The following is a 144,179-nucleotide window of genomic DNA, read 5'->3' on the forward strand; positions in this document are numbered from 1 at the left end:
TCAGTTAAGAAAGTTTCCTACTATAAAGACCTAACTTTTGAGATGGTTTGCATGTTTGACAATGACTTGGGATTTAGTGCCGTGGCTTGCCGCGCCATCCGCGGGCGCGCCATCTTTTGTTGGGCCAATTTACCAAACTTTGACTATTTTGGGGTCTAATTTTTGTAAATTTTGCATATTTTTTGGGCAAGTCCCCCAGCCACACATGCCCACATAATCCAAAATCAAGGACCATGGGGAAAATTTTCTTATTCACTATTTTTATATTATTTTATAGGGGGGGCATATATGCATAGTACATACCCAAGCCACACTTCAGTATATTCATGTAAGACAGAGACATGTCTACCAGAATTTACATCAACTTTGTTGTCATTTATTTCCATGTTACATACATTTCATAATCTTCAAGGCATAAAAATACATCTCTTACTTTTTAAATCTATTAATACCCAATACTCAGTCATATCTTCAGAAAACCTCATTCCAGAAAATGCAGAAATAATTAATAGAATAATTAAAATAATTGCACTTTATTGCAGACAGTTATTGGAACAATTGTAAGTTCAGATCATCAGGATTGGTGCATTTTGAACATGTGACAGCCACAGCCACAAGGCAGCCATTTTCTTTCTTAATGCATTTAATAAACATATCTTCATACTTTTTACATTTTGTTTGGCAGTGTTTCTTGTTATTTTGCCAATAAGTTTCATCACATTTCTGATTTTTTTTGTACAGAAATGTACATATTTATTTGTTCTAAACACCTCAAAAGAAATAAGTCCCCCTCTGAACATGTAGTCATAACATCGTAAGGTTTCATTTTGTACCAACAAAACTAACTTTGAAATAATTATATGACTGTTTACTAAGTGCTGTGTGAAAACGAGAGATTTCCATGACTTCAGGGCTGAATGAGCCTAAATTGAAGGCAAAAACTGCACTTTTCAAAAGTCACAAAGTAGGCCTATGCTTGTCAAAAAAGTTGATTCATGGCTTGTTACTAATGGAAAACCCCATGTGTTTGAGTGCAGTTTAAAATCCTCACCAAGTGAACATTTACTGTAATGTGTATCGATTCTTGATCATTCAGCCATGCAAATCCCCTTGGTACAGAGTTCAGCACAGTGAGTTGTAAGATGGTCAGTTCCATTCCTTGTCCCAATACGCCTTGCAGTTAACAAGCATAGGCCTACTTTGTGACTTTTGGAAAGGGCACTTTTTGTCTTCAATTTAGGCTCATTCAGCCCTGAAGTCACGGAAATCTCTCATTTTTACACAGCACTTAGTAAACAGTCATATAATTATTTCAAAGTTAGTTTTGTTGGTACAAAACGAAACCTTACGATGTTATGACGACATGTTCAGAGGGGGACTTATTTCTTTTGAGGTGTTTAGGTTTCATACTCCATTCAGTTTTTAGATTATCATCTGGTAATCAAATTTGGTAAAATTCAGAAAATAGCCCAATTTGGCCCTCACCTTAGCTAAAATTTTGCAATTTGACTGGTAAAAAAATTGCATCAATTTAATTTAAAAGTTAAGGAATAGTTGGGCTTAAAGCATACTTTACACAAGGCAACTTGAGTTGCGCTCCTGAACGAACATCTGGTTTTCCCCAATTTTGTTTCAAAGTTTCACAACCAATAACAGGTTAGTTGCTAAGGTCTGGATTAAATAGACCTTTGAGAACACAAGGGGATAATTGTTTAGCTGGCATAAAGCAGTATACAGACTTTTTATTGTACGTACAATATTGTATGTACAATATGTACGTTATTTAATCTATTGCCATTCTATTTCCAGTACTGTTTAAGTTCTAACGAATGTTTGATGACGTAAAATCGATAATATATTTTTGCTAGATATTGTATGTAACATATTATCGATTTTTCGTCATCAAACATTCGTTAGAACTTAAACATTACTGGAAATAGAATGGCAATAGATTAAATAACGTACATATTGTACATACAATATTGTACGTACAATACTCAGAGTCTGAGCGCGCTTAATTGTGTTATGAGAAAATACACCTGAACCAATTATATCAGCTGGGGTCAATTGTTACTGGTCATATCTGTAGGCCTACATGTTTCTATATAGATGCTTGACCTTATACTTCAGATACAAAACACAGTGAATTTGTCTCATATAACTCTATAATGTACTGACCCATTCCATGTCAACTCCACGGATGTGCACCGCAGCACCTCTTCAATTTTTTTCTTTTTCTGTGTGGTGGTAGATATTGATGAGAAAGTAAATTCCCGAAAATTTGAGCTTCATACTCCATTTCGTTTTCCCGTGGCATCAATTTGAAATTTAGAGGGGTCAGCGTAAAAAATGTGTCGCAACGCGAAAGACGATGTTTGGAGGTCCATGAATGTATAAAGGGAACCATTTACAACTTTGAAAAGTATGTATCCTGGGGTACTTATTTGTGTAGAATTCAAATCTGGCATCAGAAAACTTGTAACTCCTTTACTTTAAAAGATATAGGGCCCTCAAAATGCAACTTCGTCCATCCAGGACCAACTTTGGGGGGTCAAAACTCCAAAAGTAAAAATAATTTTATTGTCCATTTTTTGCCAGTCAGAGCCCTTTGGTAGGACATTACTCTTAACCAATATTGAGCCTATTAGAATATTTTTAGCTGAGAAAACCAATGTCAGGCATTTTGATCCACCATCAACTTCAGGTATGTTGAAAATATGTCCTTGGACAACATTTCTGAGAGATATTGGCTTTGGGACTCGATGGCTTCAACACATCAGTAAGGTTTGCATTCTCCATAGAGTTGTACATAAGTCATTATACATGCAAAATCAAAAATGTTTTTAGCTGAGATATTACCCATGCAAAACCCCAATTGTACATTTTTTGTACATTTTGACCCCCCTGAAAACCAATGTCAGGCATTTTGATCCACCATCAACTTCAGGTATGTTGAAAATATGTCCTTGGACAACATTTCTGAGAGATATTGGCTTTGGGACTGATGGCTTCAACACATCAGTAAGGTTTGCATTCTCCATAGAGTTGTACATAAGTCATTATACATGCAAAATCAAAAATGTGTACAACTCTATGGAGAATGCAAACCTTACTGATGTGTTGAAGCCATCGAGTCCCAATGGTTCCCTTTATACATTTATGGACCTCCAAACGTCGTCTTTCGCGTTGCGACACATTTTTTACGCTGACCCCCCTAAATTTCAAATTGATGCCACGGGAAAACGCAATGGAGTATGAAGCTCAAATTTTCGAATTTTACTTTCTCATCAATATCTACCACCACACAGAAAAAAAAAAAAATTGAAGAGGTGCTGCGGTGCACATCCCTGGAGTTGACATGGAATGGGTCTACTTCACAATGTTATAGGCCTACTGACCAGATTGTCCCTTTGCCCAAGTCAATGTGCCCCAGTTTTGAGGCATTCCATTGGTTGTGATACTGATATGCCCACTTGGGATCCTTCTGAGTCCCCTGGAAATAAAACAAGTTCTATTTGGAAGCGACTTGCTTCACTTTGGGTCCTTTAATTACCCCGTTAGCACTGAGTTTACACAAGGTGGGGCGATTGTTGCAGAGAAGACATTCCAGAGTGGCTCGCTTCAAAAAGTCTCCTTGTCTAAACTCAACTTGAGGTATATAATACCCATGGGTACCAATTTTATTGCAAAATGTGTGATATTGATTTGTGTTGATGCATTGGGCTATTCCAGTTGAAATCCATACACCCCTGACATGACCTTTAATATCTTCCACACAGTGGGAGTAGATTTCAAATGGAGTTGCCCATTCAGGTAGCCCCATTTGAAAATCATACTCCCTGTGTGGGAGATTAAAGTCATGTCTTCCATAAGGGGTGATGTATTTCAACTAGAATTACCAAATAGGAGGTCAATTGAAAGGCAACCCACATGAATTTGGCACATGAACAGTTTGAATATGATTATGACTAATTTTGCACTTTCAGTTCTCAAAAATTCCTTGAAGGTATAAGGCTGAGCCGTACACCATACATGTCATTCAGACTAATATAGCCAAAATATAAATAAAATCATTAAGAAATCAAAAATATACATATGATGACATAGATTTATACTGTGCTTACATTCAAAAATATATTTTAACAAAATAAAATACATAGAAAATATGTACTATAAAAATATTAAAAGAATAAATACAATTGATGTAAAATTGCAATCACCTTTGAATGGAAACATTTGAATGATACTTCACATTCCAAGCAAGGACCATCCCTGCATTCTAAATATGTGCAATGGGCTGCAAATAACCTAAAAATGCAATACATCCCCTGCCCTACCATTGATACAAAAAATAGAGGTCCCCAGTTGATATAAAATTGTGAATAATCTATGTATTTCCCCTGTTAATCGATGAAAGTCAGAAAGTAACATCCCTGTTTGAATAAATGGGGTCTCTCTTCGCATGCAACAGGAAGTAAGGTTGAGGGGGGTGTGTGTGCGTGTTTGTTTTACATATGTGACATGATCTGGTCCATGGGGGCCAAAGGAGGCATTTTTTAAAATTGAGTTACTGTAATTATTACATTGTACATACAATAGGCTATCATTTACTAAAAACACCATATTTTATATTTTATATTACCCCATATTTTTACCTTTATCTCAGTTTCAAATTTGCCGCCTTTGGCCCCCATGGACCAGATCGTGTCACATATACCATCAATCAAGGAAAAAATACATGTGAAATCCCTTTCTATAATATTATTGTAACTAGAGGATACAAAATACTAGTTTAAGTCTCACATCACCTGTCAATCAAACTCAGAAACATTTTGTTTACAAGTTGTTATGATTTTGAATGCAGTGGTAAAACAGCTTGCCCTATGGTTCATTTTGCACATTCAAATATACAAACCGTCTCAAAAGTTTAGCAATAAAAAACTTCCTTTCCTGAAGGCACCATATCAACAATGCCTAGAAAAGTTGCTTTTTGCCATGTAAAAATACCATGATTTTTCACCATTTTCTGCAATAGCTTTCTCTGATGAAGACACAAAATGAATCAACCTTCCTTTTACACGCTACTAAATGAACCAATCAAGGGTTGTGGGTAGTTTGATTGACAGTGACATAAGACACAAACTAATTTTTTTAAATTCAGTTGTGGATTATTATTATTACATCATTATTATATAACAGAAGACACATGTCCATGTGTGCTGGAAGGTGTTACTAGATTGAACAATAACATAAAATGCCTAGACAACACCCACAGTTCGCGGTATTATGAAGGGTTAACCTGCACGGTGGCTACAACTCTAGCAGCCCATGTTAATGCAAATCAAACTCAGCATATGTGGCTGCAATAAGGTGATAAAAGTTCAAGTGCTGCTCTCCTTGTTTGCTGGTGGTTATACATAGATGTGTAGAGGGTGTTGTGTTGTGGTAGATGTGAATGTGTGAATTAAAGCCTTAGTTGTTGATGTGTTTTCAATCAAATGAATCATGGATATAATTATTTGGCTAGCAGAGCATACATGATTTGGCAGTTAATAGCAGAAAGTTTGATCTAAAATGTTCCATTTACAGCAGAGAGGTTATCAACAAACAAAAACTTTGTTAACATGCCTAAATGAAATCAATATAAACTTTATTATTCCTAGATTGTTATAACATACAAAAATACAATTACAGAAGCAGATAATACTCTACCACAAGTCAAAAGCCGGTGTATGCTTGATTCAATATCTACTCCCTAGTCCAGAAAAATACAGAACTATTTTTTTTGAGTAAAAAAATATTATCCTGTTTTGCCACATGAAACATAGCTAAATCCTAATCCTTTAGTTAGTCCTTACTAGCAAAAAAGTCCAATTTTAATATTTAGCCACTTTTTGCAAATAAGGGCTAAAAACATGCATTTTAGGGTGTTTTTCGTAAGCTGTGACAATCAAGCCCAAAGACTTGTACTAAGACTAATTTCATTTTATGCTTTCTAATTTTTGGAAAAGACATGTTTCATCCTTATAACCAACCATTTATTAAAGTAACACAAAAAAGTGAAAATTAGAGCAAAATTTTGGCATATACTCAAGATTTTGAATGCTTAGACTTGTTCCAAGTCTGTGATTTTTGTGACTCAATTGTCAGAAAACATGCATTTTTGGCTCTTTTTTCAAGAAATTAGTAAAATAGTGAACTTTTGATCTCCAGTTAGGAGTAACTAAAGGATTAGGATTTAGCTATGTTTCATTTGGCAAAACAGGATATTTTTTTAATCCCCAAAAAATTAGTTATGTATTTTTCTGGAATGGGGAGTAAGCTTCTACATAAACAATTTAGCTAAAGCTATAGACAGTGTGCGATTTCCATAAAGAATAAATTCTTATTTGTTTTCCACAAAATGTTAGTTTTCACTATTACATGTGTCTCAATTGAAGTCAAACAAAGAAAATCACTATTTCATCCCAGCACTTATAATTATCGTCAATGTATGTATTCGCCAATCATTATTGAGTGAAGCTTCACGCAGTGATGAATAAATAAGGCTTATAACTAAAGACAAATAATGATATACGTACATTTTATACATCAACGATTCAAGCATACCAAGACATTTCAGCCATCACTACTTTTTTTTATTGTAAACACCTGAGACGAACATTTCGTCTCAGGTAAACACAGGGAATACCCAGCATCAATATGGCTTTAACATGGTTGGTCATGTGTGAAACCCCTTTTACACAGGGCTGTTATTGCTCTCTATATAAACAGGGTTTCTAAAAAGTGGTAGAGTATGCAAGAATTCCAGATTTCTTGTTATACACACTTTTTCTGATAAACAAACAGACTAACAATTACGACGCAGAATACATTAAGAAAATCAACCAATCGATCTACTCCCAATTTCAGAAAAATACAGCACTAATCTACATCATTATATATTATCATATGAACAATTGCTTTGTACACATTATTATCAAAAATATAACATATCTGTTCTTAAATTACATCATCACTATTTTGTCTAATACTATAAGAGTTGTGGCTGGTGATTGTAATTAATAAAAGCACACTTCAGGAATTAGACTAGGGTATAACAAAAATAGCGAACCTCCTGCATTTATTGAACTGAACTGAACTGAATTGGTGAAAGCCCAGATTGAACAGCAATTGGCATCTTAAGCTTGTGTGTTACAAATGTTTGTGCATCACCACAGTGCATTGCACACAACACAAACAAGCATTCACTTCAATCAAAGTTTACCCCGGGGTACTCAAGTTTGGTTCTGGTAGGGGCGTGCCGCTGAGATTTTGGAAGTGGACCCATAAATATACCAATTTTTCAAGAAATTTGGACCCATGGATATACCAATATTCGAAATTTTCGGCCGAATTTAACCAACATTTTTGGAAAATTTTGAAAATTTTGGCTAGATTAAGGAAAAATTGGGCTGTTTTCCGAAAAAATTGAGAAAATTTTGAAAAAAGGACCCATTCATATACCAAAATAGGCTTTGAAAAGGGGTCATTGATATACCAGAAGGCTGAAAATGGTACCCATGTTTGCGGCATTGTCCCCGTATGGTCACTTGGAGTTTACCAGACACATGTCAGAATAATCCCATGGTGAACTATTTTGACCTCCATGACAAACATAACAAAGTCTGGACCAGGCTTCCTCAAATAGATTTGTTGAAGCGCCACATGAAAACTGTAAAGCGCCACTCAATGGCTGCGAAGCAACCATCGCGGTGATTTAAAACCGCCATGGAGAGTCAGAGGGGGTGTCCCCCCTCTGAAGCTATCAATTTTAAAAATTAAATTTGAGGTGCAAGTGACGTCATTTGGTGCAACATTTTGTACTATTAGCCTGTCTTTACAAGGATAACATGGGAATCGCATTAATGTTGAAATGTAGAAAATTGGAGATATTCCTGATGGATGAAGTTTGATCAAAGGGTTTGATTTGATTTGATTTTTAATTATTTTTTTTAAATCTAAACCGCTAGCGCCACTCGAGAAGCCACGGCGGCGCCACAAGTGCCGCCAGCACCACTATTTGGCGGACCCCTGGTCTGGACTATCTATTTTGATTTGATTTTGAACAACCATGAAAAACCCACGAAAGCCTCTGATGAAGCTTATTTCAGTTGGGGTTCATTAGAACACTGTGACAAGTTGGGACAGTCAGGGTAAACACTATACTCTTCTGGTAACTGTCTGTGAGATACATGCACAGGTATTGCTCTTCTGTACACTAGTAGCTGCTTGATGTTCCCTCTAAGGATGCAATTACATTATGATTCATTTCCCAATTCAAAATGCACCATAGGGAGAATGGTGATTTAATCTATATAATTTTTATGTTGCCAATTAAATTCAGACTTTTTCTTCCCAAATCAATCCTGACAAGTTTTCACTGCCAGGAATCAAACGCAGGACCTCATACACCAGAAGTGAGAACTAAAACCACTGAACCACACTCTCCTATCAAGTCTAAGACTAACCTTTTCAGAATTTCCCTCTCTCTTAATTGCAGGATGTCATGCCAACTAGAGGCACATTTAAGAACAAAGACATAAGGCAATGGGTATTCAAATTCAGAATATTCTAATCTTACTTCATAGACCTTTTCAAATCAAGATCGGGAAGGTTTCAAAAACCTGGTGTAGTGAGCAATATTTATTCAGTAAGCTAGGGGGCCAAAATGATAGACAAGAAATGTCATGAATCACAATACCATTTTAAGCAAAAATAAAGCTTATTTTGCCAATGTCAACATGGGGTCATTTGGTAAAATATTTTTCTTACATATTGAACTAACACCTCTGGTATGTGGGACTTCACAATATAATCACATTCATCGACAATTTATAATTTATATTATGATCAGGTTGGTCCTTAGCCGTTTCCAAGAAAACATCAGAGCTAACAACATCGGCTGATGAAGAGGAAGTTCCTCGAAAGCGCTCCCGGTAAGCGAAATAAACAAGTAGTGTTGAAGTTTAAATTAATAATTCTCAATTTATAATAAATTTATAATTTATGTAAGAGTCACATTTTTGTACCAATATCAGAACAGTGTTCCGACTTGCACCATAATTAGCCATAAATTATGTAAGAATCACAAAATGGCGTACTGTCCTCAAAATAGCGCAGGAGTGTCTCGGGCCTGGTTCCCCCTGCACTGATGTGTGCTTTATGAATAATACCTTAGTACTGTAACACATTATAATACAATATTCATTGTCATGTGAAGTAATACATCTTAGCATTGCTTTGGAATGTATACAATTTCATAATTATTGAAATTATAAATCTAGATTGATAACTCAGAGGCACAAAGTCATATCTCCTTCAGCTGCCTTATGTATGATTGCCAATATTCATAGCACATGTTCTCATTCACTCCTATTATGGGCATGCAAACGACAGTGAGTGAACTCATGCACATCAGAAGCAATCATAAAGCAAGCAGCTAAAATGGACATACATCTTCCTGCAGCTGAGCCATACAGGTATTTGAATATATGAATACAAAAGCCACCCAAGTCCATACTTTGGCCAAATTGAGTTAAGCATGGGAAATTGTTGCTATACATAGGCCTGTCATATGTATGAAAGAACAACTCAAATTTATCCTCTGTGTCTATTGAGCATGTGAAAAATAGCATGTATGAAAGAATCGCCCAATTCCATGATTTGAGTCTTGTAACACATTGATTGAAATCCAGTATGTATAAAAGTCCACTTGTAACACATTCATTGCTAGAGAGTGACTTTTGAAAAAACATGGGTTTAATAATGGAAAGTGTGTGGTTTACATTACATGGCAGAATGCTTATCAACATTATACATACGTACCCATGTGCTTTATTTTGTATTATCTTACCAGTGGTAATCTCATTCTAACATTGTTCTCTTTGTATATGATTCAAAAAACCACCCAAGTCCAAAATTTAAAATGAACCCCACAAAGTCCCTGAAATGCTAATCGTCATACCTAATACAGGTTAATCCACTCATTTGCACATAAAACTTACCATATTGACCAGGTAAATCTAACTGAAGGAATTAAAATGATACACAGGTTTTTCTCTCAAAATCACTTCCCATGGACTTGGGTGGCTTTTGTATTCATGTATTCATTTGTATTTTTATGCACAGCTCATTATAGCAGCACAGCTTCATTACCATATTGTTTCCTCACTTGATCAGTGATAGTGATAGCTTTAAAGCCATAATCCAGCAACACCCTCAATTTTTGTTGAATTTCTAATTTTTGCATGATTTTAAACCTGAAGTCCAATAACTTTCACAACACCAAAGTTGGACCTATGGCGTATGAGTTTTGTACCCACCCCATTCTGAAGGTGATTTTATGAGTGTACTGGCATATGAAGATTAATAATAGATAACTGTGTTGTTACATGTTTCAGATCATAGTGTTTACATTTGCAAGCAGTACATGGAAGGCAGCAAGGAACAGGTGCAAGGCAGCACTGTGGTTCATCACTCTCAACATCTTATTCGCCCCTTTGAACAGATCTGCCATCTTGCTACCAAAACAATTCAGGTTCTCCCTGCAAACGCACACACTTTATTTCTCATGCTTTTCTAATGCACCAGAAGGCTTTTGCAATGCATACACATAATTAAAGTATGCATTTGACAGGCGTACGCACCTACTTTGCGGGTACAGCCTCGTTTTGAGATGACCTGGCGATCAGCGAATAGAAGTAATCAAACACTTTTCTGTGCAACAATCTACCATTGGCATTATCATCTTGTATGGTTTTGAGAAGTGCATACACGAAATAGTTCAACACTCTCAACCTCTTACATGAGCAGCTAATCATTCTTCTGTGCACTAATCACATGTATGATCCTTTCCTCAAGACCGCGCCCCCTGGGGATGGAGCTATTTCGCCAGCAGCCAAGAGGATGATGGGATACCAATCACTCTGAGGAAGTATGCCGTCCAAGACATACGAAACTGTCAGGTCAATGTCAAAAAATTTGGTTTTGAAATATGAAAACTCCAAATTATAATCTAAAATTATTTTGATTTTGAGCATAGGCAGAACAGTTCAACACTGTCAACCTCTTAAATGAGCAAAACTACTCTTATGTGTAATAATCTACTATTATTATCTTCCATGGTTTTGAGAAGAACATACACAGAGTAGTTCAACACTCTCAGCCTCTTTCATGAGCAACTAATCACTCTACTGTGTTATAATCTACTATTATCATCTTGCATGGTTTTGAGAAGAGCATAAGCAGAGCAGTTCAACACTCTCACTCTTCTGTGAGATCACCTGATATCTTCTTGCTTATTTTGAGAAGGGCACAGTAGATCTTCACACTTTATTGAGCAACTAATACTCTTACTTTGCTATCACCTTATATGATTTTGAGAAAAGCAAAAGCATTTTTTTTCACTCTCAATCACATACATCAGTATTATTTCATTTATTTAGCAACTAATCACTACTCCATGTTATTTGCTGCTGTTATCTTGCATGATTCAGAAAAGAGCAAAACCAGAGTATTTCTTCACGCTTACTCTCTACTAATCACATTTCTGTGAGAACATCTACATGTACTATTATCTTGCATGATTTTCAGAAGAGCAAATTTTGAAAGGAACACAGGTAGAGTGGTTCTTCACTCTCACACACATTAGCATCTTATTGGCTGTCTCTATGATTGTCTAATATATTATAAGATTGTGAGAAATACATAATTTTGTCATGAACTGTGTAACAAAACTGACTAATTTCATCATCTTGTTCTAAATTGATTCAAACAATTTGTTCTAACCTGATGGTAGTTACCCACCTGATAATGGCCTCAACTACTTTTGGCCAATGATCATGTCCAAACCCTACTAGGTTCACTAATGATCATGACCTTTGTTGATTACTTCGTTATTGACCTTTGCTGATCATTTCACCATCATTTTACATTAGTTACTATTTCATCATCAACTCTAGCACCTTCACTATACTTTGATGACCTTTGCATAGCTTAATTGATTACTCTAAGACCTTGTTGACCTTGTATAGTTGACTCTATCACCATTTGATGACCTTTGACTCTGTAAGTAAGGCAATGACAAGGAAGCCTAGATATAGTGCATAGAGGTAGAACCCATATATCCTGGTTGCATTGAATCGAGTACACAGCATAAAGAATAATGACGACAGTAAACTGACACCGAGCCCACCAGCTAACACCATCTGAAGTTGAGAGAAACTCACCTGAAAAGAGAAAATAAATAATGGTACAATTTAGATTTAGATATATTGTATTATCAGTAATGAATGGCTTAGGAGTGTGTAAATTTTAGAAAGGGGCATTTATTTGAGGTTAATTTTCAATGACAAAAATGGCCATGTAAGCTTAAAAACCTGAGCAAAATTGTAAACTACGATTATTTCTGGTTTGTTTCCAGGTTTAAGTCGGTATTTGAAGTGTTATGGAAGCGCTCTGAGCATGTTTTAAACAGATTAATTGAGGCAAGCAGGTTACCATCTTAGTGTAGTACCCTATGTTTTTTGTGGGAGGTAATGGAACATTTTGAGATTTTGGTCTTAAAAGGGCATTTCGTGATCCACAGCCTCATCCCCCACTTTTCTCAAAAAAAGTTGAGATTTTTATATCACTGGAAACCTCTGGCTACATAATGTTTATGTACAAAATATTTCTTGCAGATTAATTCGCTTAGCAAAGATATCGTGGAATTTGAATTTCGTTCTGGTGCACCAGAACGAAATTACAACGTATTGTCTATGGAGCAGTGTAATACCCATAATCATGCATAACTCGCAAACGCAATATCGGAATCAACTGAAATTTTGGGAATATGCTTTTTTCGTGGATATGTACTGGAAAATGTCATAAAAAGAGGATGCTAGGATCACGAAATACTCCTTTAAATGATAGATAATAGTTCCAGGAACTCAAATCAAATTGTTACCATTTTTTTACAAGCGGCTAGGGGACGCAGGGGTAACCTTGTCAATCAAATACTTCATCTATTGTGTCCAATACTTAATCCGATAAGTGATCCATGTATCGATAAAAATATGGAATTAAACTATAGCGGCGCACTTTAATACTTTACGAGGTGATTCAGTCAGGTACCTGGATTCAGCATTCAATAACAGGATGCCATGACTTAATTTATTCTTTATGATTACGATTAAAACAAACAAACAATAATAAAAATATAAACAAAATAATGATAATATTATAAGAATATAAGGCATAGGCCTATAAGATTTCTTTTATTAAAGAAATTAAACATTTTTTTATCATAGGCCTAAGTATGAATTCGTAACGTTATACCAGAGAAATGTTATATTAAAACGCGCTTTGTGATTTTTAATTTGGTTAAAACTAAGCTTGCACTTTAATAATTCTCATATTGTTAATAGAAATAGGAATGCGTCTTTGTGTTATTCAATTTTGAATTATGTTCAATTATCCCAGCAAACACAAAATGTTTTTGAGTTTTCGACATCATTCGCAAAAGGTTAGAAAAGGTTGCCAGAAAATGTTTAAATATCGGGTTATATAAAGGCTATATAAAGGGAATAAAACCTATTCATAAAATTCAAAAACATTTTTTGATAACTTACTGCAAATATTCTCAAACCTATCATTATCTAAGTGGTGACAAAATATTGGCAAAAATGTTTGCAGATAATATTTTTCAATAACATTTCGAAAACATTTAAAAATATTTTTGTAGTGTGTTTCCATGTAAAACTGTTTAAAATGTTTTCATGCCCTTTATTTAACCCGACATTTAATGTTATTAAATCGTTTTTACCAAAACACAAACCAAAAAATATAGGCCTAACCTGTTTAAAACGCTTTAAAAACGTTTTGTGTTTGCCAGGATGGCATTTAGACCTTCACATTAAAATGTTATTATTATTATCATTAGGCCTATTTATAACATTGTGATGATTTTTCATTATTATTATAAATTTCTATTTCATTTAAAATTGTAATATTTTATATTTATATAACTTTTATTCCATGCACATTTATGCGCACACGTTAAACTTAGTCAATTTCGTACAGTGTTCCTCTAGGGATAATTGCCTATCGATTGAAATGATCACGGATATAAACGTATTGGTGATGTCATAAGCTTAACTTTGGTGGACAATAGAATAATATTTGATTGACAAGGTTACCCCTGCGTCCCCTAGCCGCTTGTATTTTTTTCACCCAGCCCCTTGGCGGCCATCTTGAATTTCAAAATGGCCGCCATTTTTTACATATTTTGGATTATAACTTAGCTTCTGAGCTCCACATCAAGCTGAAAATGGTGGCAATACCCATGTTTATGATGTCAAGGATTACAATGAAGGCATATACAGGGTTATACGTCATTTTGTTTGGCGGCCATCTTGGATTTCAAAATGGCTGCCATCATGAACACATTTTTGGCTATATCTGAAGTTGTGCGCCACAAAGCAAGCTAAAAATGGTGGCAATAACCATGTTTATGATGCAAAAGATTTGCAAATAAAGCATATATATACACAAAGGTACAGGGCATTTCGTTTGGCAGCTCTCTTAGATTTCAAAATGGCCGCCACAAACAACATATTGCTTGCTTACTTGCTTATTTCGGGTGGTTTTCCCGAACCACGACAGCTCTCCATATCCTCCTGTCCTGCATCGCCGTTCCCAGGTCAGATGCTTCCAGTCCGTGTCTTGCTTGAGTACATCTACATATGTAAGGGTGGTCTACCAGGGTTTCTTGTTCCATGTTTGGGTGCCCAGTTTATCAGGTTGGCGACAGGTTCACACTTGCTTCTGAAGCAGTGGCCAGCGAATCGTGTTCTCCTTTCTCTGATCTTCTCTGAAAGCCTTGTGAGGTCTCCATACAACTCTTTTGTTGCTTATGTGCTGTTTCCAATGGATGTTGTACACTGCCCTAAGCATACGGGTGTAACAGCCGTCCAGCTCTTTAGATAGTTTGGGAGTTATGGTCCAGGCTTCACATCCGTACGTTAACACAGACACCACTGTTGCACTGAAGACCCTCAGTTTGAAATTCTTTGGTAGAGCAGACTTCCAGATCTTGCTTAGGCTATTGCATGCTCTCCAAGCTGCTGCCTTGCGTGTTTTGACATCATGCTCTGTGCTAGCCATCCATGCTCCAAGGTATTTGAAGTCTTTCACCTCATCTAGCTTTGTACCATTATTCGTGCTGATGTTAACTTGCTGATCTTGGTTAAAGGACATGAACTTTGTCTTGGTGGCATTCATCTTTAATCCGACTCTTCCAACTGATGTTTCTACCCTTTGCAGCAGTTCCTGAGCTTGATTTATTTCTTCTGACAGTAGGGTGATGTCATCAGCGAAGTCCAGGTCGGTTACCACTTCTGGCCCAACTCGTCTGCTCTTTCTCCTTTCAAGCTGGAATCCTAGTGCTTCTTCCTTGCCATCTATAGCCACTCTCAAGGCATAGTCAAGCACTATCTCAAACAGATACAACATATTTCGGACCACAATATTTATCTTAAATTCAGAGTTACTTAAACCGGTAGCAATAGTAATACACATGTTTATACTGCCAAAAATTAAAAAAAAAGTTCCAAGAAAGTTACATTATTTGATGGCCACCTTAGATTTCAAAATGGCCACCATTATTATCATATTTTGACTTGCACTTCTTAACATTTTGTAAGGTACTGCATAATTGCAGGTTCTACATAATTGTTTCCAATTTTGATTGCATGAATTTTAGGTAAACCATTAAGAACTGAAACTTACTAGCTTGACTGTAATACACCATTATAATTACTCTCTCAATCTCCTCGCTTGTTTCTGGCTCAATCAGTGTGTTGTAACAGTCCTCACTAGAATTGCACTAATACACAGTTCAGTACATTAAGTTATTAATTTTGCAGGTACATCGCATTGTAGAGTACATAGTCTTTGCACAGTTACATCTAATAGGTTCCAAGTTCTGCAACTGATTCCGGTGCACACTCCACAGACGTTAACACCGGCATTAATTTTAGATCCATCTTTGCACCATTAGTGTACAAGGATCATAAATAACTGGGTGCAAAACGTCATCCTGTGTCCATATGCTGGCTTGAAGATGCGCACGGTAGATATGCTGTAAAAAAGCACCGGGCGTTGGAGGAAGCTTGTCAATACCCTGCGTAGGTATAAGTTTTTGGAACCTTTTCCACCACAGGGAAGCAGCAATAGTAGCTGCTACATCTTTGCTACTGAGCAGCATGCATGCACATGAATCCCTCGCAGCCACTTATAACTTCATGTGATGGTACGTTTTCCTTTGCCTAGATCTAGCAGGGCATTTACAACATTGTCTACTGCTAATAATTTTGAGAGGAGATATTTCTTCCCCATTCCACTTATTCGTCCTTCAGTGCATGGAAAGCAGGAAGGGACATAGTTCTAATTAGGTTTCAAACTTCAAAGCTATGGCCCTGCTGTTGTCTGATATTCCTGTGATTGTCAGGCCCTACTTGGGTGAACAAGTCTACCTCAAGTTCAAGACCAAGGAGGATCACCAAGGTGTCTGCCTCCTCCTGTGTACCATGGTCAGTACTGCACTTCAGGTCTGATGTGTTTGTTAAGACATCTCTTCTGGTGACAGTTACTGCAGGCTTTGTGTAGTTGGAAATGACCTTATCAGCCAGGAAGAGCGTTAGGCTATTTTTAGACTTTCGTCCAGCTCCGCAGATCAGCACCACATCCTTTCCCAGGCAAAGACACAACAGCAGGAAAGAGAAATTCATGCACTAAAAGGCATTGGGTCAAGACACATTTTTAGGAAAATCTGTATAACGTCATGACTAACCAGGTTGTCGAAGATCATACACAACAGTCGATTTTAGGTTTTGAAAGCAGAGGTGAGAGAGCAAAATTTGACTTTGTTACGAATCAATGGAGATAAAAGCCTCTGGAAACAAATGACAATGTTAAGGTACCAAATTGGGATAAACTCGGCAAAACGGTCAAACTGAAAGCCAGTGGTGAAGTCTTGCACCTCAAATCAGAATGTACAATGTTGTCAAGGCTACAGGTTGTAGCAAAATCACAGAGACAGACGGAACTTGAAGAGGTGATATCTCAGTATGAACACAATGCCATAAACTCTACTTTGATGAACACTACTGGACACCTTCTTCCAATGAAAAACAAGAGTCAGCTCATTCATGCATTGATAAGTCTTTCAGAGGAGGAGCAAACTGACGAATCTGCAGCTTCAGCAAATGTAGACAATGATGACAATTCATTTGAAATAGTCCTTGAGAAAGTCAACTGGAACAGATCAGCAGTAACTACAAGTAAGTGGTAATCCATCCTCAGTCTCTTTAACAAACACTTGATAATAGATGCAATGGCAGTTGTCCAGGCAATCGTTAGTGTCGTAAGCAATACATTCCGCACCTTTGATGATATTGCAAAAGCATTTGTTACCAATATTAAATCACTCCTCAAGAATTATACAGCAGGTTGTGTCATCTTTGATACCTACAACATGAAGTTGACCCTCAAAGATGACATAATATATATACCGCCGGACGAATAAGTGGAATGGCGAAGAAATCTGCCTTCTCAAAAAGCACCAGACAATGTTGTAAATATCCAAGATCTTGGCAAAGGAAACGTATCATCACCTGAAGTTATGTGGCTGCGAGGGATTCATGTGCACGCTGCTCAGTACCAAATATGTAGCAGCCACTACTGATACTTCCCTGCGGTGGAAAAGGTTCAAAAGCTTAAACCTACGCAGGGTATTGACACGCTTCCTCCAAACGCTTGGTACAGCATATTCACTGTGCTCATCTTCAAGCCAGCATATGGGCACAGGATGACGTTTTGCACCCAGTTATTACATGTACACTTGGATGGTGCAAAGATGGATCTAAATTAATACCAGTGTTAACACCTGTGGAGTGTGTACACCGGAAATCCGGAATCAGTCACAGAACTTAGATGTAACTGTGTAAGAACTATGTGTTCTACAATACGCTGTACCTGCAAGAGTAATAACTTAGAATGTACTGAACTGTGTAAGTACAATGCTAGGAAGGACTCTTGCAACACACTGGCTGAGCCAGAAACAAGCATTAAGATGGAGAGAGTAACTATAATGGTGTGTTACAGTCAATCTAGTAAGTTTCAGCTCTTAATGGTTTACTTAAAATTCATGTCTCAGTCTAGAAACAATTATGCAGAGCCTGCAATTATGCAATACCTTACAAATGTCAAGAAGTATAACCCCAAATATATTCCAGTGGTCATTTTGAAATCTAAGGTGGCCATCAAATATGTAACTTTCTTGGAATTCTTTTTGCTATCCTTAGCATTATAAAAATGTGTATTATTATTGCTACCGGTTTAAGTAAGTCTAAATTTAAGATAAACATTGTAGCCCTGCACCTTTGTACATGTATATGCTTTATTTGCAATCGTTTGCATCATAAACATGGATGTTGCCACCATTTTAAGCTTGTTGTGTGGCTCACAACTTCAGATATAGCCAAAACATATTTCATGATGGCAGCCATTTTGAAATCCAAGATGGCCGCCAAACGAAATGACGTATAACCCTGTATATGCCTTCATTGTAATCCTTGACACCATAAACATGGGTATTGCCACCATTTTCAGCTTGATGTGGAGCTCAGAAGCCGAGTTATTGTCCAAAATATGTAGGAAATGGCGGCCATTTTGAAATTCAAGATGGCTGCCAAGGGGCTGGGAGAAAAAAATGGTAACAATTTGATTTGAGTTCCTGGAACCCTTACCTATCATTTAAGACCAAAATCTCAAAATGTTCCATTACCTCCCACAAATAACAAGCCATAACCATAAGTAACCCCACTATCTGGGCGATAACATAAACCCCACATGTGTGGGGGTTAAAATTGGGACAGATCTTGTATCAGTGATCCACCATGATCCACCATCTCCACTTCAGCAAAATCTCTTTTGGATTAAAGTTTGGAACAAATTGTACTTACATGAAAGACTCCATCATTCCTAATGGCTGCTATAGTACAGGATATGCCTATACCAAGAAGCATGTCTATGGAGATGTGGGTTAAGGGTAAAATGATAACATAATTAGCTTATCTTCTATATTCAAATGGGTTAGTCCTACATATTTATCATCAGTTTGAATTTGTTCATAATAACCGTCTTTGTGTAACCAGAAATCATTCTTCTAATACGCTGATTGTGCTCAAATTCAACATTAATTCTAGTTTGCACACATTTCATTTCAGGCTGCTAATATTTGGAACAATTTGTCATCTCAATCCAAACTTAATGGAAAATATGTCTTCGGGATAATTCAAAGCAAATTTGTTGATTTTTGATTTCATGTTATTGTTTTTGCTGACTTTTTAAATGCATTTTATGTTCAACTGTCTCATTTTATAATATATACTATGTAGGCCACAATGCATTTACTTTATATATGATGGCCTGCTTGGAAAGCAGTACTGGTCACTGAAGTGTGTTACTCCCAATATAAACAGATTAAACTAATGCATTAAATAAGACATGTTAGGTCATCCCCAAATCTGTGGATCTCAAGACTAGTCTGAACTACTGAATACGTGACAGAGCAAAAAAGCAGCAAAGTTATTTGTGGAAACACTAAAGAGATTAGTTAGGACTCTGCCATGTTAGTGTGTTGCCCATGGAGGGTTACATAGTATACCTTCAAGTTATTGTACTATGTGCCCTGCAAACTGTGATTACAGTGTGTGATTCTTTGTCTTCTCCGCGCAATGTGTTGAACTGATAATGCTCATTTAAAAGTGCATACCTTTATAACGCTCAAAATTGAATGCTCATGTTGTTGTTGAATGTTGGGTTTTTGCAACTTAATGAAGGAGGTAGACTCTTTTTGTTTCCATGCAAGGTAATTCAATAAGCAGATTCACCCTAGCATCCTGGGCTATTCAGAGTCCAGACTCTTTAAGTCTCATCTCTTCAGGTTATTTTATAAAGCATGGTCCACACCTGCTCAACGGAAGATCTTTGTTTACCATCTTTGTTCACCATTGCAGCAACCAGTCCCACCACTGACTCTTGGCCAGGATAGGTACGAGGGGTAGTAAAGCAATACCAGAACCCAACAATAACTTGTAACGAGCGCATCTTTCCTTGCACCAGTTTCAGATAGAAATTACCCCATTTTGTCCACATAAGATTTAGATTGCAAATTTCACTCCCATTTCGTCATAGATCTCAATATTCATTCTAGGAATGGCCTAACAGAATGACTTTGATATTTGACCCAGTGGTACACTACTGGTCTGGGAAGCCAGCCCACTACATCTTTTTTGTATACTAGTCACATGTTTATTTAACTAATCAAGCAAAGGATACTGAAGAGAGGTCCTCCAAAGCATGCTGCTATTGCCATACGAGGGAAGCCTTGCTTAGCTACTGTGATGTCTGATACAAGATCTGAAAAGAAAAAAAAATAATTGAGAAGCAAATATTGTGCATTAGGTTGACACACATGAATTTAAATATGAAGGAATTACCAATTAAAAAGGAACTTAAAGATTATTAAATGATTCTTGAACTGCAAATCTCCTTGGCTGTGCATTGAAGGAAAGTATTAGGAAAATATATATCCAACATTCCCTTTATGTCGCTGCCAACATCTTGTATCTACTATTATCTTGATTGATCAATACATGATGGCTGCAAGGTGCATCTTTTTTTTCTCTCTCATGACTGTCTAACATCCTTCATCATAATACCCATGTAACCTGTTCCAATCTTTGACACTGAACTAGATAATTAACAAGCTGTATTCACACTAGAATCTAGTTCTTCAGAGATGGATGTTTTTTAAAAACATTTAATTTTTTGTTCTTAAAATGTGCCATCTGGTTATAAAGATATTTTGATCAAAATGTTCTGACCAAATCACTGCTTCCATATATTTGGTTTTTAATCGACAGCCCTACTCTGTGCCATATTGAGCCCACTTGCCCTCTTAGCATTTATACCATTTTCACCCTGATGTGTCAGTGACATCAAAGCATTGAGGCAGCCATTTTGTGTCTGTACCTATGCGAACACTATAGTGATCAGGTTGAAAAACGGTATAGCTTGACTCTGTTTGATATGCATTACCTACCTCCTATACTATTGCCCCATGCTAGTAATGTGAGTCCTAGTACTTCTGTGCTTAATGAAAATTGCACTCCAAACATCTGAAAAGATGAATGAAAACATGTCAGTCAAACAATTTGTCAATATTTGTTCATTACAAGGAGTAAGGGAACAAACCAAAAGATCGATGACGTCCTATAAACGTAACTAGTTTCGTTTCTCAGCCGACCCCATCCCTCCCTGCCAGAAACGTAATAATAAAATGTTGAATATTTAGACATAATAATAATAATGACACATTCTTCAGACCGATGTTTTTGTACAAACGTAATCGAGTATTTTACCCCCTCCCCCTAAACGAAACTAGTTTCGTTTATAAGACGTCATCGATCATTTGGTTTGTTCCCTAATATTGAGTGTGGTTTGAATTTGAAGGTTCCAAAGCTGCACCAAATATCGGATTGCTGTAAGCCATGTTATCTCCTTTGTGTTCTAAATGAAGTTTGCTTGTACAGAGCATTCCATTATTTGTTGCATTTGATACAATTTTAAACAGATTTTTTTAGAAAATCCAATAATTCTGATGCATCCTTAGCACTATACTGTAACCTTTGTCTTTCTTGTCGGTAGGTGAAAATTTTGACAAATGAATTGCTGCATAAATAGGTACAAGTGCACACAAAGATGTAACATTGTTACATGTGCGTAACAGGCAGATTAGACCTTATAGTCGCTTCTCTAAAGAGGCAGAAAGAACTACCCTAAACAGGTATCCAATTCACAAAGACTTATAATGGGCTATTCCAGATGAAATCCATACACCCCCTACCAAAGACATGACCTTAATCTCCCACACAGGGAGTGTGAATTTCAAATGGTTAATACTTGAATGGGTTACTTCATTTGAAATTTACATCCCTTGTGGGAGATTGAGGATGTGTTTTCCACAGGGATGTACATGTATGGATTTTAACTGCAATAGCCCAATGGATCTTACGTTTGATATGTCACATGTAAAACCCTATTAAATCACAAGTAAGATTGACTAAGTATTTGCAAAATGGACACAAGGTGTACTTACTTGTAATAAATTAACTATTTCATTGGCAATGCTATAGATCCATAGAACAGATACTAAAAATCCTAAATACGGAAATAGCTGTATGGAGAAAAATATAAATGGAAAAAGATGAGATTGAATCTCAACACAACAAGCTGCTGTAAATGTGGTATTTAATTGATAAATATTATTGCCCTGATGCTGTTTGGAAACCTTATGCTTGTTTAGGCATGCAGATGTCTGACAATTTCAAAGAGGTTATATTATGTTCTCCACACCACTATTTTGTTGTGTGTTGCTCATAAGGGCAAAAGTGTACTCTGGTTTATTTTGCCACATACCTGGTAAAAGTTAATTCAAAGTGTGTGCTTCTTTGGAGTTTTTGAGTGCTATGTTCCGTGGTGATAATAAATGCCGAAACAAGAGGCTCAGTTCTAAAAAAGCCCAAAGCTCCACTTCTTTACTTCACGTAAAGGACACCTCACACTTTAACAATGATGAGGAAGTGAGTAGTAGGAGAGCAGAGGACTGTGTTAACCTTATTTCATACCTTGGAACTGCGTTATTTAGAAGATCACTAGTTGTTTATTATGTGTCCAGACCAGCATAACCTTTGTATGAAGAAGTCTGGTGGTATCAGACTTAATTTAAGTTATTTCCAATGTTGGAGGAGAGCATGACCTAGTTATGTTTGCACTCAAATATTGAGGCAAATAATAGATATAAGGAGTGTCATTTCTACTCCATGTATGTGCATGATTTTTCTCAGAAGGGGAAAAGGCCCAAAACTTTTTCTTTTTGATATATCATTGGTCTTAACTCAAGAGCTGCAAGACCTATGGCAATCTAAATGCAATTGATGGCTTCCTTGACTCATTTCCTTTCAGATCAATGTATTAATATTGAAGTACATGTACACTGCAGTTTTTTTAGTGAAATGGCAAAAACTGGCAAAATATGGCTCCTGCACTTGCCTTTAATTATTCTTTTAAATCAATTCAAATGTTTATAGATACTTACAAAGTGATAGACTGGATGTGAATCCCTCTTGGAGGTAATAAAAATGACTATGGCTAATATAACACATAGAGGCAGCATTAACTCCCAAAGATACAAATTGCCATGTATATGTACTGATACAGCTGAAAATAAAGAACACAAATTACAGCCATTATAATTATGCCAATAACAATTGTGGTTTGTTATGAGATTCCATTATTTCATTTTTTCATGCATATTTGCAGTTATACTCACCACTGGCATGTTTTGTAAGATGGAAACAATAATTCTTGTTTCAGGGGAAAATTGAGCATGTCTGATATTGAGACTGGTTGCAATGGGCCTACACTTAGTCCAAACTTCAATTCTTTGGCACGACTGTTGTAATGGTTACCCAAATGAATAAACGGGGAAAATGTATTCATATAGACACTTATAGGAAGGACTTGAGCTATTTGATAAACATTATCATCAAATGAATCTATTATATTTGTTCAAATTTGATTGAAATAAAGAACATGAACTTTTATTCCCATTTAGGTCAAATTACTGAGCTATAGCTCACCTGTCGAACAGAACCATTTGTTTGACTCCAAATTTTAAGTGCTGTATTTCTCTGATATTGGTAGTAGTACGTACAATCATAAGCTTACCTTTAGTTACTCCCAAACAAAACATTGGCCCTGTTATACACTGCAAGACATTAAGTAACTGGTTCCATCCATGCCTATCCTCATCATAGTCTACTATTGGTACTGTTAACTGCAGCATAAATTGGATTGGAAGCTGCAAAGGACAAACAAGTAGATATTAGATCACTGGAACATCACCTCTGCCCCTATCTCTGCAAGTTGTGTACTTTATTCTATTCATAGCTATCCTCATCACCACATATTCTATTATTGGCACTGTTAAAAGGGCATTTCGTGATCCACAGCCTCATCCCCCACTTTTCTCAAAAAAAGTTGAGATTTTTATACCACTGGATACCTCTGGCTACATAATGTTTATGTACCAAATAGTTCTTGCATATTAATTCGTTTAGTAAAAATATCGCCAAATTCGAATTTCGTTCTGGTATACCAGAACGAAATTACAACAGTGGGCTATGGAGCAGTGTAAAACACATAATCATGCATAAATCGCAAAATTGGAATCAACTGAAATTTTGGGAATAAGCTTTTTTCGTGGATATCTACTGAAGAATGTCATAAAAAGAGGATGCTAGGATCACGAAATCCTCCTTTAATTGTTTATTTTGAGGCCTTATACTATCGTATTCAGGAAGGTCCTTCAAAGGTGTTCAACAGCTGAACCTGAATATCTTGTAAAAAGAACTAGGTTTTGCGATGCTATGCAGTTTGATCGGCGAATGAGGTGCTGATGTGATGATTCAATAAGCCAGTCAGAACCCCACTTCTGTGTTTATGATGTAAACAGCACCAAATCGGCAGACCACTGAAAAACCTTGCCAAAAACTAAAAAATCAGAGTCTTAAAAGTTTTATAGTTCTTCTGATTCTAATCTCAAAATCGCTTCATTTGACACAAAACGTTGGTGTAACACATTACCTTGAAAATTTCATAAGCTTTTCCAAATATAGATTTTCTTTTCCAGTTCTCCGAGTCTACAGGGTTGAGAGCTATGAATAGATTAGCGATGGCACTGTGTTCTTCTTGTTCTTCTTCATATCTCCTTGCAAACCCAGCTAGTAATGGTGTCATAAAGCCATCTGTGAGGAGTTAAGATTAAAACAATTTAGAAACAGAAACTTTTCAAGCTTTAATTTCATACAATTTTCACCGATGTGGCAGTGATGTCAGTGCGCATTTAATTGGGTGCAGCTTCAAATCGCTAGGAAACAGTTGCTATTCAATTGTGACCCAAATACATTCAATTGTGACAAAGGACTACCTCAAATCAATAAAGTATATTGCTGATAGCAATTGTTACGCAAACATGATGCATGCTGGGAATGAAAAGGGCTCAAAAGCTATCAAATTCATCACCTGTGACAGTGAATTTGAGCCCTTTTCATTCCCAGCATGCATCACTTTTGCCTATCACTCGCTATCGGCATTATAGCTTATTCAAAGCAGAGGGTGATTACAAATAAAATTGATATAGTCTTCAGGGAAATTTGAAATTGAATTAAATCGTTATTCAGCAAAACGCATGTGAAAAGCACAAATTAAAATTAGGCTGCTTCTACTAGCAAAAGGTGCAATTCAAAAGCACATCAGTCAACTTAATTCTACTAACTGATGCTTCTAAAGGATATTTGATAGTGACTTTGGAAGTCGTAATGGAATAGCGACTGTACATATTTACACTATTCTTGGCACTGAATTTGACTGAATGATGCTCCTAAGGAACATTAGGTAGCAACTTAGGATGCTGTAATCAAATAACTGTTTAGACTATGTTTGGTACCAAATTTGATAGCATGTAAGTCAAAATCAAATTTTCTCCTAGTGTAAATAAGATAAGTGTTACATACCATCTACAGAATTATCGCCTTGAGGGCCCATTTGTGATACTGAGGGCGCTCGTCTCGGTGCTGGTAGCCCTACTGCAGCTGCTATTGCAAGCTGATCTGATGCTTCTAATACACCTGTTTAGGAAAATAAAACACACACAATGCATCACCTGCAAAATTGGGATATTCCATTCAAAATCCACATTCCCCCTGTGGAAGATTTAGCTGAAGTCTTCAACAGTGGGAGAATGGGTTTCAAATGGAATAGACATTTTGGGTAACTTCCATTTGAAATACTTACTCCAGTTGTGGAAGATATATGTAAAGCCATAATACAAGGGGAGTATGAGTTTCAAAATGATTAACCCTGACCAATTACATTTGAAAAACATACTCCCTCTGTGCAAGATCTTTTTCAAATCATCCACAGGGAATTGAATGTGTGACTGACTCTTTAAAGAAAAAGAGCAAGGTACACCACAGATATTGGAACTTGACATCACATTAAGAAATAAATGTTGGGTGATGCTGTGGAACATATAGGTTATGATAATAGGAAGGGATGTATCAAAGGTTGTAAATAACTAAAACAGCAATTTAAAAGAAGGCCTGTAAAAAGGTTTGTTTGCGGGTCACGATTTATTTCTAGATTGCCAAAAAATCTTAATATTAAATGTCAACTTCCGTGTTTTTAAATTGTAAACTACTCACCAGATAGGGAGGATACATTGTAAATAAAGGCTACTGTTTTGTCACTTATTTGGTTTATTTAAAGATAAAAATCAACCTTACAAATACATTTTTTCAACAACTAAAAAAAGCAGATGATTTCTGGACATTTTGGGTCAGTTGAGAAAGAGCAAACAAACTTTTTTTGGGCCTAAAAAACAATCGAAGTGCATCAGGAAATGAATGTGGGGTAATGTAGAGTGGATGGGTAGGTTATTTATAACATAAAAGGATGTGTTTCTATCTATCTTGCGGACGCATCCGAGAAAGAGTTTACAATTCTTTTCCAGGAATCTCTATCAGCCATCAGATTTGGAAGGTCATTAATTTCTTGATTGACGTCCCTTGCCACACAGTCAATGTAGTTGAATGGTCTTCTTCCTCTACATATTTGTGGAAGCCTCATACAGATAACATCTGAAATTATTTGGTCTTTTGCTCGGTAGCAGTGGCCTGCAAATCTGGCTCGCCGTTGAGCAAGGATGGAGGACACCTGTGGAACACCATCGTAGATCTCTGCTTTGGTTTTATGTTCACGCCAGGATATATTTCGAACCCTCATCAACCGCCGGGTGTAGGTACCATCAAGACGGTCCTGAAGATCTTTCTTCATTGTCCAGGTCTCACTTACATATAAGAGGATACTCTCTATGCAGGCTCTAAAGAAGGCAAGCTTGGTATTTCTTGATATGTTGGACTGCCAGATGGTGTGCAGCTTGTTACAAGCTTTCCATGCTTGAGCTTTGCGAGTCAGAAAGTCTTTCTTGCTGTCAGCAACAAATGAACCAAGATATTTAAAGTCCGACACCTCCTTGAGTTGTGTGCCATCCCGAGGATGTGTTTAATGTTGTAACTAAAAGATGAATTTAGTAATAATAACCTAAAACAAGCACACTGTATCGGAGAATAAAAGTGGTTGGGGTGGGTACACGATACCTTATTATGATATGGAGGGAATGTATCAAAGGTCAAAGGAGGGTCACAGGTTGCATATAAATAAAATATCAATTTTGTAGCAAATAACAGATATAATAATAGTAATACTGTATCATGCATCAGGCATCAAGCAAACAATGTTGATAGGCACGAGGAAAGAAAAATGCTATAATAAAAGGGTAGGTCAAAGGTCATAAATGATCAGTAGGAGAATGTTGGATGACCTAGCAAAGAAGGGTAGGTTTTTAAAGAGGCAAAAGGACAAGGGACACACATACAAACTCAAACCAATTCATGAAATGTAATTGTAAAAATCTTATCATATCATATCAATTTTTAAACATGCAATGAGTGTTAAAACAGGCTAAATGAAAATTATGAAAACTGTAATGCACTTACAAATTAACAATATCAATTTCACAAAGGGTATTTGCAGTATGGCAAAAAATAAATTTAAGTAAACTACATTAGCAAACCAATAACTAGTTGAATACAAATATTTAATAAAAAAAAAACCTTAACTTTCTATTTAGTTTAAATTCTAGGAAATTAAAAAAAATTCAGTGATTTATTGATTTGACCCAACCTCTGAGCAATGGTGTTTATATTGTGCTGCCAAACCCACATGGTCGCACATTTTACAAGAAGTTGCTGCTCGCGGTGGCCCAAATCATTCCATTTAGCCATTCCTATGAAGCGCCGTTCAAGACCCGGGGGTACTCAGTACAAATGACCATACGGGGGCGTGCATAAATATGGGTAGCATTTTCAGCCTCTTGGTATATCAATGACCCCTTTTTCAAAGCCTATTTTGGTATATGAATGGGTCCTTTTTTTTCAAAATTTTCTCAATTTTTTCGGAAAATAGCCCAATAATAATTTCCGTAATCTAGCCAAAATTTTTAAAATTTTCCCAAAATTTTAGGAAAATTTGTAAAAACTAAGACAATTTGGGTTAAATTCGGCCGAAAATTTTGACTTTTGGTATATCAATGGGTCCAAATTTCTTGAAAAATTGGTATATTTATGGGTCCACTTTCAAATTCTCAGCGCACGTCCCTACCAAAACCAAACTTGAGTACCCCCGGGTTCAAGATCGGTGCAATCCCTATTTGACCTACATATATTAACCATCGCAGCCAGGACCAGCTCCCCGAGTTACGTACGGATAGACCCGAACAATTAGCAGTAAATTCCTTGTCCAGGGGAATTCCCACCTGGCTTGTTTTCTAACAAGAACAGAATTTGACACTGAAAAAATGTTCCTACCTATCAGTGATGTTCAAAAACCAAACAAACAAGATAAGATTGTCATCTAGATGAAGGCATAGATTTTAAATACCTATTTAAAATCTATGATGAAGGTCAAAGTTGTAACCCAAAAATTTGAGGTACGTCTTAATTTTGTGTTGAGATCATAAGTTTAAACAATTAATTACACAATTCAATCAGGTTAGTTCTGTTAGCTTTGCAATGAGTATTTTTGTTATTCGACACATGTGAATCAACAAGTATTATTAGGTATAGCACAAAGGATGCAAAGCCATAATGTTATAATCCTGTTATGCCGGCATTTATTTGGGTCAATTCTTTGTCTGATCTAGTTTGATCTGATCTGATCTGCACTACTTCTATCCCATATTACCTTTCACCTCCTTCCTTGTGTCTCAAAAATCTTACACGCTTTTGAAAAAGCAACACACTATGTGCATGCTCACACATAAAAACCTCACTTGCATCAATCAGGATACACATTAACACGTAACTGGGCTGGTACACTACACACATGCAGTTAAATTTTCCACTATGTGTTTTTTGCCAACCTGGAATATTACCCTACCCCCTGGTGTCCTCTATTGCAGCTATCCGCAAACTGTGGATGTCCTTGTTTTGAATGTCGATGGTTGTGTATAAAATATCGTGTAAATATGCTCATTTGGGGGCACTTACATACACATATAAGCTCACACATATGCAAATAGCGCTCCAATAACGATATGCATTAAGTTTTCAAGATGTAATCAGGGGTTCTCAACTTTTTCTGTTCGAGGGGGGGGGGAGTTGAACCCCTAAATGAGTGTTTGCAAACACATTTCAAAAATACATCCTTGAAGGCCAAATACACCCTAGTTTTTTATTTTCATGTTTTTTCTTAACATTTTTGAGTTGGTCAAGGGCCAACTATCATTAGTCGGCCATCCAGACTTGGCCCTTGGGCTGCACCTGTTGAGAACCCCTGATTGTAACTTTTACTTAATAATTGCAAGCAACATTAGTTAACACAGACTACAGTTATCGCACCTTTCACAGAGTGGTTAGTACTGCTATGCATATAGGATTCTTGGTTGACATGGGGATCATGATCGTTGACCGATCCATAGTTGGAAGAAACACCGCCCTCAGTGTTGATGGACGGAGAGCCTACTGGAACTGCAATAACAAATAGTAGTAGACATTTATGACATGATAGGATGTGAAAAACTCAGGCATTACACAATAAGGACTTAATATAGTTCATTATCATGCAATAAATGTGAGAATTAGGGATAGGTGATCCTTCATGCATGGTTGTTTTCTGGTACTGATGTAGTGGCTGCAGGACCCAATCTCTTTCATTCCTCCACATGTATAAACTGCCATTCAGTTGGTCACATTGGTTGTTTTTGCCAGGATTTGGCTTTTCCATCTCATGCCCCAAGGGGAAGCTTACTGTTGCACTCAATGGGGAAAATCACAGAACATGCCATAAAATAAATACTGCTTGGTGAAACAATTTGTAAATTTCAATTTCTTATCAGGGGAATCGGCTTTCAATTTTAAAAGAAAATTTTCTTGCAGGTATCCCCTTTGACGTGAGAAATGGGTAAGCGCATAAATGCAACAACCCCACCCACAGAATATACCATATGATAAGGTGACAGACAGTATGCAAGATTTTGTTTTGATTTGTTCGGGTTGATTCCCCTGGATAACCCAAGAGAGCCTCTTGTGAAAACTCTTGTGAGACAGACAGCTTTACATCCCCTCTGAAGGACAGAATTCTCTCATGGTTTATTTACCCAACTATAAATGCATCAAGGGGAGAGCCAAAGTCTGAATTTAATCTTCAGATGTTGCTAATTAAATTCAGACTTATCCCAGCAACTTCCACCAGGAATCGAACCCAGGACCTCGTGCACCAGGAGCGAGAAGACTTCCTCTAATGTTTCCTTGCAACCTTCTCAGTTTGGTTCTCTGAAACATTTCTAATCATACTACACTAACTTCAGATAATTTTGATGGAAACAAAGGTTAGGACAAGTCTTCAATTCAAATCAGTGAATCCATTAGGAAAAGGTTTTTCACTGGAATGAAGGACTAAAATTAGTAGATAATAAAAGCATGTGCATTGCTTGAACTGTTCAGTTGCAAAAAATTATGCAGCATCTCCCGCAGCAACTTTGAACTTGGATTGATCTACCACATCTTGTGCCCATAAATGAAGTAGTTTGTGATCAAACTTTAGTCTAAAAAATTTGTTCAACTGGGATTTGCTCCTGAATAGAACCTGTGAAAACATGACGTGTGAAAAATATTTGCCATAACAAAACGAATAAGTGAGGGCTACTTTGTGTAGAATCTGTTCAAATTAGACTTTGTAATCAAAAAGAATTTTGAGTCCTGGGTACTGCTGCAGTTTGGGCCACTATTATAAGCTACCTTAGAGGTACACTTTTGGCAACATCCAACGCATGTTCAACCAATACTGGTATTATGTGATCACAGTTCAAACTATGCCCCTATACACTTGACCAAACAAATATCTGATGAAACTTATTGTTATAACTTGTTAAGCTGTTCAAATTATGGCTGTTACAACATAAATTCACTAACTTTATAACAACACCATCACTGCATGTCTAATGGTAATGAAAATAAACTGCTCCAAAAAAGAAACTTACCAGGTAAGAAATTTGTCTGTCAAATTCAAACGACAAATTGTGTTACACTAAATGGGATATGAGTGGAAGCAGTGTTAATTTACGCGTATTTTGACACCTCATTTGTTGCAAACGGATGAGTATTTTTGAAGTTATGCTTATTTAACCGAACCTATCCACTGGAATGAAAGTTGCACTCATACCACTTGAGATGGTTGGCAGTATACAGGTGTAATCAGTGCTCTCCTCTTCTTCTTTGCATGACTAACTTTCCTATTGCTTCTTGTGAGGATGAAGAATGATCAAAGTTCAATGACAATTGTCCTTATTCAATCATCTGAATAAATTAAGTCGAATGAAAGAATCAATATGATGACCAGGGATTTAGGGGACCTTGGGTGTGTCCAGAGTATTGCGTTCATTGATGCAGATGGTGGATACACCAGGTATTGAAGACTGTTAAGATGGTTCATGTGAGGAAGGTTTGAGCAGGAAAGTGTGAGTTGACAAAGAATAAAAGTTCTGAACATCCTTTCATGTGTCTGTTTATTGTGTGAATTCATTGGGGCGGACCTGCAACTTTCAAATTTGATAGTAGGCTTGTTCAAATGAGCATAACTTCAAAAGTTTTGATCTGTTTGCGACAAATGAGGTGTCAAACTCCGCGTAAATGTACACCGCTTCCACTCATATGCTATTCAGTATAATACGATTTGTCGTTTGAACTTGACAGACGAATTTCTTACCTGGTAAGTTACTTTTTGGGACCAGTTTACTTTCCATCTATGTCTTGAAGTTAGAGGCATGCAAGGAAAGTTTCATAAGGGATTTGTTTTATCAAGAGTATTGAATGTACCTGCAAAACAGATGAACAGATACAAAAAGGACAATGCAAACAAGCAAACAAACAAACAAACAAGACAAACAGTATTATAAAACAAATTCCAATCCACCTGCATTAGAAGACTTTGGACATAAGCATAAGCAATATGCACTGTAACCGTAATTAAGATTTTAAAATGATTAGCCTATATAATAGCAATGATGATCATATTGATCAGAAAATTAATATGCAAATATCTATGCTAGTTGCAATTTTGAGTATAAAATTATTGAACAATAAAAATCTCTGTAAAACAAGCTATAAAATGGACAATCTATTTTATTCTTGTTTCTATTGTTTTCTATTGGTCCATATCTCTGAATAAGCACTGGGTTTGTTGTGGATGCTCACAATTTGAGCACCACACACAACCTGATGCTAGTGAATGAGACTGATGGGAAATATTAAAAGCAATGCTTTGATATCCCAGCAATATCCATAAAATACAGAGTCAAATGATCACATCTATAGAGTGTACAATTACAAACCTATGGCTGATCAAGGGTGCTGACAATGTCAAATACATAATTTTTCAGTTTTGTCTTCTAAACAGTAACAATTACAATTGGGAATTTACTGCAGCTAAGGCTTATGTGGTAACTTGCCTGATTTTTCGTCCCTCTTATAAATCAAATTAACAAAATTTTCAGTTTTGTCTTTAAAACATGTAAAAACTACTCTTGGGAAGTTTGTTTCCAGGCAAATAATCTCCATTCACTGCATACAAATTGAATTTTGTACTTACTTCTCATTGGTTGGCTCTGCTGCCTCTTTCTTTGTATTTCATATACCTTTCTGCCAATGAGAACCACTAATACATAACCCACATAGAGACCAATAAAACCTGATGAAAGAAAAGCAAAATATAAATATGTTATTCATTCTGGTAGTTATACACAAAACTATATAACCATTCACTTTCACACACAAATCAAGGAGATTAGACTAGGAGAATACATACTTTGCATAGGCCAGGACTTAAAGGAACATTCAGAGATATGGGTGTCAATTACAATTACATAGAGAGAGAAATCTGAATTCTTGGGCATAAAGCCCCATGCAAATCTTCTCTTCTTTTCCTCCCCAAGGTTATTTGCCAATCAAGGTTAAATAAGTTAAATAATGTCATTTTGGTTCACAAATTTTGACAGTCATCCAAATCAATTTCTTTTATAATATTATCTTGTAATAATTAGCATATTTACACATTTTTTTCTTGTCCTCATTTGATTAAACCTCACATTGTATGTGATTTTTTTCCTTCAGATTTTGACCATCCCACCCAGGACGCCAGGAGCTTTACATAATGTGTTGTACAAATCACACAATTAACCATGCACTGCGCGTGCATGCATACCACGTGATGTGATGATGCAATCACCCTAAGTGATATATAGACATGCTTTCGTTGGCCCCCTCTTCCTGACCCAAATGATGATGAGTGCTAGAACTGGTTTTAGCACAAAACTGTCATGCAACATGACGTAACACCAACTACTATTATTGTTTTGCAAGAATACCTGAAGTCAGTCATACCTATAGCTTCAGCCAGGACAATTTGCCGTCTATACAGAATAGTAAAAGTCCAGAATGCAGCTCCAATGTAGAATACAACATCACGTAAGAATGGCCTCTCAGCTAGTTTGAATGGGTGGGTTACAGCTATGGAACCAGCTACTACTGTAGTCACAAACACGCCAGCACCTAATGGATACAATCAAAATGAGAATCTATCAAAATTACTGAATCAAAGACTAAACACTATTATAGTCCAATGTTGGGCATATTTTCCCACACTATTAAGCATTAAGGCCAGCATATAGTCCAATGTTTTTCTGTGCATTTTTCTGTTGCAACCAAAGGAATTGTACCCAAAGAGTACTACAATGGAAATCGCAGACAACTACATCAGACTACATTTGTACAAATTGGCCTTTAGCATTCAAGCTTTGAATCCAAAGGTGACGTACCCTATTATCCGCCTCATCTCTGTACTTTAAACTGCAAATTTTGGTATCAGATGAATGCTCATATTTTTTCTCATAACTTCAGTGAAATTTTCAAGCCTGGAATATGTTTTGTTTAGGCCATATGAAAAACAACATGATATTTGGTGGATACCACCCTGGCCCACCATGATATATATTTGTAAAGTTGGTAGTTTCGAGATGTTGTGGCTGCTGCGTTGGTGTTTCACACACACCTGTTTAAGCTATGTCTGTATGTCCTTTGTGAATGCGGCACAATGAAGGACATACTACTGACTTGTACAGGTGCACGGCAAACATAAAACATCCACTCAGCAACCAGGATATCTTGAAACTACCAACTTGCGACTTACAGCTTATTTCATGGTAGCAGCCTAGCAGGTCACATTTCTGCTTCTAAAATCCCAATCCCCAGATCAATTGAACTCAAAACATAGTGATAAATAAATAAATAAATAAATGTTGTTTGATTTAACGTGCGCTTCAGCTAGGCATGGCCTAATTATCAGCACACTTCAACAATTATTCCGCTGCCATTAGGATATATCAGAATCATTTCCGCTTCACCAAGTCTGCAACTGATGCGCAGGTACTCTCAGCGACTTAGATTGTGATTACCCCAGCAGCTCCCCCATTTTACACCTGGGTGGAGTGAAGCAATGGGGAATTAAGCTATCTTGCTCAAAGACGCAACACACTGGCCGTGGTGGGCTCGAACCCGCAACCTTCCGATCATGAAGCTTGCGCCCTAACCATTGGGCCACCGTGCTTCCCTCAGTGTGAGGTAGAAAACATCATGTACAGTTAGTACACACTGCTGTAAGTCCACACAATTATAAGATAATCTTACCAAATAAAGCACCAATAGCCAAACCAGCATCACCTTCTTTGGCATTCGATATGGCAGCTATAGCACTAAAGATATCCGGTGCCCCGTTTCCAAACGCTAAAAATGTCACACCGTAGAAATGATGAGTTAAGGATAACATTGAGATGAAGAAGATAACTTTGCCAATAAAATTACTAAAAATCTTGAGCTTGAAATTTAGTGTGAAGAGCCCAATTGTTTCTAGCACAGATTCTCGTAAATGAATTGTGTGATATTAAAGTCAATCGTTTTAAAATTTAAACAATTATTAGCTACCTTTCATACACTCCTAGATAGTGAGAACCAATCAGAGCACACATTAGTAAATTACTAGTCATGCATAAATATTGTATAACTGCACAGGTGCGCACTCTGCGTAGTACGCACAGTGCTTTCGGACGCGTTCATTTTTCTTGCGGGTGGATACATTTATATTTACTTGCATTTTCCAAAATTTTTAGTGACAATTTTGTTATAAAAATACCGAAAAATCACAGGATTTTTTTCTCGTGTATGAAATAGGTTAATAAATGTGTATCACTTGTTGCTCGAGAAATTGTACAAAATAATGTACTTGTGCTGAGATGTTGATGCATCTAATGCACTCCCCCCTTCCGGGGCTCAAGTGATACGCATTTATTAACCTATAATTCAAGAACAGACAATTCCTGCAAAAATTTGTTTGTAAGAATCAAGATTAATTCTCACACTGTGGGAAGAAATTGTAGCCCTAAGAATGTTGATGAAATTTACATAGAGAAAAATATTTGTCCCATTATTCCATAAATTGACAACTTAATATGAGTAGATCTTATTCTTTTGTAGGTCTAAAATTCAACACAAAAGTTCATAATTTTTCCATGAGGTAGCTCAAGCAAGAACATAATTTGCTTTGTGCATGGGTCAACAAATGCATTGTGTTTGGTCTTTTGATACAAAAGAACTTGGGAAAATTACTCCTTTCCCTAATTTAAAGGAGGATTTTGTGATCCTAGCATCCTCTTTTTATGACATTTTTCAGTAGATATCCACGAAAAAAGCTTATTTCCAAAATTTCAGTTGATTCAGATTTTATGCTTATGCGAGTTATGCATGATTATGTGTATTACACTGCTCCATAGACAATGTGTTGTAATTTCGTTCTGGTGCACCAGAACGAAATTCAAATTTGGCAATATTTTTGCTAAACGAATTAATCTGCAAGAAATATTTGGTACATAAACATTATGTAGCCAGAGGTATCCAGTGGTGTAAAAATCTCAACTTTTTTTGGGAAAAGTGGGGGGATGAGGCTGTGGATCACGAAATGCCCCTTTAAGAGTTTGGCAATTCCATCAAAAAGTATGACATTTATATTTTGTCACCTACAATTTCCACTTTTAGACTCAATTAGAGACAGTAGGTGTGTTTCTATTGGGACCATTTGCCGGTAAAGAAACTGACCTTCCCTGCTATTTACCGGCAAAGAGCAGCGAGAGTTTACCGGTAACATTTTCCTTCTTGAGAAAGGAAAATAGCAAGGACGCTTACCAGTGAAATTGACCTCTGCATCGTCAAGAGCTATACTTGATTCATTTTACCTTGAGAGTCGCGGAGGGTCATTTCGAACATTCCAATGAGTCAAATAGGGCCCAAACTTACGCTAGAGTGAACACGATAATGCGATTGATTTTCTTACACGTAAAAATACGACCAATTCAGAAAGAAAATCTTGTTTCTCGTATAGGGCCTACTATAGACCATTTCTTTTTGTTGGCCGGCCGCTGAGCTACAATGTACATCTTTTCACTAATTATAGATACTTCATAACGTGTTCCCATGTTGAAAGTTGACAAGCTATTTCTACTTGCTTTAAAGAGAGCACAATTGAATGAAGACGATTTATTTGTGCTAGGATTTCATTTAATATAACTATTTTTTATTTTAATAATACCCCATACCTAACCAAGAACATAAGAAAATATTGTAAAGGCCATAAATATACGCACTGATGCATAGGGACACAAACATGATAAAGTTAATCTGTTCTTTTCATTCTCGATCATTAACCTTTGGAACATTTCACATATGCTGTTTGCCTCAATGCCTTCTCGGCAATCTCGGGCCATAGGCCTATAGTAATTTAAATCGTGAAACCATAGAATGATCTGTTGGTCAGCATAGATATTGAATAAAATCGAATCCCATCACATCAATTCAAAGCTACACCCTTTTTTGAAATACTGGCTACCAGCGACTTAAAATGAATTGACAATAGCTTGTTTATCTTTATCATTCTGTTCACAAAAATCCATGGCCTTATCTGAGTAAAGCCATGAAATTATATAAAACAACAACAACAATAGCAAACAGCAGATGAATCCAGCTGTGCATCAGCAATAAATAGAAATCAACTCGGATCCGGTGCGGAGTGCTTCAGTAGACAAGAAAGATTTCATGATTTTAATATTTTGTGTTACTAGTTCATTAAAACAAATATTAACTGTGAAAGATCAAATTCTAAGACCTATTTTTTGCGTGCAACAATACTGAATCCTCACGATCGAAAAACTGATGAGGGGAATTTCCCAATGGTGTAATGTAATACAAGAATGCATGACAACGCTTTATATTTTTAAAAAAATTCATCAGTCTTCTTTTCTCGAGTTTGCTACCTCATTTTTAGCCAAACAATTAAGAAAATACTACAATACTAAAATCCACAATACTTTGCGATTGACCCGGGGGTTTGACCCTAGTGCACGACTTTTCGCCGGCATACCCCCACCCCTTGGTACTGCCACTGCAAAGAGAACCAGCTCAAATTTGCCATGTGCATAATAATATAGCATATCAGCCATATTGGTCTGCAAGCCTATTGTACTTCCAGCATTTAACTGCAAAAGCCTGGTATTGAAATGATAATTTGCATCATTTAATTAGTTTAAGGGGGTACTACACCCCTGGCCAATTTTGTGCCTATTTTTGCATTTTTCTCAAAAATTATAGCACATTGGTGACAAGTAAGATATGCATATTATAGGGGCAAGGACTACAACTACTGTACTTAAAATTCAGCAACTCAAAGCAAGTAGTTATTGATTTATTGATCAAATATTGATTTTCTCTCATTTTTGACTGTAACTCCACAACTGTTGTCTGTGCTGAAATAAAATTTCCAGTGCAGTAGTTGTAGTCCTTGCCCCTATAATATACACATCTTACTTGTCACCAATGCTCTATCATTTTTGAGAAAAATGCAAAAATAGGCACAAAATTGGGCAGGGGTGTAGTACCCCCTTAAGCTTGAGTGTTACAAACATTTGCACACATCACTTAGCACCTATTACCGTAACCACTCGGGTATAAGCCCACCCCCCTAGGTGGCAGATTTCACTTCAAAAATGGGGTGGGCTTATAACCGGGAAGGGCTAGTGCTTGAATTTATAAAATAAGAACAATCACCCCCATTTTTATATGCCCAAGGTACCAGTAATTTCTATATTTATTTCTATTCTGTCAATTTCTTAAAATTATAAGTGTGGAATATTAATTATCAACTGAAATTTTTTATATTTGTTCGTAACATGCTTAAGAACTTGGCCAACATTTAGTACTGGGCTTATACCTGAGTGCACCCTTGTTCTCATAATGATTTGAAAAATAGGGGGTGGGCTTATAGCCGAAGGTGGGCTTATACCCGGGTGGTTACGGTATATACCAGCACAATACACTCCTTGTGCAATGCAAAAAAGCATGCACTTCAAATCAAAGTTTACCATGTGCATGGAGAAATAATCCAGAGTTAGACTATTTGGTTGTTGCTTCATATAGAAGCCCCAAATATGCTAATGATGATTATGAATACAATGTCATGCTCTATTCATGTAACACTGGTACTCAACAATGGAATGAATCTATATTCCTCATTAGCATATTTGGGACTTCTATATGAAGCACCTACAGACTATTTTGCTCTCGATGAGCGACACACAAATGACAGCTGGATCTCTTTGGGTCCACTCTATGGATGCAATACTCATTATTATCTAATTATGGGAAATAAAAGATCTGCTCTCATGGAAAATGGGGAGGCTAAAATGTTAAAAACAAATATAGGCCTAAAAAGATTTGTATTGCAATTTCTGACTGACCTTAAAATCTGAAAAAATATAATCGTGTTTTTGTTGTTTTCATATTTGGTATAAAATACACAAAAAAAGTTGTGAAAATGTTGTGCCTGTTTGTAATTTGTACCGTACAACTCTGATATATTAAAAACAAGCCTAAGAAACTCTATAAATCATTGTTTACCATGGTATTTTGTGGTACCTTGCATTTCTTGATATTGTATGCGGCCAAAAAATAAGAAAAAGTAAACTGACCGACAGACCGTGACTTTGGAGCTCTAAGGGCAATACAACTTCATGGTGCCCATAATATTAATAAAGTAAAAGGATATTGCAATGCTCTGGTTGAGTTTCATGGTACGTGATATGGCAGTGAGCGCTGGACAAAAGCTGAAACAAAAATAAAAGCAAGAAAAGTAAAATTAATACTGTACAACAAAGAAATGCAAACCAAGACCCTGTATGTTGTAGTGCCTGATATATATACATATGGTCATGTTTTTTAAGGTGGGACCCAATTGTGTCACATCTTGCAATTTGTCAAAAATCAACTCCTTTTTTGTATTTCTGATTATATTTCAAAAAGTTTTCACCCAAACTAGTAAAAGTATACATTTTTAGAAAGCATATATTGTCATGATTGCAAATCTGTAAAGTTTGAATGGATATACAGGGTGTACCAAAAAATATACAGGGTGATTCCATTGAAAAATACCGAAAAAATTAAATTTCTTTACCGCTCCAATATTTCTACATAGTATATTAAATTGGAAAATGAACTTGATATTTGGAATGTACACAGTTAGTCCTTTCATTAAATGTATAGTCTGCACTATATTTGTTAAGTCCATTGTGTTATACAGGGTGTGAAAAAAAGTTGTAAATTAATTTTTTTAATTTATGTAAAATTTCCCTAAGTGCCATTAAATTTGGAAGATATATTCAAAATAGTTTACAGAATTGCTATAATATCAAATTTAAATATCCAATTCCTATATAGGGTGTTCCAAAAATCAATATTCAGTGAATAATTAGTAACAAAGGTACATGTACAATACATGTACAATTAGCATACATCAATAACAGGGGCGGACTGGCCACTGTGGCGTTGTGGCGATCGCCACATGGGCCGCTTGGTTCTGGGCAGCTCAGGGCCGGTTGCTCAAAAAGAAGAGAAAAAGAAAGAAAAAGGAAAAGAAAGGAGAAGGGGAAAAAAAAGAGAAAGAGAGAAAGGAAAAGAGGAGAAAGAAAGTGAAAATAGAAGAAAATGGGAGAGAATGGGGAAGGAGTATCTTAAGACATAGGGCCTGAGGTATAGGCCCTGACACTAAACTATTATAGGCGGCCACTAGTACACCGTCATGGCATCACCTACAAATGGCCTTTTGAATCAATTCTCTAGACCATAAACACAGCAAAAGGCCAATACTCTAGATGCGATACAGTAAAATGTTTAAGCCAACAGCAAAATATTGGGCTGGCTGTCAATGGAATATTGGTATTTCATTGCGGCTGCGGAATGAGGCTAGGGCGGTATGGGCATTTGGTATTAGGCAGACATAGGAGAAAGAAAGGAAAAGAGAAGAAAGGAGGGGGATAATTGAGGGGGATGAGTAATATAAGGGCCTACACAGTGTGCCCGCTGTTTGTCTGCATAGTGATAGGGCCTAAGGCCCATAGAAATAGGGGCTGATAGGCCTACAGGTACTCGACTTTGGAAGTGATGGGGATGTGCGGACATGGGACACCAGTTTGAAACTATACATGCTATAGGGGTCTTTTGGTGAGAGATTCGATGCCATATAACCAAGGGGGTCATTCAGTAAGGAGGCCTCAAAAGGGGGTTCTTTCAGTGAGACTGGGACAAAACTTGGGTCAAAATATAAAAGTTGACAAATTTTTGATAATTGTTTTTCAAAAGTCATCAAAAATTCCTTACAAAGGAAGGTCTTATTGTGACAGGAAAAGAAAAAATAGGGGTCATTAAGAGAGGAGTTCGGTAATTCAGTAAAATAAAAAATAAAGCGGTCATTGAGTGAGAGGGAGTTGAAAAATGGGGTTAATGTGGGTTGTGGCCAAGCACTGCACTTTGTCGCTCCACTCATTTTTAGTGAGTGCCCCCTCCCGGCCTTTGGCCCTTTGGACCACCATCAGCTGTCAAAACTAGCACGGCTAGACCATCATTCGAAAACCTCTGGGCTGGGGTGCTCCTTGTAATGCAGGGATTACATTACATAATACTTACAGCCACATTACTCGGTTCAATATACTCAAACCAATTTCTTTCCCTTTTGATGTTTCAACTCATAGGCGTAGATAAATCCCTCCCCCCAATATTTTAAAAGGGATGGTCCATACAAGCCCCCCATGATGACACATGTAGGCCTATGTGAGTTTCTGACCAAATCAATCTCATATTTGGCCATTTTAGCCTAAAAAGTGTCAATTGTTTCGCGCTTCGCATCACCAGTTTAGCTTCAATATGCCAAATTGCATTTGTACAATAAACTTATGTCGCCAAAAGGTGCTATTTCAAGAATATTTTTCCAACCCCAATGTCAAAAAACAAATCTACGCCACTGTGGAGTTTTATCACGCTTCGCTATGAAATGATCAATGCAATTTTTGCCAAAGCTCACTACCATTAAGCTAGATGCTGTGAACTACCAAATCGCAATAGTTTTAAAAAGTTGCTATTAACCTTTACACAGTAGACCTAAACAATTTTAGCATTTGTCTTTTAATGATTGAATATATACTCACGATATGATAACACAGTTCTGCAAAGATGTAATTCTATATGTGTGCAAATGAGTCAAAACATAAAACATGCACACTACTTAATAAATTGAATAACTGTTGGTTTGATCTTGATTATTGCAAGTGAGTGACAATGGATAAAGAATATTTCAAGTCTGTACAAATGGAATTTGGCTTCAGAAAACGTTGTCAAATCCGGGCTTCCTGACCCCATAGAATAGCTAAAACCCTTAGTTGTCCGGGGGCTTCGCCCCCTGGACCCCCACCATGGGCCCTTACGGGGGCCCCTGGACCCCATCGCTTGCTTCACGCCGCTTCGCTTCCCGCTCTATTTGAGCATGGAAATAGTAGATGAGAAGGAATCACAACTAACCATCATCAAAGTTCCAAACACATTGCCGACATGTACATTGACGCTTTCTATACACGCCAACCGCTATAGTTATATCATAATCCTCGGGATTATATCCCAACACGATGGTCATCGGAGACGTAACATTTCTATGACATGACATTTTCAATTCTAAAGCTGCAGTCAAGCGACCAATGCTTATGGACTAAATGGCCTTGTGAGCAGGAAAGGCGGGAAATATGAATGCATTATGGGACAGATGGGATAACATAGCCAAAAATAATGCCTTGTGGGAAGGATGTATTACGAAAATCGGAAGTAGAAAGTCATATATTTGAAACATTTAGGGGCAAATTTACCTATGTGGGCGGTCTGGGGCACATGTGAAGGCAATTTGATAGAATTGATTTTCCGTTTGTCTTATGATAGAATCTGTTCCCATTTTTCGGAAACAATCGGAACAACTTGTTTTATACCTTTACATTTTAATTAAATTTGGGGTCAGCGAAAATACGATTATCCTTACAAAATGTAAAACTTTTTTTAAAGTGTCTTTAGTCGAAAATACAACGTATTTTGATTAAATTTCCCAATATTTGTATTGTTTTGACTTCTCTGCATCTGAAAATGCAAAAATCTGTTGCAAATGTTTATAAATTCCAGTCTAAATGAGCGTTAAAAGTGCGCTTCATTAACTAAGGTCACAACAACCGGTTCACAATTTGTTTGTGCGCAAAGATTTATCGCTATGAATGTCCAGTTATGCTACCAAATCACGCTGATGGCGGCAATATGAGTGTCCTCAAAAGGGAATTTGTTGAGTCCTCTTCCTTTGTAATGAAGAATAGATAAGCGGGATTAGTCACAGGCGATCGATTTCGTTGTGATTCCTTCTCATCTACTATTTCCATGATTTGAGTAATAGGGCCGGTCTTAATAAATTTGCCACGGCCGCCTAAAACCACCAGTCCGCCCCTGATCAATAAACTATTTAACAATAACCAGAGATCAATATGTCATCAGATTAAATCCTTTGACTGTAATAATCTCCTTTTAGAAGATTTATTTCATATTTCAAAGATAAAACAATATTGAAATTTATTTCATATGCATGCATGCAAAATTAAAGCCCATTGTATTGTATGACCCACATTCCACTGCACATTAATTAAAAGCTTGTTAAATCCTTAATTACTAAGTTCATTAAGATTAACTAGGCAATTATAGTTATAGAAAGTTAAAAAATAAGATTAACATTATGCAAAATGCATTTTACTTCTACTAGGCAACAAAGTGCATAAATTTATAAAATGAACATCAACTTCCCATTGGAATTACACAGAGCTCCTCCGCTTCCGGCTCCTCCACTTCCGGCACCACCCCTGACTAATTAACTTAATTAAGCTGTTGTAATTAATTAATACATTTGTTTAATTGTATTTGTTATTAATTCATTAGATTAATAATTTATCTTCAAAATAAGACCAAAACCATTTGTTCATGATGAATTTTAGCAAAAATATAGGAATAAGTAGACAAAATGATTTAGCAAAATGTGACAGCACCACCTTTTTTAGGGTCCCAGTATAAAAAACATGTGATGCGATCAAGCAAAATTAGTCGGAACTCAGAAATATTAAATGTTCAGTTTCTTATAAGTTAGTAAAATACATTTACAAAGCTGCATTTTGCAGAAAACCCTATTGAAATTGAACAACCAGTTCCAATGATATTAGAAAAGACTTTGCAAAACAAGAGGAATCAAAAGGAAATATTTCCTTTCTTTGGCTATATCTCAAAATCAATATTTCTGAGTTCCGACTGATTTTGCTTGATCGCACCACATATGGACTTGGTTGACTGATCAAATTGGATAATGAAGCAGAAACCTGTGAGATAAGATTAAAAAATAAGTGTAAAAATACACCTGAAAAATATCCCTTGATACAATAAAATCACTTTGTAACATCATTCGCTAGCTGCATAAGCATCACAACACAAGCAAAAATAAGGGGAGAAGTAACAATTATTTTAGGCTGGCAGGTTATGAATGTTTAGGGCTTCAAGTTTGTTTGGTCTATAATTGGCAAAAAAATATGAGACTCACATAAGGCCAAGTAAAATAAAAAACATGTTTCACGTCCGGGTTTTTGAAAAAAAGGAGGAAGAGGGGACTTTTTATTTTTTATTTTTTATCGCAAAATCAGTGAAAATACCCATAATTAGAGCTGTTTTAGTAGTGTTTTAGCGTATACAATAATGCCTGGAAAAAGGAGGAGGCCTCTTTTTATTTGTAGTTCTGAGAGATAGGCCCCCTGTAACTATCACAAAACCTTATAAAAGTGTTTCTTGTATATAAGCAAGGCTATAGAAACCATCTCTACTTCCTAGACATATTTTTTGAAAAGTTATAACTGAATTTCAAAAAATAAAAATAAAATTGAAGAAACCTCAAAAAAGGAAGCGGGAGGGGGCGTGAAACATGTTTATTTTTTTATTTGGCCTAAGGCCAAAAAAAAAAAATTGTTTGTTTGTCCACGTCCGACCGACCGTGTACCCTGGTCCCGACCGTGTGCTAGTAAAACAGTGGTTAGTATAAATTTAAAGAAAGAAAATGTAAAGAAAATGAACAGTATAACATGCAGAACCATCTCAAGAGTTAAACCAGTAAAGTGCTGTGTGTTTTGACTTATTTACCAGTCTTCAAATTGTCAGTTTCAAGTGCAATATCCATGTAAAAAAAAAAAAAATCCGACCTACCGACCCAACTGTTTCATAAGCCTCTATAGACAAACAAACCTTTTTCTTTTTTTGGCTTAACATTGTGTATTGATAAGTGTGCACACAGTTGGGTGCAGCACTTACCCTGCATTGCGTAATGTGGGACTGGCAAACATTTATGTGAATTTACATGAGTGTTACTTAAGTTGGGACTTTATTGACACATGCAGTAACAAAAAGTAAATAATTTTTGCCAATTATATGATGAATAAACTTTAGCTGTTTCATTGCGAGAGCACTCTGCATTAAGATTGGAGTTATGATTTGTCTGCAGTACAGTTAGGATTATTATATATTAGGTTTGACATTAGGCTTAGGGTTAGGGTGTACACCTGCAATTTGGTCAATACACCTTTTAATGTCAACATTGCATATGATGTACATGTCTGCAGTCTGAGAATGAATACTTGAGCTATATATTAATCCAATTCAATCAGTCAACCAGGTCCATATGTATATTGTGCCATTGTGCCATGCTGCATGCAGCATATTAAAGTGAGATCAATATTCTTAATTTTCAATAGTCTGGATATAACAAGAAGTCTGAATGTGAGGGAAATTTTTGCAGATTTCGAAGGTTATTTAAAAACTTCAGCCATATAATCTCATACATCTGCTTCTGGAATTGGTGAATCTCTTCCACAATTTTATGATTTGGCAAAATAAAAAAATAAACATGTTTCACGTCCCCTCCCGCTTCCTTTTTTGAGGTTTCCTCAAATATATTTTATTTTTTGAAATTCAGTTATAACTTTTCAAAAAATATGTCTAGGAAGTTGGAATGCTTTCTATAGCCTTGTTAAGATACAAGAAACATCTTAGGAAGGTTTTGTGATCATTGGAGGGGGTGTAACTCTCAGAACAACAAATAAAAAAGGGCCTCCTCCTTTTTCCAGGCATTATTGTATACGCTAAAACAGCTCTAAGTATGGGTATTTACACCAATTTTGCGATAAAAAATAGAAAATAAAAAGCCCCCTCCTCCTCCTTTTTTTTCGAAAACCCGGACGTGAAACATGTTTTATTTTTTACTTGGCCTAATAAGCATTAATCATGAGTTACCTGCAAAATAAGATAATGACCAGGGTGGAGGTAGCCACAGTCTGTGGCCCTCACAAACTTTGCGAGCACGAAGTGCGAGGTCAGCCCGAAGGGCAACAGCTAAATTGAGCATGAAAAGCGAAGGTGGCCGCAGTCTGTGGCCTTAACAGACTAAGCGAGTGTGAGGTCAGCCCAAAGGGCTGGACCAAGTGCGAAGCTGACACACCCTCTCTGGATAGTATACTTTGTTTGTTTGTTTACCCAGGTTGGTCTGTGAGGGACACATGTTTAAATCCATGGGAAATCCATGGACCGTTCCAAGCTAGTACTAAAAAAGCCAAGCTAAAAAAAGCACAAGCCTGGATAGCCAGTGTAGGCGAATAAAATGCATGCTGGCCTAGATAGCTTTGATAAACAAAACAAGAAATGGAAGAAAATAGCAAGGAAAAGGAGAAAGGAGAGAAGGCCACTCCCAAACACAAATGTACAATTTTACTCAAGCCCTTACTTCGTGAGAAAGGAAACTGGAATTCTAATCTCAAGCCCTGATGCAAAGGCTGACTAAAGCAACAGAGCCCGTAAGTAGTAGTAGGGTAGAATCCAGAGATTCAATTAATTAATACTTACAAATCTTCTGCTGTTACTCCCAGAGAAACAAACAGGAAAATTAGCCAAATAAACTGCATGGAAAAATAAAAAGTAAAGAAATAATTAAGCCTTAAGACTGTATCCATATTCATCTTGATTACCAGCTAGCTTTAGCTATTATAAATATGTATTTTTGTAAATACACGTGACTCATGGCACTACGTACCAAGACCATTAAGTGTGACCAAATCCTCATGCGATTGATCATGCACTATACAGAAAAGGATAGGAACTTTTCAGACAAATATCATCAAAGTTAGTAATAACTTTCATAGCAAAATTCTTACAAATTGGGGCATTCTGAATTTTTTATTATGTTGAAATATAAAACAACATTTTGAAAATATTTGCTGAAGAAAAACATTTATTGACAGAAACATTTACAATTATCACAAACTGCTGCTCAATCTGGTGCCGCTATCGCTTTTGCATTCAAATGTACAGGAAGACCAGTGCCTGCCATGCAGGAGACTACTCTGCCAGACTTCCTGTCATGGCAGCACAGAAATGGTCATGGTGTGTATTATTTTTCTGTCATCATTCCAATTTAATGACAATTAAATACATACAAATTGACAAGGAAACATACAAGGCCAGACAAGAGGGTTCAGTATACCCATGAAGGGCTGGCTCAAACTTCCGCAGGCATAATCAAATCAAATAAATAAATTTACCAAGCACAAAAAAACATTAAAAATTGAACCAGCATTGAAAACAACACATGAATAAGCCTAACCCCAAAAGGAGGGCCAGATGAAGCACCAGGACCATGCAGAAGTTGACCAATGAATAGAGTCAAAGCTATGAATAGGGGCCAAAATATTAACATTAAGTAGTTCAGCGACTGGGTGCATTTCCCCAAACTGATTAAAGTCATATTATAACATTTGCTGAGGAGGACGCCCTCACTGATTTTTTAAAATTCATTTTTTTACATAATTATATTGTACTTTATTGAATCAATATACCCTGCAAAAATCAAGACTCTAGGTGCTATGTAGTTTTGTCAAAATCCGAGATTTTGAATAAAACGATGGAACCAGCGTTTTATTATTACGATGGAATTATTAGTCGAACGCATACACGATGTTCATAACACATTGTTTTAATGAGCGGCCGCCACCGAGATCTACACAACAAAGGGTCGTACCATAACATATGACCGAAGGAGTGGTACATATTGGCGACATATGCGTTGGTAGTAAATTCAAATTCTTTGCTTTGCCGTAGTTGTTCGGCTCAAAACTAAAATGGGATATATCTGACAGTAAAACCTAACATTTTATGGCAAAGAAATGCCAATCTATTTTGTATGAAAATGTTATAATATGGCTTTAACACAAGTCGGGGCCTTATGCCAATAAATTTAATTTTAGGTTTGGAAAAATAATAACCCAAATTCATTTGAGTGTTCATTCAGAAGATGACCTAACTGTTTAACTTACCAGAAATACAAAAGCTAGAGGTATGAGTTGTTTAGGAAATCTACAGAAGACAAATTCCAGATAATTGATGAATCCATCGTCTATATGGCAATCTGAGTTGTTCCTGATGAAAGCACATTGCTCAGAATGGTTCAATTTATGGTAGTAGGAACACTGTAGAGAGAAAATAAGAAAAAAATACACATAAAATAAACTGACTTCAGATCAAATTTCACTACCAAACTTAATTTATTTTTATATGCATATGGCCCAAATCTTATATCCTTACAATTTTTGTGCGCTTCAAGATGTGAGGTAGTTAGGGGCATAGCAAGAGCTTTGGGGGCCCATGGACAAGGAGCAGTGCAGCCCGTTAACATCTGCTTTATCAGCCCTATCCATAACGCACTTTCATGTTCGATTTTGCTCGGGCCCATACAAGAACCATCGGGCACATCATGGACTTCGTCCACCCTTTCCACCCGAAGTGATGACGTCACAGAAATTTTTTTTTTTTTGTATTTCAGCATTTTGAATACCATGTATCGGTGGAGCACGATGAAAAACATACACAGTCCAAATTTGGTGGGAATCGGATCATGAGGGCCCGAGATATGGCCGCATGAATACCTAATTAGCCCCATTGAAATCAGTGTAAATTGGCCTGGTTCATAGCGACTGTGGATGTTTTTCATCATGTTCTACTGAAATATGGTCATGAAAATGCTGAAATGCAAAAAAAAAAATTTATGATGTCACACTTCGGTACTCTATGCCCAGCGTTCGAAATTTTGGTTGTCCGTTCGCCCGGGACAACTACAAAAGTCACCGGACAACCAAAAATACTGATTTGGTTGTCCGCCGGACAACCATAAATCTGTAGCCAAAACTCACCTTTGTACGTGTATATCTTTTAGCTGATGGTAATATTCCAAGTACGGACAACCAGCAATTGTAACCTGGTTGTCCGTGGGACAACCATTTATTTTTCCTTAATTCGAACACTGTCTATGCCCCTGGAGGTATCAATACATGCTAAGTTGCCAGTATGATCCAAGTATATAAGAATATATCGGGTTGATGGCGATGTTTGGTGCCCGGGGGGGTACTCAAGTTTGGTTTTGGTAGGGACGTGTCGCTGAGATTTTGGAAGTAGACCCATAAATATACCAACTTTTCAAGAAATTTGGACCCATTGATATACCAAAAGTCAAAATTTTCAGCCGAATTTACCCATTATTATGTTTTGATGGATCCAAGTTGTGCTAATATTGGATCCAAAACATAATAATGATAAAATTGGATGCTTTACGCCCAATATTTATTGGTCTCGCTATGAGTTGTAAAATATTTTAAAACTCATAGCTCGACCAATAAATATGGGCTCAACCGATCCAATTTTATATCAAAATTGTCTTACTTTTTACAAATTTTCCCAAAATTTTGGGAAAATTTTGGCTAGATTAAGGAAAAATTGGGCTGTTTTCCGAAAAAATTGAGAAAATTTTGAAAAAGGACCCATTCATATACCAAAATAGGCTTTGAAAAAGGGGTCATTGATATACCAGAAGGCTGAAAATGCGAGCCATGTTTGCGGCACGTCCCCGTATGATCATTTGTACTGAGTACCCCGGTTTGGTGATGCAAGGATTTCAAAAATTAATCGAAAACCAATTGGAAATCTGAATATTTTAAATATAATAATACAGCTTTAAAGCTGTACCTAGAAAAGATGTACATTGCATTTCCCACAATGCATTTCTTCCCTGTAATTATTTGCAAATCAGTACAGGGAAGAAATGCATTGTGTAAAATATCTGGTCTCAGCTGTACCCATGGTAGCTTGGTATAGGAGAAAGTATACATAAAACTTTGTTTTGGATGCAAGTGAGCTATTTTTAAAAGCATCATTTTTGTAGGCAGGTTGTCCTTGGCATTGAGACACTGTAACTTTGTGATAATATTAATAATATAAAGCAAACTTTGAGACTTTACATATAAATATTATTTACACAATAATCTCATGTTGGTCTAAAAAGGGCTTCAAAAGTGCACTTGTCTGGTTCATTTGGAAGGACAGGTTATTGGCCCTGGTTATTGGCGAGTTAAAAAATAGGCAATTTAGAAAAAGGTGAGTTAAAATGGCGAGTTACCCCCTGCAGTGTTTTCCGGAAAGTCCACGTGGCGAGTTGTGAATTTCCGGAAAGTCCACGTGGTGAGTTGCGAATTTCCAGAAAGTCCACATGGCGAGTTGTGAATTTCCGGAAAGTCCACGCAGCAAGTTGTGAATTTCCGAAAAGTCCAAGAGGCGAGTTGTGAATTTATTAACAAAAGGAATTACATACATTGTACCTAGAACTCAATACTCCTGACATACGTCTCATTCCACTTAATCACCTCACAATTGTCTGGGAAGTTTTTTCTTTTTCAAAATACAGTAACTTCAAAATACTTCAAAACCAACGTTAAAATTTGTGGGGAAAAACAATTGTCTTTCAGAAGATGGTTTTAGTTATGATGATAATCATCAAATATAATTTTGTTATTCTGTCTGAACAATTTTGAACCAAAGATGCACAGTTTTGGTCAAAATTCAAAAACTGATTATTAAAAAAATTTGATACCATTAATGTATTCTTTGACTCATGTCCGTTCCATACTGATACTTGTACCAATATAACTAGATATCTATAACAAAAGGGTTTATTATAACTTCATTCCAGCCTTAATTTGAAAGATTGCAATCAATAGTTATTACAAATACCATCAAGTACTGTACAGGCATTATGTGTTTTGACTTTGGCACATATAATTTGATATTTTTGTTTTTGATGGTAAAAACAAAAGAAAGGATTTCAGTATATCAGTAAAATTCACAGTGGCCACCACTGATGTTGATGAAAATGTATTTGTATGAATTTTTTATTTCAAGAGTAGTGAGATATGAATATGTTTCTTTTATATTACTGGCTGCTTGTTTATCACATTTTGTTTATATTTTTCATGGTAAATAAAATAGTTGAATAATCAATCAATTGATTGATTAATTTAAAAAGTTTTAAAAAGTGTTTAAAATGTTTTATAACTTTTATTTATATAACTTTTTCGGATTTTATTTATACCAGAAGAAGAGTGCGGCCTATGCACAGGCGACAGTAGCACTGCCTCTATATTTAAATTCCCAAGACCATTGCAAGCCCGAGAGAAATATATGATATAGAGAAATGAGGACTCAAGCAAATTGGAAATTAAGAAGAGAGAGAAAAATCAGAACTGATATATTGCTGATTTTGGACCAGCAGCTTTGATTTATTAGTAAAAAAATCCAGTACTTTTAAAATACACATTTTTAACTCACTGGCATACTGTAACTCGCCACTGGGACTTCATAGTGTTACTGTAACTCGCCACTGGGACTTCATAGTGTTACTGTAACTCACCACTGGGACTTCATAGTGTTACCCATGGGAATATCTAATAAAAATTCCTTTAAAAGGAATAGGGTGGGCAAATGAAAAATTGTCAAGAGAAATGAAAGAATGAGTAAGTCAAGTTCACAATTAAAAACAGGGAAAATATGACACAACATCGATTTCCAATAGGGGAATAACACAAAAAGTATAAACAAAGTTAAAAGAGTTTTTAACTTTATACGTTTGTTATTACCCCATTGGAGGTTGTGTCATATTTTCCCTGATTTTAATAATCTGATCTATTGCTTATCCTTTGTTCTCTGCTGGTCAGTTGGAACAGATTTTCCCTGTTTTTATATTAACCCTTCACATCATAACACAAGACGTTTTATGTTAACATTTTATATAAAACATGGTTATAAAACTTTTGTAGATAATAGTTATTTAAAACATTTTCGTAATCATACCTAGAGTTTTTTTTTTTTTTTTTAGAAAGACTTCTGCTCATCTTCTCTTGTGAGACAACAGGGCTGGGGTATCTTTCCATATCAAAGTTTAAAAATCTGTCATATCAATTTCCTCAATATGTTGTATTGCAACTTATGAGGGGAAATGTTTGATTTTACAATATTTCGATATTATTTTTTAACTTTGTAACTTTATTATGATTAACATAACTGTATTTCAAAGCGTCAAACTATATCATTATTTTGTCCCAACAAAAATAATCCAGGGAATAAAATATTCATTCATATGTTTATTTATTTTATTCAACCTGGGCCATGGTGCACATGCATTCTAATAATTTGTCTATAATACCTTATACAAGCATCACCAAGCACTATTTGTCACAAGATTTGAAAAGTAAATAGCCTATGTACACACTGAACACAATGCACATACAAGCTGTATTTAAGTACATGCCGAAGCTGTCAGTATAAAATGATATATATGACCTTCACGATGCTATTAATTTAGCCCAAAGATTAGGAAAACTAGCAAAACTGGTGAACTGGTACTGTTCAAATAAAACATCTGCAAATCTTGCTGCAATTTCCAAATAGTATTTCTATTACTGTACTGACGCTTGAGTATAGTCCCACCCGCTTTTGGGTGAACATTTTTCAAAATTGGGGGTGGGACTATACTCAATTTCAAAATTTCCTAAATGCTATGATCATTCATGGTTGACCTAAAAAAAAAAAATAAAAAAAAATTTTCAAGATATTTTGTATTTATAATATGAAAATTGATAATTTGTATTCATGTCATAGTCTATTAATGATTTCAAAATGCATTGAATTTGAATGCATTTTGAAATCATTAATAGATTATGACATGAATACCAAGTATCAATTTTCATATTAAAAATACAAAACATCTTGAATTTTTTTTTTTTTTTTTAATTTTTTTTTTAATTTTTTTTTAGGTCAACCATGAATGATCCTAGCATTTAGGTCTAGGTCCTGGGACACTCCAAAGCCGAAAAAATAAAAAAAAACAAAAAAAAAAAAAAATTTTTTTTTTTTTTTTTTTTCTGAAAAAATAAATAAATTAAAAAAAAAAATTGGGGGTGGGACTTTACTCGAAGGTGGGACTATACTCGCGTCAGTACGGTACTTAAATAATTATTTTTGTTATTTCTTTTAATACAAACACATTACTGCCTATGACGACAAGTTTATCGTATTACTTTCATATCAAAATCAAGTAATAATTACAAAACTCGCCGTAAACTATCACCTCTGTGGGTGTTTGGGATATAACCGGCACGAATATTTTCTCAACACTGCGGCATGTGAAAAAGTAGGTCAATAGTCTGACTCTGTGGGCGGTAACTCGCCTTTTAATTGGCCTTTACCTAACTCGCCCATATTGTAACTCGCCTAAAACATGCTCTCATTTGGAACACACTATAATTATGTCAAACAAATATTATATAACATACTGATTACTTTTTGTAGATTTGTTCCAAGCCCTAATATACACGATCAATTTATTGATCAATATTGGGGACCTTAGAGGCAGGAGTGGATACAAAATAGAGTTTGTATCCACTGTATCTTTGATATTTGAAATCAATCAAATTGAATGTGTATGGGCAACATTAGGCTTTCTGTAGATGATGCATTTTTATACAGATACAGGGAAATGTCATCTAGTGACACTTCCCTGGATACATGCAAAATATTAATATACAAGCAATATATATATATATATATATATACTCCCCCTGGGATATACTCAGCATTTATGGTTAATTGGGTATATTCAACAAGTGGAAAACATAGGTGAAAGTAATTTTTTAAAAGGGAAGAAAGGAGAAGGATAAAAAGGTAGCAGACTTGAATCAAGGCTAGTACCGTCAAGGCTAAGGTTCGATTTATCAAGTATTGAAGTACGACCTTCATAATTATCTTTATAATGGCATGTTTGCATCGCATGCATGTATCCATAGACCCTGATGTATCACAACATCCTGTGTGCTAACATGCCATCTGGCTCATAATGTTAGTCACAACTTCAGTAGTCCATTGCCATTGCTGGCCCCATTGTATGATTACATGATCATAAACCTTTTTGGACCTGGATATTTACTTCTTCAAACTAAAGATCCTGGGATCTATGTTCAAATATAATAATTATGATTAGTTCATGGAAGAGCAGCTAGCATGTGCAGTGTGCACTGGATACATTTGTGATGGTACATGAACTACATGTACATAGTCATCAAACTACATGGTTCACCACACAGCAGCATATGTATCGCAATAGTCAACAACATTGAAAGATCAGTACCGTAAAGTATAGTATATAAACTGCTGCATCAACATCCATCATAAGGTGCTGTACAGAGCTTGAATAAAAATACTTCATTGTGTGTGGCTTATAATATCTCTCAACTCATAATGGAAAGGCATTGGAAGAATCTTCTTGGTGTGTGCGGAGGTTTGTTCTTATCCTATGGCTCATTTGTAACAGTAGTCAGTCTTCAGAGCAGTATTCACCCAGATTCCAGAGGAATAGCAGCCCTCGTCATCTACAATATATGCCATGCTCTAGCCTGTCTATTTGCACCGATTTTCATCGCAAAACTTGGAACAAAATGGACAATGGTTTTTGGAATGCTGTGTTGGTGTATTTACATTGCATGTAATTTCTACCCAGAATCCTACATTTTATTGCCGGTTTCGACTCTGCTGGGAGTTTTCATCGCGCCACTTTGGGTGGCCGAAGCCACACATATAACCACAACTGCCATGCATTTGGCTTTCTACGACAGGGCAACAAGCTGATGATTTGGTTAGTCGTTTCACTGGCATTTATCTGTGGTTTCAGAAGTTTAGTGCAATTCCAGGTATGTAAATAAATACCGTAAAACCCCGTCTACATGTACAAGCATATATAGTGTTTTTTATAAAAGCTTAATTAATTCGAAGTAAGCGTTAATATACCAATACAATAGATCAGTCTTAAAATAATACTTGTTTGTATTTGCTTGGATCCGTAATTTATTTGCTCAAACTCCATAATGGCGACTGGATTAATGTAGCTTTCATCAGAAGCACACTATATGCTTGTAGACGGGGTTTTACGGTATCATAATTTTCCTTTCTTCCAGTCCAATGACTTAAGGGATCTGAAATGAGTGTTTTGAGCGTTTCGATAGTATTTTTTATGGGACATGAGAGTACATCAGACATATCGAATTGCATTCTGAAGTCTTTCTGATATCAAATAATTTTCATTTTTTGAAATTCACGGTATAATACAAATTTTATGACAAATTATTAAAATTTGATATTTTTCATATTTTTGAGATATAACAGTCCTCAAAGTAAATTTTATAAGTCTAATGATATATTCTTAAAGTGTATGTAGCTGGGAGGAAAAGCCGACGATCAATTGAAAATTTTGACCTTTCATATTGAAGATATGGATTTTTTCCCAAAAAGACCTATTTTTTGTGTGTGTGTTTTGGGAACAAAATTCCATATCTTCAATAAGAAAGGTCAAAATTTTCAATTGATCGTCGGCTTTTCATCCCACCTACATACACTTTAAAAGGGCATTTCGTGATCCACAGCCTCATCCCCCACTTTTCTCAAAAAAAGTTGAGATTTTTATATCACTGGAAACCTCTGGCTACATAATGTTTATGTACCAAATATTTCTTGCAGATTAATTCGTTTAGCAAAGATATCGTGAAATTTGAATTTCGCTCTGGTGCACCAGAACGAAATTACAACGTATTGTCTATGGAGCAGTGATACACATAATCATGCATATCTCGCAAACGCAATATCGGAATCAACTGAAATTTTGGGAATATGCTTTTTTCGTGGATACTGAAAAATGTCATAAAAAGAGGATGCTAGGATCACGAAATACTCCTTTAAGTATAAATCATCAGATTTATAAAGTTTACTTTGAGTACTGTTAAATATCAAAAATATCAATTTTTAATCATTTGCCATAAAATGTGTATTACATTGCGAATTTCAAAAAATCAAAATTATTTGATATCAGAGAACATTCTTCGTATTCAGAATGCAATTTGATATATCTGATGTGCTCTAATGTCCCACAATAAATACTGTCTAAACGTTCATACCCCATCCCTTAAAGACCTATTCAGCGATTTGTTCATTTGGAAAATCGTAAAAATCATCCGAATTAATTTTTTTTTGCACCTTTGTTATGTTCCACAACTGTTTGGAGTAACCTTTATTTCTGCACATTTTCAATTGCCAGGCTCACTGGCTTCACACTTACACTATGCAATTAGGAAGAGATCAATAATACCATAGGCCTTCAAAGTGTTTGAAGGCCTATGATAATACTAAATTTTGTTACCTATTTTGGACAATAGTGGAGGTCCAATGCTCTTTAACCTTTTGCCAACACTCTTGAAGGCCTATGATGTTTGAAGGCCTATGATTATAGTCACTGACCTCTATGTATTAGATAAAGGGTGAGAAACAGATCATTATCAGAAATAATGGGCGTGTTGTTCATGACTGGTGAGATGTTAGTTGGTTTGAGGTTGAGACCCCGATTCTGGTAATGATCTGTTTTGAACCGTTTATCTTACATATACGGCGAGCAAAATTAAATTGTTTGCACCAAATATGTAGATATAATAGTTTAAAGAGAAATTTAATGGCAAAATTTAGTTTCTTGAATTAAAAACACAAACACCTCATCAGACGCCAGAATTATCAAATCAATACAGAATTGATCTCAATTGACATTATCTGTATTTGAAGTGGTTTGGTAGGTTATTCACCTGCATATAGTTAATCAGCCGGAGTGTATTCACCCTGTGATCATTGTTATTCAAATCTTTAATGAATAATGCAAATAGCAAAGAGTTATCAACGTTTGGACTACGATATCTGTTTAAACACCATGAAATTTATATCTTAGAAAAATCTGATTAACCAGATATTTGAAAAATATAGTAACGCAGTGTTCATTGGTACTCCCGTAATGGGTAGGTCACAGTAAGGCTTTGCACCCCCAGCCTCTTGACTTGTAATGAGTACCGCAGGTCAGTTGCGAAGCTCCCCTGGTCGGGTAGTATCCCGAGGGTTCTTGCCTATGCTAGTAGCTAATTTGCATGGACCGTTGAGCGTTTTTGGGTTGGGCAAGGATAAAGATAGATTCCCTTCTAAAAACTAATGGCAAGTTTATATACATGTACTGAGTTTACAATGAAACAGTTACGTTTTATTTATGAGTATTACTTCGTTATGCGAATTAAATTTTAATTTGCATAAATTTAACGATGTTTATTAATTGAGCACCAGAGGTGTAATATAAAATATCACTCGAAATTTGGAATAAAATAAAATATTACTGTTATAGGGCTGCAGTAGCCCTCTATAATTTTCTCTTGCCATATAACAATTTGCATATGAATCGAGCTGTAAATGCATTTGTTCCAGTCGTAATTCTACCTGAGACTTGTAACTAACTCAGATTCTACATGTATGTTGTGATCCTTTCCATAGTGTTTCTAGAATGTCTTGGTATTCCTTTTGTTTAGCTTGCTGCCCGAGACCGTTATCTTGAGCTATTGTGTTGATAATGGTCTCTGGGCAGCTAGCCACCTCCATTATACTCTAGGTAATGGTCGGGGCGAAGAACGTTGAACAAAAGAAATACAATGGATAATCTATGAATAGAAAAGGGCTAGACGTATATACATGGATAGTGGGCACGTACATAATAGGATAGGTACTAAGTAATAGGACTATGGATTTTTGCCCTCAACAACATGGTAGAAGGGCAGGAGTACAATACCAATCACCTGTTCGTGGACGATTTGAGGTATTTTTTTTACGCCGCCTTTGGAAGGGATTTTTTTTTTCTTCTCAATTTTAATTTCAATTTTAATGCATACCTTTATACAATGTACATTTTTTTAATTCATCAGTGAGGTGAATTTTTTTTTTTTTTTTGCCCTCACCAATATGGCGGCCAAGTGGTTTCATTTTTCACCAAGTGGTGTCGCCGCCCGCTATCCATGTATAGAGGTCAGTGATTATAGTAGCATAGATGTGCTAACATATCCTGCAAGTGGTTTTGGAGCAGAAAGACATGTATTTGTTAAAAAGAATAAATAGCACATTTTACAAGAAACCTTACTATCATTCCCGGGGGGCACCCAACTTTAGAAGTGACGGGTGTGTGTCTACCGGCGTCGCAAAGTATGGGCCTATCGGTACAAAACGTTGTTTTATAAAAGGGGGGTCATTGGGTACAAACAAAATGAAGAAGGGGTCATTAGGTATAATATTTCTAAAAAAGGGGGTCATTGGGTATAAAAAAAAATTTAAAAGGGGTCATCAGGTAGAAAATTTTGAAAAAATGTAGCAAAATTCTATTTCTTGTTCCAAATTTCTAATACAAATTTGCTAAATTAAGAGAATTTTGAAAGTTTCCCCATTATTTTGTGGCATTTTGATGATAACATTTTAGAAAAAAAAGGGGTCATTGGGTAGCCATGCCTAAAAACCTGGGGTCATTATATTAATCATTGATCTTATAGTAAATGAATGAGTCAATGATGCCAATAATTGCATAGATCTTGCGGTTCTCACCAACCAAGTTTGAGCAGAGAGTGCAAGTTAAATAGTGCAGTATCTGAGGCAATGTATTGCACAATAAAATACATAACACAACTGCTGACTAATTTTTTGTTATAACCTTACATGTCACTAATTATTATCACTGAATCTGCTTTATCATTTCAGGTAACCTATTATCGTCCTTTGTTCTTTACGGTGGAATTTTGCGACCAACAGGCAACCAAGTTAACCAAGGCAACCAAGTTAACCAAACACTGGATTACTGTGGTGGCACCTTATTGAATTGCAAACATTACACTGACGACTATAACGGCAATGCTACTGGACACAACATTAGTGTTGATCCAACTTTTACAAGTATCTTATTTGGAATTCTCCTTGGACTTTGTGTCTGTGGAATGCTATTGGCAATTTCTTTAATCGATACACTGTCATCGTTTTGTGACGTTGCACCATCTAAAACTTACAAAGTTAAAAGTTTGCTTCTGCCAGTTTTTCAAGAGTTGAAAACTTATAATTTTGCTCTGTTGGTACCAGCTATTGTACTGAATGGACTTGAACTAGGTTTCTATTTTGGAACATTTACAGAGGTAAGTTCAAAAATTAGCAATTTTTTAGGAGCAACATTTCTGAGGCTGGGTTCAAATAATTTGTTGCCCTATAACTTGTGCAACTGTTTAATTGCCAAGGGAATAACAAGGCACAAGGTGTTTTCATTCCATCATCTGGTGGGGGAATTTGTTTTCAAATTGTGACCCCATTTTTGAGGAAAAACAAATCAACTCCCGGAGGGAACAGGGGCATAGCAAACGGGGGGACAGGGTGGACGAAGTCCATGGGCCCCGAGGATTCAGGGGCCCCGAGCACAAAAGCGAAAATTAAATAAGGCCTGATAAATGGAGAACAGAGCCGGATTTACCATTGGGCCAGATGGGCCTGGGTCCAGGGCCCTTTGGGGGCCCCAAAATTGCCCTATGCATCTTTCTTTTAACCCCAATATCAGCATGTTTTTTGGCCAAAATAGGGCAAAATTGTAAAATTTTCCGTGCTTCGCGCATATTCAAATAGCAGAATCCATGTTGATCTGGGGCTAAAATAGTCTGAAATTGAATTTTTTCATGTGCTTTGCATGCATATGTCCTAGAAACATCGGAACAAAATATGTTAGTCCCCCTCTATATTACAGGCCTACGTAAACCAAACCAAAACTTGGCCACTCACACTTGAGTGCACATGCCTTCCTCGGCACGTGAGTTCGGGGCTTCCAAATGTTGGCCTGGTCCAAGGCCCCCCGTAAGGTAAATCCCATCCTGGTTAAAAGGGCCCTTACTGCTCCTTGTCCATGGGCTCCTGATGCTATTGCTACGCCCCTGGGGGGAACCCCCAGGGCTCCTACAGAATGGTCAATTTAGATTCATATTTGCCATAAAATTTGGGCGTGTCAGAAAAATGTTCATGAGCAGGCCTATTTCAAAACACCAGGATCCGTCACTGCTATCATCAGTATCATCATATATCACAGATTTGGCAAATTGTGTATCTAGCAAGTTGTGTGTTTGTCCTGTGTTTGTGCTGAGCATGTGTTTGCCTGCAATCGAGGACACACACAAGATTTTTCACTCTAAACTGCGGATTTACCTGCAACCGTGGACAGTCCTCAGTCTCTCACTGCTGCAATAGACCTCAAATGCATGCTAAATCCATTTGAGCGATACTTGCTCAAAATTGCGGACCATGTGTGTAAAAAATACAGTCAGCAGTTGATGGCTACAATTCCGTTTCGTATCGTACACAAATAAAATCTGGCATTTTAGTCCATGGTTAGGCAATGAACACATGATACACACGTCCGCAGCTAGATAGCAATACACACTGTCCTCGGTTGGCGGCATATGTATTAACATTTGTATCATTATATTTTCCCATTCCCAGTCATTTATAAGTTGCACAAGAGGTGTTGCAAACATTGGCTTTGTCATGGCAACTGGTGGTATAGGAGGTGCCGTTGGTGCAGTAGTCTCCGGCACAGCTGTTAAATACACTGGAAGGATGGCTGTCTTCTCAATAGGCTTTCTGAGTCAGATAGTGTTTCTCATCTGGATGTTGCTATGGCAACCACACCAAGCTCATGACTGGGATATATATGTGATGGTAGTTGGACTAGGGGCAGGAGCAGCTTTAAGGACAACACAAATAACTGGTAAGGGAAAATATATTCCATGGGCATCAGAACCAAATGTGTTCGATCTTTGGATCGACCGTCGATGCTGCTCCGATGCTTGTATTTAATGAACTATCAAGCAATTAATTAAAAGTACTGGTAAATTCGCATTTGGTCAATGTCATTACATGCACAGATTCATATGTAATCACAATTAACAATAGTCAATTAATGGATTTTATAAATAAGGATCGACCAAGCATCGATGGTCGATCGAAAGATCAAACTAATTTGGCTCTATTGCCTTACAACCAATGACGTAAAACCAAAGAGTATCGATTTCCGCCATGTTTGCATGTGGTTCATGGAGGGAGAATAGTGTACCTCTGGATAGTTTCACTATGCAATGTATGTGTGCCCAGCAAATTTGGATTCAAAGCGTCCATCTGCAAAAACTTTGATTCAAAATATGTTGTTGTTTGCATTCTGCCTGTAACACATTGTGCCAAAAATACATGCTAAGCAGTGGCATGTCCAGGATCTTTTTCCTGCAGGGGCAAAGCCCCCCGCACAGATTTATACGGGGGCTTAATGGCTAAAATCGCCAAAAACAGCTGCTTTTACATGATTTTTAATAAAGTGCAGGGGGCTTCAGCACCCAAAGCCCCCCTGGACATGCCACTGCTAAGTGCGCAAATCTTTGTAATACTCAAAATGCAAGTTATCGTTCCATTTGTGCTCTTGCCGAAAAATGCTGCAGGTACACTATTTGCCATAATGAGCAACGAAAGAAAATGGTGGATTTACCATAGAGTTACACACAGGCCAATTACTCTTTGGGTATAATGTCTGTCATGATTCCTTTCGCCTCAGATATGAAGTGCTTATATTTTGATATTTTTATGTGAATTATGGAAATAAATAAATGAAGGAATTCAATGAATGAATGAATGAATGAACAAACAAATGAATGTGATATGTCAATAATCATGACTCTTTTCTTATTTTATTTATCCAGCTTTAATTGGCATCCTCTTTGCAGACAACAAAGAAGGCGCATACGGGGCTCATCTATTTTTTCATTACATCGCCTACTCACTAGGATTTCTACTCAATATCTTCTTATGCACATTTTATCAGCTGATTATATTAACTTCAATTTTAGTGCTTGCCATGGTCACCTATTATGTACTGGAATATGATATCAAACAGACTCAAAAAGAAGAGAAATGCAAAAAGGAAATTAAATTTGTACCTCTTGACGAAGTGAAGGACTTACTTCAACCTCTTACACTAGAACACAAAATGGCTGCTTCCAACAAAGACGATGTAGTGACTGATTTAACTGAAGTAGAGTTGCTTACTTAAGAAAGTAATTTGGCTGCTTCTGCCATTTTAATTTGGAAATTTGTTGCACATATTTAAATTTGCAGGGATTGAGTTTTAAGGTGCGCGAGTGTGATCGCACATCATCTGAAAAGAAAATGGTTTTTAAAAGCCAAGGTAACCTCCCAAATTTATAAATCATTTGTAAACCACTTTTGTGGACAAATCTTTTTGGAAGCTGTTATTAGCAAATAGCTATGTTAACCTTTTTTTTTTACCCTGACATTAAGCTATCATCAGTAGATAGCAGAATACAGTATTTAATCATGACAAGCTATTTATAAATAAACAGCAAAAAAAAATAGATTTAAACATGACAAGCTATCTACGGTAGAGAGCAAAACAAGATTTCATTCTGACAAGCTATCTATGGTAGAGAGCAAAACAAGATTTCATTCTGACAAGCTATTTAGCTATGTACAGGGTGAGTCAAAAAAAGTGCAATAGAACAAAGAATCGATATTTATGCAAGAGTCAAGTCGAACTTTCCCATTATTGAAAAAGTCTATAAATGCCACACTCAATAGCCACCTTCTTTAAAAATATGAAGTGAATCACGACTACCGTTTAATATTTATGAGTCCTTTTGCTGTGATACCCAATTTCGTTATTTGTCCACGAGGTACCATGTATTTTGAATGAGAGCACACAATGCAAGGTAAAGGCACCAGCTCTGAAACTGACTTTAACTTAAATAAGGTTGATTTTTGCCTTATTTTAATTTCTTTTTTCTGTTCAAACAAACTTTCTAACATTACTTTAAGTCCTTCACTCGACTCCAACTCAAGTGTTTTTATAATCCCAATATGTCCAATTTACTGGATATTTTGTAATTCCCTCCACTTCAATTTGCGCGCATTTCATTTTGACATTTGAAAAACCCGCCTAAAATTGTCTATGTTTTTGATAGAGAATAAACATCTTTAAAGTAAAGGGAAAATGAAAATAACAACAAATAATGTTTCTTCTCCTTAAAGTAGACCAAGGGCAATAACACTTCGGGTGTTTCATTTTATTCCAATGCCAATGTGGCAGTTGTTCCATATCTACCTTTACACAGAGTGGGCTGACATTCAAATTTTAGATGTCTCTTGGACAAACATTGAAATTGTGTATCACTATAAAACGTGTCATAAAAACAAAACGGTAAATGCTAATTCCTTGGTTTTTTCACACAAGGTCACTAATGGATATATCATATATAAAATGTTTTAAAACCTAAAAGATTCAACTCGGTTCTTAAAGAAAAATGGATTCTTTTCTCTATTGCACTTTTTTTTACTCACCCTGTAGCTATCTACAGTATACAAATATTACATGCCTATGAGTGTGATAGTACAAAATATATCATTCGGTCAAATTTTGACATTTCTATTTCACGAGGCATAGCCGAGTGAAATAGATCAGTCAAAATTTGACCGAATGATATATTTTTACTATTACACAAATATTGGCATGTTTGTTTTATATCATGATATCACATGGTTTCTTTTCATGCCATGTGATAGTGTCACGGAGGTATAAGTGCGTTAGTGTTATAGACCTGAAGGGGAAGTCCTCTTTTGGTCTATACGCTAGCGCGCTCGCCTCTTAAACCCAGGGTCGTGGGTTCGAGTCCCGGCAGGACCGGAAGTGGCTCGAGGAGGCGCAGGATATTTCCGTGAGGGGTTTGTGACAAAAAATGGTGGCAGCGGTGGTCCCTGGTGTTTCTTAACACCAGGGGGATCACCCATCGGAAAGGGTTAGGCGTTCATAAAAATGGCTGGCCGAGTATGCCTTGTATCAAGGACGACCAGTCTGGCCGAGTATGCCTTGTATCAAGGACGACCAGTTTTCCCCCTCCTTGTAAGGCGCGAGGACGCGCCTTACAAGGAGGGGGAGCATGTCACGGAGGTATAAGTGCGTTAGTGTTATAGACCTGAAGGGGAAGTCCTCTTTTGGTCTATACGCTAGCGCGCTCGCCTCTTAAACCCAGGGTCGTGGGTTTGAGTCCCGGCAGGACCGGAAGTGGCTCAAGGAGGCGCAGGATATTTCCGTGAGGGGTTCGTGACAATAGTAAAAACTATCACACGGCTGAAGTCACTGTAATCATGATTATAATATTAATAGAATATAGTAGATAGGAGAAGACGAGGAGTGAACATGACTAGCTATCTAGATAGCAAAGACAATTTTTTGTATATATTTGCAGTTTTAAAACATTGAACAGCTGTAAGAAAAGATAAGAGTCTATCTGTAATAAAATCAGAGAGAAATAAAAAGTTGTGCCCAAAAAGGCAACAAAAAGTACTAATACCACCAGACTCTTCTTTACTTACAATTTTTCTATTTTTTTTTATTGAAATCAACACAAACAATACAAATTACACAAACAAACTCAAAAACAATCACACACCAAAACAAACAAAAAGCACAGACAACCATGACAGCAACAAATCCCAACCACCTGGAAATTACATGCAGATGAAGCATGAAAACATATTATACAAGTATAGGCAGTGTTCGAAATACCACATGCATACATGCCCAGACAAACAAGTACCTAGACCTATGACTTTGCTTCGCGTAGTGAAGTCAACACTGCATAGCAACAATTTTGACAAGGACGCAACCCAGACGCAAATAAGCAGACGTGTTCGCTCTACGGAACATGCTGCATTTGACGCGGGCGATACCTGCGCAGTAACTACGCAAACGAGCGAGTCAGAATGTACGCAGATATTTCTCCACGCCTAGTAACCCCGTCAATCCGTCAATATCACCTTGGATACGGGGCTTCACCTCCCGCTGTGGTAAGGGATGGGCAGTAATAGGTCTAGGTGGTATGTCTATGCATACATGTACAAATGCATGTAACTTTGACTCTGTGCATGTAGAATTTTGCCTGTGCATGTAAAATTTTGTGAAAATCAGTCAATTTTTAGGGAAAAATCAGAGTTGTGCATGTAAGTTTTATTTTGTATTTCAAGCAAAAACCACATACTATAGAATGTAGTCAATGGAGTGGGCAACAATACATGTACACAATATACTGTTAAGGTTATTAATTATTTTAAACTGTTGTGATTTGGTAGTTCACAGCATCTTACGAATGGTAGTGAGCTTTGGCAAAAACTGCATTGCTCAATTCATAGCAAGCGTGTAGAAGAATTAAAATATCACAGATATACTTTTATAGGTGCTGCGGTTCTTGAGTTACGTTGTAGAGAGGGCTGAAACAACAACACTTTTGTAAAACATACATAACTCATTAACAACAATAAATTAAGCAAGTTTGCAAAGTATACGATTTGTTGAATGAACTTTTGCAAAACATGAAGGTGCTAATTGTCAATAATATATTGATCTGGATAATGAAAATCGATTTTTAGGTTGCTTCGACCAACAATACCTCGTCTACCCTTAAGCTTACCTTTGATCAATGTGCTAAGGCAAATCTTTTGCATATTAATAGTTGTTTGTTGGAGTATTTGCTGAGGTGCTATTTAAGGCAAAGCAAATCTCTTGCTAGGCAAATCTTTGCCACAATAGGTAATTCAGCAAATCCTCACAACAATAGCTAGCAACATCTCAGGTAATTAGCTCAGCAATCACTTAGCCAGGTAAGACTTGCTGGCATAATAATCCAGCAACCTCTTAGGCTATTGCTCCTCTCTTGCCTGGCAAGACTTGCTCAGCTAATCTACCCTATACTTCAGCAATTATTACTTCTATTATCTAGGCAAGAGTTGTCTATTGTTCGTAATGTAAGAATGTAAACAACTGAGTGTATATAAGGACCAGAAATGACCAACTTAGATCACTCTTGACTTGACTAGTCTGATTGTAAGAACACATGCTCTGAATAAACCATACACATATATACTGAGTAACACAACTGAATGTCTCCTGTGTTTTACTTCAAGCCTAAAGCCCTCACAATACATACATGTAGGGTAGGAAGTGAATACACAGGCTGTTTAAATGTGCAGCTAGCATGAAAGTTGAACAAAGCATAGACCCTATTTCCAGGGTCTATGAACAAAGGAAGCAAACTTTTCGGGTGCTCAGCACATGACCCCTTTTTGTAAGCAATTTAGATATTTGACCTTGATTCACAAGAACATGCCACGGTTGGTAGACAATGAAGTGAAGGGGAATCCCAATGTAAGAAATTTAAGGAAGTGAAATATAAAAGGGGTAAAAAGAAGAATAGTGCTGTTGAATGACTTTTTTGGGTAAAAATTTTGAGTCCACTGCACTCCCCCCCCCCCCATATATATCCTGGCTATTGGCCTGACCAGCTGTGCATGTTATTTGTGTTGTGAATCAATGTCATTAAGGTAATACGATGTATTGTTGGTCGAAGCAGCAACCAAAAATGTAGTTCACAGCATCTTGCGAATGGTAGTGAGCTTTAGCAAAATTGCATTGCTCAATTCATAGCGAGCTTGTAGAAGAATTCAAATATCACAGATATACTTTTGTAGGTCCTGTGGTTCTTGAGTTATGTTGTAAAGAGGGCTGAAACAACAACACTTTTGTAAAATGTACATAACTCATTACAACAATAAATTAAGCAGGTTTTCAAAGTACTGTAAAAGTCAATATTTTCGCGAGAAGATATTTTCGCGATTTTGAAGATTTTGTCAATTGTGCGAGAATTAAATTTCGCGGTTTTGATATTGTTACAATAGAAACCTAAAGCAAAAGGTTATTTTCGGAAGTTTTTAGTTTAGCGATTTTATATCCACTCGCGAAATACGCGAAAATAAAAACCTCGCGAAAATTTCTACTTTTACAGTATATGAGTTGTATAATGAACTTTTGCAAAACACCAAAGTGTTATTTTTCAATAATATATTGATTCAGATAATGAAAATCGATTTTTTTTTTTTTTTTTGCTTCGACCAACAATACCTCGTATAACCTTAATGTATCTCAATTTTTTAACAAAGCTAATAAGTCAAGTTGGGGTTCCCCTCAACAAAAAATGTTTTAAAAGTATCTGTCAAGACCTTTTTTGAAGTTCTCATTGAAAAAAGGCTGATTTTCTACATTTATTTTACATACAGAAAAAAGTAGACCTTTTTATTTCACTTGGCATTTGGGTGGTACGTTACTATGGCTTTGCAGTTGGTATACAATGAAGGGGAATCCCAACTTCGGAAATTAAGGAAGTGAAGTAAAAAAACAAACAAACAGAAGAATAGTGCTGCTGCTAAGTGAGATCACGACAGATAATTGTTGAAAAACAAAATAGGGGAACTCCAACTTAAAGGTGGGTGGTTGGATTTTCCATAGATCTAATTCTTATTGAGGCCGACCATTAAAAACAATCTCTTTTCAAATTTTGAATTATTTTGCTCAAATGGTTTTGATATGACAATAACTGTACTTCCGTTGGTGTTACCACTTGTTACCATGTATAAATTTGTTAAAGGTGAACCTCATTGAAAATAAAGTTATATATCAATGGAAAGCTTATGATGTCAGGATATTAAAAATTATTTTTTCCGATTTTTTTGATGGCTAATAAAGCTGAAAAATTAAAAAATTATTGAATTTTTGGTCTTTTTAAAGCGCCAAAAAGCACCCAAATCAATCGCTATGACCTTGAGAATGCTCGTGACGTAAGCTCAGGGTTCGAGTCACGTGATCCTACTCGAAACATGTAAACAAGACTTGCTTCCTGTACTTTGCAAGCTGCCCGGCAAGTCTGATTTTCACAATAAAGCTTGAAATTAGAGGAATCTTCAAATTGCTGGTTCCTTCTATATATATTAGAAATAATAGAATTATTGTCAACACATAAATTTTCCGTACATTTTTGACAAAATCAGTCATAACTGGCTGGGTATAACTGGGTAATTGAGTTTGAATTTCGTGCTGGGATCAATCCCATGCGCAAATGCTGCTACCGTTCATGTCATGGACTGAATAAACATGATCGAATAACAAATTAAATAGTTGTTTGTGACATTCCCTATATATTCTTGATTCATTTTAAAATGTCTGATTTAAAAAATATCGTCTTGCAGTAATTAAAAAATTAATAAAAAAACGCCGATTTCATCAAATCCAGCCCATAAAAGGTTTTCATATTTAGCGTATTGCGGTAATACATTCTTTCCACACAGTCGCGATTGAAAGAAACAGATACTGGGCAGATACTTTATTATAAAATAAATACAATTTAGGCTTAGTATGCCGTTATTTGATGGAATTCTGAAATCTGAATAAAATTAAAATATTGTCACTTGTGTCATGATTCTTTAATGATAGTACAATCAGTGTACGGTACTGAAAAAGTGAAACATTCATGTTTTATGGATTACCGAACACGATCGTAAATTGCTGCTGAATTGCAGGGACGGATATGCACAAACACAGCGACTCGCTTCGGGCTTCGTCCTCCGTGTTTCATGGGGTGTTTCAGCAAATTTGATCAATCGTTCCTTATATTTGGAACATTTACAGGAATAAATTTTGCTGATGAAGTAGCAATAAGTTGGAAATATCAGAATGTGAATATCAAATCGGTCATTTTGTCTGCAAGTTCAGTACAGTCGCGGATACTGAACACTCGGCGTAGTGAGACTCAGTGCAGTCACTGAGCTCATCCCGTATGTATCTAAACGAGTTCGCCTATCAAACATGAAAGCCATGACTGGTTGTAAAGCTAAGAAATAATTAAAAAATCCTGTACATGTACCTTATTCTATTCCTTCATTTTCTCATTGTGATAAGTTCATCTCAACTTGGTGTGACGATCTGTACTGGTAGCACTAGCAGTTATTTTTTTGTAATCTGTTTTCATTCCGGTTCTTCGCTAATCTTCGCTCTTCGTGCTTTACTGTAATATTCCCTATGCATATCGTGGATGGCTTGGCCTATCCCAAATCACCCGACCAGCACTTTTCCCATTTTAAATCCACACACTTTATTCAGGAACTATATTCTTAATTTGATCATGATATTTCCTTCATGTTATTCTTATTTTATTGAAGATAGTTTTCATGTAAAGTAAGTTGACAATGACTGAATTCGTGCATTGGCCCGATGCATGCCACAGTAATACACGGACATTGTGTTTACAATCAAACCCGGAAGTAACTGTGTGTCCCTGGGCTGACGTCATCAACGAAAGCGCCCAATTTGAACGATTTCGTTTTGTAATTTAGGGGGTGCCAATATCCAATCTTTGCATGGAGATTATGTCTAGCCTGGTACGCTATGCAAATAAAAAATATTCTTTTCTGCTTCCTGACATCATAAGCTTTCCATTGATATATAACTTTATTTTCAATGAGGTTCACCTTTAACACCATCTAAAATCAAACATATTTCAGGCGTAAAATTTTACCGTGAAATAAGACATGAGCTTTTGATATATATCAAAATCTCAGTTTTGATTAGGTTAAGGGGGTACTACACCCCGACCAATTCAGTGATCCCAGTGAAAGTGTAGAAAAATTGTTTATAAATTGATAAAGGATAAGTAATTCAAATTGTCATATTTTTTAAATGAAAATTTTGCCCAAAAAGGAAGAATTTAATAGCAGTATTGATGAAGTTGAAGCCCCATTCAAATACATGTAGCTAATTTTATATACGAGGGGGTATCCAAAAGTTTTTGACATCACCCAGAAGTGAAAGAGCTATAACGATGAAATTTTGTCAGTGTAATCACTGGTCCTTATGTACATTATGGTCCAAAAATGGTCTCATAAGTATGTTCACTTTCTTTACAGGTGGCGCTAGATGGGCAGTAGGCGCATAACCTGCAAGATGGTGAAAATTGAGGCACGCAGCGTGATTAAGTTCCTGCATTTGAAGGGTTAGGCCTACAATGCTCAGAAAATCTATGATGAAATGAAAGAAATCTACGGTATTGATTGCCCATCATACGGCACTATTGCTTTTTGAAAAAGGAATTTCCAAACTGGCCACATGTCCCTCACAGATAAGCCAAGAAGTGGACGTCCCTTACTTCCGGATGATGCGGCCACAGTAAAAAAAACTCAAGAAAGTGGAGGATCTTATCATGAAAAGGTTATGCGCCTACTTCCCATCTAGCGCCACCTGTGAAGAAAGTAAACATACTTATGAGACCATTTTTGGACCATAATGTACATAAGGACCAGTGATTACACTGACAAAATTTCATCGGTATAGCTCTTTCACTTCTGGGCGATGTCAAAAACTTTTGGATACCCCCTCGTACATTTCATGTAAATTTCTTATTTTTGTCTAAAATATACAGCTTTCGGCTGAACCACTAGCAGGCTATGTTAGCACATCTACATTGTACATGTATGACAATGACAAAGGTACCAAAATCTGAATTTTTATGATTTTTTACCATTGTCTGGATGAGCAAATCACTGAATGGACCTTTAAGTGTGGCAACAAGGCTGTGATCAATCTGGTCACACACTTTTAAGACATTTAAAGATGTTAAGTTTAAAAAGTGCTGTTCATACATCTATACGCTATATATTAGCTTATGATTGGTACATGTATACAGCTGGGCATATTAAACAATGTCATGCCCAGTAGGCCGGATGTGCGATCGCACGGTAGGGAAAATGATGGGAAAATGATGTAATGTTAATTTTTTGTTATTATTTTGATGAAATAAGAATCACAAAATGTTCTGGTATGTATGAATTCGGGGTTCATTCATATATTTTCATGATTACACAGTTTTTTGCGGCCCGAGGGCATAAGCAACCGTTTATTAGTCACAAAAATATATGAATGAACCCTAATTGGAGAAAGGCCTATTTTGAACAGTCGGAAATTGAATTTTTATGCGATCTGATTGCCCGTTTTGATCAGCTGCATAGCTGCAGGACATATCGGCCACGATATTTTGAATGTGGCCACGTAAAACACAGCCTACAGTCACGGCTGGCTGGCTACGCCCTTGCTTCTAAACTTCCATTGATTTTCGCCGCAATCATGTGGTCTCATGCTTTATCAATTTCTACTAGATATGGATCGCTTGGGAATCTAGTCTCAAATGAAAAGCTATATTGTGAGCAAATTCAAAGCTATCTTCTCGAGTACAAATCTATGCGAGTATGATGCATTCATTCTCTGAAAAGGATCCTTTTTTATACGGTATGTTTTTTGTCATGCATGTGAATACATGAAGCTTGAAGTTTCATGCCCATCCGACAGTTTTTACTAATTTGACCTCAGATGACCCTTGGTGACCTCGAAATGACCTTCCAAAAATTTGGTTTTAAATGTTGACTGTACCAACCAAGTTTCACGCCCATCCGACAGTTTTTACTAATTTGACCTCAGGTGACCCCTTGTGACCCAAAATGACCTTCCAAAAATTTGGCTTTAAATGTTGACTGTACCCACCAAGTTTCATGCCCATCCGACAGTTTTTACTAATTTGACCTCAGATGACCCCTGGTGACCTCGAAATGACCTTCCAAAGTTGACTGTAAATGTTGATGGGGCCTACTAATTTGACCTCAGATGACCCCTGGTGACCTCGAAATGACCTTCCAAAGTTGACTGTACCCACAAAGTTTCATGCCCATCCGACAGTTTTTACTAATTTGACCTCAGATGACCCCTGGTGACCTCGAAATGACCTTCCAAAAATTTAGCTTTAAATGTTGACTGTACCAACCAAGTTTCATGCCCATCCGACAGTTTTTACTAATTTGACCTCAGATGACCCCTGGTGACCCCGAAATGACCTTCCAAAAATTTGGCTTTAAATGGTGACTGTACCCACCAAGTTTCATGCCCATCCGACAGTTTTTACTAATTTGACCTCAGATGACCCTTGGTGACCTCGAAATGACCTTCCAAAAATTTGGCTTTAAATGTTGGGTAAGCGTTGGATTCGTGCGCTTAGAAGGAGGTCATGAATATTTATATTATGACGTTTTCAATAGCTTCGGGAAAACTATACATGTAATAGCAAGCGCGTTACGACCGACCCCTGCTCACTATCTATTTTCCCATACATATTTATTGAGGGTAGAACGAGGAAAGGTAGCACCAAATATCGGCTGTGATCACTCATTTCAAAACAAAGAAAATAACAAGTAGGCCTAATATTAAGGTTATTAATTATTTTAAACTGTTGTGATTTGGTAGTTCACAGCATCTTACGAATGGTAGTGAGCTTTGGCAAAACTGCATCGCTCAATTCATAGCAAGCGTGTAGAAGAATTAAAATATCACAGATATACTTTTATAGGTGCTGCGGTTCTTGAGTTACGTTGTAAAGAGGGCTGAAACAACAACACTTTTGTAAAACGTACATAACTCATTAACAACAATAAATTAAACAAGTTTGCAAAGTATACGATTTGTAGAATGAACTTTTTCAAAACATCAAGGTGTTAATTTTCAATAATATATTGATCTGGATAATGAAAATCGATTTTTAGGTTGCTTCGACCAACAATACCTCGTCTACCCTTAACAATTAAAAGTTACCTTGTGCCCTTTTAAAAATCTTAAACAGTAGGCCTAAACTAAGAATTAGTGAACGAATTGTAGGCCTACTATAGGCCTACGTTAACCTTTAAATTCTTGAAAACTTGAAGACTTATTCACACACGGGCACACGGTCAAATGATAATTATAATTATATAAATATTTTTTTTGTCTTCGTGTGTTTTATTCAACTTTTCACAATAAGCCTCATGGGTGACATTTAACAAATATTTTTTTTGAAAATTATTCCGAGATAGTTATGTTAGGGAGTGTTCATAAATACTTTGGTGGGGGGGCTAGAAAATATTTTTTTCATGTCGAAAATTTTTTAACCCCCTCTTCGCTGAACCCAAAACTTTTTGACCCCCCCTCTTAATGGACCTAAAACTTTTTGACCCCCCCCTCATATAGGTTCAAAACTATTTTGACCCCCCCATCATCATGTACCATCAAATGGCAGATGAAACATAAAATGATACTAAAATTTGTATTCATGTGCAATGAAATTGTACCCATGTCATTGATATAAAATATGTGGAATTGTGGAAATGTTTTAAAGTACCGGTACCAGTAGCATAAGTATGTTTATGCAACCCAGTATTAAACCATACATTTATAATTGGAATCAGTGGTGACGGTAGCATTACAATTTAGGGGGGTCGGGGATGAGTATATTATTTTGTTCTTGTTTTACTGAGACATTTTGTTGCGGCGAAGTGTACTATTTTAGCCCAAAATACAGGGCGTGCACTCCAGTTTTCTTGGTCGGGGGAAATACAATTTCGGGGCACAGACGAAACAAGAAATTGCAGTTGCAAATACATATACCAGTTTCGCTTTTTAGAGAGACTGTACATGTATTTGAGCTTCCAAAAAGGCTTTATTGGGACAAAAAGCCTGCAAACATTGTGTATTTCACCCATGATGGGATGAATTGCCTTTATTGTGGCAATGTAATAAGCCCAGCGTGCAAACATTTTGTATTTTACACTATTTTGGCCCATGATTGGGGTGAATTTGGATGGAAAAGGGGCTCCTTGCTCCTTTTCTTTGCCCTCCAGATTTTCTCTTTCATTTTTTGTCAGAGGGGCACTTTTTTCTTTCATTTTGTGTCAGGGGGCTCTTCCACCCCTGTCTACGCTACTGCCGAAATGGTGTGTTTTGCTAATTGATGGGCCAGTTCGTGTGATCGCGAAGCGCAAAATTTTGCAATTTTACCCTATTTGGGCCCAAAATATGGTGCTTTTCGATGTGCTAAAAAAATAGCACATGGCAATTATTGCTCTATTTTTTCTTCTATTAGGATTTTTAGGGGATGTTCCATTGGGCCTGCACTTTGGCTCCACATTTGAAAGGGGCGTGAATTCATTTTTGGATACGCCCCTATTATAATTAGGTAATACTCACACACATTCCCTATATGTATATACATGTACCACATGTAGTAAATCTGTCTGCTTTATCTGTATTGTGCTGTTCTTAAGCAAATAGTTAAACACGATTTCATCAAACATTATAACAATAGCTCTTTTACAGTGTGCAATCATCCCGGGCAATAATTGGGCAATAATAGAGGATGTGCGTGAAATTATTGATTGGCTCCATACAAAGGATTTGAACCGGAGTCCTTCACCGTAATCATGGCGCAATGCAGTGCATTCAATCAAACGTTGTCGTCAGCCTATTTGATCGTATAGTGCATTTGTTATGTGTGTGTGACGAGCTGTCGCGGTAGATTGCAATAGCTTGTAATCATGGTTTTGTTGAATGAATTTGAGTACTCCGCCATATTTACAGTATGATACGTCATAATCTAGGTGATTATTTGCATTGGATGTCTTGAATACGCTGGCGGTTGTGTAATAATCGGATTAATGCTATAACAGTAGATGAATACAAGGTTTGAATATATCGCGTTGCAAAGCCCCATTCAGTGATCCCAGCGAAAGTGAAAAAAAAAATCAAATTGTTACTTTTATAAAAATTTTTAATGAAAAAATGGGCAAAAACCCAAGAAAACGGCAGTATCGACGGAGGTGAAGCCCCATTGAAATACATGTAGCTAATTTATATATAGGCCTATTGTCAGTATATAAATTACAGATTCACGTAAATGCATTATTTTTGTCTTAAATAGGCCTACTCGGCTTTCGGCTGAACCACTGGCAGAAGATACCAAATTGATGTTTTATGACCTTTGAAATTCTTTTGTTGCGAGTGACATGGTCAGTTCACTTCACGCCGAGTGTCCTTGACAGGTTTGACTCTGCTTCAGTGGTCATGAAAGAATTCAAAAGATAACCTCTGCCCCACCAATCCCAAGCAATTGTCTGAAACTGCTCTTCGGATGATGTATCATAAGAACTCAGTCGTCAAATGATGATAGTCATATAATGACCAAAAGATTATTACTGACTATATCATTGAAGACTGAGTTCCGCAGTCTAGTACAAAATCTGAATTTTGATGATTTTTACGATCGTCCGGATGAAAAAATCACTGAATGGGCCGTTAGTACCCTCCTCTCCTTACCCTGGCAATATGAATCAAAGAAAAATGAAGAAAAACAAAAATAAAACAAGAAAAAAAAAAAGTCAAAGAAAAGAAACAATAAAAGAAAAACAAATATAACTAGATATATTGCATCCTTAGTAAGGCTGCGAAGTCTAGCCGTGACCTTGAAATGACATCTGATGACCTTGAAATGACCTTCACCACATTTTGCATCATATCCACATAACATATACTAATTTTCATTCAAATTGAATAAACTTTGTAATTTGACCCCTTTTGACCTTTAGTTGACTTCTGGTGACCTTGAAATGACCTCCAATATATTTTGAATCATATCAAGATCACATATACTAATTTTCATCTAAATTGGACAAATATTATAATTTGACCCCTTTTGACCTTTTGTTGACCTCTGGTGACCTTGAAATGACCTCCAATATATTTTGAATCATATCAAGATCACATATACTAATTTTCATTTAAATTGGACAAACTTTAGAATTTTACCCTTTTGACCCCAAAACAGACCCTCCTCCATGTTTAAGCCAAATCTGATTACAATCGATATGAACATAATGCTAGAGCCCTTTTGGCATTATTCTGATGATCACAGCACGTAATATGCAGAAAATATTGAATTTTAAAGTGATTTTCAGTAATCAACCATTTTGTCCCCTGTTTGACCTTGAACTCAAAATCTGTGAGGACCCCATAGACACCAACTAATGTCAATGCATATGTGTCAGTCACATCTCTGTACCATAGAATCTGTAGGAAAAGAAGCATTTTGAAGGTATTTAGTTATGTGCCGGAAATACCCCCTTAATGACCTTTGACCCCAAATCTGTGAGGACCCCATAGGCCCCGGCTATAGCCAAGGTCAATGTATAAATCTCATTACTGTACCATGTAATCTGTAGGAGAAGAAGCATTTTTGGTAAAAATCACATTTTTAGCCAAAATTACTCATGCATGACGCTTGACCCAAAATGGGTAATGTCAAATGTAAAGGCTGGGGTAGTGGAGCTTGTGCCCAAGTTTGGTCATAATCGGTCAAATAATAAAGGAGCTAGAGCAAATTATGTTAAATGTTGACAGAAAGAAGAAGAACGAGATCTGATTATGCGTTCATTTGCATCATGAAAGTATGCACAGCCAGCAGTGACAAATGAGTTATGACCTCGAATCTGTGAGAACCGGAAGTGATCCCTTAATGACCTTTGGCCCCGCGAATATATTGCATAGTGCTTAGGATGTCATAAGGAATATTCCTGGTGAATTTCAGGTTAAGGGGGAGTTAGGCATGAATTTTGATTTTTTTAAAATTTATGATTGACCTTTTGACCCCTTAATGACCTTTGACCTCAATGAAAAAAAACCTTATGTACACTGACAAAATGCATTGTTCCAATTTTAATTAAAAAATTCTACTTTGTTTAGTTGTCGAGATAAAAATTCTTGAAGTTATTTAGGTTTTTGACCGGAAGTGACCCCTTAATGACCTTTGATCCCAATTCTGTGAAGGACTTTTAGACACTGACTATAGATAATGCATGTGTGTAAGTGACGCCACGGTGCTATGTAATATGTGGGAGGAGTAGCATTTTAGTGAAAATCCAAGTTTTGGCCATTGACCGGAAGTGGATGACATTTGACCGGAAGTTGATCATGTGACATCTGTGGCACCACCAAACGGTTCTACTGACCAAGTATGGTCATCATGCCTGAAAGCATGTGGCTACGATGGCTGATTATGATGTTGACAGAAAGAAGAAAGAACTAGATATATTGCATCCCTGTAAGGCTGCGAAGTCCAGCCGTGACCTTTAAGTGACTTCACAGTTATATACGCTAATTTTAGTCATATGAAGTTTATTATTGTGATTTTTATAACGCATATATCTCTAACATTAATATAAGGCGAATCGTCTTGTTGTTTTCCTTGAAAGACGGTATAAAAAGAACACAGCAAAAATGTACATGATACCTTATACGAGAGCTCATAGCATATAGCAATGTGTTGCAATAAAAAAAAATGTGATATGGCGTCCGACTTTAGAAAATTATTAAAGTGATGGTAAACGATCAGGCCATAGGGTTTTGCACGGGAGGTCATTAGTTCAAATCATCCTCCAGACACGCTCCAGAAGACATACAAATGCACGCAGTACAATACCAATCACCTGTTTAACTGGTATTGATCAAAGTAAATATTTTGTACTCCATGCATTTGCATATCTGTTGGAGCGTGTCTGTAGGATGTTATGAACTAATGACCTTCTGTGCAAGCACTCTATATGGGAATTAAATGAAACGCCTCAAGTCAATTTCTTTAGTATTATTAACATGCATGACTGACCAAGAGTAAATAGAACCTCTGAATAGAAAGGACTATTATCTGTGTACCAAAGCGGGACAATCTACATTCATAGATTATCTTCTGTGAATAGCTGTCTATAAGATGATTATGTAACTGTATCAATAACTTGTGATCTACTCTGTAGTTTAGTGCGGTATGCTCTCAAATTTTTGCCTAACTATACATCTTATATACATCTTATGATTTTTAACGGTGTGTAGAGTAGCCTGCATTAGTGCCTAACTCTGTTATATTGGCTGTTAAGTTAGGCAAATTGTTTTACAATCACCGATAGAAAGTGTTTGGTTTGCGAAATTGCATTTTTCATTTTAAAATCATTTAAATTGGATAAAATGTTCAATTTTACCCCCTTTTGACCTTTGGTTGACCTCTGGTGACCTTGAAATGACCTCCATCATATTTTGAATCCTACCGTGATTACATATACTAATTTTCAATTGAATTGGGCAAATTTCAAAATTTGACCCCTTTTGACCCCAAAAGAGACCCCTCCCCATGTCCAAGCCAAATCTGATTATAACCCTATATGCACCCAATGCTATAGTCATTTTGGCATTATTCTGATGATCACAGCACTTAATATGCAGGAAAAAGTGAACTTTAAGGTGATTTTCAGTAATCAACCCTATTTTACCCCTTCATGACCTTGAACTCAAACTCCGTGTTTACCCTATAGACACCAGCTAATGTCAGTGCATATGTGTCAATCTCATCTCTGTACTATGTAATCTGTAGGAAAGGAAGCATTTTGAAAGTATTTGGTTATGTGCAGAAAAAATCCCTTAATGACCTTTGACCCCAAATCTGTGTTTACCCCATAGACTCCAACTATAGTCGATGCCGATGACCAAGTTTCATTGCGCTACCATGTAATCTGTAAAAGAAGAAGCATTTTTGGTAAAATTCACATTTTTAGACAAAATTACTCATGCGTAACATTTGACCCCAAATGGGTCATGTCAAATATAAAGGCTGGGGTAGTGGAGCCTTTGCCCAAGTTTGGTTAGAATCGGTCAAATAATTAGGGAGCTAGAGCCAATTATGTCAAATGTTGACAGAAAGAAAGAAAGAAAGAACTAGATATGGTTGCGGCCGCCTGCGACCGCGAGCATGCACAACCGCCAGGTATTTTAGGGGGGCTGATGCAAAATAAAAATGACCCTTAATCTGTGAGAACCGGAAGTGATCCTTTAATTACCTTTGACCCCATAAAAATATAACATAGTGCTTAGGATGTCATAAGGAATATTCCTGGTGAATTTCAGCTTAATCGAACTTATACGTGGATTTTGATTTTTAAAATTTATGATTGACCTTTTGACCCCTTAATGACTTTTGACTTCAATGATAAAAAACCTTATGTACACCGACAAAATGCATTGTTCCAATTTTTAATAAAAAATTCTACTATGTTTAGTTGTCGAGATAAAAATTCTTAAAGTTATTTAGCTAAAAAACAGGAAGTGACCCCTTAATGACCTTTGACCCCCAAAATAAAAATACCATGCATACATCAAGTAACACTGATTCATGTATGATGATTATATTACTCTGGTCTGTTTACATTTTGAGATAAAATTTTTTTAAACATTTTTGATAATTTTGGTTTTTGACCGGAAGTAACCCCTTAATGACCTTTGACCCCAAAACTGTAGACATCCTAAAGACCCTGGCTAGTAGCGATGCATGTGTGCTAATGGCGACTCTCTGCTATGTAATTTGTAAAGACAGTGATTTTTTGAATATTTTTACAAATTTTTCAGACTTTTACCGAAGTGACCCCTTAATGACCTTTGATTCCAATTTTGTGGTATAACTTTTAGACAGTGGCTATAGATGATGCATGTGTGTAAGTGACGTCACGGTGCTATGTAATATGTGGGAGGAGTAGCATTTTTAGTGAAAATCCAAGTTTTGGCCATTGACCGGAAGTGGATGACATTTGACCGGAAGTTGATCATGTGACATCTGTGGCACCACCAAACGGTTATACTGACCAAGTATGGTCAACATGCCTGAAAGCATGTGGCTACGATGGCTGATCATAGTGTTGACAGAAGAAGAAGAAGAAGAAGAAGAAGAAGAAGAAAGAAAGAAGAACGCGGTAAAAAGAATGCACATCGCCGATGGCGGATGTGCAACTAGATATATTGCATCCTTAGTAAGGCTGCGAAGTCTAGCCGTGACCTTGAAATGACCTCTGATGACCTGGAAATGACCTTCACCACATATTTTGCATCATATCCACATAACGATACTAATTTCCATTCAAATTGAACAAACTTTGCAATTTGACCCCTTTTGACCTTTGGTTGACCTCTGGTGACCTTGAAATGACATCCATTATATTTTGAATCATATCAAGATCACATACACTAATTTTCATTTAAATTGGACAAACTTTATAACTTGACCCCTTTTGACCTTTGGTTGACCTCTGGTGACCTTGAAATGACCTCCAATATATTTTGATTCATATCAAGATCACATATACTAATTTTCATTTCAATCGGACAAACTTTAAAATTTTACCCCTTTTGACCCCAAAACAGACCCCTCCTCGATGTTTAAGCCAAATCTAGCATTATGAACATAATGCTAGAGCCCTTTTGGCATTATTCGGATGATCACAGCACGTAATATGCAGAAAATATTGAATTTTAAAGTGATTATCAGTAATCAACCATTTTTGTCCCCTGTATGACCTTGAACTCAAAATCTGTGAGGACCCCATAGACACCAACTAATGTCAATGCATATGTGTCAGTCGCATCTCTGTACCATAGAATCTGTAGGAAAAGAAGCATTTTGAAGGTATTTGGTTATGTGCCGGAAATACCACCTTAATGACCTTTGACCCCAAATCTGTGAGGACCCCATAGGCCCCGGCTATAGCCAAGGTCAATGTATAAATCTCATTACTGTACCACGTAATCTGTAGGAGAAGAAGCATTTTTGGTAAAAATCACATTTTTAGCCAAAATTACTCATGCATGACGTTTGACCCCAAATGGGTCATGTCAAATTTAAAAGCTGGGGTAGTGGAGCTTGTGCCCAAGTTTGGTCATAATCGGTCAAATAATAAAGGAGCTAGAGCAAATTATGTTAAATGTTGACAGAAAGAAGAAGAAGAAGAAGAAGAAGAAGAAGAAGAAGAAGAAGAAGAAGAAGAAGAAGAAGAAGAAGAAGAAACTACTGAAAACAGGAGTCTAGCCCGCTCATTAGACTAAAGAAAGAACTAGTGGCAAATGGTGGTCATAGACCACAAACCTAGCTGGGCGTGTTGGTGTTGTGCAGGTATCTGACTCCTGCAAAATGTTCCAAAAATGTTCCCCTGGTTATGAGGTTTGTTATCACCGAGTTTGAGTCCCGTACTCCTTACAGATGTCCAGAAAATGTATTTCTAAGATTTGACCCCAGATGACCTTTGACCTGACACCTCTGACCCCTGCATGATGTTCCATAATGTTCCCCAGGTCATAAGGTTTGTTGCCACTGAGTTTGAGCCCCGTACCTCTTACAGATGTCCAGATAATGAAATTCTAAGATTTGGCCCCAGATGACCTTTGACCTGACCCCTGCAAAGTGTTCCAAAATGTTCCCCTTGGCATTAAGCCCGCACTTTACAGATGTCCAGAAAATGCATTTCTAAAATTTGACCTCTGCATGACCTTTGACCTGACCCCTGCAAAATATTCCCTGGTCATGAGATTTGTTGTCACCGAGTTTGAGCCCCATACCCCTTACAGATGTCCAGAAAATGAAATTATAAGATTTGACCCCAGATAACCTTTGACCTGACCCCTGCAAAATGTTCCCTGGTCATTAAGTTTGTTGTCAGTGAGTTTGAACCCCGTACCCCTTACAGATGTCCCGAAAATGCATTTCTAAAATTTGACCTCTGCATGACCTTTGACCTGACCCCTGCAAAATGATCCCCGGATCATGAGATTTGTTGTCACTGATTTTGAGCCCCACACCCCTTACAGATGTCCAGATAAGGCAATTGTAAGATTTTACCCCCTTAATGACCTTTGACCCCAATTCTGAGTGCAAGGTATGGGCACTGGGTAAAGCCGATGCACATGTGTAAGTGACGTCATTGTGCTATGTAATATGTGACAGAAGAAGCATTTTGAAGGTATTTGGTTATATACCAAAAATACCCTTTAATGACATTTGATCCCAATTCTGTTTGCACCCTATGGGCACTGGATATAGCCGATACATGTGTGCAAGTTACGTAATTGTAGGGTGTAATATGTAGGAGGAGAAGCATTTTGAAGTTTGTTGCCAGAAGAAGAAGAAGAAAGAAGAATCGGATAGCAAAACAGTACCTAGCTCGGGGGGTTGAAAACCCCCCAGCTAGGTAAGAAGCAGAAACCGCTGGGATGCAAGAGTCCAGCCGTTGCTCGGCTGGACTAAGAAGAACGCGGTAAAAAGAATGCACAGCGCCGATGGCGGCTGTGCAAGAACTAGATATATTGCATCCTTAGTAAGGCTGCGAAGTCTAGCCGTGACCTTGAAATGACCTCTGATGACCTGGAAATGACCTTCACCACATATTTTGCATCATATCCACATAACGATACTAATTTCCATGCAAATTGAACAAACTTTGCAATTTGACCTTTGGTTGACCTCTGGTGACCTTGAAATGACATCCATTATATTTTGAATCATATCAAGATCACATACACTAATTTTCATTTAACTTGGACAAACTTTAGAACTTGACCCCTTTTGACCTTTGGTTGACCTCTGCTGACCTTGACATGACCTCCAATATATTTTGAATCATATCGAGATCACATATACTAATTTTCATTTCAATCGGACAAACTTTAGAATTTTACCCTTTTGACCCCAAAACAGACCCTCCTCCATGTTTAAGCCAAATCTGATTACAATCGTATATGAACATAATGCTAGAGCCCTTTTGGCATTATTCGGATGATCACAGCACGTAATATGCAGACAATATTGAATTTTAAAGTGATTTTCAGTGATCAACCATTTTTGTCCCCTGTATGACCTTGAACTCAAAATCTGTGAGGACCCCATAGACACCAACTAATGTCAATGCATATGTGTCAGTCGCATCTCTGTACCATAGAATCTGTAGGAAAAGAAGCATTTTGAAGGTATTTGGTTATGTGCGAATTACCACCTTAATGACCTTTGACCCCAAATCTGTGAGGACCCCATAGGCACCGGCTATAGCAAAGGTCAATGTATAAATCTCATTACTGTACCATGTAATCTGTAGGAGAAGAAGCATTTTTGGTAAAAATCACATTTTTAGCCAAAATTACTCATGCATGACGCTTGACCCCAAGGGGTCTGGTCAAATGTAAAGGCTGGGGTAGTGGAGCTTGTGCCCAAGTTTGGTCATAATCGGTCAAATAATAAAGGAGCTAGAGCAAATTATGTTAAATGTTGACAGAAAGAAGAAGAAGAACTAGATATATTGCATCCTTAGTAAGGCTGCGAAGTCTAGCCGTGACCTTGAAATGACCTCTGATGACCTGGAAATGACCTTCACCACATATTTTGCATCATATCCACATAACGTATACTAATTTCCATGCAAATTGAACAAACTTTGCAATTTGACCCCTTTGACCTTTGGTTGACCTCTGGTGACCTTGAAATGACATCCATTATATTTTGAATCATATCAAGATCACATACACTAATTTTCATTTAACTTGGACAAACTTTAGAACTTGACCCCTTTTGACCTTTGGTTGACCTCTGCTGACCTTGACATGACCTCCAATATATTTTGAATCATATCAAGATCACATATACTAATTTTCATTTCAATCGGACAAACTTTAGAATTTTACCCTTTTGACCCCAAAACAGACCCTCCTCCATGTTTAAGCCAAATCTGATTACAATCGTATATGAACATAATGTTAGAGCCCTTTTGGCATTATTCGGATGATCACAGCACGTAATATGCAGACAATATTGAATTTTAAAGTGATTTTCAGTGATCAACCATTTTTGTCCCCTGTATGACCTTGAACTCAAAATCTGTGAGGACCCCATAGACACCAACTAATGTCAATGCATATGTGTCAGTCGCATCTCTGTACCATAGAATCTGTAGGAAAAGAAGCATTTTGAAGGTATTTGGTTATGTGCGGAATTACCACCTTAATGACCTTTGACCCCAAATCTGTGAGGACCCCATAGGCACCGGCTATAGCCAAGGTCAATGTATAAATCTCATTACTGTACCATGTAATTTGTAGGAGAAGAAGCATTTTTGGTAAAAATCACATTTTTAGCCAAAATTACTCATGCATGACGTTTGACCCCAAAGGGTCTGGTCAAATGTAAAGGCTGGGGTAGTGGAGCTTGTGCCCAAGTTTGGTCATAATCGGTCAAATAATAAAGGAGCTAGAGCAAATTATGTTAAATGTTGACAGAAGAAGAAGAAGAACTAGATATATTGCATCCTTAGTAAGGCTGCGAAGTCTAGCCGTGACCTTGAAATGACCTCTGATGACCTGGAAATGACCTTCACCACATATTTTGCATCATATCCGCATAACGTATACTAATTTCCATGCAAATTGAACAAACTTTGCAATTTGACCCCTTTTGACCTTTGGTTGACCTCTGTTGACCTTGAAATGACATCCATAATATTTTGAATCATATCAAGATCACATACACTAATTTTCATTTAAATTGGACAAACTTTAGAACTTGACCCCTTTTGACCTTTGGTTGACCTCTGCTGACCTTGACATGACCTCCAATATATTTTGAATCATATCAAGATCACATATACTAATTAGTCTAGCCGAGCGGCGGCTAGACTCCTGTTTCTGGGCGATTTCTTTCTTCTTCTTCTTCTTCTTCTTCTTCTTCTTCTTCTGTCAACATTTAACATAATTTGCTCTAGCTCCTTCATTATTTGACCGATTATGACCAAACTTGCGCACAAGCTCAACTACCCCAGCCTTTACATATGACATGACCCATTTGGGGTCAAACGTCACGCATGAGTAATTTTGGCTAAAATGTGATTTTTACCAAAAATGCTTCTTCTCCTACAGATTACATGGTAGAGTATCGAGATTTGGACATTTACCTTGGCTATAGCCGGGGCCTATGGGGTCCTCACAGATTTGGGGTCAAAGGTCATTAAGGGGTATTTCCGGCACATAACCAAATACCTTCAAAATGCTTCTTTTCCTACAGATTCTATGGTACAGAGATGCGACTGACACATATGCATTGACATTAGTTGGTGTCTATGGGGTCCTCACAGATTTTGAGTTCAAGGTCAAACAGGGGACAAAAATGGTTGATTACTGAAAATCACTTTAAAATTCAATATTTTCTGCATATTACGTGCTGTGATCATCAGAATAATGCCAAAAGGGCTCTAGCATTATGTTCATGTACGATTGTAATCAGATTTGGCTTAAACATGGAGGAGGGGTCTGTTTTGGGGTCAAAAGGGGTAAAATTCTAAAGTTTGTCCAATTTAAATGAAAATTAGTATATGTGATCTTGATATGATTCAAAATATATTGGAGGTCATTTCAAGGTCACCAGAGGTCAACGAAAGGTCAAAAGGGGTCAAATTCTAATATTTGTCCAATTTAGATGAAAATTAGTATATGTGATCTTGATATGATTCAAAATATATTGGAGGTCATTTCAAGGTCACCAGAGGTCAACTAAAGGTCAAAAAGGGTCCAATTACAAAGTTTATTCAATTTGAATGAAAATTAGTATATGTTATGTGGATATGATGCAAAATGTGGTGAAGGTCATTTCAAGGTCATCAGATGTCATTTCAAGGTCACGGCTAGACTTCGCAGCCTTACTAAGGATGCAATATATCTAGTTCTTCTTCTTCTTCTGCTGCTTCTTCTTTCTGTCAACATTTTGCAGACCCCCTCTTGAAATTTACAAATTGCTCTAGCTCCGACATACTTTCATGGATTTCAACCAAACTTAGACACACTCATCACTGGCACTTGCTACAAATGTCACATGATCAATTTCCGGTCAAAGATCATCCACTTCCGGTCAATGATCAAAAACGTGATTTTTACTAAAAATGCTTCTTCTTCCACATTTTACATAGCACCATGACGTCACTTGCACACATGCATCGCCTATCACCAGTGTCTAAAAGTCCTTCACAGAATTGGGATCAAAGGTCATTAAGGGGTCACTTCCGGTAAAAGTATGAAAAATTTGTAAAAAATATTCAAAAAATCACTGTCTTTACAAATTACATAGCAGAGAGTCGCCATTAGCACATATGCATCGCTACTAGCCAGGGTCTTTAGGATGCCTACAGTTTTGGGGGTCAAAGGTCATTAAGGGGTTACTTCCGGTCAAAAACCAAAATTATCAAAAATTTAAAAAAATTCTCTATCTCAAAATGTAAACAGACCAGAGCAATATAACCATCATACATGAATTGGTATTACCTGATGTATGCACAGTATTTTTATTTTGGGGGTCAAAGGTCATTAAGGGTTCACTTCCTGTTTTTAGCTAAATTACTTTAAGAATTTTTATCTCGACAACTAAACAAAGTAGAATTTTTTAATTAAAATTTGAACAATGCATTTTGTCGGTGTATATAAGGTTTTTTTTTCATTGAGGTCAAACGTCATTAAGGGGGTCAAAAGGTCAATCATAAATTTAAAAAAAATCAAAATCCATTTATAAATTCCGATTAAGCTGGAATTCACCAGGAATATTCCTTATGACATCCTGAGCAGTATGTAATATTTTGCGGGGTCAAAGGTTATTAAGGGATCACTTTCGGTTATCAACAAAACCGCCTGGTGGCTGTGCTCATGATCGCAGGTGACCGCAACCAATCAGATCTCGTTCTTCTTCTTTCTGTCAACATTTAACATAATTTGCTCTAGCTCCTTTATTATTTGACCGATTATGACCAAACTTGGGCACAAGCTCCACTACCCCAGCCTTTACATTTGACCAGACCCCTTTGGGGTCAAACGTCATGCATGAGTAATTTTGGCTAAAAATGTGATTTTTACCAAAATGCTTCTTCTCCTACCGATTACATGGTACAGTAATGAGATTTATACATTGACCTTGGCTATAGCCGGTGCCTATGGGGTCCTCACAGATTTGGGGTCAAAGGTCATTAAGGTGGTAATTCCGCACATAACCAAATACCTTCAAAATGCTTCTTTTCCTACAGATTCTATGGTACAGAGATGCGACTGACACATATGCATTGACATTAGTTGGTGTCTATGGGGTCCTCACAGATTTTGAGTTCAAGGTCATACAGGGGACAAAAATGGTTGATCACTGAAAATCACTTTAAAATTCAATATTGTCTGCATATTACGTGCTGTGATCATCCGAATAATGCCAAAAGGGCTCTAGCATTATGTTCATATACGATTGTAATCAGATCGTGTAGGGAAACATGGAAGAGGTGGTCGCCGTGTCATTGGGGTCAAAAGGGGTAAAATTCTAAAGTTTGTCCGATTGAAATGAAAATTAGTATATGTGATCTTGATATGATTCAAAATATATTGGAGGTCATGTCAAGGTCAGCAGAGGTCAACCAAAGGTCAAAAGGGGTCAAGTTCTAAAGTTTGTCCAAGTTAAATGAAAATTAGTGTATGTGATCTTGATATGATTCAAAATATAATGGATGTCATTTCAAGGTCACCAGAGGTCAACCAAAGGTCAAAGGGGTCAAATTGCAAAGTTTGTTCAATTTGCATGGAAATTAGTATACGTTATGTGGATATGATGCAAAATATGTGGTGAAGGTCATTTCCAGGTCATCAGAGGTCATTTCAAGGTCACGGCTAGACTTCGCAGCCTTACTTAGGATGCAATATATCTAGTTCTTCTTCTTACCTAGCCGGGACACCGGCTAGGTCTTGTGATGCTATCGGATCTTTCTTCTGCTTCTTTCTTCTTCTGGCAACAGATTTCAAAATGCTTCTTCTCCTACATGTTACATCCTACAATGACGTCACTTGCACATATGCATCGGCTATATCCAGTGTCTATAGGATATTCACAAATTTGGGGTCAAAGGTCATTAAGGGTCATTTCCGTATAAAACCAAATATCTTCAAAATGCTTCTTCTCCTACATGTTACATGCTACAATGACGTCACTTGCACATATGCATCGGCTATATCCAGTGCCTATATGATATTCTCAAATTTGTGGTCAAAGGTCATTAAGGGGTCATTTCCGTCTGAAAGCTAAAAATATTCAAAAAATCACTGTTTTTACAAATTACATAGCAGAGTGTTGTCATTAGCACACATGCATTGCTACTAACCAGGGTCTTTGGGGTGTCTACAGTTTTGGGGTCAAAGGTCATTAAGGGGTCGCTTCCGTCAAAAAAAAAAAATCATCAAATATGTTCTTTTTTTTTTAGCTCAAAACGTAACCAGACCAGAGTTGCATAAACTTCATATATGCATTAGTGTTACCCGATGTGTGCACGGTATTTTTATTTTTTTGGTCAAAGGTCATTTAGACGTCATTTCCGGTTTTAAGCTAAATAACTTCAAGAATTTTTATCTCCATAACTAAGCATAGTAGATTTTTTGTATTTAAACTGTAACAATGCATTTTCGTGGTGTATATGAGGTTTTTTTTGTATTGGGGTCAAAGGTCAGTAAGGAGGTCAAAACGTCAAAATTACAAAAAAATGTTTAAAACTACGGAAAAGTAGCTATATCTCAGCCTATGGAAGACGGATAAAGCCCCTACATGCTACAGTGATGCACCATTAATGGTATGAGATGTCCATAAACTTTAAGACTGGCATTTCCGGCTCGGCTAGGTCCAGATCTGTAACCAGATCTAGTTCTTCTTCTTCTTCTTCTTCTTTCTGTCAACATTTAACATAATTTGCTCTAGCTCCTTTATTATTTGACCGATTATGACCAAACTTGGGCACAAGCTCCACTACCCCAGCCTTTACATTTGACATGACCCATTTGGGGTCAAACGTCATGCATGAGTAATTTTGGCTAAAATGTGATTTTTACCAAAAATGCTTCTTCTCCTACAGATTACGTGGTACAGTAATGAGATTTATACATTGACCTTGGCTATAGCCGGGCCTATGGGGTCCTCACAGATTTGGGGTCAAAGGTCATTAAGGGGTATTTCCGGTACATAACCAAATACCTTCAAAATGCTTCTTTTCCTACAGATTATATAGTACGGAGATGCGACTGACACATATTCATTGGCATTAGCTGGTGTCTATGGGGTCCTCACAGATTTTGAGTTCAAGGTCATACAGGGGGCAAAAATGGTTGATTACTGAAAATCACTTTAAAATTCAATATTTTCTGCATATTAAGTGCTGTGATCATAAGAATAATGCCAAAAGGGCTCTAGCATTATGTTTATATACGATTGTAATCAGATTTGGCTTAAACATGGAGGAGGGGTCTGTTTTGGGGTCAAAAGGGTAAAATTCTAAAGTTTGTCCAATTTAAATGAAAATTAGTATATGTGATCTTGATATGATTCAAAATATTGTGGAGGTCATTTCAAGGTCACCAGAGGTCAACCAAAGGTCAAAAGGGGTCAAATTACAAAGTTTGTTCAATTTGAATGAAAATTAGTATATGTTATGTGGATATGATGCAAAACGTGGTGATGGTCATTTCAAGGTCATTTCAAGGTCACGGCTAGACTTCGCAGCCTTACAGGGATGCAATATATCTAGTTTTCATTTCAATCGGACAAACTTTAGAATTTTACCCTTTTGACCCCAAAACAGACCCTCCTCCATGTTTAAGCCAAATCTGATTACAATCAGATATGAACATAATGCTAGAGCCCTTTTGGCATTATTCGGATGATCACAGCACGTAATATGCAGAAAATATTGAATTTTAAAGTGATTTTCAGTAATCAACCATTTTGTCCCCTATATGACCTTGAACTCAAAATCTGTGAGGACCCCATAGACACCAACTAATGTCAATGCATATGTGTCAGTCGATCTCTGTACCATAGAATCTGTAGGAAAAGAAGCATTTTGAAGGTATTTGGTTATGTGCCGAAATACCACCTTAATGACCTTTCACCCCAAATCTGTGAGGACCCCATAGGCCCCGGCTATAGCCAAGGTCAATGTATAAATCTCATTACTGTACCATGTAATCTGTAGGAGAAGAAGCATTTTTGGTAAAAAATCACATTTTTACCCAAAATTACTCATGCATGACGCTTTGACCCCAAATGGGTCATGTCAAATGTAAAGGCTGGGGTAGTGGAGCTTGTGCCCAAGTTTGGTCATAATCGGTCAAATAATAAAGGAGCTAGAGCAAATTATGTTAAATGTTGACAGAAGAAGAAGAAGAAGAAGAAGAAGAAGAAGAAGAAGAAAGAAATCGCCTAGAAACAGGAGTCTAGCACGCATCGCTAGACTAAGAAAGAAACTACCCGAAACAGGAGTCTAGCCGCCGCTCAGCTAGACTAAGAAGAAGAAGAAGAAGAAGAACTAGATATATTGCATCCTTAGTAAGGCTGCGAAGTCTAGCCGTGACCTTGAAATGACATCTGATGACCTTGAAATGACCTTCACCACATTTTGCATCATATCCACATAACATATACTAATTTTCATTCAAATTGAATAAACTTTGTAATTTGACCCCTTTTGACCTTTAGTTGACCTCTGGTGACCTTGAAATGACCTCCAATATATTTTGAATCATATCAAGATCACATATACTAATTTTCATCTAAATTGGACAAATATTAGAATTTGACCCCTTTTGACCTTTCGTTGACCTCTGGTGACCTTGAAATGACCTCCAATATATTTTGAATCATATCAAGATCACATATACTAATTTACATTTAAATTGGACAAACTTTAGAATTTTACCCCTTTTGACCCCAAAACAGACCCCTCCTCCATGTTTAAGCCAAATCTGATTACAATCCTATATGAACATAATGCTAGAGCCCTTTTGGCATTATTCTGATGATCACAGCACGTAATATGCAGAAAATATTGAATTTTAAAGTGATTTTCAGTAATCAACCATTTTGTCCCCTGTTTGACCTTGAACTCAAAATCTGTGAGGACCCCATAGACACCAACTAATGTCAATGCATATGTGTCAGTCGCATCTCTGTACCATAGAATCTGTAGGAAAAGAAGCATTTTGAAGGTATTTGGTTATGTGCCGAAATACCCCCTTAATGACCTTTGACCCCAAATCTGTGAGGACCCCATAGGCCCCGGCTATAGCCAAGGTCAATGTATAAATCTCATTACTGTACCATGTAATCTGTAGGAGAAGAAGCATTTTTGGTAAAAATCACATTTTTAGCCAAAATTACTCATGCATGACGCTTGACCCCAAATGGGTCATGTCAAATGTAAAGGCTGGGGTAGTGGAGCTTGTGCAAGTTTGGTCATAATCGGTCAAATAATAAAGGAGCTAGAGCAAATTATGTTAAATGTTGACAGAAGAAGAAGAAGAAGAAGAAGAAGAAGAAGAAGAAGAAGAAGAAAGAAATCGCCCAGAAACAGGAGTCTAGCCGCTCGCTAGACTAAGAAGAAAGAAACTACTGAAACAGGAGTCTAGCAGCCGCTCAGCTAGACTAAGAAGAAGAAGAAGAAGAAGAAGAAGAAGAAGAAGAAAGAAACTACTGGGAAACAGGAGTCTAGCCGCCGCTCGGCTAGACTAAAAAGTTCGAACAATATTTGGTTTATAAAATTGATGTGACCGTGATGAGGCTCGAACTCACCACCTTCCGATTTAAAGTTCGAAGCGCTCGTGTACCAAATTCTGATGCCTTACCAAGAGAGCTGTGCTCCTGAGATACGAAATAAAAATAAAATAATACACTGTATACCTGCTTGTGTCGGTAATTGATTTGCTCTAATTCCATAATGGTACAGTGCAACAGAGCAAAAATGCCCAAAATTTAAAAGCTATATAATTTATGAACAATATACACTACACATAAAAATACTAATACAAGGGAATTTCAACATAAGAATCCAAACAATTAAGTACCAACATGCACAGCTTTGTCCTTATATCACATTTGGGTTTTTAACAAAATGTTATCAAACCTCTACTGTGATTGGCAGCTGCACAAGGCATCTCTTTGATAGCTGATAATGGACATCCATTCAGCAAGTGGCTACTAACTGACCTTGACAGGCTTGAATGAGCACTGTCATCTGCCACAAAACCATCACACTCTAGGACCTGGTCACTCCATGATCCAACAGAGAGCACAGTACTTTGACAATGGAGTGAAATTATTGATTAAAAGTACAGCTCCTATGCGTGTATAGCAAAAAATTGGAATAGAATGTTTGGAATCACCTAACTAAAATACTAAATGCATTCTGCAAAATGTGCTCTGACCAATATATAAAGCATTTCATTAGCTTTAATTTGACATATTGTTTGACATGTTTGGAATTATGGTAAATCATTAAATAAAATATTTATTAATTAATCAATTATGTCAATTAATTAAAAATTTAATGCAAATATGCATATTTTCTCTGACAGAATTGTAGGATTTGACAAGAGCCATCTTTCTTGTAAGTTTGATTCTTATAACATACCGGTATCGTATTGCGTCCCCAGTTATAGTTGCAGAAAAAAATACGCGTGCAGGACACACACATACGCACACACCCCCCACACACCCAGAGGATCGCACTGCTTTACAATCATATAACATTCATTGGCGCTAGTAGTAGTAAATTCCAATTTTCTTTGCTTTACCTCACTTGTTCTGCTCAAAATTAAAAGGGACATATCTGACAGTAAAAGCATTTTTATGGAAATTATGTTTAACTATTTGCTTAAACAGCACAAAACAGATAAAGCAGACAAATTTACTATACATAAGCCTATACTGGCTATACATGTATGGTATGCCAGGGACTGTTTAAGAATATATCATTTACTTCGAGAACTGTTATATATCAAAAATGTGAAAAATATCAAATTTTAATTATTTGTCATAAAATTTGTATTATATCGTGAATTTCAAACAATGAAATTATTTGATATCAGACATTCTTCAGATTCATAATGCAATTCGATATGTCTGATGTGCTCTCGTGTCCCACAAAAATACTATCGAAACGCTCAAAACGCCTCATTCCAGATCCCTTAATTTGGTTAATTTTCTTTGTCTTGTTTTATTTATTTTTTCTTTATTTTTCTTTGATTTATATTGCCAGGGAAGGAGAGGAGGAACTAAAGGCCCATTCAGTGATTTTTTTGATTTTTTTTCATCCCGACGATCGTAAAAATCATCAAAATTCAGATTTTGGATATTAGACTGCGGAACTCAGTCTTCAATGATAGTCAGTAATTTTTATATTTTGGACATTATTATCACAGTTATTATGACTATCATTTGAGGACTGAGTTCTTATGATCCGAGGAGCAGTTTCAGACAATTGCTTGGGATTATTGGGACAGAGGTTATCTTTTGAATTCTTTCATGACCACACAAGCATAGTCAAACCTGTCAAGGACACTCGGCGTGAATTGAAAGACCATCACTCGCCACAAAAGAATGTCAAAGGTCATAAAACACCAATTTGGTGTCTTCTGCTATCTAAAGGCGTATGGCTGATTTTGTACCTTTCGTCATTGTCATAGATGTGCTAACATAGCTTGCCAGTGCAGTGGTTCAGCCGAAAGCCGTGTGTCTAAGACAAAAATAATGCATTTACGTGAGTCTGTAATTTATATACCGGTACTGACAGTATATAAATTAGCTACATGTATTTGAATGGGGCTTCAACTTCGCCAATACTGTCGTTTTCCTGTTTTGTTTTTTTTGCCATTTGTTTTTCATTAAACAAATTTATAAGCGTAACAATTTGATTTTTTTTAAACTTTCGCTGGGATCACTGCATGGGACTTTGTAGCGCGGATTATTCAAAACTTGTTTTTACCTACTGCTATATAGTATTAATCCGATTATTACGTAACTTTGCCAGCTTATTCAAGACATAGGTTATGTAAGGGATAAACTGTACATGGGTATAGAGGCCCTGCATGCTTTTATCGATTGGCTCCAAACAAAGGATTTGAACCGGTGTCCTTCACTGTAATCACGGCGCAGTAGCCAACAGTCCATTCAATCAAATGTTGGCAGTGTGCGAGACGAACGATGTATAAATCTAGAGGTCACATCATCACTTATCATGCTTATTGTTGTCCAATGCATATACTGTGTGTATTGTTCCCGGAATTGTCAATGCAGTCAAGCAAACAGGTATTATATTTTGAAAAGGCCGCTATAGTATATTCACAGGGGTGTCTTGAATGGCCAATCATATGGGACATAATCAAATTGCAGTGACTGCTTCCTTTGTTACCACATGTCAGTCATCTTGTGATTATTGGACCATGTAAACCTGCAAAAAACGAGACAAAGTGCTGGCCCTATGCCCCATGGAAAAAATTGGGGGGGGGGGGGGTGTACCCCGGTTCTCCAAGCTTCCTCCTCCTATAATTGTAATGCAACATGATTTAGTTGTATATATCAGTGATAATAAATTAATAATCTGTACTACATGAAACATTGTAAAAATTGTCAACACTAAAGATTCAGTGATTTAAAGAGCTGACCAGAAAGAACTGACACAAACCTCAAAATGAAATTATAGATAAGACAATTTTTAACACAGGTTAAATGTAAGCCTACTTTTGTTCTGGTGTTTAAAAGTTGAACATTTGCGCGCGCAGAGCGAAAAATTTTTACACCCCCCCTACGTACCGAAAAACTTTATAACCCCCCCTGTTCATACAACCAAAACTTTTTAACCCCCTATTCAGAACTCCTAAAATTTTATGACCCCCCTACATATTTTCCAGCCCCCCACCAGAGTATTTCTGAACACTCCCTTATCTCGGGATAATTATCCCGATATAATTATGCTATCCCGGGATAAACATATGTAATATCTCGGGGTAATTATCCCGAGATAATCATGTTATCCCGGGATAATCATGTTATCTCGGGTGTTACGAGTCGTACTTGACTCAAGGCCAAAATCACCTTTTATCCGAACTCACACGAATGCACAACACAAATACACTGTTTAATTAAGCTAACAAAATCTAAATCTTTAATTGAAAGCACGTTATGATTGGTACAATATTTTACAACAAATGCACATACACAATAATCAAATATAATCACTCTTTATCTATTTAGTACTTAGCCAGCATTCTTCTTCTTGGTGATCATAAAGTTCTTGCAATGTTCTGGACGACTGATGTATTATATCCTTATTCACTTGTCCTGCATGAAAATCAGCGAAGTCCAGTGTACACTTGAGTTTATAAATATCCTTGCGTATGAAATCCTCACACAAATCTCTCTTGCGCTGCTTTCTCCTTATGCTAACTCCTTGCGCTGCTTTCTCCACCATCAACTCCTTGCGCTGCTTTCTCCACAATTAACTCCTTGCGCTGCTTTCTCCAAAATTGGTGCTATTTCCACCTTTCACACAATATCTTCAGGAAGCAGGACTGCGATGCAGTTGTTCCCACTTATTTTGACAGTTGCGTTGAATCAAAACACCAGACTTCAGCAAGTCGACAGAATATATATCCCGAGATAATCATGTTATCCCGGGATAATCAGATTATCCCGGGATGATTATCCCGAGATAATCATGCTTATTCACAAGTTTGATCACAGCTATATTGTACAGGCTATGATCTTAGGCCTATAGGCCATTGGGTTATTTTTTGGCATATTTACAATACATAAATGGAACCAGTATCCACATTTATTGTGTTTGTATAGGTCCTGTTGTAGGCCAATCAGAGCCATTTCGGCCAAAATAGCTAGTGGGATTAGGCCTAGGCCTAGTTATCTTCAGTAGAGATATCAGATCAATATAAGTAGATAGCAGATCGACATAGGCCTAGCTATCAGGCTAGATAGCAGATCAATATATCTATCTCCAGTAGATAGCAGATCAATATAGCTATTTTCAGTAGATAACAGATCAATATAGGCCTAGGTGATTAACTATCATCAGTAGATAGCAGATCAACATAGCTATCTCCAGTACATAGCAGAAAAATATAACTATCTTCAGTAGATAGTATAGATCAATATAGCTATCTCCATGCAGTAGATAGCATATTAATGTATCTATCTTCCGTAGATAACATATCAATATAGCTACCTTCAGATCAATAGGCCTATAGCTATCTTCAGTATCAGTGGATAGCAGATTAATATAGCTATCTTCAGTAGATAGCAGATCAATTTAGCTATCGCCAGTAGATTGCAGATGAATATAGCTGTCTCCAGTAGATAGCAGATCAACATTGCTATCGTCAGTAGATAGCAGATCAATATATCCACTGAAGATAGCTATATTGATCTGCTATCTACTGAAGATAGCTGTATTGATCTGCTATCTACAGAAGATAGCTATATTGATCTGCTATCTACCGAAGATAGTTATATGCATCTGCAATCTACTGGAGATAGCTACATTGATCTGCTATCTACTGAAGATTGCTATATTGATCTGCTATCTACTTTAGATAGTTATATTCATCTGCTATCTACAGAAGATAGCTATATTGATCTACTATCTACTGAAGATAGTTATATTCATCTGCAATCTACTGGAGATAGTTACATTGATCTGCTATCTACTGAAGATAGCTATTGATCTGCTTTCTACTGAAGATAGTTATATTCATAGTTACATTGATATGCTTTCCACTGAAGATAGCTAGGTCTATATTAATCTACTATCTACAGAAGATTACTAGATCGATCTGCTATCTACTGAAGATAGCCAGAAAATGGCCAGAATGGGTTTTCAGGGTATAGAAGGGGTCGAAAATGGTCCCATGTCTCGAAAATTAATCACAAGACTAGCCGTAGGCCTACATTGAAACATATATTAAATTTTCATGGATTTGCAATCGATTGGTAGTACTTTTATAGTCAATTTGTTAATTGTTGCCGAAAAGGTTTAAAATCGCGCAAAAAGAAAAGGCGTGTTTTCCCGTGTGTTTCAATGGGACGCTTAATTGGAGGTGTGCGCCTGTGTAGGCAGTGGCAGAGTCCATCATGATCATAAGGGGCTGTGGGAGGGTGAAATTGGGGGTGGGGAGCAATTTTTGGTAAGCCGAGAAGGGGGGCAAGCGATTTTGGCACACATTCTTGGGGCGCCTTTTAAATAAAATGCTTTAAAAGGCTTAGGAAAACCGTACGGAAACGCTTAAATATGCAAATTTTCCTTCTCGCTACGCTAGGCCATTTAAGGTTTGCAAATTAGGATCCCAAAAATTTGGCATGCGCAAGGGGGAGCAAAGAATTTTTGGCGGGCCGGGGGGGGGGGGGCAAGCGATTTATTTAAAATTTATTTAAACAGTGACCCAGATATGTATACTCCATCGCCGTACATCCTATGATATGAACGTCTATTACAAAATATGCATGAGCAACATTGCTGCGTTAAAGAGATTGTGCATGTACAATTATCCCAAGATAAACATGTTCTCCCGGGATTATCTCGTGATAATTATCTGGGGATAATCTGATTTTCCCGGGATAACATGATTATCTCGGGATAATTATCCCCAGATAACATGATTATCTCGGGATAATTTTTAAAAAAAATTGTTACATGTCACCCATGAGGCTCCGTACAATCTCGGGATGATTATCCGGATAATATGATTATCCCGGATAACATGATTATCCCGGATAACATGAAGTTATCATGAGATAATTATCCCAAGATAACATGATTATCTCGGGATAATTTTTAAAAAAAAGTTACATGTCACCCATGAGGCTCCGTACAAAAGGACCAAACAAGAAAACATACGACAGACAACTCCGGAGCAGTGTTCGAAATATGCCTTAAAAAGTTACAGGCCAGCCGGGCTTGACCTTAAAAAGTTACCGGCCAGCCGGGCCGGCAACTAGATGCCAGTCAGAAATACCGGCCAGGCCAAAAAGTTACAGGCCAATGGCCGGCTGACCGGCCTAGTCGAACGCTGCTCCGGAGACAACTCTCACACTCATCCGGTCCCCGGGTCCGGCCCTACATGATAGACTCTACATGTAGGCCTACACGAGATCGAATAAGCTAGGTTATGTCATGTTTAATAAAGTAGAGAAAAACAATAAATATTAATAGCAAATTTCAGAGGTTCTAAGAATCAAGGTCGATAGTCCATTTTTTTTAAATGAAAATTAATAGGGCCTACAAGTAGGCCTATCATGTTCAGAAATATCTCTGATACCAAATAGGCTATTTTGTCAAATTTGGAAAATGTGAAACCTGTGTCAGTCAATGACTGTTTAGGCCTACTAAAAACAAAGTTCATCCCACAATGAGGATATTTTCCTACAATCACATAACATGTGGAAAATAGTTTCAGGGAGTTCAATCACAGAAATAACAATTTGGAGACCTGCCGCACTCTGCCAATTTTATGAAGAAAACTTTGTACCTACAAATAACGTGAAAATTTTTGAATTGAACGATCTCCCTCGTCAACAACATCAAGAAATTCAATCTATTTAGACTCGGTATTTTATTTTCTGCAGTTGAAGAAGTTTCCCTAAGAGTGATTAGAATGGAATGGATATCTTGGAACTTTAACAGCTTCAAGAAGAGTGACCTAGGCCTACCACAGATATTATCCACAACTTCTTGAATATTCTTATGGTTTTGAAACCAGTCAAGATAAATTCATCAAAGAGTTGTGCTTTCTCCTATCACCAATTGGAATATCATAAATTATTCAATAACTAAATCTTCGAAAGTCTTGACAAAATTATAGCCTGTTTACAATTTATATATTCACCCCCCCCCCCTTTATATAGGCCTAGGCTACTGCTCAGAACAGGGATATGACTCATTGACTCATATGAGACCACAGAATTATTCTGTGTATGAGACGTACATGGACAGTGACGTAGTGTATCAATATTCATGACCTCCTTTTAAGCGCACGAATCCAACGCTTACCTAAATGTTGACTGTACCAACCAAGTTTCATGCCCATCCGACAGTTTTTACTAATTTGACCTCAGATGACCCCTGGTGACCCCGAAATGACCTTCCAAAAATTTGGCTTTAAATGGTGACTGTACCCACCAAGTTTCATGCCCATCCGACAGTTTTACTAATTTGACCTCAGATGACCCTTGGTGACCTCGAAATGACCTTCCAAAAATTTGGCTTTAAATGTTGACTGTACCAACCAAGTTTCATGCCCATCCGACAGTTTTTACTAATTTGACCTCAGGTGACCCCTTGTGACCCAAAATGACCTTCCAAAAATTTGGCTTTAAATGTTGACTGTACCCACCAAGTTTCATGCCCATCCGACAGTTTTTACTAATTTGACCTCAGATGACCCCTGGTGACCTCGAAATGACCTTCCAAAGTTGACTGTACCCACAAAGTTTCATGCCCAGCCGACAGTTTTTACTAATTTGACCTCAGATGACCCCTAGATGACCTGACCTTGACCCACTAACCAATACAAACCGGTTCTGTCTCAGGTCAAGATGCACCCACCCACCAAGTTTGAGGAACGTGCGACTCCTAGTCTCCGAGAAAATAGGCGGAAGGCAAACTTTAACCAAAACTTTAACCAAATTTGTCACATACACACACACCCCCCACATACACCCCTACATACGGAAAAGTGATTATATAGTCTCCTGCCTTATCAGGCGAGACAAAAATTGAATATATATATATGTGGGGGTATATATTTTTTTTATAAAAGTTTGGTGTCCCTATTGACCCCCGACTTCAGGGTCAACAGGGACTGCCTTTTGAACATTAGAAAAGAGCTGTAGAATGCTATGCTGGTCTCTTCAAGAAGAGCTTTAGAAGAGCTGTTTGCATCTGTGGCCATTAAAGCATAAAGAATTTAACTATCATCTAGAGGAGCTATAAATCGCTCTTGCAAATGCAACTTAAGAAGAGCTGTAGAGGAATGATTGCTCTACAATGTAGCTCCTCTCAAACGGCAGTCCCTGGGTCAATAGGGACAGCACTGGTCTTGATGAGGAAAGTACAACTTTTTTACATGTAGGGAAGGGACAATAGAAACATGTCGTCAGGGTAATTCATACCATCATAACTGATTAAAATCTGATTTCTCTACAACATTGATCAGGCTCGTCAGTACAAGAAGAGGTGGAGTAGGATGTAGTGGGGTAAGGGTGGTTGGGGTAGGGTTCTGGGTGGTAGGGAAGTAAAGTCTACACAGAAAGTAACTCAGCTGTTATAAATACGCCTAATAATTGTTTTCACAATATTTCAACATAAAAAAAAGGATGGTTTATTTACGCGCATTTTTGATACCCCATTAATTGTCCAATTTTGGTCAATATTGACAATACAGCAGTGTTTTGAAAGTAAAATACCCCCAATTTAAAAGTTGCAGTTATTTGCATTGATTTGAAGTAAGCGCGAAGATAATAGCGGGCTTTACGTGTTTACAGTGCTGGCATTATAACCATTGATCGCTGTAAACTGCAACTTTTAAATTCAGGTATTTTTGACGAATGGGGTATCAAAATGCGTGTAAATAAATCATCCTTCTCGCTATGTTGAAATATTGTGAAAACAATTATTAGTTCTGAATCTATAGGCGTACATGTATTTATAACAGCCGAGTTACTTTTTGTGCAGACTTTACAAAATGTAGGTAGGTAGGGTAAGGTGTTGGGGTAGTGGGATCAGGGTGGTGGGGTATAGACGAATCCAATTTCACGCATTCCTATACCTTAATGGCTGCCAAAGTTGGGTCCCCGTCGGCTCAATCTTACCTAAAATGTGACATAATGCGGCCTTGGAGGGTATTTTAAACTGCATTCTATCACCTGTGTTACACGTAGACAAAAGAATGATGACAGTTTACAACACAAAAGAATCTAACATCGATTTTTAGGGGTACTACACCTGCCCAATTTTGTGCCTATTTTTTTTTTTTTTTCAAAAATTATAGCGCATTGGTGACAAGTACGATATGTATATTATTGGGGCAAGGACTACAACTACTTCACTGGAAATTTTATTTCAGCACAGATAACAGTTGTGGAGTTACACTCAAAAATGAGGGAAAACCAATATTTGATCAATAAATCAATAACTACTTGCCTTGAGTTGCTGAATTTTCAGTGCAGTAGTTGTAGTCCTTGCCCCTATAATATACATATCTTACTTGTCACCTATGCGCTATAATTTTTGAGAAAAATGCAAAAATAAGCACAAATTTAGCTAGGGGTGTAGTACCCCCTTAAGCGGCTTTTTGGTGAACATTGCGGGGACCCAAAGATGGCCGACCAAATCCTGACCATGACTTGGCTTGTTGGATTCGTCTATAAGAAAAGGTATCATGGTGGTAGAGGTAGTGGATAGGGTGATGGTAGTGGAGCAGTGGATAGGGTGGTGGGGTACGGGATAGGGTGGTGGGGTAGATGGGTGGGGTAGGATGGTGAGTGCTGGGGTAGGGTGCAGGGTAGTGAGTTCTGGCAGTGGCATGATAGTATTAGGGGTGGATGAGGGTGGTAGCCTGGGTAGGGTGGTGTGGTAGTGGGGTAGGGTGGTGGGGATGGTGGGTTTAGTGAGGCTATTGGGGACAGGGTGTGGTATAGTGATTTAAGGGTGGTGGTGGTAGGGGTAAGGTGGTGGGGTAGGTTCAAGAGGGTAGTGGGGTAAGGATGGAACAGGATAGGGTGGTAGGGTAGGGTGTGGTGGGGTAAGGGTGGTTGTGGCAAGGGTGTCCCTATTCACCCCGTATTACATTGTAGGTGACATTTACCCAAAAAATATTTACAAAATTGTTATAAAAATTCCTGTCAGAATTACTAAATAATCTTTCAGAAAGTTGTAAGACCTAACAGGCTAGGTCCTGGTAAATTTCCAGCTCATTTTCTAAAATAGTGGCCGCGGGAGCAGGATAATTAGATAATTTTATTTGGACACCCTGTATCCTAAATTTATTTTTTCGCATCTGCTGAACCATTTTCTAAACCCTGTTTGATTGCTCTTTCAATCTGTGGAAATAAAAAATAAATAAATATTAACCAAATGTGAAAAAAATGAGATTTCAAAAACTTTTCACATTTTTGTCCCTATTCACCCCTGCGTCCCTATTCACCCCATTCTACGGTACATTATTATGATAAGAAAAGAGGTAGCAGGGGCGTAGCCAGCCCTCTTTGCCAGGGTGGGCAAGGCTAAAAAAATTTCCCCCAAGTTAATAAATAAATAGAGCGAAGCGGGAGGAGCAACCACCAGCGTGGGGTCCAGGGCCCCTTTTGCCCCGGAAGCTCATGGGTTTGGGGCATTTTTATACCACGAGGGGAAGCCTCATTGCATACATTTGTAATGTTTTTATGTGAAAATTTTGCCATGTAAAAATGTTAAGTTTTGATTTTAGAATTATCTGAAAGGAAACAAAAATGAATTTACAATGCAAGAACAATTAAAATAAATAAAACTCATTATTCTTCACTATTACATTCACTTGAATTATTTCCCCCTTCTCCCCTTCGTTCTCTTTCCTTCTTCTTTACATTCTTCAATTTCTTCCCCGTTCTCTCATTCCTTCCCCCTTCCATTAAGTTACTTTCCAATTACTTCCCCTTCTGTTCCTTAAATTTCCATTCTTTCTCTTTCCGTCTTCTTCATATTCTTCAGTTTCTTCCCCATTCTCTCATTCCTTCCCCCTTCCATTACACTCACTTAAATTACTTCCCCTCAAATCACTTTCCGTTCCCTTCCTTCCCGGTCCTTCTTCATATTCTTCAATTTCTTCTCCTTTCTTACACTCCTTCCCCCTGTGCATGCATTGCTTCCCCACGATAAACATGCAAGTTGTTGTTTTTTCCTCTTTTTCCCTCTTTCTTTCCCCATTCCCTCTTCCTTTTCTCTTCTTTCCTTTCAACTTCTTTTTTCCCTTTCTTTTCCCCTTCTTTTTCCCTTCTTTTCTTTTTTCTTCCCCATTTCTGTTCTCTTTTTTCCCCTTCTCGCTAAAAATTTCCCCCAGTTTTTTCCAGGGTGGGCGAGTCACCCACCCTGCCCACCCCTAGCTACGCCACTGAGAGGTAGGTTCCGCTAGAATGTACCTCATTTCTTAACCTATAATGAACCACTTGTCTTGAATCACTGAAATTTCAGTGAAGTAAATGTAATTTGATTCCTTGCCCTACATGTATACATAACTTTTGTTACTCACCCAGTGTGTATTTATTTTTTGAGAAAAAATGCAAACTTAACTTTGTCACAAAATGTATCAGGGGGGGTAGTAGTACCACCTTTTCCTGGTCTTGAGATTATCTAGTGAACCAGGAGCCATTTAAAAATGGCTCCTGGTTCACTAATTAATCACGGGATTGTTTTTCCGCAAATGTGTGGCTCCTGGTCCAGACCAGATCTGCTTATTTTGAGGCTTGACGGAAACACAAGAAATAAAGCAAGACCAATAGAGCAAAACTACATGTGCTGACACTACCTTGACTCCAGCTAGCATGGCCAGGAATGTTGACCATGTAGTGTACAACTACCAAGCACATGATTGAAGTATAAAGTCTTGTCGACTTCACAGTCATGATCATCATGATGACAGTGTCAGTGTCAGTACGTGTAGCATCATGTGTAGTAGTATACAAATATTAACTGTCTATGAGTGTAATGGTTTAAATATAATCACGAGGTGAAAGATGGATTGTTCCATTCCACGAGCGGAACGGCGAGTGGAATGGAACAATACATCTTTCACCGAGTGATTATATTTCGACCATTACACAAATTTAAGACAGTTAATATTTGTTTTATATCACTCATGCATAAATTCTATTACTAAAATATTATTTAAGGTAGGAAATACATTTTTTCATCAACATAACACCATGTTTTGCCGTGATATACTTCACATTTTGGGGTCCACCCCATAACTAAATCGGCGAGTCCAAGAGTCAGCGCACGGCTTGGCGCAGGCGCACTACGGCAGAGCACTATGATGGTAAAGTCTATCACACGGAGAGGGTGATGGTAAAAATGGCAAATGGTAATCAACCAATGAACTGTCTAGAATTTATGCATGAGTGACTGATATAATAGCTTAAAATTATCAAACTGCGAGTCAAGTCAAAACATTTGTTGAAAAAGATGTTTGCCTTTAATACTTACCTCTCTGTCATCATCATCTCCAAGTATATTTACTGCTGCAGATGATGTATCATTCCATTTCCCGATATGATCTGTGCCCCTAGGTAAGCTTATCGAAAGTCCGTTGTCACCATTGAAAACATGCACTTCCGCAGTAGTGGCGAGAACATAAAACAAGACCACTAAAAAAAATGGTAAGAAAAATATCCGACTTCCTTCCATGATGAACAATATTTCATATATGAATCATATCGTTCGTGTGATCATACTGTCACTGTTTTACATCGGGGATTTTAGTTCAGAAAATTCATTGTTGATGATACAGCAGTCACGAGGAATCGCTCTGTTTATAATTGATAAAGATTTGACCTTTGCCCCAATAGCATCATCTCCCCGAGTCAAAAGTTTGATACAGGGTGACCAAATAATTGGGGTTTATTTTTATAGTGTATGATGAAAAAAAAAAAAAAAATAGTCATTCGATAAAAATCATCACGGTGATTATTTCAGCACCCATTTTCAAGGTCAATGGGCAAAAACAAAGAAGGAAAATATAGAGGATCAGTCAGTACATAGACCAAATTGCAATTTATAGCGCCCAAATTTGGGTGTGTTTTGACTGAGTGCCTTGTGAATAATAGGCCCTATTTTGCAATAACTTCTTCTTGCACCTACTCAGGTAACACGCTATATTTGATCAAACACCTCCAATACATTTTGAGACCGGTGTATGGCGCTGATCAGGTTCTTTAAAGAAAATTCGGACTAGCGGACCTTATTTAGAATTCGGACTAGCGGGCCTTTTTTATCATTCGGACTAGCGAACCTTATATAAAATTCGGACTAGCGGACCTTATTTAAAATTCGGACTAGAGCACCTTTTTTGATTCGGATTAGCGAACCTGATTAACAATTCGGACTAGCGAACCTTTTAATAAATTCGGACTAGCGAACCTTCGGACTAGAGAACCTTCGGACTAGCGAACCGTCGGACTAGCGAACCTTTTTTTCGGACTAGCGAACCTTTTTGCGAATTCGGACTAGCGACCCTCACGTCCTCCATTGAAATACGTGTTCGGACTAGCGAACCTTCGGACTAGCAAACCTTCGGACTAGCGGTCCTTCGGACTAGCGGGTACTCGCCAGAAAGTCAGCATCCGAAAGTCTGCGTAGCATAGCACACTCCTTTGCACATGCCAAATTGTCAGTGGGAAAATATGCCCTTTAGGCCTATTTAAATTGCCTATAACTTTCGACCGTTGCATGCTAGATAGAATGTTTCTGGTCTGTTTCAAAAGCCTTTTAAAAGCGTTTTATTATAAGATACCCCATGAATGTGTGACAATACCCCCCCCCCCCCTTTGACTTGCCAAAATTCTTTTGCTCCCCATTTAAATTGCCACCGGCCTAGCCTCTCCTTTTGCCACCGGAACAAATATTAAAGCTTAATCATTGTACAGTGTGCAACTTCTCTCTCTCTCTCCCCCTCTCTCTTCTTTCTGTTTTTCTTTCTCTTTACTGTTTACTCCCGTGGTTGTTGGGTGTTTTTTTCTCTCTCTATCTCTATCTCCGTCTCTCAGTCTTAAAGTTAGGCCTATAGGCCTACAGTGGCCAGGAAACCGGGTTCTTCTTTCCCAGATCTTGTGGCTTATTTTGGGAAGGTCTCAAAACTCTTTAATTGCTCATATCTTTGGACCTGGTTGTTCAATTTCAATATGGGTTTCTGCAAAATACAGCTTTGCAAATGATTTTTACTATCTTATAAGAAACTGAAAATTTCCGAGTTCCGACTGATTTTGCTTGATCGCATCTGACGCATCACATTATATTTAAAAGTTTTTACATTCATCCAGACACAAACAATACTAGAATTATTCAGATTGTTTTAGGGGTAATGTGAGGAGGGGAGGGCCGGGGGGGGGTAACTCTCACACAAAAGTGCCTCCCACCCGCGTCCGAACACCTCTGAAATGCATCCTTAATGGTGAATTTCATATAACCAAATTGCACCCCTTAATGGCGAAACACATGCAAAATCCTACCCTATTATGGCGTAGCACATGCAAAAACGGTAACCGTACGCGTACCCTAAATGGCGTCAACTGAGAAATATCTATATTGATACCCTAAGTGGCGTAAACAGGGAAATTAGCTAATTTGATACCAAGGTGTCCTTTTGATGTTGCAGACATATAGATACTGAAGAAAACATGCACAAAAGTAACAAGAATCAATTAAAAAGTGGTGATTTTTATCAAATTAGTGCAAACTCACCCAAACAATAATATTACTAACCCTAAACGTCTATAAAGGACCCCTAAATGGCGATGCCTTCTGAAAAAGTAGCCTACCCCTTTTTCAAAAAGACGTCAACGCCGGTATGTGGTGAAAAACATACCCTTTTAGACGTTTTTCTTGGACACGGGTTCGTAGCAAGTCAAGTAGTTAGTGACCCCCCCCCCCCCCGGGGGTAGGGCAAATGAATCATTCAGGGAGGTGGAAAGTCAACAACTTTTGCGCAAATTGCTGCAAAAAGAAATTTTCGTAATTTTTGGGTTTTTACTGGGAGCTTGGCACAGCGTCATCGTCCCGATATTGCTGCACAGCAAACATGATTCGACCATTGCAGTACTTAAACCTGGTTAACAGGAAATTACTCCAACAAAATCAATCGATAAAGTCTATTCTATCCTCCACATTGAATGATGGACTTATGTCCAAATATGGCACTTGCCAATCAATAATCATCCACTTGAAATCCCCTGACTCGCTGCACTGACCAAAGTTATGGACAGATATGGGAGCTGTGTTTGCTGTTATCTGTCATTTACAAGTACGAACATTTGCAGATGCCCCACCTCACCTACTCAGTTTTTAGCCTACATGTAATGTATACATTATTTTTGATTGACAGCAAGTACAAACAAGATAGAGGGTTAAAATACACAAAGTAGAAAAAAGTGACTATATCTCATCAACCAATGATCCTACAGATATGCGACCACTGACTTTTTTGTTCCTTATGACCAGAGGCAACGTTTGACATATCGCACGACTCACTCTGTGGTATATTTGGCTAAAAAGATAGAGGGTTAACTGCATGAGTGTGATGTTCTTATTACATGATGGCTCAGTGGTTACGGCCTTGGACTCATAATCTGAGAGCTTGCTCGACGTGCGTGGGTTCGATTCCCCGCCCCACCACCGTGTTGCGCCCTTGGGCAAGGCGCTTTGCCTCGCTTGCCTCACCCCACCCAGGTGCAATGGGAAGCTGTTAGGGGTAGTCACAGTCGTTGTACTGATGGACCCTGCGCCACTTGTAGGCTGCAAACGTGGTTCCGACATATTCTAATGACGGCGGAATAAATGTAAAGCGCTTAGAGGCTGTTTACGGCATAAAGCGCTATATAAATGTCTACATTTATTTTATTTATTTACATGAGCTTGGCGATTGAGGGCCGCATATATAAAAGTTAATGGGGGTATTCCGCTTTGCCCCGTGTTCCACTTTGCCCCGGTCTCCCCTAAATATTCGTTCTAGTTGAACTATTTAGGTGCCGTTCACAAAAAAATTCGACATTTTTGTAAGACGGGGGTGCAGGCCCTCTAAATATCCTAAAATCTTTCACAGATACCTTATTTCAGATTAAATTCTTTAAAACAATAAAAACTTTACACATTCAAAGCTTTATATTCTTTTCAAAGTCCAGAATCAAGTCAAACATTTTTTATAATCACTCTTCTTCAAGGCAAACATTTTACAACAACCCCGTATAAAGAATTTATGACCGTCCCTGCCATTTTCTTTTCTAATGCATAATTCATTAGCCCGACATGCAGACACATTCAGCATTTTGTACCGTAAGAATTTCGTGGCAACATGGAAAACGTAGCCCAAACCTGAGCGCTATTAATATTCGAGTACTTGACAGAATGATTTGTCATGGCAATCCGGCTATTATTCCGCCCAATAGTCGTGTTTTAGGTTCCAATTCCAATGCATACTGCTTTCGGCAGAAAAATTATTCAAAAGCTGTTATGTACATCTTTCTTTGGGGCCCGGGCGGGGAAGAGGGTGGGGTGCTCAGTAGAAATAACCATACGAGGGCGTGCCGCAAACATGTGTAGCATTTTCGGTTTCAATTCCAATACATACTGCTTTCGGCAGAAAAATATCCGTCAAGTGGTTTAGCTTTAATGCCCTTCGGAAGAGAGCGGTCTACAAGTGAGTGATAGTCACTAAAAGTTGCATTTGATTTACTGTGCCCTTCCTTACTAAAACACCCAAGTGCGAATATTTCCAAATATCTAAATTAGCTAGAAATTTAGGACATGTTACAAAACTATATTTCAGAATTTCAGAGAGTACAACAAATATTGGCCGGTTACTTTTCTCATTCTTAAACACTTCAAGCCAAATAAAAATATCATAAATATACCAAATTTTAATCAAATTAAATCATAACAAGGAATTACCTTGGGCTTATATTGCAGTTCCGTTGATGCTATGTGCCTCAATCTGATTGGTTCACATAACGAGTACGAGTACTGCGTCGACGCTCTGAACCGTGTTATAGTGTCATATCACACATCTACGATTCAATAATATTGCAGAAACGTTCTCAAGTGTTTAAGAATATTTAGTATCAACTGTCAGGAAGGATTTCTGGACATTTTAAGCGGAAATAATGAAGTATTATCCAAGAAAAGTCATTTACTTCTTAATTATGCCCGGCCCCCAACTCAAAACAAAAGTTGATAACCATGAGAGTTGCCAAATCTTTTAAAGACCCCCTTTGCAATGATTTTTCATCAAATTTACCCCCATTTTTCATGCAAAATCGAGGACAAAATTTGGCCAAAAACAACCCCTTTTTTATGGTTTTCAATGACTAGAATTTCAAACACCCCTTTTCAATGACTAGAATTTCAAACACACCTTTTCAGTGACACTATTATATTGACATAAAATTACCGGATTTTCCCAAGTACCCTCTTTATCCAAATTTCGCGGACAGTGCAAATTAAATACCCCCTATTTAGCTGATTTCATGGTCAAATTTCGCCGACTGTCCATAAAATACCCCCTATTTTATCAATTTCGCGGTCCTCGCTACTGGTAAAAAAATTACCCCTTTTCCGCGCTATTTGGTAACTCTCATGGTTGTCAATTTTTGTGTTGAGTTGGGGGCCGGGTAATTGTGACAAAAAAAAGTTTGAAAACAAAAGAACCAAATTCATTCACGTACATTATGGCTTTAATAAGTGATTCGTTTTCAACATTCAAAGGTATTCGATGAAACCAAGACATATTCGCAATGCCCAATGTCCCTCTTCTGATATTTAACATTTTTACGAGTTTGCATCTTCTTCATCTTTGTGGTGAGATGTATGAAAAGAACCAATGAGCATGGATCAAGTTTCTCAAGCTAACAGTTCTCGATTTATTTATTGTTTGGAAAATGTAGTGCACAGTATTACTATGATTACGTCTGCAAAGAACTGAAATCTGATGATTCAAAATTGTCATATACGATGATTTATCTTATAAAACCAGGAAGCTGTTCAGGAAGTCGGAAGCATGTATTCCGATTCCTCACGGTAGATGCATGAAAAATTAAGAATCAATATTAGTCAGTAACAACAGACATGACAGATTAGGCCCTTCTTTCCCTGGGATAGTTTCAAAACGTTGTTGTACGGCGGTTGGTTTGTAATTTCGGTAAGTTTTCAAACAAGCCAGTGTATGGATGGATGTATCTGGCATCAGTTGAAACGCCGCATCACTCTTACATTTACATCTTCATAATGGGCACATTATTTTTGTTGGCAAACTGCTTCACAGTAGAGGGAACGGTTGTGGTCTTTGACGCTGCTATCACTGGTTGAGCATTGAGAGCCTTCCCGTATCCTTTCACCTGTTTGACGTTGTCCTTCATTAATGGATTACCACGGAAATTCTTCGCTTCCACCACAATCTTCTTACCAGATTTGGTACGAGCCACAATATCAGCGCGACCATGATTTTTAGTAGGAACTTGCGTCTTGACACTGCTGGTTTTTATGATGTTGGAGCGTTTGAGTGCAGTAGCGACCTTCTTTTCGTATCTAATACCTTTGCGGTGATTGGTCTTCAAAATTCTTGCAGCTTTACTGTTGCTGGCTCCAGAGCGTCCATGGCCTGAAGAGCGAGATGCGGAGTGTCGCACACTGCCTGAAGAGCGCGCCCTGCAAACCGATCGGGATCCACCGCCGCCACCTCTTCGCCCATGATCTGAAAAATGATTGTGTAATAAAAGATTTAGACACAAATATTTAGAAAACTTGATGACAGTGTAATATACCGCTACATATTGTAAATAAATGTAGAAGGTGCGGGATTGGCTTTTAGCACCGAGAATTAGCACCAACGCCAATGCTAATAACGACTATGAGTGCTAATTAGCACATACTTGCTAATTAGCAATTATCGCTAATTAGCGTTAATAGCGTGATGTAGCGTTTTGGCGCTAATTAGCGGTACCTAGCACTCTGACTGTATCTAGACCATTTAAGGTTTGCAATTTGGGATCCCAACAATTTGGCATGTGCAAAGGGGGGAGGGGGGGGGGGGCAAAGATTTTTTACCATGCCGAGGGGCCCGGGCAAGAATGAGCTGGTTGCCAACTTTTACGCAAACTTGCCGCTAGGAACGCGATTTTTCCAAAACTCAGAACCAGTCTATATAAATGTCATTTTTATGAAAATTCAAGTAAACAACAAAATACTTACATGAAATTGAGATTTATTAATCTGCGATTAGCGCAAGCCAATGGATAATTTGCCTATTCTGTTGAACCCCGTAGCTTGTGTATACGGTTAATGTCGGAGCGACGTCGAACTGCTTACTATACTTAAGGGTTAGTATCAAAATCTGTTGTGACCGTTATAATACCCGCGTCAAAAATTCCTGGGCCAAATTCCACTGGTGCCAATTCCTCTTACACCGTCAAAGAGCCCAATCATGTATCTCGCTTGGTGTCAAAATGCTAAAGGTAGCTTGGTTTTACACAAAATTCCCCCCGATTGGGCGAGAAACCTGTAGTATTTGTCAAAATGGTCTTATGACGTGATCGGGGAAATCCCAAATGTTGAAATTGTAGGTTCGGTGGTTTTCGGTAATGTTTTGCTCTCATAAACATAGGCCCTAGAGGGTGAGATAAGAAAAACCAACAACCGGGGACTATTATACCGGGTACTATCATTTTGGTCACTTGTGATTTTGCAACGTCGAATGGAATTACCCCGGGGAATTACATTAATGTTTGGTTTGGCACATATAGGCCTACAATTCGGCGGGAAAGATGGGCGGGAAAAATAGACAACGAAGCTGATTAGGGACTACAGTACATATAGATATAATATCATGAACTGGGTGCATGACTTCATGATCAGCCTAGGGTAACAGGCTAAAGTCTAGACTATGCCATAGTCGAATTTTATTAAAAATATGTTATTATTAGTCATGATGAACCCATTTCGTTGAACTCAAAATTATACTGATGTTTATTAAAATTAAAATATTCAATAGTAAAATGGTCATAAAGAGTTAAAAATATCAGACGATTAGTGACAATAAAAGTAATTGAATGCAACATTATCTTGCATAATTATAACGGCTCACTTTAATACTGAACAATTCTGATTTTGGAATCTCCGAAATTTTGGGAAGCTAACAAACAGAGGGAGTGCGGTGACTGAAAAGATCAGATACAGATGTGAAAATCTATCAGTTGCACACAAATCAATATAAATCAGAGTTTCATGCTTAAATGTAATAGCCAGAGTATGCAAAATGGGCAAGTGGACTACGGAGAAGTCTAGCTAAAGTCGGACATTTTCGCACAAGTACTTTTTGTACGACAACTTACGCCAAATAAGCTTAATATGGGTCTATAAGTGCAATACCAATAAAAATTAAGAATTTTTTAAAAACACCGGGGCAGGGCTAAAAATCTTCTCCCTCCCCTTGTCTTGCCAAAAATCTCTCGTTTCCGTACGTACGTACTACTAAAGTCAGGTCAGTTATTTGTGAGCCAGGAGATCACGGGAGGAGATCCCATTATCTGCCAGTGGTAACCTGTAACCCAGTGCTAGAGAATGAACTAGACAACATAAAAGCTATAAAATGGGACATCATTGGACTCAGCCAAGTAAGACGAAAAGGAGAATCTTTATTATGATCTTCAAGGTGGGAATACAATATACTACCGTCAGAGCACAGAGAAGGGTGGCGCTAGTGGAGTAGGATTCATCATAAGAATAAAGACCTCACAGCTAAAATGTCTTAAGCTATAAGAGCACATCTGATAGAGCACATAGAGTGGCACAGATGATCATCAAGTTATCAAACCAACAGAAACTGAGAATCATCCAGATCTATATGCCAACCGCAAGCCATAACGCAGTTGATAAATTATGAAGAAATCAATGACCTTCTCAACCAAGACAAAGCAAGCCATACAATCATAATGATAGATTTTAATACCAAGGTGGGAACCCAGAGAGCTGTAGAGCAGGTAGTTGGCAAATTTGGCATCGGCGAAAGAAATGACCGAGGAGACAAACTTCTAGACTTTGCTGTCAACAACGGATTCAGAATCATGAACACATTCTTTAAGAAGAAACCCTCTCGGAAGTGTACATTGCGAAGTCCAAATGGCACAACCAAGAATGAAATTGACTTCATCCTCGCAGACAAGCAACACATTGTTACAGACATTGTATATCTGTTCTCAACAAATTCAACACAGGCAGTGACCACAGATTAGTAAGAGGCTAGAGCTAAGATCCGCATTGACATGTAACTGGAAAAAGCCAAGCTATTATGCGCAAGAAGACAGCCAATTTGAACCTAGACAAGCTACATCAACATTCACTAGAGTTCCAGTTAGCTCTACAGAACAAGTTTGATGCACTGGAAGATACAATGAAGGAGTGTGATCTTACTGAAAATCCAAAGCCATAGCAGAAACAATCAATAGCTGTGCCAGGGAAGTATAGCTGGAAATGAAATGAAAAAGAAGGAAGACAAACTCTCAGAAACCACTCTAAAACTTCTCAAGAAGAGGAGGGAAATGAAACAGCAAATTAACATTCAGAAAATATAGTACTCGGAAGTATGTAAAACCATCAGGAAACGAATGAAGGCAGAACTAAGATAAAAGATACAGCAAACATATAAAGCAGGCAGAAGCTGCAAAAAGACAGAACAAGCATTAACACTTGGGAGATCACAGATGGTTGCCCTACAAGATGAGGATGGGAAAGTAATAACAGACCGGAGTGGAATTGTATGCAGAGTTTAACATCTTACCAGGACCTCTACAGCAGCAAGAAGGCCCACATTTAGTCTCAACCAGCGATCCCAATATACCACCAGATCTGCCCTTAAGGATATGAAGAAAGGAAAGGCACCAGGAGAGGATGAGATACTGCTATCCAATGTTTGTAAGCTTTTCACCAGTGCACTGTTCCCGGGGGGGGGTACTCAGTACAAATGACCATACGGGGACGTGTCGCAAACATGGGTAGCATTTTCAGCCTTCTGGTATATCAATGAACCCTTTTTCAAAGCCTATTTTGGTATATGAATGGGTCCTTTTTCAAAATTTTCTAAATTTTTTCGGAAAACAGCCCAATTTTTCCTTAATGTAGCCAAAATGTTCAAAATTTTCCCAAAATTTTGGGAAAATTTGTAAAAACTAAGACAATTTTGGGTAAATTTGGCCGAAAATTTTGACTTTTGGTATATCAATGGGTCCAAATTTCTTGAAAAATTGGTATATTTATGGGTCTACTTCCAAAATCTCAGCGGCACGTCCCTACCAAAACCAAACTTGAGTACCCCCGGGGTTCCTGGGGGCACTGTTACCGAGAACTATGAAAACAAGCCGGATTTAGAAGCGGATTCTCTACCACAGATCACCTACATGCATAGAGAAAGCAAAATAATATCTCAGACTATGAGAAGGCTTTCGACAGCATTGAAATTCCAGCTGTACTACAGGCACTGGTTGATCAGGGAATCGAGAGCACATTATGTCAACATAATCAAGGACATATACAGCAAAGGAACAGCTACCATCCGGCTACACTATGAGAGCAACAAAATCAACATTCACGGGGGGGGGGGGTCGATAGGGCAATACCATGTCACCAAAACTTTTCAACGCAGCTCTGGAAGCCATCATACAAAAGATCAACTATAGGAAAAGAAAGGGATCAACATCATGGGGAGAGGATAAGCCACCTGAGATTTGCAGATGATATTATAATCTTTGCAGAAAAAAAAACCCTGATGATCTGGAGTCTGTGCTGCAAGTCCTCAACAATGGAAGTATCCAAGTGGGGCTGAAGATTAACATGAGCAAGACCAAAAATATGTTCAACAGATTTGTCATCAAGAAGCAAATCTACATTCACCAAACAGCACTAGAAGAAGTAGAATTATGTGTACTTGGGTCAAGTTGTCAAATAGCCTCGGTTCGAGACTTCTGGGCTCTGGGATGGTGTTTTTTTTCTATTTTTAACCAGAGAAAATTGCTGATTCCATCCAATTTTTGCCCTGGGGCAGCAAGAAAGAATTAGAAGGAGCCTATAATACACTGAGAACTTTACAGTGTTGTGAGTAAGACATAAAAACTGGTTAGAATAAAAAACACCAAAAAAACCCCCACCACCATACCAGAGCCCAGGCTAGTTGTCAAAATGAGCTACAACCACTTTGGCGAAGTTAGAAGATCGAAGAGTAAGAGCAGACTGGGGGTGCTTTTGGAAACTTGAATGAGGGTGATGCAGAACAGTGCCGTCGGGAGCACGTGCCCCCAATCGATCGCAAAATTGACAACACGGCTTGTGCCCCAAGCAGACTCGATGCCCCCCCATTCATGGTCGGTGCCCCCCCTAATATGATGACCCACGCTTCGCCACTGATGCAGAGCAATACGGTATGACATTATGTCTTAAAACGAAAGTCTACAAACCAGTGTGTCCTCCCAGCCGTGACATATGGCTCAGAAACTTGTGCCATGACTCAGAACAGTTGTTTGATGGGATCATGTATTTAATAGTTTTTCAAACAAAACATAACGTACAACCAAATTTTAGGCTTAAACAGCTAAAAGCGATATCATGCTAATGTATACAGATGCTTTTGAGTCATTTGCAGCTTTAATTTCCACTCTTTTACAAAATTATTCACTTTTATAGCATTTTTTAAAGCTTTTTCGGATATAATATGTGCCTATTAATGACAAAATTGGTGGCGCTATTTAGTTAATGGAAATTACTCTTTGAAGCTTTTAATCCAAATAATTCCTTTTATTGTTTGATAAAAATATGTTTATAAAATTTCCTTGTTGCTAGCTTCACCTATTCCAGCTGTTTTAATGGGAGTATTAATTACCTACCTCTTGCAAATAAAGAAATATGATTTGGGATAAATAGCGCTATCTATAGTTTGCATTTAGTTAATAATGAAGCCAATCCTATATATATCAAACAATGGAGCAAAAGTAGCTAAACACAGTATGGAAAGGAGTATGCTAGGGATCACAAAAAGAGACAGGAAAACAAACTATTGGATCAGAAGCATGATACGAGTACTAGGCACCCAGGAAGACAGAGAGTTCGATGGAGGGATGAAATTACAACATTTCTTGATGTAACCTGGATGAGAAAGACGTGGAATAAATCAGAGTGGCGTCACCTTGGAAAGGCTTTCAACCTGCAGTGGGTCGACGATGGAGGAGGAGGAGGATATATGAATCCTTTATAGAGTTTTATTTCAAAGGGTCCTATAGGCCTATTTAAACTAAACTGGTGAAATATGTGACAAAAGTGGAATTAATTCGCGCGAAGCGCTAAAAAATGGCATTTTGTGGCTAAAATGGCCAAATATGATGTTAATTTCGACAGAAACCAATACACAGGCGTCAGTATTGGGGGGGGGGATGATTATATTGACCATCCCCTGGCAAAATATTGTGGGATTTATCCCCCCACCCACCCCCGATCTACGCCTATGTAATTTAGAGCCCTGTGACTCCATCGCTCTCCTTCTCACTCTCTCTCCTCCTCCCCCTCTTCCTTTCTTTTTTTTGTCTTCCTCCCCTCCCCTACAATCTCGATCACTCATCCGCTTCTCCTCTTTTTACCTCTCGAGCCCTCCTTCACTACCTCAATTGAACCTGGCTTTTAAAATGGATATTCGTCATATTAAGGTTACATAATGGATTTTTCAAGGCTTGATTCCAGAGGGGCTAAGTTAATAATAGAAACATCCATGCAGAAAAAAATGAACTCAAGCGTACTTGGGTGTATCAATCTTCATGCACAATGACCACGAACCTATGAAACCGTGGCACGTGAGTCATCCTATGTTGTAGGGATAGGGAGGGGGCAACCATAATAGGGGCTGGCGGGGGGGGGGCGGTTTTCTGCAATTTTCAATTTTAAAATATCTAATAAAGAACTTTGGGAATAGGACTCGCTAAATATTTTATGCTGCGATGTAGGTACCAGGGAATAATCACTCGGCTTGGTAGATGCGTCTTGGTTCACTCGTCTCGACTAGTCCCTCAGATTGGTATTCGGTTCATCGTCTCTTCATCATAGATTTGGCCTGAGTAGGGGCGCTAAAATAAAGTTCTTCATAGAACCAGAGGTTCAACCAGGGACTTATTAGGCTTTTAGAATCAGCCAAGCACGATTATTATCACACAAACATGAAAACAATCAAAACCCAATTTACTGTTAATTAAGTTATATTTATTACTTACTACATCTTCTTCATTCGGTATGAAACTTTATATTAAAACTAACAAGAGAACTAGGAGTAGAACAAACTCCATTATCCAGTAATAATTAGCGAGAATTGTACTCGCTCTAAACTAAGAAGTTGTGTTCAAATCTTGACGCACACGGAGAGTTTATGGAGAGATGTTAACCATCTGAGTGAATGCCACAGACTACAATTAAACATCCGTTTGCGTCGTCCACAAAACCTCTCTTTACAAAAGACCATTGTGACGTTTAACGATGTCTAATCGAAATGATACGAGAGAGTGATCTCACTCGAGGTGAATGACACCATAGTTTTGAATAAATAAATAAATAAAAATAGAAGGCACGGGCTATAAAATAATATATCGCCACAACATACGCCCCACACCGACACCGCCTGGCTAATAATTATTTGGTGCAGAAGGGACACTAAAATGAATACACGGGATCGATACACGTGAATTGCTATGCACGATTTTGATATCAGACGAAAATCTTCTGATACCGGGTTAGAAAATGATGAATATCTCCCGTCATGATTTTTTTCTCAAGAAACCAGATTTGGTCTCATAAACTTGGAAATACGTGTTGAACAGATATGATAGTCGCTAGAATGCGCTTTGAAAATTGGCCGTGCGCTTTGAACTCAAAATTTGACCATTTTATATTGCGTTGGTCCTGTTATGGACTACAGCGTGCAGCGTGTAGTACAGCTGCACTCGCTGTAGGCAGTATAAAAGTCGATGATCATTGACCTCAATGGGGTATACAAGCTTAATCACGCACAACCAAGATCGATTACCCGGCTATTGTGAGTAGCCTTAGTTATGTCCCTCGACTAATTATTAGTTTAAAAGAGCTTTAAAGGTTTGAACCAAATGGCTAATCGTGGCTGTGGATTTAACCTACCATGGCGATTCCTGCCATGAAGATATAGGGTCGAAGACACTGTGCGCCCTCCCTAGAAGTTTTGGCGCCTGACAAAAGTAAATTTATTGAACACCAAATTTGTTCTACTTTCCAGTTCATAATTGAATTGCAAATTTCATTTATGTTTATACAATCATTGACTGTCTCTGATACAATTCAGGACATTTTTATAATTCATTGATTATTAAACAAAATTTTATGAAGGTATATCCATGCGATATAAATCCTCTTATCCTCGTCAGTGTATCCTCGTTATTGTTTCCTTGTTACGAAATGTAATTCATCGATGCATCGTCGTATCAGCATCTGTGGAACTCCTGATACCGAATTGACCCGAAAATTTTAATTAAAGGCCTAATTTTCAGGTAATTTCGGTTTCACGGAAAAAGTCAAGACTACATTGTATTTACATTACACAAACATATCCCTTACATACCCTTTCACGTTCTTAGACAAAACTCTTCTCCGGGGTTCCAAAATGATTACATCGAGATGGGAATGTTTCTTTTGAGGATTTTCTCGGACTGATTTCCTTCAATATCGCAATATATTGTAACACGCTGAAGTACATATCGCGAAATACAATAATATACCTTACTTTAATTGAATCAAAATAAAATGATGGTGGCATCAACATTACAATTCTACATTTCTTAATTTCTTAAATGTTTCATTACTTTATTACCTACAAACAATTTTGTTCCAATAATGTACAAATCCACAACATACGCGCCAACCAAATCTATATTCGGGTTCATTGTCATTATAAATCAAAATACATTATTTTGTGATAATCCAATTCCACACAACTACAAATAGTACAATTGTGACAAACTTTCAAATTACAATTCAAAATCAATTCAACATATAACTTTCTACATTTATCAAATGCCAAATATATTTGTTTTCATTTTGACGTCCTTTGACCTTTATATTAGTCATTCATAAATTTGTAAATGCACACAAATCTTTAGAAGTTTTCTTTGATAATCACAAATCGCATAATAATTATAATATTATGCCTAATTTCACATTTTGTTTTAAAGACATTATATTTTTCATACAGCCTTTTGATCGAGTTGCTTACAACTGATCTAACAATGATACTGATTCCATAGTCTGGCCTTTACAGTTTACCAGTAATTTTGACAGGATTGGTCTTCAGAGACTCAAGAGCAGCTGCGTTCAAGTTTGTCTCTGGTTCCCAAGTGTTTCTTGATTTTGGAAAATCTCGCCACTTTATGAGATATTCTAGACGCCCATTTCTATAGCGTCCTCTGATAATATGCTCAATCACATATTCAGGAGTTTTATCCTGAACTGGTGGCAGACCTGGAATGATTGGAACCTTTGTTTTCTCAGATTCTTGTGTGGCCAAAAGAGGAAGAAAAGAGTCCTCAGGACAATCGTCCGGAACAAGTCCTGGAATTGGATCTCTTTGTTCTAAATCTGTTGGTTCAGTATCATTGCTTGGTCGGACATACCTATCATATGCAAATTTCATACGATTGACGTGAATTGGTGTAGTAATCAATTTGTTGTTTTCTAGATTACGTACACGGAAATTGACTGGACCTGTTTGTTCAACAAGCAGGTATGGACCTGACCAGAATTTCTGAAGTTTGCGTGAAAGTCCTTGCTGCAATGCAGGAATATATACCCATACTGAGTCTCCAACTTGATAAGGAACTTCCGTTGCACTCTCATCGAAACGTTCTTTCATCTTGTTTTGATTTTGCTCTGCGTGACGTTGTGAGATCTTCCTTACAATTTCTAATTGAGAGATTAGATGATGAATGTGCTCTCTGAGATTCTGTTCTGCATAATTGCAGTCTGACGTGAACGTTACATCTAAAGGAAGTCTCGCTTCTCTACCATACAAAAGAAAGAACGGACTGAATCCAACGGAGTTTTCAGCAGGAGTTGTACGATATGCAAACTGTATGGCTGTGATATATTGATCCCAATCAGTATGGAATTCATTTACATAGTGTGAAATGGTGTCTAAAATTACAGCATTGTACCGCTCTTGTATCGCGTTGCATTGTGGGTGATAACTTGAGGTATTCAATTTCTGTGTTCGCATGATTCGACACACTTCCAAAACGATCTTGCTCAGAAAATTTGTTCCTCTATCGCTTAATAACGTTTCTGGACAACCGTGGACACATATGACATTATCGAAAAATGCTCTTGCTATTGTTGAAGCATTTGTTAATTTCAAAGGTACCAAAATGGGCCACCTGGTGCAGTGATCCGTAAAGCAAAGAACATAACGGTTGCCAGAGGTTGTAATTGGTAAAGGTCCTAAAATATCAACACTAACGCGTTGGAAAGCACCTGGTACTTTCATGATTTGCATTGGGGCGATAACTTTGTGCCTATGCGTTTTGCGTTGAGAACAGGATATGCAAGATCTAACCCAGTTATCTACATCACGATACATCCCTTTCCAGAAGTACCGCTGACGAATTTTGCTGTAAGTTCTTTGAAATCCAAAATGTGCAGCTAACACGTGATCATGGCAGTTGTTCAGAACTGTATCAACAAAAGTGATTGGAATATACAACTGATAAGTATTCCTTTCTGGCATGTGCCTCTTTGCTGGAGTATGCCAAATGTGATATAATAATCCTTCATGGACATAATATTGATCAGCCTGCAACAACAGATTTCTAGCTTTAAGAGCATCATCTGGCAATTGATCGTGCTCTAGAAATTTCAACATAGAACTAGCAAAAGTGTCGGTCAGCAGTGCATCTTTAAACCCTTGTAAATTGATTTCAGCTGGAAGGGTCGGTACATCTTTGTTTTCCACCTTTTTGTCATTCCCAACACGTTTACCATATTGATAACGTATATTTTTGACAACATTCACTTCAGGTTTTGTGTCACTTCTAACATCACTATCTACATTGTCATCAGGCAGCTCAGACAAGACGTCTTCCGAAATCTTGTCTAAGTCTGAACCTATCCATACATTGTTTAATTCTTCAGAATTTTGTGAATCAGTCTTACAATGGTTACAATCGACACAAGTGTTTAGAGAGTCATAGTTTAACCTACTAAGTGCATCAGCGTTACCATTATTGCGTCCCCTGACATGTACTACATCAAATGTATATGCTTGAAGTTTAATTGCCCACCTAGCTAAATGACCAATTGTTTGTTTCTTGCTGAAAAGCCATTTCAGTGCACAATGATCTGTGACTACTGTAAATTTTACACCATGTTGTAGATATGGGGCATATTTTTTGACTCCTTCAACAACTGCCAAGGCCTCTAATTCTGTGGTCGTGTAATTCTTCTCACCTTTGTGCAAAGCTCTACCACCATAAGATATGACTCGTTCTTTTCCATCTTGATTCTGAGCCAAAATGAATCCTAACCCTACGCCACTGGCATCGGTTTGTAAAATGAATTCCGTGCCATCAAATCTAGGATAGGCCAAAATTGGTGGTTCTTGCAACTTTTGTTTGAGTGTTTCAAAAGCAGTTTTGCACTTTTCATCCCAAACGAAGTGCACTTCTTTTCGTGTTAAATTGGTGAGTGGTTCTGCAATCTTACAAAAATCTTTGATGAATTTTCTGTAGTACCCTACAAAACCCAAAAATGACCTGACCTCAGAGACCTTGGTAGGTGGGGGATACTCCTTTACAATTTTGACTTTGTCAGGATCTGTCGCAACACCATTTTCACTCACATTATGACCTAAGTATTTCACTTCTGACCAAATGAACATTTCTTTGGCTGTAGTTTTAGACCAGCTTGACGAAAACGGTCAAACACTTGTTTTAGATGACATAAATGCTCAGAAAATGAATTACTGAAAATAATGACGTCATCCAGATAACATAGAACAAACTGCCAGTTAAGACCTCTCAAAACTTCTTGCATAGCGCGTTGAAATGTCGCAGGAGCATTATGAAGGCCAAATGGCATTCTTTGGAATTCAAATAGACCATTGTGACGTTTAACGATGTCTAATCGAAATGATACGAGAGAGTGATCTCACTCGAGGTGAATGACACCATAGTTTTGAATAAATAAATAAATTAAAATAGAAGGCACGGGGCTATAAAATAATATATCGCCACAACAAATATTATCCTTAGATATCTGTCGTGAAATAAATGAATGCTGCTATAGGCTATAATAGGCCAAGTAGGCCTACCCTGATTATGCAATATATACAACAATAACAAAAACAATCAATCACTGCAGTCAGAAAGAAAGAAACGAACAAGAAAGAAGACAGAAAAAGAGAAAAGCAAGAAGAAATAGAAAATAATAGAACTGGACCACACGAACCCGTAGTAGTCGTCGTCCAGCTCAAAACTATATATTACATAGTCGAGAAGAGTATGGGTCACGCGCGCTAATCGACTGCGTCACGGAGGAATTTACGAAAATCGATGGTCTCAAACTGACTATAATATGCAATAGTGCAAATATGCTGTTATGATAAACAAGCGCATTGCCCCCGCAAAGTCGGACGCATCGATGACGAAAAACTCGTTTTTGGAAAAGTAGCTTCAATTTGTAATGAAAATCAAATGGTAGCGTAATCGACAGACAGTTGAGAAATAATGTTGGTAGTTAGATGTCAAAATTAATGTTCCACAATCAAGATATCGATAATGTAACAAAACAATTTTTATTAAACAAAATTCTCGAAAATGTTCACCCAAAACGGGCTTTTAAAATTTAATCGGTACTGTATTTGGTTCTTCCCCATGGCAACATTATTTCTTTGATCGCTTTGTAGTACAATACAAAAAAGAAGAAAACAATCACTCGGCGTGGTTTTATACGGGGCGCACATTTGAAGAAAAAAAAACGTCATGGAACGCGTTTTTGATCTTGTGAACATGGTGCGTAAAAAGGATTTAAACGAAGGATTTTCAAATTTATTCTAAAAATTTGTATACACACACAAAAATAATGTTAAGCTACATCCAATGCACCAATATTTCATTCGCTGCGATATTTGTTTACTGAGAAAACTCTGTTTTAGAGAACAACTTTATACGTCTTATATACGTTTTTTATACGTTTCTTTGTGTAACCTTAAGAAATCCATTTGATTTTATTGAACAGGCCTATTACCATGATTACAACATAATAGCTGCGAAGTAGTTAATTATAGAAAGTGACACAGATAGACCTATATACCTGGCAGCAATGACACGTTGTTACGGGTAATCGATCAGCAACTCTATTGAATTTATTTAAATGAGGCGCCTAAATTAAGATGGGTGGTAAATAATTCTATATCGACGGTAAAGTGTGCTTTTGTGTTTATGCGACAACTCGAGCACACCCGTGGGTGGTATTGTAACAAAAGGTACCTCTCGCTCGTGTAGGCGCTTTCATGTGACTTTCGTTTGATCACTTATTGACAGTGGCCTGCCTATATAGCGTTAATACGCTGTCAGGTCAGTTACCGATTTAATGGCGGAAGCCCTTTGTCCCGAACAAAAGGTACCTCTCGATGAATAGCTTGGCGGAAGCTCTAATTGGCACAAAGGAACAATATGCGTTCCGTAATCTATTTCCTCTCCTTTCTATATCTAACCTCCTTGAGATATTATACGTAACATCGTAAATTATTCAGCGTAATAAAGAACGATCATAATGATTGGCTCGAGTACGAACATATAGATATTTGCCTCCAATCGAAATGTATATTACTTTCGCATTTATAAGGAGTTAGCAATGTTATATGTTTCTTATAACGATTGGATGCACATTTAGTTTTCGGACACTAGCAACCAATGAAACTACATATAAATGTGTATTACACCAGTTTTGCTTTTATGTGCATGACTGTGTCCATAACCATGATAACGGAATTTCTGATTTGAGGAGTGTAACAAAGCCATTGAAGTTAGCAATCGATTTTGACCAATCAATATGTGCGTGCCATATCGCTTCGTTTTTAGAGTTTTTCAGTCGAAGATCTTATTTCTGAGCAATTACCACACAAAACCTAAAAAGAATTCATGGAGCCCATATCATTTGAGTTAAAATCTTGAAAGAGGTACTTTTATATTAATTTGAAACATGATTTGAAATTAACCCACTTAACTGGAAACCAAGGGTGGTGAGAATATTCCGTATAAACAATAATAGCGGACCTATAGTAAGGTTCTCATTGACCAGAGTTGCTCATCACAATATGCACAATAATTTATGAAGCATAAAGGCTGAAATCAAGACGTGTTACCTGTTCTGACTCCCAAAGTGCATTAATTTTCAAAGCATACAAATATGATATTGTACCACGAAATGAGTATAAAGTCGCAAGCTGGTAGTTTCGAGACATCCTAGTTGACCGAGTTGATGTTCTTTGTTTGCCGTGCACCTGTACAATCCAGTAGTATGCCCTTTGTGCCTGAATGGCCCATTGTACCCCCATTCACGAAGGACATACAGACATAGCAGAGAGATTGCGAAATTTACGTGAACCGTGATACGGGAACGCCAACGGCAAGCTACATTAGTCGAAAATCGGTTAGTATGCCCTCTAGAGGGTGAAATCTATTGTGAATTGGTCAATCGTGGAATTACCGTAAGGCGATTACGTTGCGGTTGGTAGCAAAAAATGACGTTAAAAAAAAAAAAAAAAAACGCATTATAAAATGCAGAAAATTGTTATGTTTGTCGTGTTATGAAGCAAATCAAAGTATCCAAATAGAAAAAGTAGAGTCCGACATGTAATATAACCCATTTTGGGACATTTAACGTGTTCTGTAATATATGTGTGTTTACTGCGTAGTAATCGAACTAGGCACATTAGATTATCTATTTTCATTTTGCTTTAAAAAGTAAACAGGGTACTATTTATATGATAATGGAGTTTTGTTTCTTTTTATTCGAATATATACACCATAACGACTTCCTAGGCATCCAACACCAAACTCTGTTTAGGTTATTTAGACAAATATCATACAGGGCCTATACTCATTTTCCAATAGCTTTCAAAACTCAAATATCGCTAATCTGGACTGAATGCTCAGAGCAATTATAGATACAGCCAGTCGTATTTGCATATCAATAGGGCCTACCGAGGAAAGTGGGTTTGATGAGAGAAGATAATCTTCTCTGGTTCGATGCACCCAAGGTGAATCAATGTGTGCTCCCTATATCTTTAGATATATTTGTCTCAGCATAGCGCCACCATGAGCTTTTACATGTAGTCTTGGTTCAGCCTCTATGCGGCTATCACAAACATACTACGAACGACGAGCGTTAGGACCGACACAAACTGGCTGTGTAGGAGGCTAGTTTGGATGTGAACGGCATTATCACGTTCTACCGCATAATGCCGTAATCCGTATCTCGTATGGCGTTTGCAGTGAACGCCTCTTCGCAATCTCTCTACTTCTGGCGCTTGAACATGTGCGCGACAAACAAAGAACACTAACGCAGTAGCCAGGGCGTCTCGAAACTACCAACTTGCGCCTTTACGCTCATTTCGTGGTAGCAGGAGCGCCTTTTTTTTACAAAAATTCAGCCCGATCATGGGCCAATATAGTGTAAAATGCAAACATTTTGCGCGCTACACGCATACATTGTAAAGACAAAGCCTTTTAAATCCTGATAATGGCAAAATGCAAAATACTAAATTTGTGCGCGCTACGCGAGCACATCATCCAAATAAAGCCTTTTCTTGGAAGCTCGAAGACACAGTCTCTATGTATTGTATGATGCAACTGCAATTGTTTTCCTCTGTGCCCCCAACATTTTATTTTGCCCACCCCGACTCATTATTAATTGATGGTTATACACACGTAGACAAAATACAATGCTTTGTAGCCCACCCCGGGAGCCCACCACTTGAGCAGGATTTAGCCAAAGCACACAAAGACTAGAGCTATTTAAGAATTCTATAGACATAGGTAGAAGCGTATCATCCTCTTCAACAAAGGATTATCGATTGGTTTAAAAGGTGTTTGACTGGCATTATCATAATGAGATACATGTAGCACGTACTTGAGGTACCCATGAATACGACCTTCATGCACATTTTACACTGTAACTTAGAATACAGTTTGCCGACTTTACGGCTCATTCGTGGCGTACGGTCACAGAGAACCAAAATCAGCGAGAACCATTTTTTTAAATCTCTGGGTACAAAGTTTCAAAATGTCGTACGGCGATTTATTTTTATATTCAGGAAGTTTTCAATCAAGCCAGTGTATGGATGGACGGACCTGGTATCGGATGAACGATAAAACAGATCTGAACAACTCTTTTTGGGCGAGGTGCGGCGTAGCAGCACCCGCCCTATATTTGTCTGACTATTGACCTACTTTTTCTCATGCAGTGTTTGCAGAAAATATTCGTGCTGGTTATATACCCAAAAACCCACAGAGGTGATAGTTTACGGCGAGTTTTGTAATTATTACTTGATTTTGATATTTAAGTAATACGATAAAGTCATCATAGGCAGTAATGTGTTTGTATTAAAAGAAATAACAAAAATAATTATTTAAGTAATAGAAATACTATTTGGAAATTGCAGCAAGATTTATTTGAACAGTACCAGTTCTCCAGTTTTGCTAGTTTTCCTAATCTTTGGGCTAAATTAATATCATCGTGAAGGTCATATATATCATTTTATACTGACAGCTTCAGTATGTACTTTACAGCTTGTATGTGCATTGTGTTCAGTGTGTACATAGGCTATTTACTTTTCAAATCTTGTGACAAATTGTGCTTGCTGATGCTTGTATAATGTATTATAGACAAATTATTAGAATGCATGTGCAGCCCAGCGCTGTCCTGCATGTATGTAACCAGTAGAAATGGCCCAGGTTGAATAAAATAAATAAACATATGAATGAATATTTTATTCCCTGGATTATATTTGTTGGGAAAAAATAATGATATAGTTTGACACTTTGAAATACAGTTATGTTAATCATGATAAAGTTACAAAGTTAAAAAATAATATCGAAATATTGTAAAATCAAATTTTCCCCCTCATAAGTTGTATCAAAACAACATATTGAGGAAATTGATATGACAGATTTTGAAACTTTGATATGGAAAGATACCCCAGCCCTGTTGTCTCACCAGAGAAGAAGTCTTTCTAGCTGATGATAAAAAACTCTAGGTATGATTATGAAAATGTTTTAAATAACTATTATCTACAAAAATTTTATAACAATGTTTTATATAAAATGTTAACATAAAACGTCTTCTGTTATGATGTGAAGGGTTATATAATTTATATTATTTGCTCGCCCTATTTCTTTTAACGGAATTTTTATTAGGACGTGCGGTGATAATATCAGTCATATCAAAAAGTGTTTCAGTATTTCACAAGCTAGGATCATTATCATTGCTGAATGGTGATAAATATTTGATTTAAAGAATCGGGCAAACGACCAACCCTTAGATTTACATCTTCATATTAAATGGGCACATTATTTCTGTTGGCAAACTGCTTCACAGTAGAGGGAACTGTTGTGGTATTTGATGCTGCTATCAGTGGTTGATCCACCACCTCTGCGCCCCGTGATCTGAAAAATGATTATATAGATAAAAGATTTAGATCAGCAAATTAAACCCACTGATCTATTGAAGGCTAACGACGACCGACCAGGTAATTGTAATGTGTAATCACACCAGGTTGTGAATAAATGTTATGACATCGTATTCGACTGTTTTAATTAGTGGCATTTGTATGAAAATTCAAGTAATTAACATTATACTTGAAATGTAAATGTAGATATTTATATAGCGCCAAAGCGCTTTACAATTATTCCGCCGTCATTAGAATATGTCGGAACCACGTTTGCAGCCTACAAATGGCGCAGGGTTCATCAGTAGGACGACTGTGACTATCCCTAACAGCTTCCCATTGCACCTTGGTGGGGTGAGGCAAGCGAGGCAAAGCGCTCTTGTTATACGATATACTATGCCATAGTCATAGTCGAATTTTGATAAAAAATATGACTGTTATTATTAATCATGACGAACGCATTCCGTTGAACTCAAAATTATACTGATGTTTATTAAAATTAGAGTGTTCAAGAGTAAAATGGTCATAAAGAGTTCATATAATTAGATGATTAGTGACAATAAAAGTTGAACGCAACATATTTTGCATAATTATAATCATGATAATAGCTCACTTCAATACTGAACAATTCTGATTTTAGAATCTTCCAGTTTATTGATCGCAAAAGCCCGCACTTAGGAAGGTAACAAACAGAGGGAGTACGGTGACTGAAAATATCAGATGTGAAAATCTATCAATTGCACACAAATTAATACAAATCAGAGTTTTATGCCAGAGTATGCAAAATGGGCAAGTGGACTACGGAGAAGTCTATATGCAGGACAGCTGAAGAACAGATGTAGGTTCTACTTGGAACCTTGTACTACCTGTTTATAGCCACCTATTGTGCTTAGGTTTTTCCTCTCGATTGTTCTAGGTCTCTGTTTTGTATAACTAATTATTTATTTATTAATTTTTATTTTGGAATATTGCTACGAAAGCTCCTCGTATGGCTTTTGAGCAACCGCTGTAATTTTATTTTCCATACAACACTCTGAAATTGAATATAATAAAAAAAAGGAATAAAACCAACGCAGATGCAAATATAGCATTTTACATGTTTTTTCTCGGTCTTGCAACTAGGGCACACAAAGCACCTGTTGTCACTCATTCAGGTAACCCCATTTGAAATTCACACTCCCTGTGTGGAACATTATTGGTCATGTATGTCATAGGGGTGTATGTATATCAACTGGAATAGCCGATTGCTGATATTATACAATACATCTATCTCAGTATCTCATTTGCAGTTCAGTCTGTCGTTAGCAGCAGTAGTTACACAACTTGTCTTCCTTTTCAGTCGTATTGAGTCACAAACCTATTAAAGCAATCTACTCTTTGGTAAGTGTTTAACTAAACTTACTAATATGGCTTATCATATCAACTATTTCTTAACTTCATTTTAAGAACTATTATCTCCGATTTAATTTTACCATTTTTTCTTTTTTTCTTTGCAGGTTTAACGTGTATACAACTTCGCTTATACGAGATTTGGAGCTATTTGGTAAGTTAATGAATCTCTGTTCTTTTAAGACGGGTACAATTGCGTTAAAGGTGTTATAATAAAATGTTATTTGGCATTTGTGTTAGAGAGGACCATGAAAATTTTCTCCGTATATGTCACTTGGTATGAAATTGGGTGTTGTCAAAAATTTCAATTTGATTTTTTTTGTAGTTTAGGAACCATTGTGTTCAAAAATTACAATTATTACAGAGTGAATTTTGCACTGAAATGAAGGACAAACACAGTTGCGATTTTTTTTGACACTTGCAAATCGATTAAAACTTTGTATGAAATAGCTTGAAATGTCATATCAGTTCTGATCAATTTATTCTTGAAAGAGAGAAACATTGATAACAATGTTCGTTTATAGCCATAATGTACGATTTCCGTCAAATTTTGTTATTCTTTGCCCAAAATGCTGAAATAATATTAGTAATAACTACTGGGAAAGGTTTATGTCCATTTTAAGCTTAATTTAGAAGGTAAAATGTTATGAAAGAAACCCACTGGCTATATGGGCCGTTTAACATGGAGTTCTATATGGCGGACTTCAGTCGTAATTTTTGAGTTTATGTCAAAATTGCACTGCTGACCTACAAAAACAACAAATTTGGCTGATTCCATTTAGGTGTACGTGGGTCAAAATTGTGTCAAAATTTCAGGTTTTAAAAAACAATTATCCAATTTCGTATTATAAGATCGTGCATTATACATTATGGCTATAATTTCATTCATGGCCATCCCTTTGCTTGAAATTAAAAAAGTCTTTGAATGTGTTAGTCATGGTTTTTGTTTAAAGTTTTTAAACGTTTGAAAGTATAAACTGTGTGCATATCGCTATGCGTCTTACGTCTTGTTTCAACGACCCAACTGCTTGAAGCTACGCCAATAATCATGACAATTATACAATCGGCGAGGTAATACACGCATTAAAGGTGCTGGAATGCTGTAAAACCAATCGCTAATAGCTCAGCGATGTAATTAATTCAGCTGAGTTGTCTTTCAAAATATCAAGGCTAAATTTCAACGCACTGCAGGGTTTATTGTTTTTGTGTCTGTTTAGAGCGCTGACATAATTGAGAAATGGTTGCCAATCAATATTCATGAGAGTGTACATTCCACGTCCTGTTTTCGAAATTGGGCGACTTGTGTTTGTCAGGCAGCTACAGGTGTGACATACATCTGACTGGTTTTTTTAAAATTACGTAACGCATAAAGGTTTTGGCATTAATGAATGGCTGCCGAGTGCTGTTATGTGTTTAGTTTCTATAATAACTATTATTATTATTTTCTTTATTCATTCTTTTCCTTTCTCTGAACTTATTCTTTCTTATGCCGTTACTCCCTGGGTCTCCTTCTCCCTCTCTCCCCTTCTCCATCCCCTCTTTCTTTCTTTTTTCATTTTGTCTTCCTGTCCTCCCCTCCAATCTCGATCGCCCATCCGCTTCTCCTCTTTCACCCCTCGACCAATCCTTCACTCCCTCACTTTCCCCTTCATATTACGAAACCCGTTTGACTTTATTGAATAGGCTATAACCAGAAACAACATAAATTTATTTAAATGAGGCGCCTAAATTAAGGTGGGTGGTAATTAAACCTCTTGCTCAAGTCGGCGCTTTTACATGACTTTTTTTTTATCACTTATTGACAGTAATCTAGCTGGTAAAGCGTTAATACGCTGTCGGGCCAGTTACCGATTTAATGGCGGAACCCTTTGTCTGAACAAAAGGTACCTCTCGATGAATAGCTTGTCGGCAAATAAAATCGGCACAAAGGAGCAATGCATTGCGTAATCCATTGCTTCTCCATGTTATAATAGCTCCATGCTCAATTATATTACTGAAGGTCGAGACTTTTAATGTTTGTATAAAATAGTAAACTCAGTGACAATAAGATCACATTCTTCAGTTGCATATTGAGATGAATTGATTTCATTCCTAGTTATAATAAAAATAGACTACATGTGGTGATCTGATGGTGTATATTCTTTTGATAAGATTATAATCTCAAATCCTTGAATTTATCTCGTTATTTTGGTATTTGTAAAAAAAACTTTTGTAAGACTTCCAGTTGAATATATGTGTTGAAAGAATGTGATAAGCTTCACTGTGCGTATTGAAAACCCAACCTGTGTATTGTAAACAAAAATTGTCAATAAAAACAACACGTTAAAGAGGGTAATGAGCATGCGCAGATCGTAAAATTGAGTTCGTAAACCTCTCGCTCAAGTCGGCGCTTTCACATGACTCATTGTATCTTTCTATCGTAACAGGGGGTGTGCTTATCCTGAGTCGCTCGGCCTATCTCGAACAAAATTGCCAAGCGTGGCTGATGAAGAACTAGTGGATTCACCCTACTATCATGGCAATTTCTGACACAAAGATATACAGGCTGAGTCAAAAAGAAGTAAACCCATGTTTGAGGGGCTGTAACTCAAGATCTGTAAGGAATCTGCTAAAAATGAAAATACCACTGGAAAGAGCAAATTCTACACGTCTAATGAAAAAAAGAATCGTTGCAATTGCTCACAGTAAACTTAAGTTAAACTCATTTGAATACAAACACCCATTTTTGTAGCTGCACACGGTTTCACTTCCCAAGTAGGGGCCTACCAATTATATTTGATTGGCAAGGCGCGATATTCAAATGCAAATAAAGTTCTGTGGCAGGTGTGGTTTCGATCAATAATTCCTACATGTTAAAGGGCTCTTTTCAATATGAATTTTACCTCATTGCACTACATTATAATTAAACGGGCCAAATGACAACATGGCACCACAATTTCTGTCGACGAAGTATCATGAAACTAAGAGTCCCACTGAAGTTCATCGTCTTTTTCGTCTCCAATTTCCTACAGCTAACCGGGTTTCATGTAAGGGAGCAGTATATAAGAATGTGAACAAGCACAATGTGCATGGGACACTAAGGAACAGACAGCCGGAAGCTTCAGGCAGACCACGAACTGCTAGATCACAAGTGAACATTGCTAGAGTTTATAAGACATGCGTTACAGCAGGACCATAGATCAGCTCAATCCTTTTATACCCAACATCATTCCCCAATCAAGCTTCTGCCGGATCGTTCGTAAAGACTTGAATTGGTATCCCTACAAACTATAGTACCGTCATGGACTTTGTTGAATATTAATTAAAAGCAAAAGTTGTCGTTTCATCAATAAATCCTGTTAGCACTTTGCTGATTCGTCGAAATTGAAATGGATGAAAATCAATCAGCCGTGTGCCGGTACAAAAATGGGTGGTTGTATTCAAATGAGTATAACTTTAGTTTGCTGTGAGCAATTGCAACAATTCCTTTTTTTATTTAGACGTGTAGAATTTGCTCTTTCCAGTGGTATTTTTATTTTTAGCAGATTCCTTGCAGATCTTGAGTTACAGCCCCTCAAACATGAGTTTACTTCTTTTTGACTCAGCCTGTAGGGAAGATGACGCTGTGTGATATGACACACAGCACATTATGGGATTGATTAAAGTGGGAGGGTCGAAAAAGGTTCCACCGCCGTTGATTACGCCCCTGCTTATTTTTCTTTTGCACTAGCGACAAGTAGTGGCGTAGCCAGGCGGATGGGGTAACTGTCCCCTGTGAGAAGTCCCCCCGCATGCTGGCCGCCCTGATATGTACGCCTAAGATATTGTATGCCTTTTGACAATTTTGAAATCTTGAAAGTTGTTTTGCCCCCCGAAAAAGTCCTGGCTATGCCACCGGTGGTAAGTAACACAGCTGATACTGATAGTATATTTTATTTTTCATCGTCAGATCATGACTGCATCACCCAAAACCTATTTTGCTGTGCTGCTTATGGTGTTCTCAACGCTGCTCATCAAAGCCCAGCCGCCACCAGAAGACAGGGACCCTCCCAAGGATAGAGAATTCCTCGAGTCTATCCAGCAACCACTGCCAGAAGATAGGGATCACCTCAAAGAAAGAGTTATTTATATTAAGGAGGATAAAACCATAACAGGCAAACCGTGTTACTCAGGTAGCGAGACGGGGGCAGGGTGGACCGGATGCGGTAAATATGGTTATCCCTATGAATGGTGTTACATGTCAACAGAGTGGAATGGATGGCGAGGTGGTTATTGGGATTATGACTACTGTTGCACTACCGCTTGCGAAAATAATGAATGCAATATCGGGTCGGTTTGGAAAACATGCACCAATTAGAAAGTTGTATTTCACAAAAGCCAAATCTAGAGGGTAACGACCCCGGTAACAACATTGAATTATTTTTGAACTAATCTTTGGTAATCAATATCATTCATTCATCCGTTCGTTCGTTCATTCATTCATTCATTCATTCATTCATTCATTCATTCATTCATTCATTCATTCATTCATTCATTCATTTAATTATATTATTTATTCGCAAAATGGTACATGCGTAATATAAATTGTATGAAAAACCTTGAATTATTGTATAATTCTAAATGTGTCATAGCGTAAAACCTCTTTACAAGCATATATGGTGGTTTATGATGAAAATACGAAATGAAATGAAAAATATGACAATACAATAGATTGTCTTACAATAATACTTGGCAACTTTGCCAACTTGTTGAACTTTGTCGATGGATAGCGCCTGGATTAATTTAGCTTTCATCAAAAGCATTCTATATGCTTGTAGACGAGGTTTTACGGTATTGTGGACACACATATTTTTCCCCTGAATAGATAGTATTAGGGGTAATAAATTTTCTTTCCCTGATTTTATTTTTACGTACCACTGTCAGCTCATTCGGAGAATCGAAAAAATCATCAAAATTCTGCTTTTTTTGCAGATTTGTTTAAGTGTCTTAGATGTAGTATAGCCTGCTAGTGGTTAAGGCGAAAGCCGTATATTAAAGACAAAATAGGACATTTTATATGAAAAGGTAATTTCTCTATTTGAGGCGACGCGATCTTTTGTTGGTCGAAGCAACCAAATAAAAATCAATTTTCATTGTCTAAATCAATATATTATTGAAAAATAACACTTTGATGTTTTGCAAAAGTTCATTCTACAAATCATATACTTTGAAAACTTACTTGATTTATTGTTGTTAATGAGTTATGTATGTTTTACAAAAGTGTTGTTGTTTCATCCCTCTTTACAACATAACTCAAGAACTACAAGACCTACAAAAGTATATCTGTGATATTTGAATCCTTCTATGAAATGATTAATGCAAATTTTGCCAAAGCTCACTACCATTTGCAATATGCTGTGAACTTCCAAATCGCAACAGTTTAAAATAGTTGCTAACTTTAGTAGAAAAACTACCTGTATTCAATTGGGGCTTCAACTTTATCAATACTGTGATTTTCCTCATTGTTTTTGCCAAATTTTTCATTTCCAAAATGGCTAATGACAATTCAAATGGCTAATCCTTCACATTTAAACAATTTCGCTGGGATCACTGAATAAGATATTGGTTTTTTAGATCATTTCAGCACATTTGTTGGGCCCCTGTACCCAGCAAACACAAAACGTTTTGCAGAAATTGTTTAAATGTCTGGTTATATAAAGGGTATAAAAACGTTTTAATAACATTGTTGTGACGATAATTTATTTGCATAATTGAATATCGATCAGGTATCCCTGATACCGTTCATCAAGTGAACGTAGTTTTGTCCCCGCGCATAAATTGAACGCCGTGAAGCGAGCTTCGATACCGTGCCTCACTTTGTTAAGAACAAGCCAACAGAATTCGTCATAGGTTTGCGTGGCTAATACAAAAACCGTGAATTTAGTGTTACCCCTGATGAATGATTCACTTCTGGTTGGCTCCCAAACCCGTACGGACGTATCCAGGCTATTTCCTGATGTTTAGTTTAGATTGGTCAACATGATGGCGAATATATTGTCATCATGTCTTGCACGTGAAATGTATTCAATTATACTTATTATGCTACAATGTGACTCTGGTAAGATTTATTAATACAAACATATGTTATTTTGATCCGTTTGTCCGATGTAAATTCATAATAAATTCTTAGACTTATTTCTGTTTCTTTTGGTTCATTTCGTGTTAGACCGTTCATTATCCCTCATCCCTTGGGACAAATTCATAAATAAGTTAGCTAATAGATAAGATTGGAAACCAGTTATTCTTAAATTTGCTATCTGAAGGTCTGGGGTTCAAATCCCTACACATGCATGTATGTACTAGTTTTATTATTTGGCTAATCTGGCTATGAAAGTAATATTTCCATTGTAATTTAAACAGTGTTTAGAAATCGAAGACAAACTGGTGTTTAGAAAGTTTAGCATTTAAACAATTTATAGCGTTAGATCCTAAACACATTTCATATGATTATGTGTTTAAATGCTAAGCATTTAACTTTATGAGCACAAAATATTATCTTGTATATTGCGGGATGAGCGGTTCTTCTTTAGTAACAATTGCTGCTAATTATCATAAGTTTGATCTCGTGTGTTATAGTTGGCATTGTTTGATTGTTTCCAAATATTCCTGTGTATGATGCGTCAAGCCTTTCAATATTACACATCAGTTCGTGTAATTTATAGGCCTAATGGGCAGTAATTGTTACTAAAATATCCTTTGTACTAACACTGAATAATTCTGGTATACCCTGCGCAAGGTATAACCCTAACCCTAATCCTAACCCTAAAATACAGGGTGCGCAGGGTAAACCAGAATTGTCCCGTAACTTTAAAATTGTCAGTAGTATGTCTATATTGCAAGATTTTGGTGAGGCAAGTTCGAAATAAAATTTTGGCATGTGGTATTAAACCTATCAGCATAGAACAGTGTTTGTTTCCTAACTTTGCAAGTGTGTATGAACCAGTAGAAATGGGAGGGTCTCTTCATCAGTACTACGCAATGGGCTCTGAACTTGATAGGTTGGTCCATAGACTGACTTCAAGGCTACATAAAATCCACCATAGTCTCCTGTGTCAGCACAAAGCTGGGTTTTCTGTGCCAGGTCTGTCCACCACTTGTTTTGGATCACACGAAGCTCGCGTTGGAGAATGCTACATGCAGTTCTGAAGGCAGCTTTCTTTTCTGGACAAAGAGGCTGGGCCAGGTAGGCCTGAGGCGCTGATCTCTTCTTTGCCAAGAGAGTTTGGATCTCAACATGATAAATATTGAACATAAATTCAAATCATTCAATAAGTATTGCTGTTCGCGCTACTAGTCCCAGGTTTGAATCGTGAATGGTCAGTGAAATGTTTCTTAAAACTGTGGAAATGTATATGGGGGAACTTAAAAATAATGTCTTAATTGAGACATGAAGGTGGCATGACTATTTGCACTCAAAAATATCGAGACAAATAAAGCGAACACACAAGGTGAATGGTAGGCCCCTTGGTTATGCTAAAGGAGATCTCAAAGCTTGAGATAAGGACAGTGGCGTGCGCAGCACATTGAAAGTGGGGGGGGGGGGCAGGTTGTTCAGTTCCCCCGAATGGAGTCTGATTAGATGCAAGTGTTGACGTTTTTAATGTTTTTCCCCCTAAATCCCCTGAATGACCAACAAAAGTGGGGGGGCATGGCCCCTGCCCCCCCTTTTGCGCACGTCACTGGATAAGGGTTAGGGTTAGTTTGAAGCTGGCTAACTTAAGTTTGCCAAGCTGGCTAACTTAAAGCCATATTATAACATTTGCTGAGGAGGACGCCCTCAATACTTTTCAAAATTCTTTTTTTACACCATTGAATTGTACTATATTAAACCAACATACCCTGCAAAATACAAGACCCTAGGTGCTGTAGTTTTGTCAAAATACGAGATTTTGAATAAAATGCAGGAACCGTCGTTTTATTATTACGATGGAATTATTAGTCTAACGCATACACGATGTTCATAACACAGTACGTACATGGCGTGCAGGACGGTGATCTACACAGCAAAGGATCGTACCATAACACGACCGAAGGAATGATACGTATTGGCGACATCGGCGCTGGTAGTAAATTCAATTTTCTTTGCTCTGCCTTAGTTGTTCGGTTCAAAAATAAAAGGGAATATATCTGACAGTAAAAGCTAACATTTTATGGCAAAGAAATGCTAATCTATTTTGTATGAAAATGTTATAATGTTGCTTTAACCAGCGAGGCATAGTAGAGCCCAGCGAACATGAACCTTCATCAGAAATGAAGGAGAACGACACAGTCCTAAGAAATGATTGGAGCCTTCTTTATCTGAACTTTATATTATATCGAATTTTAATTGTGAGGTTTACGTTTAGATTGCTGATTCACTGAAAGGTTAATAATATTATTATTGCTTGTAGGGGTTATATCATGATATTTGAGTTACATCACTCGAAAATCATAATTTTTCGAGAATATAGTGCGTTAGAGTCCCTACATCGTAAAGATGAAAACACGATTTAAGATTAATAGCGCCATCAGTGTTCACATTTTCTTAAAAATGATACAGTTTTACATGATATCAAACAACCGTGTTATCTAAACAATGATAGCGGCACTAGCAAGGTTCTCACTGACCAGAGTTGCTAATCACAATGTGCACATAATGAAGCAAAATGGCTGAAGTCAAGACGTGTTACCTGTTCAATTAAAATTGCCCACCCAGTAAATTATTCATATCAACCTCCCTGACGTGTTGGACAAACGTCATGCAGGTACCCAAATGATTTTATCAACACTGATGCTGTAATTGCCGCTTTTCCATTTTGCCATTTTTTATTATGAAATAAATCATGACAATTTTATTGTCTTTCCTTTTATGTTATTTTTTTACACTTAATCACTATTACGTCTACAGAGAACAGAAATATCTTGAAATCTGATGATATAATATGACATACCATTGGAACTTGTGTTCTCGGCCGCCGGGGTAAACAATTTCAAAACTGTATTTATAATAAAATAAAATCAGGAAGCTCGGTGTTTATCAAGATAGTATTCTGTCGGAAACATAATTATATTATTCACGTTATATGTGACCGTCACCACAAACCAGCCGTAAAGTCGGTCCCGGTCAATTTTGTTTTATTTCGTATTTAGAAAATATATAGCATAAGCTTGAAAATGGTATATCATTTGATTTCAAACGATATCCAGAAGCGGGGTTATGGTTTGTTGAACTTTGCTCCTTCAACAAAATGGTACCTTATTTCGGTTCTACATGTGTCTCTTTTTCCACATTGCTGGTAATAAATATCAAACAGTCATAATTGGCGGTCATTTCAAATCATCTCCATGTCAACGAGGTTCAGGAATGTCCGCTCATTGTTAATTGTTGGTTATACACACCTAGACAAAATACAATGCTTTGTATCCCACCACTTGAACAGGATTTAGTCAAAGCAAACAAAGACTAGAGCTATTTAAGAATTCTATAGACATAGGTAGAAGCGTAGCATCCTCTTCAACAATAGAATTATTAATTGGTTAAAAAGGTGTTTGATTGGCACTATCAAAATGAGATACGTGTAACACCAACTTGAGGTACCTATGAATACGACCTTCATGCACATTTTACACTGTAACTCAGAATACAATTTGCCGACTTTACGGCTCATTCATGGTGTACGGTCACAGAGAACCAAAATCAGCGAGAACATTTTTTTTTTATCTCTGGGTACAAAGTTTCAAAATGTCGTACGGCGATTTATTTGTATAATTATTTAGGAAGTTTTCAATCAAGCCAGTGTATGGATGGACGGACCTGGTATTGTTGAAAGATAAAACAGATTTGAACGACTCTTTTTAGGCTGTGCGGTGATAATATCAGTCATATCAAAAAGCGTTTCAGTGTTTCACAAGCTAGGATCATTGATTATTGCTGAATGGTGATAAATATTTGGTTTAAAGAATCAGGCAACCGATCCGACCAACCCTTACATTTACTTCTTCATAATGGGCACATTATTTCTGTTGGCAAACTGCTTTACAGTAGAGGGAACGGTTGTGGTCTTTGACGCTGCTATCACTGGTTGAGCATTGAGAGCCTTCCCGTATCCTTTCACCTGTTTGACGTTGTCCTTCATTAATGGATTACCACGGAAATTCTTCGCTTCCACCACAATCTTCTTACCAGATTTGGTACGAGCCACAATATCAGCGCGACCATGATTTTTAGTAGGAACTTGCGTCTTGACGCTGCTGGTTTTTATGACGTTGGAGCGTTTGAGTGCAGTAGCGACCTTCTTTTCGTATGCAATACCTTTGCGGTGATTGGTCTTCACAATTCTTGCAGCTTTACTGGCGCTGGCTGCGGAGTGTCCATGTCCATGGCCTAAAGAACGAGACACGGAGTGTCGCCGTGCACTGCCTGAAGAATGCGATCTACCAACGGATCGGGAACCACTACCACCACCTCTTCGCCCCATGATCTGAAAAATGATTATATAGATAAAAGATTTAGACCAGCAAATTAAACCCACAAATCTACCGAAGGCTACCGACCAGGTAATTGTAATGTGTAATCACACCAAGTTGTAAATAAATTTTATGACATCGTATTCGACTGTTTAGTGGCATTTGTATGAAAATTCAAGTAATTAACATTATACTTACGTGAAATTGAGATTTATCTTCGATTCGTGTGAAACAATTCCTATTAAGTTAAACTCCCGTAGCTGGGAAGCTCTTGTTATACGATCGATGCGTCGGAGCGCCGAACTTCTTGCTTTAGTATGAAAATCGATATGACCGTTACGTTAATACCCGCGTCAAAAAAACCGGGTCATATCTCTGTGAGTCCTATACTGTTGCCAATTTATCGAACTTACACTCAAAGAGTCCAATCGTGTCTCGTTTGGTATCATCAATCTGTCTTTATAGGCAGCTAGGAACTGGCACACAGATATCCCCGATTGGGCGAGAAAACCGTGGTATTGACGCACCACACCGATATGACGTGATCACGGAAATCCCCATAAATGTTGAAATTGTACTCGGTGGTTTTCGTAATAATGCCTGAACATCATGGGTGAGATAAGAAAACATAAAACGGGGACTACGCCTATTTATACCGAGTATTTATACAACTAACACGTGATTTCGCTTAATTATATTTTGTCAATGTGATCCTTGACAGTATACCATTCCAGTGATTCGGCGCGAAACCCAAGCGGGGAAATCGAAAAATCGGTTAACATCATGAACCGTGAGCGTGAAGGGATTTAAAAGCACTAAGGCTAAAAGCGTAAATTCGCTCGAATAATTTTGCCGTACAAAAGGTCACATGTCACATGGTGGAAACCCGGGGTGGAAAACGGTAAATCGCACATATTTAGCAGACTTTCTGCTCATTGATCTCCGTTTAGTCGAAATCCTGGGAGAGAGAAACCATTGGGCTATTCCAGTTGAAATCCATAAACCCCACATTGGCTGCAAGACCGTGGCAGTCAAATGCCCCGGGTCAAATTCCACGCATACATGTATCAACTACATGTAGGCCTAAGTAGGCCTAATCACATTGAGAGCACTGTGCACTGTGGTATTAATAACTTTAATTTCGATTAAGATTTGCCGCTTTTTTTTTCAAACCCAAAAGTAATCTTGGGAATCTCGTTCCAAAACATTTCGGGGTAAAAAACACTTGAATTGTGTGTGTGTCTATTTATCGCCAATATTTGTCAGGTTTCCGTACTATGAGCGTGTCTAGGAATGGGATTTGTTGATCTTGTTCTACTTCATACGTGAATTTAATACTGGATGTGGTGTCAACTTGGTTAAGATGTGCCGTCAGCGTTTCAGCCGTGTCTCTTTTAACAATTTCTAGCACGTCATCCACATAGCGTTTCCATACGCGGGGTTTGCACTCTAGGGGAGCAGTGAGGATTGCTTGTTGCTCAAGCCACTCCATAAAGATGTTGGCTGTAAGAGGACTAACTGGTGAACCCATCGCTGCACCAAATTTTTGTTTATAAATGGTGCCCCGGAAGGTGAAGTAAGTGGTTGTTAAGACAAACTTCATTAAAGACATAATGTCTTCAACCTCAAGTAGCGTGCGTTTTTTAAGATCAGGATCTTTTTCTAGTCTCTCGCGTATAATATCAAGGCATTCGTCAATAGGAACGTTTGTAAATAATGAGACGACATCATGAGAAATAAATTGCTCATTCTCCTCTATCATAACACCGCTTAATTCTTCTGCGAGATCATAAGAATTCTTTACATGATGCTCTGTGGTACCTACGATCGGATTGATAATATCAGCTAAGGCTCTGGACGTGTTGTAGCCTATGCTTCCCGTGTAATCCACGATGGGTCTAAACGGGTTATTGGGCTTGTGGATCTTCGGCGTGGCGTACAACCTAGGGATCACTTCCCCCGAAGGTCTTAAGTGGTCATACTGAGCTTGCGTGATCTTGGATTTATCTCGTAAACCAGCGGTCAGCTGTTGGATCATCACAACAACACCAAGCTTCGAGAAAGTCAGTGGGGCACTGACGAAACTGTCAGCAAGAAATGTAAGTTTCTTCAACTGGTTTTGACAAACAAAAAACTTTTCATTTGTTAATTACCAAACCTGATGAACCTGTTCCAAAAAAACATATGAAAGGTTCGACTACAAAAACGATTTTCTTATAAATGCATACGCACAGTTTCCACCTCGATACACCCGAGTACACAGATATTACCAGCACAGCGAGTCTAGTCTCCACGCAGTCAGTGTTATACTACACGGTTGAGTGCATAGCATCATAAGAGCTGAGTGAGATCTAGAGGAAAATAGATATCTCACAGTGTCGACAACCTTTAATAAATATTTTTTCCTGAAATGAATCACGTCTTAATACTCCGTTGGTGAGCGACGGGCGATTGGTATTTCATCGAACGCAAGAAAGGGAATCCTATCTGATTGGCTAGAAACCGATCGCTTGATCGCTCAGTGATGAAGTACAAACTCAGATGTAGAGATGTATTCAATTCCATTTAAATCAATATTCTATTATTGACGCAGATAAAGAAAGTTGTATAGTTTCTCACTATGGTGCATTTTATTATAGACTTGTGGTTTAATATTCTATAGCCAGTGATTGCGCACGTGGATCTGAGCTGAATGGGCTATGCTTGTTCTTTCCATATGATTATAATTCTCAAACAGTTGAATATATCACATTATTATCGTACGATTTGAAAAACATTTCGGTGAAAATGCAGTAAAATATAGTGTTGAAAGAAAACGATAATCGTATCTTAGTTAATTGAAATTCCAGTGAGTTAATTGAAAACAAAACCTGGGTTTTACCTGACAACAAATCGAATTTTCTTGTAATTACGCAGATCGTAAAAAAACGTGTATGAATGGAAACGCTGCGGTATCTCATAACGTGTAAGTGATATGCTTAGCATGAGTCGCTCGGCCTATCTCCAACAAAATTGCCATGCGTAGCTGTTGAAGAACGATCACGGCAATTTTTGACACGAAGATATAGGGATGATGACGCTGTACATTTGTGATTGGTTTTTGCCAAAACATCAAGTGTTCCCTTCATAAATCAGAAATATGGCACTTATGGACTTCCTATTGCAGACAGAGCTGGCCCAGTTTTGGACTTTGGACTATGCCATTCAGTTGAACTCGAAAGCATACTGATGTTTATTACAATTAAAGTATTCAATAGTAAAAGTTTATATAATTAGTGGCAGTAAAAGTAAAGTATACGTACCACAGTTGTTTGATGGGATCATTTATTAGTTTTCAAAGTGTTCCTTCATAAATCAGAAATATGGCACTTATGGACTTCCTATTGCAGACAGAGCTGGCCCAGTTTTGGACTTTGGACTATGCCATTCAGTTGAACTCGAAAGCATACTGATGTTTATTACAATTAAAGTATTCAATAGTAAAAGTTTATATAATTAGTGGCAGTAAAAGTAAAGTATACGTACCACAGTTGTTTGATGGGATCATTTATTAGTTTTTCAAACAAAACATCATGTATAACCAAATTTAAGGCTTAAACAGCTAAAAGTGATATCGTGCTAATTTATACAGATGCTTTTGAGTCGTTCTCAACTTTAATTTCCTCTCTTTTACAAAAGTATTCACTTTTATAGTATTTTTTAAAGCTTTTTCGGATATAAAATGTATGTTTTAATGCCAAAATTGGTGGCGCTATTTAGTTACTGGAAATTACCCTTTCAAGCTTTGAATACAAATATTTCCTTTTAATGTTTGATAAAATATGTTTATAAAATTTCATTCTTGCTTGTTTCACCTATTCCAGCTATTTTAATGGCGGTATTAATCACCTAACCCTTGCAAATAAAGAAATATGATTTAGGATAAATAGCGCCATCTATAGTTTGCATTTAGTTAATAATGAAGCCGATTCTATATACATCAAACAGCCGTGGTACGTAGGCAGTACGGTGACTGAAAAGATCTGATGTGAAAATCTAATAGAAATCAGATATGCGTAAATGTAATCAGGTCAGAGTATGCACAATGGGCAAGTGGACTACGGAGTAGTCTAGTCGGACGTATGTGTTGCCCAGTTCCGTGCTGTCCCCTCACTTAATCACAAAAAGTCTCTTAGAAATTTCACGTACAATCTTCGAAACAAGGGTCCTAGTGGTTCTATGTAAGATTTACAACAGGGCAGCTAGTTCTAGAGGTTCTATAGGGAAATGCAAGAACCCCGAAATGGTGCTTTCTGGTCTTTACATATTATATGAGGCTATAATAGCCTCTTTCTTGTCTAAAATGGTTCATTCGGGTCTTTGCAGAACCGATTTTAGTTATTATATGCAGGACAACTGAAGAACAGTTTCAGGTTCTACTTGGAACCTTTTAATATGCAAAGAGTGTACTACATGTTAGCTGCCTATATAATAATATTGTGCTTAGGTTTTGCCCCTTGATTGTTCTATGCTTGTCATTGTCTCTGTTTTGTATAACTATTTATTTATGTATTTAATTTTATTATTTTGGAATATTGTCGTATGGGCTTTAAGCAACCGCTGAAATTTTGTTTTCTATACAACACTCTGAATCGAATATATGTAAATTGTAATAAAAAAAAAGGAATAAAACCAACGCAGATCCAAATATAGCATTTTATGTCTTGCGACTAGGGTACGCAAAGCACCTGTTGACACTCATTCAGGTAACCCCATTTGAAATTCACACTCCATGTGTACAAGTACAATGAAAGAGAAATTAATAATTACATGGCGGATAAACCAAAAGGAGCAAAGCTCGAAAAGAATTGGTCACTCTTAAGGGGGTACTACACCGCTCAATAAATGTGTGATACCCTGGTAACAAAAGTTATGTATATTATAGGGGCAAGGAATCCAATTACTACACTGGAATTTCAGTGATCCACGACAAGCGGTTCGGTATTTATGTTAAGAAATGCGGTACAGCTAAGATGTACCTCATTTCCTATCATATTTACTGAACCGCTTGTCCTGATTCACTGCAATTTCAGTGTAGTAATTGGATTCCTTGCCCCAATAATATACATAACTTTTGTACAAAGGACTGACAAGACAGGTGCAGACAGACAAACACTGATGTTGGCACAATTAACATAATAAGTATCAAAATTCTACTTATATACTATACGGAAAGTTTAAGAAAACATGCTGATAAAATTTAATGAAATTGATTAAATTAGGCGTAA

At 37.3% G+C, this 144,179-nt stretch overlaps 4 protein-coding genes across 4 annotated transcripts; 1 reads left to right on the plus strand and 3 right to left on the minus strand.

The window, feature by feature from the left end:
* Positions 1-8,082: 8,082 nt before the first annotated feature.
* Positions 8,083-104,109, minus strand: LOC140168411 (mitochondrial sodium/calcium exchanger protein-like). The gene is made up of 17 exons (XM_072191798.1): positions 103,791-104,109; positions 48,164-48,316; positions 46,698-46,750; positions 39,469-39,526; positions 35,010-35,121; positions 33,708-33,875; positions 32,917-33,015; positions 29,670-29,798; positions 25,725-25,838; positions 24,796-24,956; positions 23,878-24,010; positions 23,246-23,367; positions 22,247-22,324; positions 21,191-21,266; positions 20,425-20,505; positions 19,047-19,111; positions 8,083-12,269 (listed from the first exon to the last, which is right to left on the minus strand). The coding sequence occupies exons 1-17, from the start codon at positions 103,989-103,991 to the stop codon at positions 12,084-12,086; spliced, it is 1,989 nt and encodes a 662-aa protein (XP_072047899.1). The 5' UTR covers positions 103,992-104,109; the 3' UTR covers positions 8,083-12,083.
* On the plus strand, positions 54,053-62,591 carry LOC140168409 (protein unc-93 homolog A-like). Its single transcript, XM_072191797.1, has 4 exons — positions 54,053-54,913; positions 58,818-59,242; positions 60,585-60,852; positions 61,832-62,591. Exons 2-4 carry the CDS (start codon positions 59,051-59,053, stop codon positions 62,179-62,181), a joined length of 810 nt encoding a protein of 269 aa, XP_072047898.1. The 5' UTR covers positions 54,053-54,913; positions 58,818-59,050; the 3' UTR covers positions 62,182-62,591.
* Positions 104,110-137,598: 33,489 nt separating the features above from the next.
* LOC140168412 (uncharacterized) lies at positions 137,599-139,240 on the minus strand. Its single transcript, XM_072191799.1, has 2 exons — positions 139,111-139,240; positions 137,599-138,926 (listed from the first exon to the last, which is right to left on the minus strand). Exon 2 carries the CDS (start codon positions 138,921-138,923, stop codon positions 138,438-138,440), a length of 486 nt encoding a protein of 161 aa, XP_072047900.1. The 5' UTR covers positions 138,924-138,926; positions 139,111-139,240; the 3' UTR covers positions 137,599-138,437.
* A 918-nt stretch (positions 139,241-140,158) lies between these two features.
* Positions 140,159-140,950, minus strand: LOC140167711 (uncharacterized). The gene has a single exon (XM_072191006.1). The coding sequence runs from the start codon at positions 140,948-140,950 to the stop codon at positions 140,159-140,161; it is 792 nt and encodes a 263-aa protein (XP_072047107.1).
* Positions 140,951-144,179: the final 3,229 nt, after the last annotated feature.

This window comes from Amphiura filiformis, chromosome 13 (assembly GCF_039555335.1).
Source record: "Amphiura filiformis chromosome 13, Afil_fr2py, whole genome shotgun sequence".
Classification (NCBI taxonomy): Eukaryota; Metazoa; Echinodermata; class Ophiuroidea; order Amphilepidida; family Amphiuridae; genus Amphiura; species Amphiura filiformis.

Bases quoted from the DNA above. Each gene is read 5' to 3' on its own strand.
- LOC140168409 (XM_072191797.1), top strand. From the start codon at position 59,051: ATGCTATTGGCAATTTCTTTAATCGATACACTGTCATCGTTTTGTGAC. The intron at 59,243-60,584 runs GTAAGTTCAAAA...TCCCATTCCCAG, and splicing joins ATTTTGGAACATTTACAGAG to TCATTTATAAGTTGCACAAG. The intron at 60,853-61,831 runs GTAAGGGAAAAT...TTATTTATCCAG, and splicing joins AAGGACAACACAAATAACTG to CTTTAATTGGCATCCTCTTT.
- LOC140168411 (XM_072191798.1), bottom strand. From the start codon at position 103,991: ATGGAAGGAAGTCGGATATTTTTCTTACCATTTTTTTTAGTGGTCTTG. The intron at 35,122-39,468 runs ATATCCTTTTAC...CATCATTTCTAC, and splicing joins AACTCAACCAGAGCATTGCA to GGTGTGACATTTTTAGCGTT. The intron at 20,506-21,190 runs GTAGGTAATGCA...TTTTCTTTTCAG, and splicing joins ATGGGGCAATAGTATAGGAG to ATCTTGTATCAGACATCACA.
- LOC140168412 (XM_072191799.1), bottom strand. From the start codon at position 138,923: ATGGGGCGAAGAGGTGGTGGTAGTGGTTCCCGATCCGTTGGTAGATCG.
- LOC140167711 (XM_072191006.1), bottom strand. From the start codon at position 140,950: ATGATCCAACAGCTGACCGCTGGTTTACGAGATAAATCCAAGATCACG.